The following is a 144,179-nucleotide window of genomic DNA, read 5'->3' as shown; positions in this document are numbered from 1 at the left end:
GTTACTGCAAATCGATTTAATGTGCTTTAAGCGCTTAAATTAGTCTGAAAGTAGTCACTTTTGAAATGTCGACTTTAAGTCGATCCAATGTTTATCATTTCGATAGGTCGACAGATGATGTATGCAGATCGTTAAGTCGACATTTTTACTGTAATTGCGGATTTTTCGAGAACCAAGGATTAAAACATCAATTGCTTAATAAGAAAATTGTGAAAATAGCATATCTCATTCGTACGTGCCGTTTTAGGGCAAAGTAACTGTGTCGACCTAACGCTGATTATTATATACTGTCGACCTAGAGTAGATTCAGTGTTTATGTCGATAAAAACATAGCTGGTTTTCTCAGAAAACAAGCAAATAGATCTTATCGGAGTTTTTGATTTTTCTAAAAGAGTGATGCATTGTGGGATTGTTTCGGGAGTATTACAATAGAATTCCCTCAAGGAATTCCTAAGAGATTTCTATTGTAATACTCCCGAAACAATCCCACAATGCATCGCTTTTTTAGAAAAATCAAAAACTCCGATAAGGTCTATTCAAGCAAATCTCGTCATCGACATTTAATGTAACAGTTAGCCTTGAAAGGTACTTCTTTATGAAAAATGCTTAGGCGAAGTTTACATTTTATTACATTTCATTTATCACGATGAACATATTAAAATGGACACTCGTTTTCATTTCCATTAACTTTTGAAGTTTACCGGGTGCGCAGTGATGAAATTACGTCATTAACATTAAGACTGCTTTACCTACTTCCCCAGCTGGCACACAACGTTGTTTCAACGTTCAACTAACATTATATGGACGTTGTGAACGTTAAATGAACATTGAAACAACGTTGTGTGCCAGCTGGGTCAGGTGGATACTTGAACATTTCGCCTTTAAGGGTTCCTTACCTTACCAGGTCGAGCTTACTCGGCTTAAAAGCGATGCGGGATGAACGACGAGGGTTTTGAACTTTGTGTCATGTTTAGCTTTCTTGGCTGGTTTAACGAATGCGGTCGCCACTCCATACAATCGTGTGCAGTCCCTTGCCGAGACACTTACGATGTCGGAATGAGTCGCTTAGCCACTTGTGCATTAAACCAGGTTAAAGTTTGTCTTGGTTGCCTCATGCAAAAAAGGTGTGTTCAAAAAAGGTGAAGTGGACAGTGTCAATAACTACAGACCAATCTCCATCCTCCCAATCACAATGAAGGTTTTTGAGAAAGTAGTTCATGAACAAGTTTCGACTTTCCTTGACAACAATAAGATCCTGAATCCATCACAATCAGGATTTCGATACGGACACTCAACGGACACTGCAGTTATCTGCGTTTCCGATTTCATTCTTGATGAGTTAGCAAATGGAAAGTATGTAGGGGCTGTTCTTGTCGACCTTAAAAAGGCATTCGATACTGTCGACCACCAAATTCTCTTGAAAAAGGTATTCTGTTATGGTATCAGAGATACACCTTTCGATTGGTTCCAGTCATATTTGACTAACAGAAAACAATGCTCTGTAATAGATGGAACTCAATCCTCAATGGCAAATGAAGAAGCTTATGGGGTACCCCAGGGTTCTGTCCTGGGGCCCTTACTCTTCCTTTTATACATCAACGACATCTTTGACTGTATTGACCAACCCAAAACGTTTTGCCACTTATATGCTGATGACACAATCATTGTTCAAAGTGCTCGTAGCCCTATTTCTTTAAAAACAGGACTGGAACAACAGCTTCAGGATCTCAGTGCCTGGTTTTACAACAACAAGCTTTCAGTCAATACTGATAAAACTGAAGTTATCTTTTTCGGAAGAAACAAAAAGGTTAACGAATGCAAGACTCTTCCACCAGTTGTTTTTCAAGACGCTGAAATTGAATGTAAAAGTGACGTGAAGTACCTTGGTGTCATATTCGATGAGAATATGTCCTGGGAAAAACAAGCTAGCAATGTTCGTAGCAAAGTTTATCTTAGTCTAAACAAGATTAGAAGAATATCACATCTGGTTGATGACAGTACTAAAAATCTACTAATAAACGCTCTTGTATTTCCGCATCTCAACTACTGCCTTAATTCATGGAGCAAGGTGTCTGCTGCAGTATTACGAAAGTTTGATTCTCTTTCTCGGCAGATAAATCAAGTCCACACAATGAATAAAGATTTTCGTCAGCTTTGTGACTATTCTTCTGCATTGATGACTTTTAAAGCTATTAACAATCTTGCTCCCGAATATATTTGTGAGCGTGTAAATCTCGCTAGAAACATTCACGACCACTACACTAGATTAGCTGCTCAGAATAATTTAGCAGTACGGCAAAACAGAAACAGATTTGAAGCAAAAACCTTCGCAAGCTCTACAATTCCTATCTGGAATAACCTACCCAGGGAATGCCGTGATGCTGAATCCCGGGGGGGGGTACTTAGGCAAAAATGGGTGCTGGGTATGTGCGTGCCTTAAGGGTAGGGTTTTTCACCCTCCCAAAGTCTCTCTAAGGGTTACCAAAACAACAAAAGTCAAAATCAGTCTCTCTAAGGGTCGGTTTTTTCACAAACTCGGGTCAAAGAAAAGTGAAAAGTCAAAAAAGTGAGAACATTTTTAAAAAAAGTGAGAAAATTTTTCAAAAATTAGAGAAATTTTTCGAAAATTGGAGAAATTCTTTTAAAAATCGAATTTCTTTGGCCCATTATAGAAATTTTTTGTGAAAAAGTCTCTCTAAGGGTTGGGTTTTTCTACACTGAGTCTCTCTAAGGGTCACCTTTTCACCAAAATTCAGTCTCTCTAAGGGTAAGGGTCCAGAGGTCTGGCACGCACATACCCGACACCCATCAATCCTAGTACCCCCCCGGGTGCTGAATCGATTGTGTCTTTCAAGAGTAGAGCAAGAAAACATTTCTTCACCTAATTCTCCAATTATTTAAAATCCAATTTTCCTGTTCCTTTTTGTTACTGTTCTTGTTCTGTTCGTAGTGGCCCTTCGTGGAAACAATTCTTGAGCTGTCTAAAAGCTCTAGAATTTTTCGGAGCCAGCCACTTAAAACATTCGTTATTATTATTATTATTATTATTATTATTATTATGCACATATCCGACGTCCTGCAACCAAATGTCGTTACCTCTTACCCGGTTCGAACAGCATCCGGTTACTATGCCTTGCTGAAGGGCAAACCGTGATTTTGTCCGGGACTGATTATTTTAATATCCGCAGCTAACCTATACATTTGGAGGTGGTACCAATATCCGCAACCTGTGGACCCGCTTGATGGTAGTTCCCTTCGCCACACCACAAAGGGTTCCTGCTCTTACGAATTTCCAAAAATGATCAAACAATTAATATATAAGTTCCACTGAAGGTTATAAAATCGGTGAAAATTACGATATATCACGACTAAATACAACGACAGAAAGACCTGCCAAAGGTTGGTTTCTATCCAGACCAACTTCCTAAATTGCCAACCCACCTCCCACCTTTTAACCAGTTTAACCATTGAGTTTGAAGCACCAGAGTGGCAAGATCGGAATCTTCAACCTTCCCAAGCAAGAAAAAGTGAAACCTTAAGTTTGCCCCACAATAAGAAATTCTGTTTGAACACACGGGTCACGTGTTCTGGATCACGGATCTGGATCTTGAAAAAGTGAGTTCAACGCAACCCTACTTTGGAGCATGTGGCATCCCCACTGATACAGAAAAACATAAATTATGATTGGTATGTAAAAAGCGAGCTTTTATTAGTTTATAACTAGATATAAAAGTTAATAGAATAGTCATTAAATAAAATGCTATAAATAAAAGAATTTTGATCATATAGTTGAATGATGATTTATAATTAAAGATTTTCTGTCTATAACACAAGTTTTGAGTGGATCTGTATTTACATGATGTTGTCGTATTAAGCTGTCTTCTTGGCCTGTTTGAAACTGGAAATCGACAGATGCGAAAACAATATTATACATATAAGCGCTAAAAATGGGTCAAGCGATTCAATTAACGTTTACAAACTCTTTTATGGATTTCAAGACTTTGGAGATGCAAGAAGAAGAAACAATTTTGGACCTTAGAATGGAGATTAGTCGATTGACAGGTGTTAAAGTAAATCTCATTGATGTTTTCGATCAAGATGGTAATGAATTGAGTGGTTCTTGCCAGTTTTGTGAAGACACAGACTACTTTTCAATATTACAAACCAAAGTGAAGATTTACATCGAAATCGAAAGAAAAAGAGTTGTAACAGAAATCGAACGCATCTCACTACAGAATGGGCGAACGGTAGAATTGAAGATTTGTTATCAGTGACCGAATACAATAATGGAGCCTTTGGGTATCTGGATATTGATGAAGAATACATTGAGAATCAAGGACTTGAGTTAGAGACGCCTTTTAAGGACGTTGGTGAACGTAAAATACGTTTCGTTGTTGACAGTCCTTACAGAGAATGCCTTCTTATGTGAGGATTACGCCCGGGGGAGGGGTATTCAAGGTAAATGATTATCTGGCACCCGATGTAGAAATTTTCTTCCGACACGCTAAAGCTCTGAAGGTCGGGAAAATTTTCAACATCTGGAAGAAATACATTACGGAATTTCGCCTGACCGCGTAAATTTTTAGAAAAATGGGCCCGAGTGCAATTTGGACAGGGAAGGCGTCATGGCCGACAAAATTTGGGTCAGAAAAAACTTCAAAAGGTTTCACGAAATAAATTCAAATACAAAACTTTTTGGAGAAGGAATCATGCAAAATATTATCATTCTTTTCACAAGGAGGGCATGTAGAAATACTCAAATACGTATTTTTCCTTCTTTAAACTGATCACAGAAGCAAAAACAAAATAGAAATAACATTGTACACAAAAAAGCCTGAAAGAAGAGAAAAGTCATAATCAGCATCTATAATAACACTAAAAGAAAAACTAAAGCTATAGAAAATGAATACTAACCCTCAATGAACACTTTTGTGAAGTTTAATAAAGATTTTATCCAAAAAACTTCAGTTCTGGAACACTGAAGTCGGTTTGTCGGTTGTCGGCCGGTGGACAACAGTTATATTTGGAGGACGGTCTAAGATAGATAACAACATGAAAGTTACTGATAAAAGCCTAAGCCCATAGGAACATACCTGCTTTAGTTTCTTTGGTCTTTGAATGGTATAAAATTTGAGAAAGTGCAGAAAAAATCAGCCATCAAAACAAACAAAAACAAAAGTTATGATTATCAACTTTTCTGTGGTAGAAACACATTTTTTGGGTTGGTGCACATACATTACACTGGATACTAAAACTAATATTAAGGGGGTGATAAGTACAGTTAAACTACAAAAAATCCATCAAAAGAAACCAAAAACAACCATAACAGCACACATTTTTTGAAAATTACATCAGCCATGTTGTTTGTAATTTTTGCCGACATACTCTTGACGTGGTAACTAACGACAGTGATTTGACGGTCTTTTTGATGCACCAGATCTCAAAAAAACAATTTTTGAGCGTTCAGCACGGCCCCGAAAATGAGGGCTAAACTTATGTCGGCAAATCAATGGATGACTACTATTTCTCTCCGATGGTATATTGATCCGCTCCTTTAGAGCTTTAGCGTGGGCGGCCGCCAATACGCCATCGGAATATCAGATAAGGTAAATGACCTAGCATACGTGCAGCCCTTAAGGGTATGTTTTCCAAGCTTCTCAAAGTACAAGGGTTGAAATCAGCAAAGATGAAAAAAGAGTGAAAATTTCGAAAATCTGACTATATTTTGCCTGAAAATGGTCAAAACTTTCAAAAAATGCACCGTAAAATATTTCTCTTTTTTTTACTCTTTTAGAGCAGAGCATATGAATTTTCAAGAACTTGCAATCTTTCCTGGATTTGCTGAAATTTCCACCCTTACAGTGCACTTTTTCTATCTTGAAAAAAAAATACCCTTAACCAACGCACCGCACATACCCGTCGGTCAATTTACCTAAATGCCTCCCCCGTCCCCGGGAATCTTCTAACTTGAAAGTTACAGCCTCCACAAGGTAGCTCGTTGCAGTCTAAAAAAGCTTCTTTTTTTTTACTGTTTTTTATTTTCACTTCAAGCAACAGCCTTGTTAGACGTGTAATTTTGTAATCAATAAAAAATAATTATCTTAAACCAAGAGGCTTCAAAATACCTCTGTATCAAAATTGGAGTTTTTAACAATAAGAAGTTTTTTTTTTTCATTTTTGGACCTACCTCCGGGTGCCCCGGTGGAGGTTCTATAAATTAACCCATGTCCGTTCGTCCGTTCGTCCGTTCGTCCGTTCGTTCGTTCGTCCGTCTGTTACCAGCTTTTCTCAGGATTGGCTCATTAGTTTTTTCTGATTTTTTGCACAATGATGCAAACTGGCAATGCCCAGAACGTGACGGAGCCCGATTTTTGAGAAAAAATTTATTTGGGCAAATTTGGGCCAAAAACTACCTAAAAATAGGGTTTTTTGGACTTTGTGCAAAATCCTGTCATTACTTTTTTCTGATTTTTTGTACAAAGATGGAGGGCAAGATTTTCTAAAGAATGGCTGAAGTGGTTTTTCCCGGAAAATTCTTATTCGCCTTAAAAAACGGATTTTCGTATTTTGGGGGAAATTCCCTTTAACCAAATAAGAAAATATAGCTTTTAACAATGTTGGCTCATTATTTTTTTCTGATTTTTTTGCACAATGATGCAAAATGGCAATGCCTAAAATGGGTCGGAGCCCGATTTTCGAAAACAAATATATTTGGGCAAATTTGGGCCAAAAACTACCTAAAAATAGGGTTTTTTGGACTTTGTGCAAAATCCTGTCATTACTTTTTTCTGATTTTTTGTACAAAGATGGAGGGCAAGATTCTCTAAAGAATGGCTGAAGTGGTTTTTCCCGGAAAATTCTTTTTCGCCTTAAAAAACGGATTTTCGTATTTTGGGGAAATTCCCTTTAACCAAATAAGAAAATATAGCTTTTCTCAATGTTGGCTCATGATTTTTTTGATTTTTTGCACAATGATGCAAAATGGCAAAATGGCCCAAAATGTGACGGAGCCAGATTTTTAAGGAAAATTATTTTGGGCAAATTTGGGCCAAAAACAGCTTAAAAGGTTTTTTGGGCCTGAATGGTTTAAGTGATTTTCGTATTTGGGGAAATTCCTTTTTACCATTTTACATTATTCAACACAGAAGCTTTATTTTTCCATTCTGAATTTTTGTACAATTATTGTCACTTTTTTCTTATTTTCATCTGATGTTAATCATTAGGTAGGTCCATTCAGCATGTTGCTTGTTCATCTTAACTCAACAGTTTTATTATTTTTAACATTGGAAGCATTGATTGATAAATGACAAGCAAAACAAAGATCAGTGCACACCTGAATGAACTTTAGAACCCAAATTGTTTAAGTGTTTCAATCTTTCCCTGCTGATTTCGGGGTTCAGTATATTTTTAGACTATATATTTTTCAAATACAGATTAAAATTTTTCAGAATATTTTTTGGGACCCCCTCTTGGATTGGGCTACTAATAAGATTTAGTTTGAGTTGTTTAAGTTTAAGTTGGTGTATATTGAAATTGAAAGAATTAATAAATTGAAATTACAAATTGTAAGAAAATTCGAAATAATATAGAGTTTAAGAAAATTTTAAAGTGATTTTGAATAAAACATTGTTACAAATCCGAAAAAAATTGAATGTGTCAAATCAGAGGTTACAGCTTAGCAAGTGTAATTGAAGTGAGTTTCTTTCGAAAGAAATCTTTTACATGATCCCCAAATGTATAACAGTAATTCTAAACTATTAATTATGGAAATGTCACTTTAATTGAATCGAAATAAACCAGCTGCGCTGGAAGGTCAGCCCAATAAGCTTAAAACGATAAAAGGAAGTACAATCAAGAAACCTAATTCGTTGTTAAAGTCAAAGAGGTTGAAAAGCTCATTTTGGCTGAAACTTCAGACGAAAAAATGTTTAACACAAAGTTGGATTTGTCCAAAGTGGACATGGGATAGATGATGTTGGAATTTCACCTGGGGGGTACTAGGTTTACGAGGTGACGGGTGTCCGAGCCGAAAATCGACCCTTTGAGAGACAAAATTTTGATGATTTTGGGACCCTTTGAGAGACTTTCCTAAAATTTTGGTACATTTTTTCCAAATTTCGGTTTGATTTTCACCAAATTTTGGTCAAAATTTCTGGAAACCGTGTCCTTTTAAGAGAAAAATTTTCGATTTTCGTGATTTGGGACCATTTAGAGACTAACTTATGAATTTGTACCCCTCTGAGAAACTTTGAGGCCTGAAAAAAGGTACCCTTATGGTTCGCATCCATTTTGCCTAAGTAAACCCCCCGGGAAATTTCACCTAAATCTGTTCGTTAGAATGTCTTAAACCTGTTCGTTAGAATGTCTTTTTAAACGATGTTCACTGTTCACTGCAGCTTTCGTCACATTTGTCAGATTGATTTAAATGACGTGTTGAACCAAGTAGGCCCCTAGTATAATGTGAATGAGTAGGGGCATTTTATATTGAGGAAACTGCGTCGAAAATTCCGTCCAGTTTCGATAACTCAATCAAAAGTTATGATGATTCCACACTTTGACGTTCATTTCTCTACTTTCTTACACACAAAAACTCTCTCCAGACAAGAAAGCCTCAAAACCAATCATAAAAAACTTTCTTTTATACTCTCTATTTATTTACAATGCATTAGCTTCTTTCAATTTATTGAATAAACAAAAAATTTTCATTTTCACTACTTTCTTCTTTATATAGTGTTCTTTTATTATTCTTATATTATGCGCAAATCTTAATAAATGAAGTGACGTGTTTCTTTTCTCTTCCAATAGAAAATATTTTTCGCGCCAAAGTTTTACCGATAACTTGTTTTCCGAAAATAATCCGAAATCGGATTTAAAAAACAAGTCCAAATGCGCTGCGGATGCTGGAAAAAAAATCGTGGAACCGATTTGAAGGGTCACCGGGGCTGACCAATAATAGACAGACTTTATGTTATGATTCTCTATCACTGACTCTTTTTAAAAAGCGTTGATGATATTTTTTAGTCGTGTTTTCAACGACGGGAATAAAAATATCAACTTTGAACTTCATCCAATATCTTGGATGGTCGTTATGGTTACTTTTGTCTTCGTTGATTGCGCGCTGAATAGAAACTCGATTCGTCGGCACAGCGTCAATGTATGATTTTAACCTGTGCTTTTCACGGTACTGCCGTAACGCAAATAATTTCAGACATTGAGTAGCACAACCAAATAAAATTCTCTTTACCCAACGACTTTTGATCATACAATTTAATGCATTTATTGAGGAGATTTTATAAACCTGGAAACAAAAAATTCACAAAATGTGTTTTTCTTATGTGTTTTCCAGTTTCTTCCCTATTAAAATGGAATCGATTTAGTTCGCACCACTAGTTGTTTGGTAGATTCGCTGGATTGCAGCCCAATCCTTGGATTAAGGATACGGATTCCGATTCCGATTCCGATTCAGAATTCGAAAAAAGCTTTGTAAAAAAAATTGAAAAAAGATATTGGCTTCAAAAAAATATATCTTGAAAGATTACATAACAAGGGCAAGTCTTGTTAGAAACTGCTATTAAAATGGGCGTGGTCGAAATTCCCCTTTCAAGGATTCAAATTGCCAGCTTTTTGCACACTTTGACTAATTCTCAGTCCCCTCTACCTATTTGGATTAATATCAAAACACCAGATCTTGAAGGTTGACATGGAAATCCCAATCCTGCAATCCAGCGAATCTACCTGGTTGTTTTACCGCCCCTCAAAAAAGAAAAAAAGAAAGGCTGCACATATGTTGTACTCTAAGCTCAGGAGATATTATGCATGGTTTAAAGATTGGCCAATAAACTATAACTATAAGCTATAGTTTAGACTACCCACTTTTCACCCTGCCTTTTCTAATTGTGAACTAAAGTGGGAAAATAGTTGGCTGTCTAAAGTCAATGCATTGCCCTCTTTTGACGTAAATGCAATGTCTTCTTTCAACTTTTTTGAATCAAAGAATCTAACTGCCCACTTTGTGCCTACTCTTGTAATTAGAATAGGCAGGGCAAAAGGTGAGCCGTCTAAACTAGAGCTAACTAATAAAGATAGACTTAGAAAAACATTAAGGTTAACCTCAGCTTAACCAAATTTTCTCTACCAAAAACAAGGATAAGTGATCAAGTATAAATAAAACAGCCGTAATGACGGCTGCAAAAAACTTCAGTAATTGTCATTTTTGAGTAGTTAACCATTATGCAAACATCTTTATCATCGTGGTCAGCCTTTTTTGATATATCCATAGTATAAGAAAGCTTATACTATGATATATCTAACATAAAATTTTAAAGAGTATACCTAAGTAAGAGCGAGCGCAAACGCAAACTAAATCGGGAAATCAAACCGGAAAGATCGGGAAATCGAACCCGACTATCGCGATTAACCGGATTTACGCACAATAACAAATGAAAAACACTGATTTTAAGAAATAGAATAGAAATAACAGAAACGTCAGTTGCACAACTGAGCTTTGAATTATTTTAGGCAGTTTATGATTGTTTTAACTCTCCCATTCTGTTAAAACAATCACCAAAGTCATCTCCAAAATCCACATTATTTACATTCCACATTCCCTCATCCGGATCATTACCGCCGACTTTCGTAACAACATAATTTTGATAGCAGTACATAAACTCATTTCGGTAAATACTCAATATAGAATTATCGGAAAGATTCCATTGACCTTCGTTGACCGTGACTCCTTTTCGCCATGAAAATACGCACCTATACGTGTTATCTCGCACAGTAGCTTCTGGGTATAAGTATTCGCAAAATTTAACTGAATAGATTGAACAGTTATCTTTAGACCCTACTATTCTAAAAAGATAATTGCAGAAATTTTCATCAGCTCGAGCAATGATATACCGTCTATCGCTGTCATACCAGGTTTCTGCAGCAACGATATTCTGAAAAACAGCATTATTGTAGATTGTGCATAGTTGGCCTTTCATTTCCAAGCCAATTTGTTTGAAAAAGGCTGACATTATCTCACGTTGAGGTTGACTTAGATCAGTATGAAGACGGATGTAGAGCCACCACCAGTGATCGTTCTCCTGATCAGGCAGCTCAGTTAAGAAGCTCAGCGCCTTTTGATCTTCTTTCGGTAAGGTTTTGTACAAGTAATTAGCGACGCCAGCGTGGATGGACTCCATACTGTTTTGTCGAAGAAGGCTACACTGCAAGGTTAAGACAATGCGCTTCAATAGTGATATCATGCAGTAGAAGTAGCAATAATTTGCCAATCTAGTCGCTGTCGGTGGATCTTGAGTCAGTTTGTTTTTATTCAATTGTTCTTGAAGTTCACCAAGAGTTTCGACTCCAATTGTTGAAAAATCTATACTTGTTAGAAATGATTTTTCAACATCCGTCATTTGACCATCATTGTACAAAGCTACACCATTCAAATTCGCTATGTGAGCTGTTGTCTCCTTTAAGGAACCAATCACCTGAGCGTGGATTGTTTCATCCTTGTAATCATTAAGAGCTTTTCGAATCACTTGATCAACGACATCCCCGAGAGATGGACCACTGTTACCACCAAATAGTGACAAGAAGCCAGTCAAGAGGCCACATACGCCAGCGACCAAAAGACCAATCGGCCCTCCGACAGCCCCGGCAATAGAACCGATAATTGCAATAGCTCCAGATGTGATTTGTAAAGGGTCGTTAGAAGTAAATTTCTGCCAATTATTGACTATAGTGTTTGCAAGATCAACGACTCCCTGAGCTGCTTGGACATATTTTTCACTCTCCGTTTTCTCTTTTAGAAGATCCTTTCTAAGAGTGTCAACCGATTCTTGTACGTTTTTGATGTGGCTTGTTTGGTCTTTCACCTGAAAATATTAGGAGAGAATAATACACGCTATTTTTTATCAGAACACGAGGCTGAGAATTTGAGAAAACCTAAGAACAAATTAAGAACAATCTGAGGCTCAGCTCTAAAGAACAAAATAAATAAGAGCAGGACTGGATAAACAGTATAGATAAATAAACATCGTTTTACGCTGTAATTTTCCAATTTTTCCAACCAAATTTTTTTTATAAAGGCTCGAAAAATACACATTTCAAAATTAAAATGAATGAAATGTTCTAAAGTCAAATCAGAATAAGAACAATTTCGGAACATGCAAGCCTGAAAATTTCAAAAATTTAAATTCTTCAATCACTGTGAAAAAATCTTTTCAAAAATATTCATTCAATCAAAAGATATCAAACAAAGTTTGTTATTGATTGATCGAAAAAAGGCTGTTTTTTGTCGTTTTTTACTACTTTATAGAGTCAACTAGCAATAAACTTCTTTTGATCAAATGAATCTTTTCTCGAATTATTTTGAGACAGACTTTAATTCTAATCCCTTTATCTCAACAAAAAAACACTTGAAATCTGTTCAATACATACCGTATTTTCAAGCAAATCTAATGACTCCATTGCTTTCTTCAATGCTTCGTCTGCCATTTTGAATTATAAATTTGTCCTAGATTTCTCATCCGTTAAATTAACAGTCAAATACTCTAATGTATCTTAGACCAACATGGATTTGAGTTTTTATACCAAAATTATTCCCTTTCTTTAAGCATGGTGATAGTCATATGACTAAATCGTGATTGGTCTTTGTTGAAATTTAAAGCTCCTCTAACAATGGACTGGTCGATTTTTTTTCAATTGTTTTCCAGAATATAACTATTGTATGGCAAATTATGCATGGTCTTATAGTCGCTTTTTCTTTTTAGAAGAACATGAGACTCTTCGGTAAAAACCTAAGAACATATTAAGAACAATTCTGGACTAAAGATTGAGAAATGGCTATGAATTTCATGATTTTAAGCCCCTTTTAAGCGAAAAAGTGAAAGTTAATATAGTCAGAAAATTTTCATAACTTGAAATTCGCAAAATAAGAATAAGTCGATCCTCAGTAAAAAGATGCGTAGTCAAAAGTCAAACCTTTTCTAACAATAAACATCTCTTATTTTATATGCCAAAAATATTTATTTTCTGAAAGTAAATATTATGTGATAAATCGTGCTTGGTCTTGATGATTAAAACTTACTCCTTTGACAATAAGCGTCATAAGAATTATGCCAAAAATAATGTTGTTTTCCAAAATTTGACTTCATGTATCATATGTCAACATATGCATGATCTTGTATTGATTAACCTGAGATCAGATTGTGAATGTTTTCTGCACACCACGCTGAAGCTCTAAAGGGATGTGTGAAAACATAACAATCTGACGAATAGGCAACCTCAAAATCGTAAGGACCGCGTTCGTCTAAAAGGACTAGGAACGACAACAAAGTTGCATGATTGTGTTTATGAATAGGGAGCCGTATCAGTTTTTAACTTTCCGGTGCACAACAAGATTCTTGTTGTAGAATTTTCCGCGGGAGGACTATTTTCCTCTTTGAAAATAATTAAGTCTGGAATTTGGGGGAAAATTCGGCTTGGAAAATTTTATTTAATCACCTGCTAAGTCAATCTTCGCTCGACTTCTCTTATTTACCTTACCGGGGAAAACTTCGTCGGGGAAAATTTTCGTCGGGGAAAAATATTCGTCACTTGCTGTTAGTTGGTAAACGCATTAAGGCCGGGGAAAATTTTCGTCGGGGAAAAATATTCGTCACTTGGCCAAAATTTCGTCACTTTTCCCCGACGAAGTTTTCCCCGATAAGGTATCTAATTCACCAAAACGAAGTGAAAAGGAATGTGTAGACTGAAAAGTTAGAACTTTACAGTGAGTAGTGGGAGTGAACTTAAATTAAACTACAATCACCGCTATAATATTTGGCGCAAAAGGGAAATTCCTATAGGCCTATAGGCAACAACGAGCTCTAAAAATACCTAAAACTGTCAATATATTCCGGGGTCGATTATAGTAATAGATTGAACATATTGTTTTTATTATGTAATAATCTTTGGTAAAATAAATTCTCAATAAAAGAAATAAAACAAAGAAATAAATATTAAATATACAATATTTTCCGCTGGAAGCCAAACCGGTATTTATGTTAATTTAACACACTTTGAATGTAATTAATTAAAATAAACAAACGGACATTTTATCTATTGATAAAGGCCATTTTCAGACTTAACTAATTTCGATGGAAAGATGGAATTTCGGAAACAATTTCTACTTTTGGAGACGGTAAATGGGTCTGTTCATAGTATAAGAAAGCCGCGGCTGGAATATGTACCGCATTGTCTTTTCAGTTAATTGATGTTCCATCTCTGTCTCCGAGCGTTATAAGAACATCAAGATTCTCAGTTTATTATTGGTTGATAGTTTTTGAAGTTTTTCTCTTATTTTCCTTCTCAAAAAGCTTTCTATTGCTAAAAATCTTTGAATCGTTACCCAATAGAACACTTGAACTAATTTTGGACATATTTCAGGGGTATTTTGTCGAAACAATAGTTTTTCACCAAAATTGAAATTATAAGAACTATATTCAAGATGATAACTTTCCTGTCAGTTTGAATGATAAATTTTGAAGGTGCTGGCTTGAAATTTTCACAGTAATATCTTGATGTACTTTTTCATTGATTTCTAAAAAGATTTCACTGAAATATTGTGAAGGCATCTCGAGGCACTTTATTGATTTTTGAGTTCTTTCAGCCCAGCCATTTTGTGCTTGTTTAAAATTCTTATTGTTGATCTTTCCTTTACAATGATTTTATAATGTAAGTGTATTATCAAGGGCATATCATTAATGTCTAATACGCACTGAGAAGTAAGTATTAACGATAAAAAAATAAATTTTACCATTAAAGATGCTATATTGCTTATTTCTTGATTAAAAAATAGTCATCAAATATGACAGAGATAGAACAACAGAAATTTAGATGTTATCATTCCAGCCGCGGCTTTCTTATACTATGGTCTGTTTAAGTACGGAGAAACGGAATTTAGCAAAAAATTCGGCTGGAATTTCAGAATAAGCAAGAAATGGTAAAAAAATTTTGACTTAAGCTATTTTGTTTGATAGAATGGCGGAATGGCGGAATGGCGGAATCTGGAACCCTATAAAACCGCTCCCCGTCAAGACGCTTGGGCGTCTAGACTATTCAAATATCCGAAATATATGTCTTTTCAAGGGTCGATTTTCGATCTTCCAGTCGAGCACTTCTAACCTCTAAATAAAATAATTTACAAAAAGATTTCGCCATCAAACTTCTCCTTCGACGTAACTTGGATTAGATACACCTTGCTTTACAGTATATTCTGGTTTTTTACCATTCTTTGACTTGTCTCTGGTTACAATTACCACAGTTATGATCACCAACAAAACAGCAAGAATAATTGCCACTGCAACACCAACTTTCTCGTTATTCGAAAGACCTGATGAACTCTCCGCTGGCTCCATAGTTGGTTTTGGACGCCGTGTTGAAGTCGTAGTATCGCCAGATCTAGGGTCAGTTGTGGTAGGTTTGGGTGTTGGCTTAGCTGAAAAATTTAAATTGATTTTGGGTTATACGGCTACCCTCTCTGATTGATTCTTTATAAATTTGGCGAGGTGAAACTTTAGAGATTGACGCTTTTTTTAATTTTGAGAGAGAACTAACATTTTGCGAGGAAGCAATTTTTTCAATTTTAGCGAGAACCAATTTAGGCGCAGACTTCTTCAAAACTCACCAAAATTGCTAAAATTAATTCTCACTAAAATTAGTCCTTTCAAAGGACGGCTCTTATGAGTCATCACAAAGGAGGTCCTGGGAGGAAAGCTCTCAAAGATTTTGGTGTAAAGTCTTACAGAGTCTTAAAAAACTTATATCAGCAAGTAGTGGATCTTAAAAAACTCATGGTAGTGTTAAAAATAGAGCACAGAGTAAAATTTGTTGAAAAGAAATATTAATACCTGTTGTTCTAGTCTTCGAAGGAGGTGACCAAAGCCCTGTACCCGTTGGATTCACAGCGCGAACACGGAATTCATAATGTGTCAAGGGCTTTAAACCAACAAAGGTGACTTTGATGATTCTTTCGTGAGATAATGTTGAATGACGAATGAGCTGTGTTTCTTTTGTAACCATGTTTTCGATTTCGTAGCCTCTGATTCTTTGCTTTGGATCCCGGCTAGGTTCGAATTGAAGTATTGCTGTATTGTATGAGACGTCTTTGATGCTGATCTTGCCAAAGAAATGTGGTAATTCTATGGAGAAAAAAAGAATATAAATTTCTAATTCTATAACAGCTCTGGAAATATCTTTGACATGAAACTTCACAATGACCTCATTGAATACACCACTCTTGTTATTTTGGCAACCTCGTTCCCTACGTATTATCGGCTTTTAATGCTTAGTAATAAAATAAGCTGCCCAAAATGTAAGGAAAATATTAAACATCTTAGTATATTTTTGGCTCCACTGTGATTTTGCACCTCATTAGATTAAAAATCGATCAGAGTGTCACTATCGGAGTCTAGATTTTGACAATTTTCAAGAATCATTGTATAAAAAAGAAACGAATGGTGATCTTACCACATCCAGCAGCTTCAGATTCATCACTGCGATCTGAACAATTAATGAGACCATCACATTTTCTGTCTTGTTGAACACATTGTGGTGATTGTGTACACGTGAAGAAGTTCGATCTACAGGTGTCTAATTGTGAAAATAAAAAAAGTTCAGCTAAGGACTTTTTGGCGAAATACGAGTGGTTTAAGGTGGTCTAAGGCGTGTCAGCGCTACAAATTTAGGGTGGAAGCTTTATTCAATGTTCTGTTCAGTTTATAGGTATTCGAGTAAGCTGGTTGTGAACCTTTTGAAAACAATCGAAGGACTACCTTTAATAAAAGTCATTGATACTGCGCTATCTAAATAAAATACGGCTCTCTTTATCTATCCATAAGGTCCCCTATTGTATATTAATTCTAATGGTAAAACCAGGACGATGGAAAGTTAAATATTTATGTTCAATTTGGTTTTTACGTTGTTTTATAACTTTCCCTGATGTAAACCCTTACCCTTTGAAACTGTTTTGAATATGTTAGTGTAAGTTGATTTCTCATCGTCGCTCTCCATGTTTTCATTAAAAACGCGAATAGTAAACTGATAAATATGACTTCGTTGCAGGTCAGTTAATAGTGCTGTCGTTCTGCTAGCTTTCTCAGTAAACTTGTCACATTTTTTGTTGATACTACAATAGTTGACTTGGTAGGTGATCAAAGATGGATTGTTTCCTTTGAGATCTGTTGGTGATGACCAGGACAATTTGATACTGGTTGATTCTTGGTATAAGATTGGTGTAACTGATGCGTTCTTAGGCATTTCGAGCGTAGGTAAATCTAAAGAAAATATTGAATGTTGAAATAATTGTTGAAATTTTGTTAGTAGGTAAGATTCTATTAGTAGGCCTGATTGGTGTAATTATCGTGCAAATTTGGAACAAAGCACCAAATTTGGACCAGACATGCCTAGTACCCTGTGGATTGATATTAGAAGAGAGGCCCAGAAAAGTTTTATTAAGGGTAGCCCTAATATTTTGACCTATTTATTGAAAACCTAGGCTAAAGCCTAAAGGGCCCAATTTTTATGGAAATTTCAAACTTATTTTAGGCCAAAACCAATAGAAGACTATATAGAAGACTTTTAAGCGAGTATGGCCGATTTCTGTACTGAATGGGAGTTTTTTGATGTAGAAGTGTCATTTTATAAGCGATTTTATGACCAAAATGAGGGGGGACCACCACTTCTTCATCAAATAACTCCCGTTCAGTACAGACTCGAGTTATGGAGGTTAAAGAGACTACACTATATTATTATTGTTATTATCATTTACCTAATCGGGCGGTTTTGAATTTCAGTGGATCCGAATAGATACCACTACCAACGACATTGACAGCTCGAATCTTGATAGTGTATTCTCGATTGGGTAATAACCCGTCTAGTGTAGCACTAATCAAGATGGCGGCAAATCCTGTACGAATATTTTTCGTTTGATCATCGTCAGTTCCATCTGAAAGAAGAAGAAATTGATCAATTATCGTTTTACATAAAGAATCAAACTTTTTGATTAAGGATTGGATTCCCTTGACTCGGTAAGGTGCAGCTCCACGGCACCAAAAAAAAGCTAAGTGCTCCAAACTTTAAGTAAAACTAGCTTAACCAGGGAAGTTAAGAATGTCGTTATACCTTGAATGAGAATGTTATATAAGTAGGGTCGATCACTTTGTGGAACGGAAATCCATTTGATTTCGGCTACCGTAGACCCAGCACCAACTAATTGAACATCTTTCGGTGCGTAACGTGGTGCAGCTAAAATATAAACAGAAAATAATTTGCCAATTATGTAATTCGATTCTTTCCCCTTTTCCAACCTCAGTTCAATAGCGCTCCGCAATGCATACGTCATAATTATTACTTTTCACTTTTTTTGACATTTGTACGAGTTGCAATCCCACAATTCAACGCGGCTCAATAGACGATATCGGCTTTCGATAAATGCAATGCATTCTGGTTTCTAGGGACTCTCAAAGGAATTATAATCTATTATAATTCATCTATTATAATTCCTTTGAGAGTCCCGAGAAACCAGAATGCATTGCATTTATCGAAAGCCGATATCGTCTATTAAATATACGTGCGAGCTGTTATATATCTTTTGTCAAACGATGCAATTAACGTGCAAAAGAGATTAGCGCAAAGGTTGATGGAATTGGAACTCGTACAAACACATCGACATTAATGATTATGTCAAAAATAAAATCTATTTTTAGATTCAGCGCGGTGCGCTATTCAATCCTACAATAGAGTCTCCATAACTCGAGCACTAATGGGGAATTGAAATTTGTTCACGTTATATATAGTAATAGATATTAAGTTTTCGATTACCTGAAGGAATCAGAAAACTCGTTCGAGTTAATGAGACAATTAAGTAAAAGAGAGTTGAGAAGTTCTCTTAAAGGATATCCTACCCACAGATATCTAAGCCCGAAGGGCTAGATTTGCAACTTTAAGCTTTCTCCAGCAAAAAAAAGTGAAGCAAAAATTTGACTTTTTAAATTTCGTGCCGATGGATAGGATCTAGCATTTTAATTGTTTTCGGAGCGCGAGATCAAAAAACGTAGGCGGCAAACGCTATTTCACATCTCTCAAACCGGTGAAATTGCATATTTTAGTCACGTGACTCTGGTAGGAAATCCTTCCAAAGATGAGCTTCACTTTTTGATAAAAGCCGCAAATCTAGCCCTTCGGGCTTTACAGATATCTGTGATCCTACCATTTACTCACACAGCATTTTTAAACAGAAGAACGAACAACTTTCTCTACTTGACACACCGCACAAGCACAAATGTTGAGAAATTAGTTTCCTTATTTTGCTATGTCAGCATCCTTTCCAAATCTTAAAAAGACAATATCTACAATATCAACTCACAGCAACCAGCATCGATTCTTTCATCGCTGCCATCACCACAATCTTGAATACCATTACATGTCCGGTTGGAAAACACACATTGTGCACTGTCCGTACAACGAAAATGACCCGGTTGACAGGAATCTATAAAATTAAGGAGAATTTGAGTTTGATGATGTTTAATGAAATAATTCTTATCTTAATTTTTTTTTCTAAAACCTAAATGCCAGCTAAATCTCGCTGGCTGTATATTTACATTTTGTTGAACAATCAAATATGGTCAAAGTCAGTATTGTGACAAGTTATCTCTCATATTTCCAATATTTCCTTTTTTAAATTTTGTCCCTCTCACTCTACTGATGAATTGAAGCTATACTAACACCTCCTTCTCACAGACCGGGTCTTATCAGCCAGTGGGGGTGCAAATAACGGACCAAAACTCGATGGGGATTGATATTCTCATATTTTTTATAGCCGGGGATTTGAATTCCATTATTTTTTAGCCAAAAAATTCAGTGGGGATGAAAAAAATAGCACAATATTTTGCAGGGAGAAAAATTAGAATAATAATTTTTCATTGGGGACGATATTTTGGCCAGTTTTTCCAGTGGGAAGGGTTCCCAGTGGGTCTGTGGGAAGGGGTGTATACTAACGTCTCTTCAAGGCGTTGAAAATACAGATTTAAGTGAATGACATCAATTTATATCAAACGCGCGTAAAACTCTTTTTTACGACAACCTAGGCTTCTGCTCATCCTTGTGGGTCTGCTCATATAAGTGGGTTTGGTGTAGCCATAGAGCCAAACAGGTCGTTTTAGATGATTAAAAAAAAAGAGGTCTGCGATTCAGGCAAACAACTCTGGTCGCGTGTTTTACTTACTTTTACGTTCTGTCCTGAAGTAATTTTCGTATGGTTTTGCACCCGTTTGATTCTGTTGATCTCGAACTTGGATTTTATATTGATAATAAGTGTCTTTATTCAATGATTTCAATACCAGGGTCAAACCATTTGTCGATTCCAGGGTTGTACACGTGTCGGGGAAATTTAGTCTACAGTAGGTCACTGTATAAGATATTGATGTTTTTTCTTTAGTACTTGTCGATGCTTCCCAGAAAAGTCTAACTGATGTCGTCTCGTAAAATTGAATGGGTTTGGTGTAGCCTTTTGTGACGTCAGCAGGGCGTTCTAGATAATTAGAAGAATTAAGTTCTGTTACATTCTTATTATACTAAAGTTCCCAATTTAATACGTCTTACAGAGTAAAAAACATACAGGGGGTAATAATAATAAGCTGGAACATCCAAGGGCATTGGATCCTAAAGTTTAGCAGGGGGTCATTTATAAAAGTTTTCGCAATGAGATTCAAACAGACATAATCATTAGACGTCATTATTGCCCTGGTAAATTTGAATTCAAGCACCTGCTGCCTCATCATTGACACGTGTATAAAATAAAATGAGCTTTGAAGGTATTCGAAATTTTTTACCTTCTTGGCTTGAGACGGCAATAATTACCAGTATAATCACCAGCACGTTTTTTAACATCATTCAAATAATTTTTTTTCACCTGAAATCTTAAAGATAAGGAAGTTTATTAGCACAAAAAATGTTATATAATTTGGTATTATAAGTAATATTTTCAATTATTTTTCCAGGTATATGCATTGAAGAATAAGTGAAGATTTTGATTTCAAAACAAAAACAGCCATGAATATGAATGTATAGTAAGAATATTTTTTCACAATACCACCCCCCCCCAGGTTCTTATTTGGCCAGCCCCTCCTCATTCCCCCCAGATATTAATTTTTGAAAATATATAGGCCATATAGGCACCTAAGAGTTTACGATAAGATATAGACTTTGAAATCATGAAAATCATATTTTCAGAGGCAAGAGTTTGAACTCTTTGATGGGAAATGAAGCCACTTTATTTCCCATCAACTAAGTAAACGTGTGAGCCGCATGTTTTTCAATCCATGTTTTCTAGCCAGAAAATTCAGTTGGGATGGAATAAATAGCACAATATTTTGCAGTGGGAATTTTGCTTATCTGACAAAAATTAGAGTAAAGTTTTCTACTGGAGACAATATTTTGGCCAATTTTTCCAGTAGGAAGGGTACCCAGTGGGTCTGTGAGAAGGGAGTGTTTTAAACTCGATGAGCAGACCCCGGGGGGGGTACTAGGGCAAGATGGGTTACGGGGATGCTCCGCTGGTCAGGGTACCTTTTTTAAACCTCGACGAGTCCCAGGTAGGGTCGCAAAAACACCAAAATAGAAAAATCAGTCCCTGGTAGTAGGGTGTCTTTTTTTGGAAAATTTGGGAAAAAAGTAGAAAATTTGAGAAAATTTTGGAATTTCAGTCCCATTCAGGGTCACTTTTTCGCAAATTTCGAGTCCCACGTAGGGTCCATTTTTCGAACCTCAGCGGAGCACCCCCGTCGGTCGACAAGGGTAGTACCCCCCCCGGGGAGCAGACCTACAGATGTCCATCAGCATAATAAACAAGCTCATTAATATGATCTAACAAAACCACACAATTAAAACTGATTCAAAATTGCTAATTAATGTTTTCTAAAAGCTGTTTGTCTGGATAATGACAAAAACACCTAAAGCAATATAAAGCCGCAAATGCTATGAATCGAATTTAGCCCATTTGGTTTGTGATAAGATTGTGAATCTCAGTAGTTAAACCCTAATTTAAACGCGTAATTAGCTAGGTAGATAGATAGGTTCTTTCGTCCTTTCATAGCTACGCTTTATATGCAAATTATAACGGGTTTAAACAGGTGTATCTTATCACATCAACCAAGCCTAGCATTATATCATCTCGTTTTTATCATGGTGTAAGTACAGCTTACAGTAAAAGAGCGAAAAATCTCGATCAATAATTCTAAGCTATAACACAAAATCATTTGACAAGTTAACAAGTATTCAAGTCCGTTGTATTTTTTACGTTCCAATTACGATTTCCATAAGACTGAAGTGAAAATAAGTGACCTAATATTTGCCGGTATACTTTTTAACTCAATTTCTAGAATTGTTCAACCAAAAAAAAATTACTCTGTACAACTGCTTTACTCAAATAATTTTATTCTGTTATGTACTTCCCTATCAAAAGCAAAACTTTTTCAAGAAAATGAAAATTTCATTCAAAGAATGCTTGGATATTAATAGGGTTAATTTAGGAAATCCTGAAAATTTGATTTGAACAATAAGAAAATAACTTTTGATTAGTCACTTAATGTCGGATGTAGTGCTACCAATTAAATTGACCTGTCATATCGCAAATTTGCGGTTTTAGAACTTAATTTCACACTCATTCCTAACGTTTGAAATTGGTGAGTAGATAACATGGAAGTATAAATATGACATGGAAGAACGATGATTAAGTGATCAAAGGCGTCTGTGCTACAAACCAGTTTTCGTGGTCCGCATCCCGGCTACTTCCATTTTTCCGTTCTGTTTTTCAGCCGAGCCAGATGGCAATATGGGTCCCATGGAAACAATCGAAAGACTGTCTAAAAGACTTAGATTACTGGTTATCCTTAAGAACCAGTATGCAGTAAATTTTTGTTGAGATTCGTTTGTTCTTATTTTTTTGCACTTTGAGCTTCATATTGTTCTTATTTTGTTCTTAATTTTAGGGCAAAAGTATTTTAGGCTTTCTAACAAATTTTTACTACTTTGACCCTTAATTGTTTGAAATTCAGTCATTCCAGGCTCAGCATTGTTCTTATTTCTCTTTTGAGCCTCATTGCTCTTATAAATTGTTCTAGTAACAAAAAAGAGTATATTGAACCGAGAGATTTGGGGTTTATCAATTACCTTTTGGGAACTAATTTTCGGGAGCGAAACGAAAAATTGAAAAATCGCATTTGGCGATTCCTTTTTTGGACAAATTTTTGTGTTTCAGTTATCGGCTACCCTAACTTAGCTGGCACATAACGTTGTTTCAACGTTTATCTAATGCTCATGTCCTTATAATGTTAGAAGAGCGTTTAAACAACATCATGTGCCAGCTTGGAACCTATAGATCCTGGGGTGGGGTACTAGGTTTGCGAGACGACGGATATGTCCGAGCAAAAGTTCGAAAATCGACCCTTAGAGAAACTGAATTTCGAAAATTCGGGCCATTTTTTGCTTTTTAATGGTTTTTGAGGGACTTTCGAGGGTGTGAAAAAGGGACCTTTATGGCTCGTACACGCCCCGGGCTCTCCTCTCAACTCTCAACATGACTAGAACAGATACTTGAACTGGAAACCTATCATACGTACGTTCCAGTATCCTATGTATTGGATTTGATTGAGCGTTAAATTTACTTGAAATCCTTGTTTTGTATGAATTGTACTGTGCTCACTAGGGACAATTTATAGAAACCCTACGCCCTACGCCCTACGCCCTACGGTGTTAAGTTTACAGCTACTTTGATTTGACCCTAGTTTTGTTGTAACTTGTTTTCACCCAATATAAAGAGAGTCCCAAAAAAAGGGCTTAGAATGATTGAAACAAAATTAAAATTCTTTGCTCAATCAATAGATATTAATAAACCCCAAAGAAGATTGAAAAGGTCTTTGAGATGGAAATATTAAAGTATACAAGTTATAAAGTTTCGTTTAGATTATGAGGACTTGCTTAATATAAAAATGTATCCACTTTTTGGGACATATTGTATACCGTATACAGCATGATGAGAAAACCGTGTAACTTAAAGTCTCGAAAATAATAGAATAAAAGACCCCCAGCCAAAGAAAATATATGTTTCACTTTTTTAATTCATCCTCATATACTTAAAATTCACACAGAGGCACTGAGACAGGGGAAAGCAATGAAACTTGGAAGTTACCAATCAAACTACATCAAATTTTCACATTTTCCATTTATCCATATACCTGACAAATCACATCATACAAACCAAAGATAAATCTATCAATAGGAAAGACAAAGTCTTCTGCAACCGAAAAAAAAATGAAAAAGAAAATCACAAAAAAATAAAATGAAAATCTCAACAAAAACAATATCGCTAATGAAACCCATATCGTAGCAAGGTAATAATCATTAAAAAAAGAAAATCACTAGTATTACATGACAGTTAATACTGTTACGAAATTGGCAAAAAGAAATCAGGCTCATAGACCGCATTGTTCATTTTGAAATCTGGTATCAGAATAAAAACAACTGGCACGGGAGGAACTAACTATTGTACATAAACATAATGCAATATAATGGGTAATTAATACTTATGTAATACAAAAAGGTCGAATTGTCAATTTCAAGAAAAAAGTAATTAAGCTAATATCTAATTTAACTGACGTCACAAATTTTGTCAACTGTTGAGTATATTGGCCGTGATTTTTAAGCATGATACATTCTACCGCGTTTGAATTCATGGATGTTCGAAAAACGTACAAATGACGTACAAATCTTTAAGGCTGTTGTTTCTATTCTAAACATATCCGCTGATTTTCTATTGCGGTTTCACGTGTATATTGTGTTTGTATATAGCGGTATAATCTTCGTCTTGATCGCTTTGGAAACATATTTAATATCACGAGACAGAATGAGAGAGACTTTATCTTCTTCTTCCTTTTTTGACTCTGATTTGCTTCTTCTTCCAAGTCATTTTTCATTGGCTGTGTAATATGTAATCGTATTTGAAGTCAAGGATGATGAATATTACAATATCTGATCTCGGTACTTCTTCCTTCTTTTGACTCTGATTTGCTTCTTCTTTTTTTAGTGGTATAATCTTCGTCTTAACCCTTAGACCACCAAAGACGCGTATATGCATCCAAAACAAGCCAAAATACTGAGTCTCAGACTTAAGGCCATATAACTCCTGACCACTTGATTGAAAGGGGCATAAACCGCTTTTAGAAAGAGTATAAAAATAGCTTTCCAATCGTACCAAAACCATCTTCTAAATCAAAAGCTACAAGCTTTTATGGCACTTATTTTTGGCATTTTTGACCAAAATTAGAAAAATTTCAACTTTTTCAAACAAAACAGCGCGCACAAAGGGTTAATCGCTTTGGAAACATATTTGATATCACGAGACAGAATGAGAGAGACTTTATCTTCTCTTTCCTTTTTTGACTCTGATTTTCCTCTTTTTCCAGGTCATTTTTCATTGGCCGTGTAATATGTAATCGCATTTGAAGTGTCATCCTTGAGAATATTAGAGCGTCTGATCTCGATACTTAGTATTGATATCCTACCCCTTTTGATCCAAAATGCTAACACTAAATTTTATGATCTACTAGGAAATGAATAGTCTAGCAAGCTAGAGGACTAATTCAGACATGGTAGAAATAAAGCAAAAAAAAGTAATGGAGGGAACAATTTATACAAACTAAATCCCATAACAATAATCGTATTATCGTATAACGTCTATACTACTGTATTACACGCATTATAAACGACTCCAGTCTATGATCTGCTAGGAAATGAGGTCATGGCAGATAATGAATACGCGATTTTTGTATATAAGAATAGTGTACTTTGGCTGAGAGTGAGCATTATCTATTATCCTTAATTTTCTATTCCAAAAAACAATCTGTAGTTAGGCTATTGTTGTGACGTTTTTGTTCCGGTATAATTAGTTCATCATATGAACTACTGCGCAATTTAAAGACTTCTTTCTTCGCCTTTGATAACCGGAAACCACATCCGATGATAATTTACCATCAGCATAACCAGGAAATAGTCATGTAAACAACCCAACCAAAAATAGAATGCGCAATTTCATCAAGCACGTTTAGCATTTTTTAAATGCTTTGATTTTGTGTTTTGGAATTTAGATTCCTATTTATTCATGTAGATATCACATAAATCGAGACTTATTTGTGAACTACCAGTATACTTTGTATACCGAGTTTATCGTTCTACATCTGAATTTGAGCTTTACTAAGCTCATTTGACACCGATCGATACTTTGATTATCAGCCGGATTGAGAGAGAGAGTGTTATGTGAGTAAAGGTAGAGAGTCTATCACCATATTTCCCTAACACCCTGCCTGGCAGTGCTTAGAATTCAAACACAGTCCATTGCGGTGCATGTCTGTGATCAAAATTTCACACTACCAATCGGCAGAATGTTAGTGAGACACAGTGATATACTTATCCAGATGGTGAGTGAATGTATACCGAGTTTTTCGTTCTACATCTGCAATTTGAGCTTTACTAAGCTCATACAGTATACTTATAAAAAGGAAGTAAGTGACGATTTGGTTTTAGGTGCTGGCCTTAGACCATTGACTTTCAAGCCCGAAGGGCTAGACTCGAGACTCCTGGATGGGAAATAAAGCCATTTATTTCCCATCCAGAACGCCCGCGCGTGGTTTCTACACAAACGCCGGATTAAAAATAAAATCTATCGCTAGATTTCAAAAGATACAGTTCTCAAAAACAAAGAAACCTCTACATACAACCCGTCGTCATGATTGCGGCGTGTCTGCGGATAGGAAATAAGTGAATTCACTTTTTCTTGCCTGCGAAAGGTGAGAGATTCTACTCTAGCCCTTTGGACTTCAAACTCAATGTTTTAGACCATGATATTGTTCTTTAAATGATAGTAAATGAAATAAGCGAAAAATATGTATGTGCCATGGGCCCCGACGAGCCATTTTGAGTGAGGGGGCCAACATTTTGGAGAAAAAAATGTCGCCCACCATGGTTGGGCGACGAAGAAAATTTTTCTTTTTTTACACCCTCAAAACACCTTAAAACGATATCTAATTGGGGAGAATAATAGTTTCTGTGGTTTGATTTGGTCTCAAACCAACTTAAAATAGTAACTCTTAAAAACGCATGATATGGTCTACCAAAAAGTGGGGGCGTCATGGAGCCCCCAGCCCCCCTCCCCCCGTTGACGGGGCCCATGTGTGCGAGGGGTACAGTCATTATATTAACTGTATAAAAAAGAAAAGCGGCGACAGAGTTTGAGACAAACGGACGAAGGTTGAATTTTGAGATGAAGTCATATTTTTTGATTGTGAAATTAGTTTCAAAAAAAGTTTCTTATTCCTTTTTTAGTGACTTTAAGAATGGTGTAAATCCATTTCCTCATGAATATTCCTAACTTTTTGGTCGAAATCATCCTGAAATATTCTTATAGTATTCTTAGATTAAGATGAAAACTAAGCCTAAATCTAGCATGCAATATATACCTCAAGCAAGAATTTCGGATTTTTGTGAAAGTTCTTAGCATTGCTTGGGAGTAAATGGCAATTTACAGGTAAAAGGCTATAGAAATGACATTCTTAGCTTCAGTTGCCTAATTCCATGATAGCAATATTTTTACGAGATTCTTAATTTTTTGCCATCTTCATCATGGACCGCATTCTTATAAAAAAAAAGCGTGTAGACGATAGGATCATTGGGGATACCAGTAACCATTGATAATAAAGATTTTTAAGATGAACTCGTTTCCCTCCACTAGTAAGCCTAGTAGAGCCGGCAGTAGCGGTTTTTCAAAATGGATACGTTTCTAAGCTACACGTTTTTAATAAGAACAAACTACATAAGAACATAAAGCTTCGATTGCCAAAATGTTAAGAACAAGTTAAGAACATTGAGGCTTTGAAGACTCTAGAACACCGAATTTCATAGGAAAAATGGACAAAAATACTCAAAAAATAAGAACACTTTTAGGCTTATAACTCAAAAAGTTATCGCGAGGCTTCAGAAATTCTTTTAAAAAAACGTGTAGATGTTTAATGCGACAAAGTATTACCGTGAAAAGCACAGGCCGATATCATATATTGACCTGTGCCGACCAATCTAGATTCTATTCAGCGCGCAATGAACGCAGAGAAAAGTAACCATGACGACCATCCAAGATCTTGAATGAGGTTCAAAATTGATATTTTTTTTCCCGTCGTTGAAAACACAACTAAAAAATGTCTTTAATGCTTTTTAAAACGAGTCAGTGGTAGAGAATCGTAACATAAAGTCTGCCTATTATTTCGATTCAATTAAAGTGACATTTCCATAATTAAAAGTTTAGTAATTACTGTTATACATTTGGGAATCATGTAAAATATTTCTTTTGAAAGAAACTAATTTCAATTACACTTTCTGGGGTAATCGCACGATGGGTTATTTTTTCTTATTTGGCACGCCCTCAAAGAGAGCAATTAATCGTTAATTGCATCCTGTAGAGAGCAATTAATCGTTAATTGCATCCTGTAGAGAGCAATTAATCATTAATCACACTCTTCGATGCCGCGCCAATGTATACAAAAGTGATTTTTATGTTTTTCTTACATATTCTTTGCATCGAACGTTTTAATTAAGCATTCGAAATTTATTTTGTGAGAAAGAAAATCAATAAACAACAATAAAAAAAAGACATAAAGAGAAGAGAAAAATCTAAAACTCTCAGTGTAATTTCTGTAATTTTACTTTCCTAATTGGGAAAAAGTAGTGAAAGCCATTGTGCGATTAGCTCGTAATCACATAATAACTCGTACAATTCGAAAATTGCACTCGTAATTTTTTTGTTTCGAATTTTCCTCGTCCTTTCGGACTCGGAAAATTAATAACAAAAAAATCACTCGTGCAATTATATTCGAATTGCACTCGTTATCATGTGATTACATATACAAATCGTAAATAGTAAACTGCATACTGATACAGTCTGCTAGACATTAATATGGTAATCGTCAGCCGTGCAAAATTACTCGAATCTGATTGGTTTAGAGGAGTGCGATTAATCGTTAATTGCACTATTACCACTTTTTGCACTCTTCGGCGGGGGGACACTTCAAAAGTTTTCCCTTTTTCTAAAAAAACTATGATTTACTAATGATTATTTACTGACGATTACTAGTACTAATATTTGCTCTTCATCTTTGATTCTTTCTACAGTGATTAGATTGACACATGCGCGATAAAATTTCTATTATTGGTCTTCAGAGGTTAATATATTCTTTGAAAGCTTAACTTCTGATACTCAGGGTAACAAAGTATGGTAACTCGTTGGTTGTTGCGGGTTCCTTTGCATAAAGAACAGTTGCTATTCGCGATAAAAGCATATTATACCGTATAACCGGCGATCCCGGTAAAACTTTCTAAATCAGTATGTATGGTTTATTCTATGTTGGGTAGCAACAAAGGCTAAGTATATGTAATCACATGATAACGAGTGTAATTTATGTGATTACAAGCTAATCGCACAATGGGTTTCACTACTTTTTTCCCGTTAGGAAAGTAAATTACACTGAAGTTTTATATTTTTCTCTTTCATATTGATGAACAGGTAGCAACAAAAGCTAATAAAAGTCTACGCTACTTTACAGTTTGTAAGGTGATCACAAAAAGCCGACACCGTCAATATAGGTCCGGCCCAATGAGCACAAACGTCTTTTGGACGTCTAATGTACGTTTCTAGGACGTCCAAAGGTCTTAAAGCCGTCCATTGAATGTCCATAAGACGTTGCGTACCCATAGGTCCGTCAGTTTCTGCAAGGGCATGTCGGCTTCCATTGCTTAATCTTTCTCTTAAGAATACTTAGATCAACCATAGATCTAATATCATCTGGAATTAATTCCAGAGTTTTGGCCCTAAAGGTGATAGCGACTGTGAACCATGAAATCCGAACCGAAGTAAGGTGTTTGACGATTTATATTTTATTTTTAAATTTTGTATGAAATTTCTTCGGTTAGATCGAGAAAGACATTGAAAATTCTTATTTTCTGTCATTAATTAAAAAATCTTCAGTTGTTAGCAATAGAACGAAAGATTTTTATAACCGAATTTTGATGGCACCGTCTTTCTCTAAAAGCTGCTCAAAATAGTGAATGTGTGATCAGAATACATCCTCAAGCATCTTTCAGAGAACAATAGTTGGATTGGTTACGAAAGAAGGCATTCTTTTTCTTTGGTTCACGTACAGTGCTCCCTTCGCAAGTGCAGTAATTTCCAAGCTCGCTTTCTTATAAATCGTGTTAATATGTGGCTCAAAAATCAGGCAGTTGTCAAAAGTTAATCGAATGATCTTGCCTGAGTTGCTTTTAAAATGCGTTCATTATGTAAAGCTATGAAAAAAATTTTGCCGGTATTACACCCCTGTGTCACAGGGGTGTAATCCCGGTGTAATTTGGGTAAAATTTTGTCCCCGGTGAGAAAAATACCCTACAGTTACAACCCCACCGGGAAATTGACTTTGATTTCATCCTTATTCGAAATTCAATGTTAAATATTACTCTCCAAAACCAACCCCTGCTGGATATTTTAAACTTGGAACAAGATTCGCAAAAATGCGACTAAATATTTCCTTAAAAATGAAGGTCATTAGTGACATATACTAGCAAGTAGCTGTCGCTAAGAATGCCCCGCAGAGCTTCCTATCGAAATATCCCTAAGTAAGCAAAATTACGCATGTGTAGATTTTAAATTCGTTTTATCGATAAAATTTAAGTTGGAGGAACTTTACTTTTGAGATGACATGGGATAGACCGTCGCTCACATCTCAAAAAGAGAAGTTATCGCTCACATGTTATCACAGTGAAAACGCCAAAAATTCTGAAATTTATTTGATTCTTATAAAGTAGACACTTATAATAAAAATAAATATGCTCATCTTTTTCGCCATACTTTGTTTACTTTGTAAGACTTAATTACCGAAAGATATATTGCCTTCAATCAAGAGTTATTGATTTGATTCTTATAAAGTAGATGCTTATAATAAAAATAAATATGCTCATCTTTTTATCCATCCTTTGTTTACGTTTTAATAACTAATAACCGAAAAATATATTGCCTTCAATCTAGAGTTATTGATTTGATTCTTATAAAGTAGATGCTTATAATAAAAACAAATATGCTCATCTTTTTCGCCATCCTTTGTTTACTTTGTAAGAACTAATTACCGAAAGGCATATTGCCTTCAATCAAGAGTTATTGATTTGATTCTTATAAAGAAAATGCTTATAATAAAGATAAATATGCTCATCTTTTTTGCCATCCTTTGTTTACTTCGTAAGAACTAATTACCGAAAGATATATTGCCTTCAATCAAGAGTTATTGATTTGATTCTTATAAAGTAGATGCTTATAGTAAAAATAAATATGCTCATCTTTTTCGCCATCCTTTGTTTACTTTGTAAGAACTTATTACCGAAAGGCATATTGCCTTCAATCAAGAGATATTGATTTGATTCTTATAAAGTAGACTTTCTTTAGGCCCTAAAACGGGCGTCAGTCAGGGCGTACGGAAGGCGTTTTGACACTGGAAATTATTATTATGGAGAAAGCCCGTTTTAACAAATATTTCCCTTTTGGAAAACGGGAAATATTTAACAAAAGAATTTCTATCCCCATTTGGTTTTCGATAGAAATTTGATCTCTGCTGTGGGAAAAATTCTACTGCAGCTATGAGACAGGGGTGTTGTATTGTTAGCTATCAATTCAGACTCAATTCAGTCTGCAGTTCCTTTCATTTGATTTTGGGCTATCTACTCAAAGATGATACACGTTTTTTTGGACCTACCTTAAGGTAGTCCTTTAAATTAACCCTTGTCCGTCCGTCCGTCCGTCCGTTCGTCTGTTGCCAGCTTTTCTCGGGATCGGCTCATTAGTTTTTTCTATTTTTTTGCACAATGATGCGAAATGGCAATGCCCAAAATGTGACGGAGCCCGATTTTCGAAAAAAAAAATTTTCCGGCCGAAAATGGCGGAAATATGCCGGAAAAACTGGTTTTTCGGCATTTTCTCGAGATTTCATCATTAGTTTTTTCTGATTTTTTGCTCAAAGATGCGTATTAACAATGCCCAAAACATGGTCTAGTCCGTTTTTTGAGAAAAAAAATTTTCCGGCCGAAAATGCCGGAAATATGCCGGAAATCGCCGTTTTTCTGGATTTTCATTGGACTTTTTCCATATAATTGGTTGTTTTTTCATTCAAAAACATTATTAATAGCAATGCCCACCATCAAGCATGTTTCAATTTTCAATAAAATTGATTTTTGAAGCCGGAACTTTCTAAAAATCGCCGGAACAGCCGATTTTCGCCGGAAAAACAGTATTTCTTGAATTTCTTGAGCTGTACTTTATATTTTTTCATGAAATTTTGCACACTGATGCAAAATGTCAATACCTAAATTGTGACGGAGCCCGATTTTTGAAAAAAATTCATTTCCGGCCGAAAATGCCGGAAATATGCCGGAAACACTGGTTTTTCGGCATTTTCTCAAGATTTCATCATTAGTTTTTTCTGATTTTTTGCTCAAAGATGCGTATTAACAATGCTCAAAACATGGCCGAGTCCGATTTTTGAGAAAAAATTTTTTCCGGCGAAAAATGCCTGAAATATGCCGGAAATCGCCGTTTTTTTAGATTTTCATTGGACTTTTTCCTTACAATTGGTTGTTTTTTCATTCAAAAACATTATTAATAGCAACGCCCACCATCAAGCATGTTTCAATTTTCAATAAAATTGATTTTACTCCCCTTCCCTCTTCCCCCATCAACAATCAATGATAAAATTTAATGTTTTATGCATTTTCGCAAAACGCTATATCGTCTGACTGATTCTTTTAATTTTTCTCCTTATTGCCTTATTATCTAGCATTCATCATCAGGTAGGTCCATTCAGCATGTTGCTTGTTTTTTTTAGAAACACACTTTTAAGAAACATGAGGCTCAGAATGCCTAAAATCTAAGAAACATGCTGAGGCTGAGAATGAGAAAATCACATTTTTTAATTCGGTTTTTCTTAAGAAATCGGCTCAAAGGCCGATTTCTTAAGAAACATTGATGCTGCTTGGTAAAACTATTTTCTTAAAAAAAACCTGTATAGTAGGGGGCCAAGCCTGGGGTCCCGTGACATCTTTTTTACGACCTAGCCATTCTCAGTCTATTCCAAAGAACAGTATATTACAAGATATTTTTGAGAGGGAGGACGCGGATTAAGCCCGGGAAAACTTTTTGTGACCAAAAATAGTGACGCCATAGGCAAGACTGCAAGGGAAAATAAGGGGTAGAGGATTAGCATATTTTCAAAAGTCAAAATAAATGAAAATGATTGGTACAGTCTGAAAGAGCATGAAATTCTAAGCAAAAAAATGTATTACAGCAGCTCTCTGACTAAAACACACAAAGAAATACAACCGCTTGAAGTTCAAAATCATACCGACGTCAGTACGACCAAGGCAAGATTTGACGTCAAATCATAGTAGAGCTGACAGTTAGTTGGTCTTAAATCCATTCGAAAGCTCTTCACAAAATTTATATCGTCTCCATAGTTCAGTACATTTTCATTTGCAAGAAAGTAGAACATATTTGTCCTGTAGATTTTAAATAGTAGTGGCCCCTAGAATGGTCCTTCTGAGCACCTGCTTTAACATCATGCCAGGTATGATGATATGAGACCTAAGTCACTCCTTATTGAAAAACCATATGTTTTAAGTCTAGCGATCACCAGTTCGTGCAAAATGCGGTCGAAAGCTTTTGATAAGTGGATGAGTATTGCTGCAAACGTTTTTTTTTTCATATGTAATGTAGTGTAACCGGGTCCTGAGAGGTCTTTGCAAAAACATTCCAATTTCTTGATACATACGATACGTATTTTTTTAAATAATATGTACTATTCTAACCTTTCCAGATATTTTCTACGTCAAGTTTTTACAAAGGCAACAACAATGGAAAAGAGTTCTTTAATTACCAAGTCGATTGAATGATGACAGAAAATAAAATTTTTCAACCTCTTTCTTGATGGAAAATGTGCACAGATTTATGCCTCTTCCTAAAATTAAATAGAAAATAGCATGTAACATGTGCATGAATCCTATGAAATAGCCTATTCGCTTGGTCAGTCTGTATCACCTTGGACCTTTATTTGGCCCATGGTAAGATTAGATCGATGATAATTTTGAGAAAATCGTGTCCAAAGTTCTACTTTAAAGAGAAACACTACTTGATATTGATAGTGAAAATACTGATTTCATGGAAAATTGACTTTCAAGCTAGTACTTAAGGGAGTACCTTTTTACTGTAGGGGTGCGAATTTCCTAGGAAAGATGTACTCCCGGGAGTACTTGTTTTTTAGGAAATCTGTACTTGGATTACTTTGACTTATTTTCGGGGAGTACTTATTTCCTGTGAAGTACTTTTTTCCCGGGGGAGGGGGGTCCTTAGGCAAAATGGATGCTGGGTATGTGCGAGCCATAAGGGTCCTTTTTCACACCCTCGAAACTCTCTCAAAGGGGTACGAAAACCATTTAAAAAGAGTCTCTGTAAGGGTCAAAAAATCACAAAATTCAAAATTTCCTCTCTCAAAGGGTCGTGATTTTTCAAAATTTGGACAAAAATCGAGTGAAAATCGATGAAAACTTTGAGAAAAGTGTCTCTAAGGGTCCCAAAAACGCCAATTTTTCCTCTCTCTAAGGGTTGATTTTTCGCTCTCGGACATACCCGTCACCTTGCAAACCTAGTACCCCCGGGACTTATTTCCTTTGATACATACCAGGACGTAATGAAGCTTTTTATTAATGTAATAGGAATTCCTAGTTAAAACAGGGATATGTTATAGCGGAGCTGGATAACGCTCATTTTAAAAAAGCCTTGTTCTATCTCTGTCCCCGACATTAAAATTTGATATGAAATTTAAATTTTTTAATTACAAACTCGTGAAATTTGGATTTCCTCTTAGCCAATGATTCTGCTGCTGCATTTATCGTTCACGATTAAAAACTTTTAATTATCAAGAGGGTCTGTAAAACATTGGTGAATGACAATTAGTAAAGTTATAAGAAGTTTCTTCTCTAAGATTATAAATAGTACTTTTTCATTTGAAATACCGCGCTACACCGCGGGGTGCCTCACTTTCTAACTGATATTTTCAGATAGCAAGTCGGTATGTCTGATTATGGAAAAAATTTCAAGTCAATTGAAACAATATTTGTCAAAATATTTACATCCGAAATTTTTAAAGAGAAATCATGAAAGCTTCTCAAATTCATAACACACGCTGATAAAAATAGATTTCATTTACAAGGAAGCTTTTGGGGTATCTTCTACAAATATTATTTTGATGAAAAGCGGGAACATCATAGCAAAATATGTGCAAACGTACTGCATGAATACTTTGTCTGCTTCATTTTTCTTATAAAAACAGAACACCCAAGGGGACAGAGATGGATTTCTATTATCAACAGTTTACAATAAAAAAGACAAAGAAGCAATCCGCTAAGGAATTCTCGTCCTTCATCCAGCTCCGCTACAACATATCCCTGGTTAAAACAATTATATCCCCATGTAAAGATTTAATCATAATACTTTATTCTGGTTAGCTGGAAGAGTTCCAGCTCCATTCTGTGACATCTGGGGCAGTCAGGCAAATTAACCGACTGGTATGTGCGGTGGTTAGAGTATGTTTTTTTTTCAAGATAGCAGAAATGCAATGTAAAGGTCGACTTTTTGATAAATGCACTGTAAGACTGTAAGGGTGAAAATTCCAGCAAGTCCAGAAAAAATTGCAAATTTCTGAAAATTCTGATTTTTTTGCCCTAAAAGAGGTGAAAATTTGCCGAATTTTTGCTGCAGGTGCTATTCTAAAAGCTATTTTTTTCGTCGCAGATACCGTCAGTTGGTAAACCCACTGCCCCCTCTGTGACACAGGGGTATAAAATTCATGACAATGAACACGTTTTATTCATCCATGGTTCATTGTGGTATTTCTGTATCGTATGGACTTTTTATTTCAATTCAATAGTACCAGTGGATACCCCTTAAAACCTACAACAACAAAAGGTACCCCCTATATCCTGATAGAGAAAACAGTAAGGGCTGGAACTTTTTCCTGGTGAGTCTAGGCTACCTATGAATTTCTTCCCTGGGTATGGTATTTTGTAAAAGCTGCTAAGAAAATTTTTATTGCTTGGTGAAAAAATGCAATTTTAGCGATTTACCCTTTAAAACCTACAAAATGGTTTTCTTGAATAACTTTTTATAAAATAGTCCTTTTGGTCTCAAATTGAACAGTGATTCACTCGATTCACTGCAAAGTTACTAATGCTACAATTAGATCATTGGTACCCAAATATTTTCAAAACCTGTACGTTAAAATCAAATTACACTTTAAACCTACACTAATACACCTTAAAACCTACCAACATTGACCCCTTGCTCACAACTTACTGAAACTGTAAAATTGCAATTAAGGTGCTGAACCGTGATTAATCGTAATCAAATACTTGCTAGAAATCCATTCCCAAAACAATATTTGTATTTTTCAGGATTTCATATCCATAATGCAATTGCGCCTATTTATTTGTCAAAAAATGGCTTTGAAGGGTCCAAACTTTTATTCACTTAATTTTTGATGTATGCAGGGATATGTTATAGCGGAGCTGGATGAAGGACGAGAATTCCTTAGCGGATTGCTTCTTTGTCTTTTCTATTGTAAACTGTTCATAATAGAAATCCATCTCTGTCCCCTTGAGTGTTCTGTTTTTATAAGAAAAATGAAGCAGACAAAGTATTCATGCAGTACGTTTGCATATATTTTGCTATGATGTTCCCGCTTTTCATCAAAATAATACTTGCAAAAGATACCCCAAGAGCTTCTTTGTAAATGAAATCTAATTTTATCAGCGTGTGTTATGAATTTGAGAAGCTTTCATGATTTCTCTTTAAAAATTTCGGATGTAAATATTTTGACAAATATTGTTTCAATTGACTTGAAATTTTTTCCATAATCAGACATACCGACTTGCTATCTGAAAATATCAGTTAGAAAGTGAGGCACCCCGCGGTGTAGCGCGGTATTTCAAACGAAAAAGAGCTATTTATAATCTTACAGAAGAAACTTCTTATAACTTTACTAATGAAAACAATTTTTTTAATTTTTTTTAATTGTCATCCACCAATGTTTTACAGACCCTCTTGATAATAAAAAGTTTTTAATCGTGAACAATAAATGCAGCAGCAGAATCATTGGCTAAAAAGAAATCCAAATTTCACGAATTTGTAATTAAAAAAGTTTAATTTCATATCAAATTTTAATGTCAGGGACAGAGATAGAACAAGGCTTTTTCAAATGTGCGTTATCCAGCTCCGCTATAACACATCCCTGATGTATGTTACTAATGTTTTTCTAAATCTCCATCAAATTTGTGACATTTTGGTATGCAATATGACCATGTTTTGAAAAAGTCGATTTTCAGACTTAATTGGCCACTACCATAAATGAGCTTTAAAATAGAACTTTGAGGGCCTTACGAATTCTTTAGGGTGTAACGATGGAGAAGAAAATGAATTTTTCGTACCTACCATAAGTATAGTTACCTAAAAAGTATAGGTTTTATAACCTTAAATTCATTTGTGTAATCTCTATGTCCAAAAAACAAGATTTTTTGAAGGGATTTTTGATAAAATTTTCAATTATTTCGAATTTTACGAAATTTTACGACACTACGATAATTAAAATTCTTGAAATTAGGTATTTTATGAAAGTACCTACATTAGAGATAGTAAAAAAGTGAATTATACAATATTAAATTAAGTTTGGTGGTTAAGAGAGCCCAAAACCCAAGTTTGTAGGTTTTAAGGGGTATGTGGTTTTAAGGGGTATCCACTGGTAGGCAATTTTACTGACGGTAAAGGTATAGCATAATCATAAAGTTAAAACATTTGACAGCGGGTGCATGGTTTTGGGTTCGACTCCAAGCAGGGCCTTACTAGAGATTTTAAAATTGTACTTGATATCTGTCTATTTAAGGAGTGCAGGAAAAAGAATGGTCGGGTAGCCATCGACTGCGGTCGCAAAACTCTTAGTTATTGTTTTACAATACAGAGGCTTTGTGTTTACAAGTTGTTTGTTACAGTTTTGTTCTCTATTCGGCCATTCCATTTTATATCCATACATTGGGGGGGGGGGGCTGGACGAACATTTCCAGGGGTAATTCGAGCAGAATTTCTAGGGGGTCTGAAAGGTTTTTTTTTCATTTTTCCAGGGGATAAAATATTATTCTGAAATCTCCAGAGGATAAAAGACTGTTCTTAGTTTCACTTTAAGGTATGAAAAGAAATTTTCCAAGGGTTTTTTGAAAAATTTGCCTTTTTCCAGGGCGTATCCACACATTTCAAAGAAATATTTTTTGACTTGAAAAGGTTCGTCCACCCCCATGTATGGAGCTTGAGTTGAAACTCTGAAATCAGAGATAAAGCCACTTATTTCCCATCTGAAACCAATAACCCACGTGGTTTTCACGCAAATGCTAGATTGAAAGTGAAACAGATTTCGTAAAATATCCCGTGTTAAAACTAAAAAAAAGCTTAAAAAATCCATAATTCTAAAAGTGGCCCAAAGCTTAAGGCTTCACTTTTTCTTGTTTGAGGAAGGTTGAGAATTCCTTTTTAGGCTTTCAGGCTTTAAAATCGACGGGTTTAATGCAAGTAATAGTAACTTTCCCAATGGCATAGAAATTGTTTTTTAACCATAGTCAGTTAAGTGATTTAAAGATAAAACTTTTGTTTGGATTCCTTGACACTTTTAACAAAAAACTGTCTCTGTAAGTTGTCTTTATCAGCATAATATAACAATAGGAAGACACTGTCCTGATATGAAATATGTGTCTACGAAACGGTAGCACTTATGTAAAAATAAAACCTTTAACTCTTTAAGTGCCAATGTCGTATATATCAGACATGGGCTATGTATGCCCAGTTTGAGTTAGAAACCGTCATTTTTGGTCTAACGCGTAGGAATTGGGCTTCATGGCCAAGCAAAAAACAATCAAAGTTGAGTCTTTTCAGCGAGATTTTAAGCTAAAAAGTCAAAAAAATGCAAAAGATTGACAAAAATCCACTTTTTTTAGATTTTGACCGTTTTTTGACCATTTTTGGTCAACGAGTGAGCCAAGAACCTCCAAATTTGGCCCTGATGTACTTGATTCTGTCTTCCAGCGAATTAATTTGAATTTTTACCACTGGGCACTTTTCTATCATTCAGGCAGGTCCGCAAAGCGGGCTATAAACGAGCTTCTAACTCCTTCTAGATCCGGAGATGTAAGCCTTTAAAGTTTGAACTATTGATTTCAGAAACTTAGAAAAAAATGAACGTGGCACTTAAAGGGTCAAAAAGACGTTAGTAAAATGTTAAATTACTCTCTTTTAAAAAAAGTGCTTAGTTTCAATGGGTAATTAACCTTTTCTTACGAAATTTTCTTAAATTGTCAAAAAAGAAAGGAACTGTTTGAGCTTTTTCGGAAAATTTTCTAAATTGCTGTATCAAACTGGTCAAAAAGCACTACTTTTAAGATTTTGAGACAAAAAAGCTTTTACAAAAATTTTCCGAAAATCTATTGTTAGTTTGGTCAAAGATACACCATCTAGTGCAAAAAAATTTCAAAATGTTTTTCTTCGCCAAAGATAATGTCCTCTTCTCCGCAAAAGTCTTCATTTTCTTCTTCATCAAATTTTTGCAATGCGACTTTTATATTGGCATAGTTTTGTTGTTTTGTTGGTTACATCAAGCAGGAATCTATATTTTCTACAGGGAAAATATGAAAAATTCACTATGGTTAGAGCCTTTAAGTTGCTAACACTTTCTAATAACATATAGTAAATATTTTTACGGTGATGGTGATTCAAAGTTCTTAGTTCTACAAGAAGTTAATTTTTTTCTTCTTCATTTTCAATTTTTTTTGGTTTCTACCATTATCATCATTATACGTTTATGTAGGTATATTTTTCTGCAACGGAGACGGAAGGTTCAAATTTATCTACATCCTGACTGACTGAGGACGACGGTAAATCAGCACTTTTATCGTACTCGATTTTGCGGGTCATAATTGCGGGTTTTTCCAAATCGCTTCAGTCAGTTTACCGTCCTCAAAAGTGGCAAATACATAAACTCGCCAATATTCCAGCCAGGTTACCCTTTTTGGTTTCTGCTGCTCATTATATTATTTTTATCGTTCACAATCCTCAAACAGAATGTCAACACTTTTTTTGTCCAAATTTCCCCTTTGGGCTACAGGAGCCGAACAAGCTTGGATTTATAGGGATAATTGGTTTCTAATGGGCAATATCCAATAATTATAACTGAGAAATAAATGTATATTTGAAATTAGGAGATTTTTAAACTACCTATGTTTCCAAAATAAAGTTACACTTTTCATTTTTCTAAAATTCTTTGAATTATTTTTATCGGGTATATGATTTCTTAAATTCGAAGCATCGGTTGAAAAAATATCAAGCAAAACAAAAAATAGTGCGCACTGAAAGCATGTGAAGTTTAGTCTCTTTTATTTGACAAACAAGCCTTCAGGAACAAATTTTGATATCGAGTCAAACGAGCCAACCCATCGAGTTTCAAGCATTGACCTTTATATAACCCTGGACCAAGCAATATCTGCCATCTTTGATTGGAATTTTTTTGGAATTGGTACCCGAGGAGAAGCCATTGCAATGTTAAAAATTAACGTTTAACGCCGCTACATCATCAAAAGAATTTGAGGAAAAGTAGACCTAGCGCTCTCGATGCATTTACACCGCTATCGAGTAGTGCCGCCATTAGGGTACCAATTTTCAAAAAACTCCGATCGACGATTTTGCTTGGCTGGGATTGAGAAGCTTGGTCCAGGGTATATAAAGGTCAGTGGCTTCAAGCCCTTAGGGCTAGAGGCGAGACTCTTGGATGGGAAATGAAACCACTTATTTCCCATCCAGAACGCCCGCGCGTAGGTTTTACACAAACGCCAGATTCAAACTAAAATCTATCGCTAGATTTCAAAAAATGTAGTCCTCCAAAACAAAGAAACCGCTAGATACAATCCGTCGTCATGATTACGGCGCGTTCTATGCACGTTTTAGATGGAAAATAAGTAGCTTCAATCTCTCTTGCCTGAGAAGGGGTAAAGTTTCACCTCTAGCCCTTAGGGATTGAAATTCAATGAGCCAAACCCTGTGATTCTAGTTAAATTTACATTCTGGTCTGTAGAATAAGTAATTTGTTGCGGAGTAAGCCGTGACGGAAGCGTTTATAGGCAAAAGGATTTAGAGGACTTTTAAGTGGATTTAGTCAATTTTTCAACCTATCTCGACAAAATTGACGTCAATATTACGTTTATACGTCATTTCCAAACGATTTAATCGAGTTACGTTGGGAAATCAACTATGTTCACTTAAAAGTCCTCTATAGCGTTTTTTTTTCAGAGCTAACGATTGGTATAAGTGGTTTCGGGTTTTATTGACTTTGAAATTTCACTAAGATTTTAGGGGTCAAGGGATTTTGCCTGTGACATCAGTTTTTGCCTGTGACGTCAATTTTTGGGTCGTAAAAGATTATCTTAGGTCTTAGCAACCCCACTCGCGAAAAACTCTTTGAGTACTTCATTTTTTTAAATGGACCAGGGTTGGTTGCGTCGCATGAAAGATGTCACAGGTCCTTAAGGTTTGCCCCCTACTAGTGTAGCATCCCGGGGGGGGGGGTACTTAGGCAAATGGAGGGTACGGTATGTGCCGCCCTTAAGGGTACCTTTTTTGGACTTCCAAAGTCCCGCTAGGGGTCGGAAAAATCAGAAAATCAAATTTCAGTCCCACTAAGGGTCGGAAAAATTGGAAAATTTCAACTTTTTACCCCCTGAAAGATCAAAATTTGGTCAAAATTGGTCAAATTTGTCCCGCTAAGGGTCGTTAAATTCCCGAAATTTCCCTTTGTTTTCTCCTTTTTAGTCCCGGTAAGGGTCCAAAGTTCGAAAGTCGGGCGGCACCCCCCCCCGTCAGCTCGCAACCCTAGTTACCCCCCCCCCGGGTGTAGTATCTATATGTACCTTGAGTATGACAGTATAGTGTTTGACGAACGATAGCAATTTTATTCAGCGAAAATTCAGTGAACAAAAAAGTAACCATGGCAGTAATCCAGGATCTTGGCTTGACGACGACTAATTTGACAAACAAAGCAGATTTAGTGAAACATGCAGATTTTTTCTTGCTTTTTTTCATAATTAGCAATTGTTTAACGTTAGTGAACTGTCAATATGCTTATTGGTTACTTTGGATTAAAAAAATGGATTTTTTTTTACAGTAAACTCATTTTACTACTGATATTTTTAGTTCCCAGAAAAATTCAAAAAATTATAAAATCTTCTTGAGCTTAACATTAAGTTTTGTGATCTCCATTTTCGATTCTTTGAATAATCGATAAAATTCTTGTAATCCGTCCCATGAATTATGGCCGAAGGCAGAGTCAGATTTCCTGAGGATTTGAATAGCCACTTTTTTATATAATTTGCGCATCCTGCGTGGTTTTCGTGCAAACGATAGATTAGAGGTGATATTTATCGTTAGAATCAAATAAAGTGCTTCCATTTAATCCGTCATCCGAAATTTAGTGCACAATTAAGGCTTCTCTTTTTTACTTATGTACCCTTACAATATTGGTATTGGATTTGTCTTTTGATGTGTACGTCGGATGGAAATAGTTATTTAGGTGTGTGGCATTGGGTCGATGGATGTGTATTGAGTGGCAGTTTTTACATTAGGATTGGAGAGTGGTACTATTCGAGCATTTGTTTTGAACTATTTCCGTCAATGATGTGTATTGGTTTTGTTGTATATATTTTTTCTTTAGATTGATTTGCTAGTTTTGGGTTCAGTTGTTAAACTTTTTCTTTTGGAAAGTTAGGTTTTGGCCTTCATAGCTCTGTATTGCTTTCTTCATATTGCTTTGGAATGGTTGAACATATACCTTTTGTTGGAAACCCAATGGTCCGTCCTCACAGGTTCGATTTCAGAGGAAGCTACGCTGTGGTTCTCACGGTGCCTATATTGTGTGGCCATTTTCTACGGGCGTTCTGTTTCATGACGTTAATGCGTTTGTTAAAAATTATTATCGACCGGTTGATTGTTCCAACTATCGAGTTTTTTTGTACTTTTGAGGACGGCGGAATGACTGAATCGTTTTGGAAAAGCCTGCATTTTTGTCCCGTAAAATCCAGGACGGTAAAGATGCTAGTGCTGATTTGCCGTCGTCCTCTGTCAATCAGGACCTAGAAAAATCAGAAAGCTAACCGTCTCGTAGAAAAACACACATAAATAAACTCGCTACTGCTTCTCTGCTTCTCCAGGCTGGCACACAACGTTGTTTCAACGTTTATCTGACGTTCACAACGTCCATATAACGTTAGATGAACGTTGAAACAACGTTGGCCTTGCGAAAAAACGTCACAAAAGCCGCACACCCTTGAAATGCTGTCATTGACGCAAGCTGAACCCTGAGGGCGACCTTTTTGCAAAACGTAAAGATGTTGCAATCAGATAAGGCCTCACGAGACTTAAAACAAGCAATCAAAAAATTCGATTAATGGAGAAAGAGAGAAAAATTGTAGAGTAACATTTTAATGATGATTACCTCTGTTTGACTGAAATTAGCAATCGTCAAAATGAGGGCTTACGTAACTGCCTGTTATTGAAGTTTTTTTTTCTTTTCTATTTTGTTATTTGTTCTTGCATCCTGCTCAAGGAAGAATAAACAATAGATTTACTAATGACAACTGTTACGAAGTTAATTGGCCTAATTGTTAATTAAATGTGGGTTTTATATTTTTCATTTTTTTCTAAAGAGGTATTTTATATGGTACTTTTTCTTGCTGTTGTTTTTTGACTTTGATTTAATGTGTGGTTGGTTATTTAGAGGTCGTGATCTGATTGGCACGTTGACTCTATAATTTATGATTTTCGAAGGAGGGTTATAAAACCGATTGCAATTGTCATTTTATGATTTTTTGTTTATCTGTTTGTTACATTGTTGATAGGTTGCTGAATGGCTAGCTTTTATTTATTTAGTTTGGAATTTTTATTGTGGAATTTTTTATTTTGATTCATTTATTATTATTTTGGTAGATTTATGCTCAGTTGACAACACAAAAAAAAAATCAAAAAAAATCATAAAATTTTTCACGAAAAACATCACACACATTGAGATCAGATAAAAATCAAAAGGACTGGGTCGTAATCGTACTAAACACAAAAAGGTAAAGGGTGTTTTTATTATTCATTATTCTATGAGAACCCTGTTTCGTTTGTTGATCCAAACCATTAGAAAAATTTAGATTACCGTATTACTTATGACATGCGGTTGTGCCCGACGAAAGATGCTATGGATCCATCGATTTTAAAGCCCCGAGGAATTAGATTTGAAACTCTTGAATAGGAGACGAAGCCACTTATTTCCCAATCAAGACGCGTAACCCGCGTGGTTTCACATTAACGCCAGATTAAAACTACAAACCCATCGCAAGAAAATTATGGCGAATGAAAGCAAAAAAAGGGCTATATTCAATCCGTCATTTTTAATGCGGTACAAATCTTAAAGACTTCACTTTTTCTTTCTTGAGAAAGGTTGAAGGATCCTCTAGTCTCGAGCGTTCTTCTGAAATTTTAAACTCAATAGTTTTGCCCCTGCTAATATAATTCCTCATAGTTTTATCAATGGTATCGGAATCCATTTTGATTGATAATTCAGGAATATTGACTTTTGCCAAACCTTATCATGACTGTAGTCGGATACTCGTGTATACGGAAGCCCTGTACATGTAAAAAAGGAAAACATGGCATATGAGGCCGAAAGTATTCCGACTCTTCCTTTGATATTGCAAAACAAAGCCGTTTTCTATTTTTCTTTCGACTCCGCTCCTCTTTCCTACCCTACCTTTAATACCAGGAAAAGCTTTTCTTCTACTTAATGCAGAAAAGAGTATAATTATCTTTACCGGAAGTTGGATTGGCTAATTACGTTGAAATCTTTTAATTATACTGCTTAAGTATTCTTCTCTTTTATGTAGCTAGAGATTACATCCGTGATGAATGTTTCTAGTCAGCATTTCTTAACAAGTTGTCATTGTTATGTCACTTATATTGATTCATTGCCTTTAAAATGAATAAACATGAGTAATTTTACATAAGTCATAGATAATGATAAACCTGTTCTTTATTTACAGAGAAGGTTGACGCCTTTGCCGTATTTCTAACTTGCGAACACTGACCTTTATATATCCCTGGGTTACTCAAAGTTACTCAATCCTGGACGACCAAAAATCTTTGATCAGAGTTTTTTTTGAAATGGTACCCTAATGGCGGAACTACTCAATAGCGGTGAAAATGCATCGAGAGCGCTAGATCTACTTTACTTCGAATACTTTTGATGATGTAGCGCCATTAGACGTTAATTTTTAACATTTTAATGGCTTCTTCTCTTCTTGGGTACCAATTCCAATAAAAACTCCGATCAAAGATGTTAGATATAGCTTGGTCTAGGGATATATAAAGGTCAGTGCTTGCGAACCTGTCTGATATAAGTCTTGAAACATTGGGCTCAATGCAATGTTCTTTTGACATCCATAAACGAGGATTATGTGCGCCAACTACAGTTGACGTTCTCTAATTCGATTTTCAAGGGGAAATGGATTTTCATCGAATAGTAAAGCGTCATTTATGAAAATTTCTCGTTGACGGTGACTTTCAATATTATCGAATAGTGGAGTGTATCGAATAGCGAAACGGTCGAATAAGAGAACGTTAACAAGTAAGCTAGCTGTAAAAATTTTCAATAGATTTTTCCACTTGTCAACTTAAAACTCTTTTAACTAATCTTTTTATATTTTTTAGGATTGAAGTATAAAACGCAAGCATGGCCTCGAGGCTAGCTTTCTACATCACACTAATACAATGCTTAATACTAACGATAAAAGGTTAGTTCTCAAATTTTTAACCGTTTTCAGAGCTTATTAGTTTTATTATCAATATTTCTGACATTCAGTACCTGTTATGTAACAGACAACCACATCATTTGGATTTAATTGGCACTCTGATTTGATTTATCAAACCGTTGCCAATATGACGGTCTATATCTTCTTTCCAATCTTATGTGGTTTGTACTAGTAATAACATGGTTTAGAGAGTGATTTGGGATTAATAGCCCCGAGGTTCATTGAAAACATTTCAAAATAGCCCGAACGTAGTGAGGGTAGGTAGGGATTTTCTAGGTACCCACCATAATTGCAAATTTACATTTTTAATTCTTAGGTCAATTTCCTCCACAACTCGATGACTTTTCACCGAACACAAACACTTTATTCCTCGGTAAAAACTACACCATGAAATGTAAAGACTCTAATGAACTGACAGCTAAAACAATATGGTATAAAGGGATAGGTGACGCTAAACAAGAAGTTGTTTTCACAGACCGTGTAGTGACCAATGAGAATCAAGATTTGATTTTCTTGGATCCACAGATTGATCCACCCGAACATAATCCGTCTGGTGTTTACACCTGTAGTGTGCAAAATGACTATGGTACTACAGAATTGGGCTATGATCTACAAGTCATTCTAGCATGTAAGTAACCTATCATTAACCTATCCTATCACCTTAATTGAGTCCATTTTTTAGAGAGGTATGATCTGATATCGTCTGATTCATAGAATTTTTAATGATATAAAAAAGCCAACTCCTGGTCCAGTACTGTAGTCTGCCTACGGTCATTTAGAAACTCGTTAATGACTTTTAAGTGGAAACCTTCTATTTCCACTGAGGAAAAACAATAAAATTAAAGAACTTGTTAAAAACATTCATCAGATTAGAGTGGGCTGCATCTTTACCGCCTGGAAGTAAACCAGCTCGACTTTAATAATAAAATTCTTCTGACAATGCTTTTGTTGTGAAGCGAAATATATTAGTTTTTTCGAAAAAATGAAAGTTTTATGATCTGACTTTACAATTCTGGCCAAAAGTAAATGGAACTCGTACGATCTACTCTACTGTTTTAATGGCTCCTCTCTCCTACCCTCTCTCTACAATGTTGCTGAGTCAAGTTAGGCTGAAATTCAACATTGTGAAGGAGGGAACTTGTGAATTAATACCAAAAAGTGAAGAATTCCATTACTTTTGGCCGGTATTGTAGATACATGGTAAAATCAGTTTTTGGATTAAGTTTAATCTTGTTTTCATTATTTGTGTTTTCTAATTTTCTTTATCAGATTTCGATGATGAGTTCCAATACACGCCACGTGATAACTTTTTCTACGATATCCAAGGTTCAAATTTAGCATGGGCTAACTGTTTACCACCAGAAGCACATCCACAAATTGTTGGCACGTATATTAATGGCAGTAGTGGCTTACCAGTTAATGAAAGTGACCCGAGAGTCACACTACGAAAACTAATCAGAAATGGTGTTTACACACAAATCATTATTGAAAATGCAACAAAAGCTGATGCTGGTGTTTGGTCCTGCGTTGCCAAACATCCTAACCTAGGAACTAAAGTATATAAATTCAATATTGACTTTTATAGTAACCCACCTGCTCCTAAGAACTTGAGAATTAAAGAATCAAGAGCCAGGAGTGTATTGTTGGCTTGGGATTATGTCAGGAATGATTTAAAATTTTATGATATTGAGTTTACTGATACTGAGGCTGGAACGACCAAGAAATTAAAAATGGAAGAATCAAGATCACCAAGGTTGAACCAGATCCTTGAGTATGAAGTCTTTGGAATCAAACCTGGTCAAAAATACTCTATACGAATGAAACCAACTGATATTAAAGACCAAGAGGGGACGTGGAGTGAATGGTTTGATTTCCGTTCAGTTACTGAATTAGCCCCTGTTCTGGTTACAAGTCCACCGAGGGAAGTACGGGCTGGTGAACTTAAGAGTATTGATATGTCATGCCGTATTGATTCCTTGCCACCGCCTACTTATGTCTGGCTCAAAGACGGAAAAGAGCTGAAACCAAACGATAATATTGTTTATAACGGTGGCACGTTAACCCTTAAGAACGTAAAACGTGGCGTGGAAGACGGAAGCGAAGGGAAATATAAATGTAAAGGAACCAACGTTAAAGGATCAGTGGAAAGTGAAGAGGGAAAACTCATTGTTGAATGTAAGTGATGTTACAGGGCTTTTTATTCTTTTTTATGTCTGTATACCGGCTAAAATACTCAATCTAACATCGAGTTCTCTAAACATTTTCTATTTTGTGAGTACCTTTACTTTTGTTCTCTATAATTCAACCTACAGCTGTCTGACCCTAGCGTAATAAAGAGACTGGTTTTGAATTTACGTGAGTCTATTGGTCAAATTATGTCTGTGAATATATCAATAAGAAAAAAACGTTTTTTTACGTTTTTTAACCCTATAGTAAACTTACATTCGGTGTCCTTGACGTTCATAAAGCTCTTCTGGTGCAAAGCCTAAAATACTTTTATTTTCAGGGCTCGATGACAAATTCATCGCAGTGCCACGAACCCGTTTTTTCTACAAGACACAAAGTTTTATCCGTATATCCGCCCAACCGCCCAATGGTGTTCAACCCATCGAGATCTTATGGCGTCAAGGTGGTAAACGTGTCTTACCTAAAACACATCCTCTCTTCTCACCAACGCTTTACCGTGGACCACGAGGAAACTTATTCGAAGCTTTGGATATTCGAACGCCAACTATTGTCCAATCAGATTTGTATCACGTGACAGCATACAACAAAGCAAAAGCAGTTACTGTTGAATTCAGGCTGATCTTAGCACGTAAGTTTAATTTTTTTTGAAATACTTGCGATTTTCCCGAAATAAATGATAAAGCCTATAGTGAATGTTCGTCAAGAAAAAAAAATCATTTTATTCTTCTATTCCTTTGAATTTTTAACGATATCAAAATAAATCGAATTGTTCATCGTTGGTCACTCACTCACTCACTCACTCTGGTTACTCATCTTAGTAACCGAACTGATCCTTTCAAAATTTTCTTTCCAACGAGGTATTACTTTAATGATAATATACAAACTGCTGCCTTGTTTGAAACAGATTGTTTTACAGATTTTAGATCTTTTTAATTTTTATTTTATATTCTCCAGTTTCAATAAATCAAACATTTTTCGAAATCCTCTTCCTTTTAGCTCCTCCACAATCAGTAATCGTTTCTATCAAAAAGTTAATGCATGGAACTTCAACCATCAAGTGGATTGCACCACGATCTATTGAACGAATCAGGAAGTTAGGTTACTTTGAACGAACAGACATCAGCAGATATGATATCAATCATAAAGAAAGCGATGATGCTGGAAATGGTTAGTTTATTTTCTATATTGTTAGACTAGAGTCTACTTTTGGCTGAACTTTGCTTTTTGATAATTTCTTATGACGCTGAGGCGCTGAGTCCAGTGAAAAAGACTAGGAGCGTTTGACGAGGTCGCCATTTTGAGAGAAAAGGTTAAAAATCCAAATAACAATAAAACTACTTGCAGCTGAAAGATACAATCAAAAATGAGAAACAAAGATCAATAACAGATTTGCAATCCCTTATTCTCAAATAAAAACATTGCTTCATACTGTTTTTACCTTCCAAAAACAACTAAAACAGTCCGCCTCGGCAAAAGCATAATACCATATACTACCGGGCCACTTAATCGCGCCATTCAGTCTATAAAAAAGCTTTAAGTGGACCCTGGGCTGCTATATTGTTTGAAATACTCGATCAAAGAATTCATTTGTTATCCAAGGAATTACAAAAAGACCAATACTCGAATACGTATGGGGAACTGAAATTTGTTAGAGCCAAAAAAAATTCAAATTATAAACTAGATTTTACCTTAACGGGTGCATTATTACGGAGTAAGGTTTTAGTAATGGAGGATCTACTTCATATTTCTTTATTGTTGGAATCTCCTTGGCTAAGTCGGAATTTTGAACGGTGTACGGTGAAACCTTATCGGCCCTTTTTACACCGGCCCTTATTGGCGTTATTTTTGGGCTTGTGGCGTAATAAGGGCCGGCGTTAAAAGGGCTGGCGTTTAAAGGGCCGATAAGGTATTATTACTTAATTTTTCTAACCCATCTTTTGATATTCACCAGGCACCATCACACCTCACTACGGTGAAAAACGTGAATTCAGATTGATCAATTTGGAGATTGGCGTTGAGTACTGGGTACGTGTGAGAGCTGTTGATTTCGGTGGCCAAGAAGGAGAATGGTCGACGCCCATCACTTTCACATTAAGTATGTTATACATGTCGTTTCATTTTATTGGGATAACCTTTCATAGAACTTTCATTTTTTAATTTCCCATCCTGCCTGCCCTTGAATCTAAAGAAGTTCTTTACTTTGTAAACCCTAAGTTGGATTTAAGTTCCTTTGTATTGTACACCTTTAAATTACAAGCTAAATTTTAAGCAAGGTTTGAGTAAAGTTTGAAAACTTTGATGGGTTGACTCCCGACGATCGTAATTAAACTCTACGGGGTCAATTCTTTCATTTCGTCGCCTAAATGTAACTTCTCTGAAGATGACCTCTTGCAGTGAACGTCGAATATATAGTTTTTAACAACATCAAAAACATGAAGCTTCTGATTATTCTTTTTATCACAAAATGTATTTTTTAATTCAAAAACACATTTCGCAAATTATGATAATTCCATTTCTCTTCTTTTTCAGCTAAGGACCTTCCACCATCCATTTTGAAAGGACCTTTGGAGGAGGATAGTGGTACTGAAAACAAAACCAAAACACTGCCATGTGATGTTTCTGCCGATAAAAGTGATCTTCAGATCTTGTGGTATAAGGATGATCAACTCATCTCCAAGAACGCTCAAGGATATAACTACAAGTAAGTTGAAACCATTGATTTCAAAGCCCCGAAGAGACTAGATCTGAATCTCCTGGATAGGAAATAAAGCCACTTATCTTCCATCCTAAATAAGTGACCTGTGCCGTTTTCGCACGCAACTTCTTAAGGTTGGGATTAATTTTAAGGCTTCACTTTTTCTTGTTTGAGAAAAGTTGAAGATTCATCTCCAGACCCTTCGGGGTATTAAATTCAATGATAAACCTACACTTACACCTGAGCTTACTATTTATTTCCTACTCCCTTGCCTAATCGAAATTCTCAACTCGTAGACTCTATGAAGCTATCTTGGGATCAAGAGAACTAAAATATTTGATTTTACAGAAACTTTAGAGTATGATATTTAGTCCTTTGTGCTCTCTCGTACAAGACTGAGTATTTCATCTGAAATACGTAGCAAATATGATATGTAATTAGCAAGCTTTAAATCGGTCACCTGTTTTGTTAGTATTATAGGCAGACCAAAATTTCAACTTCACTTGAATGACATTAAAACTTTGTTAATTTTAACAGGGGTGACGGTGGTTTAGAAATGACGAAAATTGAACGTGATTTTGGTGGGAAATACCATTGTACAGCAACAACACAATACGGTACCACATCCAGTGACAAAGGAGAATTCAAAGTTAAATGTAAGTTCCATGAATCCTTAGGGAGCAGAATTCAATTTTTTTTAAGTTAAGGTTCTCCTGCATTTTGGAGCACCTTACGGAAGCCAGGAATGTAGATATTTAGGAATAAAGCTTAAACGAGACCTTATTCAAACGATTTTCTTGGCTCGATCTCACAATGTCACAATGTGAAATATCATTTCTTGGAACAATTCATATTCTTTTCTCCATAGTTTTGGATAGCACCTACATATTCCACCGTGAGGTCACGGGCGTACACAAGAAGACCGGATTTACCGACGCCCGAGTTTTGTGTATCCCGCCAAAAAGTTATCCACCCGCCACAGTGTTATGGTCTAATGCTACGGCAGACAAATTCTTAGATTTTAGACGTAACCCCCGTGTTAGACGTGTCGACAAATACGTCAGAGAAGGCGTCACGTATTACTCATTGACGATTAAGAACGCCGTCGAATTGGTTGGCCAAAGCTACGGATGTGTTGTCTATAACCCAGCTATTGGAAATAAACCATTCTATATTGCAAACTCCAAGATTGTTATTTACGGTAAGTAAGAGATGTGTCACAAACTAGAATCCAGCCCCTTAGTTCACGTTTTTATGATTTTGATAGCGCTCACGATCATCAAAAAGTGATGCAAGTGGCTTTGGGTGCGAAATTGAGATTCTCATGAATTTACTTCAAAACCACTCAAACAACACTCGAACGCCAAGCGAGAAACAGTAATCGTTTAACTCGTGCAGAGTTCAAATAATAAAGAGGCAAAATGACCTTAGACTCTCTCTTCTCTCTAATCAACTAACTCCAGTTGACTTTCTCTAATTAGATTTTCAAGGGACCAACAGTTTTCTTCGAATTAGAGAAATTTTCGAATATTAGAGGTTCGATTTCGAGAGAGTATATTACATATTTCTTGAATCTTAGGAAACCCGGATCCACCAATTGTCACTTACCGATTTTCGCCAACCAAAACTATCCTTCTCCAATGGAAAAGCGAGCGTGAAGATATTGCTCAATTCGAAGTCACCGTTAAAGATGGCAGCCGGACTGTGAAAGAGGAGGGTGCTACTGAGAAACAGATTGAGTTGAAGGGTTTAGCAGATGATGTTTTGTATACTTTTGAAGTGGTAGCGGTAGATGTGGCTTCACAGAAAAGTAAACCTGCTGTCATCAAAATGAAAGGTAAAAGAATTTACTTCGATCTAAGTAGGTATGCAAATAGTTGCTTACAAATAAAACGTTTACAATAATCAATGTACAAAGTTCTTCCATCTAGCGAGGTACAAATAAAGGCTTTTCTGTCTGCAAATTTCAACAAAAATTCTGCACAAAATTTGAAGAATCTTGCTCTTGATTTTTTTTAAACTCTATTTATTTCTGATTCAAAAAACTTTGCTCCGACCACTGAATAATAGACAATATTTTGGTCATGCTAAAAAATCTCACTTTTCATTCCTTTTTTAGAATCCAAACCACAGGTCAATGTCGATTTACCAGCAAAAATGCCAGAAATTTATCAAAGTCAATCATTTGAAATGGAATGTGATTTCTTTGGTTTCCCGTTCCCAACAATTCGTTGGTTAAGAGATGGCAAAGATATAACTGGCAGTGATGATTTCGAATTCTCAGCTGCCAACCGAAAAGTCAAAATTAATGATTTGGATCACGATAAGCACGACGGGAAATATCAATGCGTTGCGACCAACAGCCAAGGCAAAGGAAGCAGCCGTGAATTAGATATCAAGATCATCTGTAAGTAGCGTGATTAAATTTCGATTAGTAAGCAATCCGCTTACGCTCGCACGTTCTCGAGGTAGTACGGTTGGCCTAATACCAAACAGCACACCATTTTAGCTAGTTGTGCTTCAGATTACATATGATTTCACCTTAGTTTAACCGTTGTTACGACGCTCACTACTTTACTGTTTTTTTGACCCAGTATCTGGCCTTTCATTAACATGTCGCTGCCTGTGGTGCTATATGTCCGTTTTTGAAGAAGCTTCACTTTTGTCAGTTCAAACGGACAAAGCTTCCAATATCTTTCTTTTTGACGCACACACCCTACGGGTTTTGTTTCTTTTTGGTACAGTTTAACTGACCTCTGACTCTGACCATGATTTGTATTTCATTGAATAGATACGGATAGAGACTTCCAATACGCGAACAAAGACATCAAATTCGTCAACCGTCCAGGATTGAATAACATCACAATGGGTTGCGCTCCACCGAAATCATACCCACCCCTCGATATCACGGATGAGAATTATCTTGTCTGGTTATTCAACGGGAAACCGTTACAACGTGACGTGACACGGGAACGCGTTACAATTGACGGCGTCAAAGTTGACACGATTAAGTTTGTAGCCGGTTACGAGGATGTTGGAATCTTCACATGTGCTTATCCACATTCAGCCGGCAGCCGAAGACATGAAATCAGACTCACTTTGAAAGGTATATTCGCTCGAACTATAGATTCTAGCAAAAAGAGCCATCTGTTAAATATCCTGAAACTCAAATTGAAGCCATTAGTGTACTTCAAAATTGGAAATTTGAATTTACTTTAAGGTTCCTTCTTGATGTTATAAAATTAATTACCCTTATTTTGCTATTATCCTGCTTATTTTACTTATACTCTTTCTATGAACTAATATTTCATCATCTTTTTTCAAATAATTTAGATGGTCCACGTCGTCCAATCAAGCTTGCAGTTCGTGCAATCAGTTGGAATTTCTTCACAATGACATGGCAGCATGCTGGTGATTTGATCAAAGGTAAAGACAATCCTTTGATATTATTTGACTTTGATTCAGTTCCGTCTCTCTTGGTTTCGATACAATGTAATAGAATTGCTATTTGGCTAATGGTTTAAATGGCAGGAGCATTGCATAGTATAGAACTTGATTCATTATTACTTTACCTTGTCACAGAAAATCCTCTTAACCCCTTTTCAAACTTGAAGCATTTCGGAAAAACTGAGATATTTTAAGTTTATTATTTTACTTGTTTTTCAATTCAACTAGGTTACCTTATCGGGTAAAAAAATGTCGGAGTTTTATTTAGTCGGGTTTTTTTTTCGTCGGAGAAAAATTTCGTCACCTTCGTCACATTTTTCGTCACTTTTCCCCGACCAAAATTTCAAATTCTTCACTTTCACCCGACTAAACTGTCCTAAAGAAATGGTTTCCTTCACTAGCTCGAAAATGGATCTTGTAACTCGATGTTTAAAGCACTAATTTTAAATAAAAGTGTAAAAAAATTAGATTTGAATTTTGGTTGCGGTATAAAATTTCGGGGAAATGTTTTGGTCGGGGATAAAAAAATCGGGTGCAAGTTTTGGTAGGGTGATAAAATGTCGGGGAAAAATTTCGTAACCACCTCAAAATTTTCGTCACTTTCCCCCGACATTTTTTCCCCCGATAAGGTATCAAGCATCAGTCCTGCTCTTCACTCAAAATAAGGTTCTTTTTACTTCTTTTCAAACTGGAAGTTGCGATCTTTTAAGTTTAATTATTTTACCTTATTTTTAACTCGATCAGGTTATCAAGCAGTCGTCACACAAAATGGTAACTTTGTCAAGAAAGAAATCCTGGAGAGAACAGCTACAGTTTATACAGTGGAAGATGTGTCACCATTAACTCCGTATACATTCTCTTTATCATCCATTGGCAAAGATACCAACTCTATCCCAATATCTTTCTTAGTGAACACGACAGCTAGACCAAATATTGGTAAGGATCAAGAATATGATTACTTTTTTTCTCCTATAGTTCGTGCCAAACTTTTCAAATTTTCAAGTTTGATAGATTCGATATTTTACGCGAATAGCCCTGTAGTCTAGGACTTTTAAGCAGTCTTTCGATTCGATTCTTTTTACGGGGTCCAAGGCTAGCCGGCTCGGCTATCTATGAACTGAACGGAACATTTGAAGGAGCAGGGATTCGAACCGTGAACCCCTAGTTTAAAACGCTGACGCATTTGACCACTTCGCCATCGCTCCTTATACTTGTACCACTGTAATACTCTACTACTTTATTGGTAGAACTACCATATTCTCGTCTGACATATGATACATACCTGGACAGAACTGCTTGTCCACCTCCCTCCCCCAATACTAATGTTGATGGCGAGTCTTGTGAACATGCAAAAATTCAACTCTAACATTGATTTTGGGGGAAAAAGGGGACTTGTGGATGAAAGAGGGTCATCGGACACCAGTTTTGACCACAATTGTACTCAAAAATCTCATATAAAATGACTCATTGCAATTTTCCAGGTGTTACGTCTGAAGTTGTCAACATCCAAAAACTGAATATCGGATCAACAAGGGCCACACTTGCCTGGGATGCACCGATCAACCTTAACAATAATCATCCAGAAAAACTTCGATATGACATCAAAATATGTATCGCAATCACATGTCGAACATTTAAGAAACAAATCGGACGAAAGATTGAGATAGATCAACTATCACCTGTCACAGAATATACCATTGAAATCACAGCTTATAATGAGATTGGTATCAAAGGACCATCTGCTAAAGATTTTGTCAAAACTTTGGACGGGACAAGTAAGTTAATGACGAGTTTCATTTTTTAATTTTTAAGTTTTTAATCGTTATTAACAAAGGAAAAGGTTAATTAAAAGTCACAACGATAGGCTTCCAGACCAGGGTTTTTTATACACGTGTGACGGGTGAAGTTGCGCTAGAACATCTATTAATCAATGTTTGACATTTTTCCGGAACTTTTTAGCGAATAAATCGAGTTAATATTTTCTCAAGTTCTTTACTCATTTGACCGCGTTTAATCAGCGCGTTGTAATCCTATAATGTCGATACAGCGCTTTTTGTACACCAAAGTCAAAAGTATTCTTATAATGCAGAACATTCAAGTATCCCTTCCATAACAACTTCGAAATTCACTTGTTAATAAATATCACTCTTCTTCTTATCGCAGCTCCACCGGCTATCAGTGGTTTCAAAGCCACCGCAGCTTGGAATTCTATTATTGTTGAATGGAAAACTCCCCATGATACTGAGATATCTCGTATCTCAGGCTACATCCTCAGAATCTACTACCCTGGTGAGAAAGCACCGAGAGATACTGAGGTAATCATCTTTAAACACTACATTTACAAAAGTAGTCGAGAACTTAACTCTAGTTTAGACCGCCATCTTTTCGTCCTGCCTACTATAATTGTGAACATGAAGTTTGCTGTCTAAAGTCCTCTTTTGACGTCAGTGCAATGCTTCAACCTTTTTGAATCAAAGAATTTAACTTCCCACTTTGTGCCTGCCTTGTGCCTACTCTTGTAATTAGAATAGGCAGGGCGAAAGGTGAGCCGTCTAAACAAGAGCTTAGGTATTATAGTTAACTCTCCCTAATTCGAATTCGAATGTGAAGTCAAATTTGTTCGAATTACAGAAAGATTCGAATAATAGAGAGTGTTTAAAAGGATTTCCTCTTGGCGGGAACTGGGAATTAGGTCGAATTATAGAAAGATTTGAATAAAAGAAGTTTGTGAGAGTCCACTGGATCCAGGAACTGAGAGTAGGTGTGGCCCTCCACCTCAGCATTCAACCTCCTAAGTATAGCGCAAATAGAAATGGGGATAGCCGACAGCCACCCAGCTGAATATACTTACTTACTAACACAGCCTGCTCTGACTAAGGGTCCTACGCCATGAATTAATCTATCAATTTTCTTCACTTTTAGGTTTCTAAAAACAGGAGAAGTTTTCCTTTCCTTAACTTGAAGGAAGGCCAGACCTATCGAATTGCATTATTTGCAGTTAACAATGATCGCCAAGGACCAATCAACGAGTTAGTTGTCGAGACGACTAATCTAGGTACGTATTTGATGCTTTTTAGTGTTTGTATACCGAGTTTATCGTTCTTCTTTTGCAATTTGAACTTTACTACGCTCATTTGACGCCAATCAATAGTTCGATTATTAGCCGGATTGAGAAAGATTGATATACTAGTGAAACTAGAGAGTCTATCACCATATTTCCCTAACACGCTACCTGGAAGCACACTGTCAGCATTGGTACATTTTGATTTTCACCCTAGACTATTTGCAGTTTTTTGGTTCAGCTTTCACATCAATTTCTAAGTTCTGCACTATTATTTGAGGGTTAAATTTGTCATCTTAGAATCTTATTAGGCTTTCGACTGGGTATATTTCTCTTTTGCTCCTCTTTCCCAGTAATGTACTAATCAGTTGAGTTTTGATTCTAGGTATACCTGGAATACCACGAACCATGCACGTCGAAGGAATCGAAGATCCTAATAATGCCAACAGAGTTACCGTCAAATTCGAATGGGGTATTCCTCTGGAACTCAATGGAAACCCCATTGATGAAATCAAATATCGTATTGTATTTTGTGATATCGATGATGATTGTGAGACTAAGATCACACTCGACCGCACGCTCAGTTTCCAGGAACGCCGCGCGGGCTTGACGTACACGTACACGTTGACGACATTACGAGCGGACGGAAAAGAAGGCGAATCACACAAAGGAGAATTCAACTCAAATATTGGTAAGTTTTTGTCGATTCTTATATGAGTATCATTTGGAATACAATTTACAGCCCCATTTGAAGTAACCCAGCTGGCACACAACGTTGTTTAAACGTTCAAATAACGTTATTTGGACGTTATGAATGTCACATCGATGTTGTTTTGACGTTGTGTGCCGTCTGGGAAAGCAAAAATAGCGCTAATACAAGATTTTAACGTTTCAGTTTTCCTGGAAATTGTTTTGTAGTGAATTAAGTTAATTCTAATGGGAAGAGTGATGAATCTTCCTTTCTTTCATTTTTGAAAATGTTTTGTACCTTATTCTTTATATTCATTTCAGGTAAAATCAGTTCTCCAGTTTCCCCGAAACAAGGACAATCTAGTTCACCCACAAACACCATCGTTCTTGTATGGGCAACGCCCAACAATCTGGGCGGTCACCATTTGAATTCATTAACATACAAACTTGACTACTGTCTTAAACAAGATGGTGTTAAATTTGCTTGTAAAACAAAATACGAGAAAGGATCAACGACCTCTTTAAGAGGGTTACGACCTGGTACTTTGTATTATATTTCCATTCGCGCGCTGACACAAACAGGAGAGCAAGGTGTGCCAGTTGAAATTGTCACTAAAACAGGTAAGGACAGAAGTTGAAAATGACTTCCTTATTCATACGAATATTGAAGCTTAAATCATTGTCAATTTTGTACCTTCTTTATGTTCATTTCATGTCAATGTTGAAGCTTAAAATGTTTTTGCAAGATTACATCATATTTGCATCATGTCAAGTTTTTTTCTTCTGGTCCCTAGTCTTCTGATATTATTTGTGAGCTGTAATTCTTGTAACTACACGTGGTTTTATGTATAAGTCTATGATTTAGGCTTGTATAATCCTTTTATTTGTTCCCAACTCATGCCGAATGTCGAAATCATGGGACAAGCTGGAGTTTTTACAAGCTCTTATTTGATTTGGTTGGTCGTTAAGATGTAATAAAAGAATCTTATTACTTTTTCTAAAGAACGCGTCATCTCTATCACTTTAAATGACCAATTAGTGAAGTATCTTGTAAAATCTCCAAGGCAAATCATAGTTATTTACTAAGGCATCAAATAAAGTAAAGTAGCGTAAATGATGAAACAAAAGCCTTGTTCGCTCTCAAACTTAGGACATTTACATGGAAAAATATCATTTTCTTATTATAGACGGAATTGCACCCATCACCACACGAAGACCAACAGAATATACAGATTCACGAACACAGAGATCCTCCACGCCACGCCGTACCATTGGCCCTGGTGGGGACGGAGGTCTAGGGCAACGTGAAGTCGTTGTTAAAGAGCCACTTTCCACTGGTGTTATCATTGGTATAGTGTTAGCTGTTATAGTGATTGCAATTCTGATTTCAGCCGGTATTTGGATGTATATGAAGAAAACCAAACGAGGTCTCCACAGTACAGGCCAAGAACGCATGAATAATCGGGATAATTATATTGTCGAAGTTGAAATGAATAGACGTAAACGCTAGATGGGATGTTCTTCTTCAGACATTTATTTACTTTCGATTTTTATTTTTTACTGTGGAATGTATATAGTGACAAAGCCTCTAGCCAGAATCCTAAAATAAATCGCAGACCAATGACTTGCTTGATGGCAATTTATTGACTTAGAGCCCTTTGTATGAATTGTGCTCCCTGGTAAATTTAGATTTGGGTGACTCATTGATGAAAACAAAGTAAAACTCTGTATTTGACAAAGACAGTTCTGGCACACATGAAATTTGATATAAAGTATTTTTTTGCATTTACATAAAATGTATTCCATTGCGAGCTATCTTTGGGACGTTTCAAATCTTACAATTTCATGGACTGCACAAAGTCTGGACCCTAGGTCCGGTGATGTGGGCAGTTTTACAAAGACCCACAAGTATTTTTAGTTTTTTAAGCAAAAAAGTAACTATTTATTAATTTGTCTTGTTTTAGAAGAAAAAGGATTCTTTTATTTTTTTGTATAAATTTTTTCTTTCGTACTATTTTCTAGTCTTTTTATAATTTATTTTCTTTAATTAAAAAGAAATTGTCCAATAAAATTTTCGAATTCAATCTTTATTTATGCCGAGTGTACAATCGGACGTGATTCACCCCTTTCCATTTTTTTCACACCTTTGCCTCCGAGGGGCAAATCACTGAAATAAATCTCGTACACAATTTTGTAATTCAAAAATAAATCAAAAGTAAATCATAAATAAAAAATAAATAAAAAATAAATCATAAATCTCGTACACCATTTTCCGAGTGATTTGCCGTAAACTTTATCCAAGATACCGGTCGATTCGAGGGTCCGTTCACAATGCTCATAAATTAAAAAAACAAAAAAAACGATCACGCCTCAAATTTTTGCTCTATCACGCATCACGGCGAAAATTGCATGATTAAGCCAACTGGACTAGATTGATGGAAAGGTTCATGGTGGCAAAAAGTTAAATAGATTCACGAAACACATAATCTAGCCAAACAGAACCAAATTTTGCGGCTTTTGATTAAATCCTTGACGAAACTGCCAGAATCTCAAATTTTATCAATACACCTTTTCGACCGTAGTTGCGCGATCAGGCACGTGTCACTTTTTTAGTTAATTACCCCCCTAAACTCAATCCAATCCGGTTTTAGGGTGGTAATACGAACAAAAAAATGCTCTCACGGCAATTGGAGGCTACGGTCGAAAAAGTGTATTTCTTGCCTTTTTTTCCAAAAATGAAATTCCAATAAAATCTTCTTCAGTTCCCCTTTCCTTACTCCCCTTCTCTCCCTTTCCGCGTCTAAAATGTTTAGACTAAACATCGCATTATCACATCCATCAATAGATCATCAAAAAGATATGACTTTGTGCGGCTGGTTGACTTCCAAAAAAGGACTTCTTAGAATTTATAGCATAACTCTTCCTACCAGGGGTTGATTTTTCTTCTTCGTTTTTTCATCTTTTTTCAAAAGAGATCGACAACATTTTGACTCACAATTTTCTTTTCAACTAGAAATCGCAATTTATTTCAAACCTTATCAAAAGTAATTCGCATTTATAGTTACAAAACTTTCATTTAAGAACAATTTTATAAGAACAAAAGGCTTAAAAAATTCTAAAAATTAAGAACAAGCAATGCTGAACCTGGAATTGCTGAATTTTAACCAAGTTAAGGAACAATTTATTAAAATCTAAAACACCTCATTTTGAAACAAAAAACATGATAAAAACAATTTTAACAGCTGAGCTCTTGACACCCCTGTGTAGCCCCACTGAAAAATTTGGCAAAAATTTCGTCCCCGTTGGGAAAATACCCTGGAATTTCAGCCCCACTTGGAAATTGACTTTGATTTCATCTTCAGTCGAAATTCGATATTTAAAAATTGCACTCCAAAACTATTTCCACTTGATTTTTTAACCTTGGAATAATATAATCTCTATCATGATTGTGATTTCAATGTCTTCAATAGGAATTTACATCCCCACTGAGGGAAAAAAGTTGCGAGACAGGGGTGTTTCTTGAAAAACAAAAACTAAAATTGCAGAACTTTGAAAAGAATTTTGACAGCCCTGAACATTTATGTAACTAGCAGGAGCTATTTATGGCTACGATTAAATAACTTTTAAATTCCTTTTTGTAAACAAAGTGGTATTAGTGATACTGGTTCTCATATAAACAATTTTTCCTTCGAGACTTACCATATGGGATTTTAAATCGTAATCTTATGATTATATAAGAAAGAAATTTAGAAGTCTTCCTGCTTCCACCGGGCCTGATTCATTCGAAAATTTTGGACTTGAGATAACCATTTGAAAATTTCTTTTTCCCACATATAAGTAAAATACACATTTCCTCTGCATAATGATAGCCGTACGTGTCTGAAGCCTTTCTTGCAGCGGTACTTTTATCGTGTACACGTTTTTTCTCATGAGAACATGGTGTTTTTCCATTGCATCTTGAATATTCTTAACTTTTTAAAGCCTGAAATGTTCTTACGATATTCATAGGTTAGGATCCAAACCCAGCCTTAATATGCATATGCAATACATACTTCAAGCAATGATTCGGTATTTTTGTGAAACTTCTTAGCTTTTTGGGGAATAATTGCCTATTTACAGGTAAAATACTCTAAAAATGACATTCCTAGGCTCAGCTGCCAAATTCTATGATGACGATATTCTTAGCATATTCATAATTTTTTGGTCAATTTCATCATGAATATTCTTACAAAATATATTCTTATAAAAAAGCGTGTAACTTAGGTCGAATGAGGACTGGCTAACTTTCTGAAGCTTATTTTCCAATCATCCGGAGCTCTACTCTTTTGTTACGGGAGAGAGACAGTAGAATCTTACCCGCTCCGACGTGACTTAACCTGATAGTTAAAAAGCGCTCAAAATGGGAAAGTTGTTGGGTAAAATTTCTCATAACACTTTCATCGCGGGTAATAGTAAAACACACAACCATCCACAACCAGCCACAGCCACCCATAACCAGCCAAAGCCACCCTAAACCACCCAGAAAAATGCACAACCACCCACAACCAGCCAGAAAAAGGCACAACCACCCAGAAAAAAAGGCACAACCACCCACAACCACCCAGAAAAAGACACAGCCACCCACAACCACCCAGGAAAAATGGCACAATCATCCACAACCAGCCAAAAAAAGGCACGGGTGGTTGTGGTTGGTCCTTTTTCTGGGAGGTTGGTACTGGTTGTGCCTTTTTCTGGCTGGTTTTGGGTGGTTGTGGGTGGTTGTGTGTTTTAGTATTACCCCTTTCATCTAATTAACGAAACAAAGAAACAGTACAGAAAGCCATATAAAATCAGACATTAAAACAATGAGATGGAAAAATGTTTCTTTGTTGATAGAATAGTTTTATCCCAGATTCTGTTTTATTCTATCAAAAGCTTTTTTTATATTTCTTTTTTTTTTACTTTCTTATACTCAAAATCAGGGGTAATTGGTGTTTTTTTAATTGTTGTTTTTAATTGTTTTTAATTCATTTTTTAATCTAGCTAAATCAATTTCAATGTTTTATCTGATCATTCTAATGGTGGCAAGAATGATAAAAGTCATATACCGTTATACAATGTTTGTTCGAACTTTTTTTAGATTTTCATGAGCTTAAAAAGTTATGGCTAGTTTTAAATCTTCTTTACCTTTCTATTTTGTAAATCCCATTTTCATAACATGATCAGAATTATAAACTTATGTAACATGATGATCGTGTATGATTGTATAAAATGCTGAAATTCGTGACTTACTCCGACTGTATCAGTATGAAACTCTATTATGTAGGTTATTTCAATGGACTATTCTTCGCTGACACACGCACAACGAAAACCATTGGAAGAATTTGGTCTAGAGTCGAAATTTTAGCATTGTTATCTATCTAGGGCTTTTAGAGAATCTTATTCGATCTGACAAAACTTTTTGGACAGTTTTGGGTACGGCGAACACGTTGAGGATGGTTAAAATTCCGAGTCTTATGACCTTATAAAAAGGCCAACAGCTCTCGAACTAAGTGTTCTCACGAGGTTTTGAACCAGCATATGAACGGAACAAAACATTGGAAGGAAAGGGTTCAATCGTTCCTTGAAAAAGATTGTAGAGAGAGTTGTGTAGTTTGAGCACAAAATATCAATATTCAGCAAAGAGTCAAGTGACACTAAAATACTGAAACAAGTCTGAAAAGTTAAACTTTCACTCTGTGTCACACTGTCACGTGGTTTAACGCGAGTATGTATGACCGAAATTTTACCCTTGTTTTCCTTCTATGTGGTTTACAACTATGTTGTGCTTTTAGTATGTTATCTGAAAACGATGACATCTTGAACTCCTATCAAAGTATAGGATTTTTCTCCAAATGTAATGGAAACATAAATTCTACTAAAACAGGTTTCAACACGTTCGCTGAGCACGTAGAAACCAGAGTCAGCAAATCTCTGGTGGCCCAAAAGAACTTTAACTTTGAGACATTTGATGTATGCAATAATACGGATCTTTTAATCGAAACCATCACTAACTTCTTTTTGGATCGCAGTTACTTCTTCTCTGATAAACCAACAAAAAAGACCAATGGGGAAGAGATATTGAGACCACGTGAACAAAATATCATATTCATTGTGGCTTACGTCTCAATAGAAATGTCAAAGATCATTCGAGAATATGTTGGAAGTCTTCACCCGACAATTGCACGGCTTTGTGAGCCTTTTGAGTGTGATGATAATTACCCATCTTCTCGAATGGAAGATTACATAAATCAGATAGCAACTTTCTTAGATCGTTTCCATATGCGTGATGTCACTTTTATAAAGATCGCATACGAAGGTGATAAACCTACACTCTATGATAATTATTACGACAAAACTTTTGATTTCATTAAAGACACAAGTAAATTTTGCTTGAGAAGAAAAACATTTGAAGTTATGCCAGAATCATTTATAAGTGAAATTTACACTGAAAAATTATTAACAGAACGCATTAAACCATTTTTGGAACAGAACAGTACCCAAAATTCGACAGTTCTTTTTTTCGCGGACTCGATTCAGCTTGACTCGATTGTCTTAGCATTGGAAAGTAAGTTATTATATGAATCTTTATTCCCCGGTCGTATTTTACTTTTCCAAGATACTTTGGCTTATGATGGAGGTCTTAATGTTGGAAAGTATGAAAATATGATTACGTTGGTCCATACTGATCGTAGTAATCTATTCCATTTCAAAGCTGATGATGAAGTTGGAGTGTCCCTTGACAATATACACTCGTACATAAACAAAATCTTAGTTCCCCTAAAGAATCGTTTAGGACAACTAAATTTGAAAGTTGGGCTCCTGCAGAAAGTATACCAATTTGATGTACAAGAGGTTCAAGTGTACATATTGCCTCTAACCAGATATGTGTTATCAGCGCATGAAAAAGAATCTGAAAAATATTTAAGTGAACAAGCTGATTTCAAACCTGTTTATTGCCAGCCAGATCTGACATGTTCACCAGGCTATTATAAACAATATGGAGTTGTTAACATAACCCAAGATGCTGACACGGAATATTCCTTCAGATGTGACATTTGTCCTTTGAATACAATTAAAATTGGTTTCGGAGATGGCCCTTGTGTGTCGTGTCTAGGAAAGTTCAACATAGACAATGGTGTAAGAACTGCTTGCGTTGACCCTTTTACGGACGTTAAAACTATCTTCAACCACCAACAGCTGTATGTGAACGCTTCTTTAGCTGGTATTGGTTCTTTAATCACTATCAGCATAATCATGATTTTTATCATCAAACGAGAAACTCCAATTGTCCGTTCGTCCGACAAAACTCTGTCGTTCTTGCATCTTGCATCCTTGTTAGGTGTATTCTTGGGAATAAATTCCTTCTACAGCCTGTCAGATGTTGGAGTGGAAACATGTGTTGCTCGTAATCTGATATACAGTATACCCTACACACTTCACGTAGCTTGTCTCTATACGAAATCACAGAAATTGGTGACTGCTTTTTCTTCCAATATCCGAATCACCGCTGGTACCATTCGCAAAACATTGCTGACTCAAATGTTCACAATTAGCATCTTGGTTATCATCACCAATGGTGGATTAATCATTTCGTACGTTCAAATCGAACCAAAGATTATTTTCCTAGAAGAAAGTATAGAAATGGTACGGAGTCATTATTGCAACACAGAGTTTCATCAAAATATACAGATTCTGTTGCTGACATCTTGCCAATTATTGTGTTCCGTTCAAGCTTATCGTTGCCGAAAATTACCGGATTTCATGAACGAGGCAATGTCTCTATTCTACACAGTTCTAATCACGTCAATATCGTATGGAGTTAGTTTCCCAATGTCTTACTTTCGACAACAACCTGGCGATAAAGAGTTCATTGGCATTTCAGTTTTATTGATCAATTGCTATGTGACTTTGATACTTATGTATGGGAAGAAATGCGTCATTATGGTGTTTCAACCGAACAAAAACACCAAGAATTATTACCAAATGAAAAGAATGGAACATAATCGACTCGAGTCTTCTTCTGACTAAACTTTTGGTTAAAACAACAAAATTATCTCACAATTTTGCAACAAAATTGGTCACTTGTTCGGATGATTTGTTATCATATATTGCCAAATTACACCGGAACACTTCTCAGTGCTTATCCAGCCTATCCGAAAGCCGCAAGTGATCTCTGTGCTAGATGGGTTAGATATTGGCCACGTGGTCATGATTTTATGTCATTTATATTGCAAAACTTCACAGGATACTTCTCAGGTGCTATCCAGCCCTAAAAAAAGCTGTAAGTGGCCTCTGGGCTAGATATAATACCTTATCGGCCAAAACTTAAATTAATAAATTTTGACTTGGTGACTAAAATTAGGGCCGACTAAAAATTTGGGCCAAATTGACTGTAAATATAACCGCTTAGTCGGCCCGTAGTGACTAAATTTTGACGAGGTGACTATAATTAGGGCTGACTAATAATCAAGGCCGACTAAGTTTTGGCCGATAAGGTAGATTCAATTGAGTCAGATGAAAGACTGTAAATATTTTCGTCGTTTTGGCTAATAATTCAATAGACGATATCGGATTTAGATAAATGCAATGCATTCTGGTTTCTAGGGACTCTCAGAGATGCCTTTTCAAAACTCATCAAGAGGCTGACTGAAATAGCATTGTCTTTATCCATGGACCTTGTGAAATCTTAGACGACGGTCTGCAATTTCCGGTTTTATTTGAATTATCATATTGTTCATATTGTGAATTATATTGTTGGGTTTTTTTTTCCTTTTCAGTAAAACTTAAGAAATATTTCAATGTAAACCATAATTTTTAGATTTAGATTTTCGCGAGAACAAAAATTTGACTGACAAACTGACTAATGTTATTTCCTCTTAACTCCTTCGATATTTTTCTTACCTCAAAGGCAATTAATTATATTTGAAATTCGTAATTCTGAAGAACCAAAAAAAATCAAAATTATTCCATCTTGAATTATTTTTTTTATTTTTTTGGGTATAATTCTTTATTGACGATCCTAGCTATAGAAATATACAAATTTTACAAATATCCAAAAAATTCCTATAAATATAATATTCTTTAATATAAAATACTTTTATTTTATCAAATTTTATCATTTTGTCTATATTAGATCAAAAAATTCAGTCTGGAAACGTTAACAAAAAGTTTTTATCGATGAAAAGCGAAGAATACTTTAGTCGGAAAAATGTAGGCACACGCTGTCTCCGTGAATGAAAGGCGAGACCAATTTGATTTGTTGTTCTACGGGCCCGACCGACCGACCCTATTTTTGCTAAAATCAAAAAAATAATAATATTGAATTTCCACCAAAATATATTTTACACACTAGTTATTTGTATGAATCAAACTTGAATAAAGCTGAAAATTAATTCAAGAAATTGAAAAATTTAGAAAATCAAGCATTCCATACACTAAGATTTTATCATAATCATCGAAGATAAAAAAAAAGTGAATTTTTGAACCAGATATTTTATGGAAAACATTTTCGGTACTTTACCAACCCTGATAAATGAAAAATCTGTTCTTATTTTACCGACCGACCGACCCATATTTTGCTAACGATCTGCCCGTAGAACAACAAATTAAATTGGTCTCGCCTAAATTATAATTTGGAGGGAAGAAACATAAATAACCTAATAGCGCTTCGTCGTGTAAACGTCATGATTATTACTTCTCTCATTTGACCGAAATTCAATCCCACAATCCTTTTCGTCTTAATTCAAAAGTCGTGAAAGTTATTACTTTTTCATTGTAATTGAGTGTAATTTGCGTGCAAGCGTAATAAACGCAAAGGGTGATGGGATTGAAATTCAGTCAAACATAAAAATCAATGTCTATTTTTAGATTCGTGACGGTATGCTATTAGTTTAGACAGCAACATGTTACGGTCTCTCCATCCCAACTGACACAAAAAAAATATCATAAAAAGTTATAAAAAATGATTAAAGAGTCACTTTAAGCAGAGTCTCTATAAAAAACCTTTCACTTAGAGTTTTTTATAAACTATACACTGCCCTCATTTTCTACTATCTGTTTCTTCAACGAAAACGGGCTGATGGTGTGAAAAAGTCATTGTAGGTGAAAGTGGAGGCGATTGCGTGACCGTGAACGATAAGTCGTCTATGTAAGACGTATTCGAAAACGTACGTCGCACAGGGCCATTGTTGTTCATTACTGCCACGACTTGACCGTTTCGTCTCCTTCGGCTTCGTCCTTTGAGATATTTGTAAATTACTCCTGCTACGACGGCTAAAACAATTAAAGATGCGAACACGATTGTCAATATCAATTCGGTCGAGAAATGAAATCCATTCCCACTTGTCGGTGCAATAACAGGTGTTGCTTTTGTCGGTGTTGTTGTAGAGCCCTCCGGTTTTGGTGTATATGTCCCAGTTGAATTCCCAACAGTTCCGTACCATTCAAGGTATACGGACGATAACTTTCCGGTACGTGCACGGCTTGACGTTTGTCTTATGTTTATAGTCCATTCACCAACTGGATCTTCATCCCAGAAAAAAACTGATAAAAATCCCCAATTATCAAAACTACTCGCATATAAATCTTTACCACGTGGTCTCAGTATAGGTGCAATAGTTCCTGAAGGAGATTGGACACTAATTTCCAGCCCTCCACGTGGTAGCGAATCAAGTGTGACGTAGATTTTCACATGCTCGAGTTTAGATATGTAACTTGAACTCTCGGAGCAAGCAGTTGTATTATATTTTAAAATTAACGTAGAACTACGTATAATATCTTGATTTTGACCGAAGTTATTAGATTTGCAAATACGTTGTTGAGCTAGAGTCTTCCAGTTCGGGTTTTTCGCCATTTCTACTAAACGACCAGCGTTTAGTGAACCGAACCCGAAATATTCACTGACTCGATGTCCAGCACCGTTCGTAATCCATGTTTGAAACCGAGGCTTGATTTTATCGGATGAATGAACAACTAACTGCTGCATATCACGCCATGTTAGATTGCTATTGACTTCTAATGCCAGTGCGAAAATTCCTAAAAGTAGAGATCATGTTCTGAATTTTGACTAGAAAAAATTTTGACCATGAAGAAATTGCCAAGGATAAGTAATTAGTAATAATTTCATAAGTGCCTTTTGCGAATCTAACCTCACAGATTGAAATCAAAATTCACAGATTGAAATGAAAAAAACTTTTACACCCTTAGGGTGAATTTTCCCTAATTTCACTTTGGAAAGCCTTGAGGGCCACACCTACAGTTGGTAGTTTACCTTGAGTGCCACCCCCCCGGATTTGAAATGGAAACTAATGGAAGAAATCATACCAGCTGCTACTGGAGCAGACGCCGAAGTTCCGGTGAAATAATTTGTACATTTGCCACCAAGATCTATTGTGGTGATTTTCTTATCGGGGTTGGATCCAGAACTATATGTCACCGCCATGATACCTGTGCACCTATTGACAGTAAGTAAAATATGATATTAAGACACCCCTTTCTCACAGAGATGGTAGGATTTTTACAGCCAGTGGGGATAAAAATAACGGACTGAAACTCAATGGGAATTGATATTCCAATATGTTTTATGACTGGGGATTTTAATTCTTTTGTTTTTAAGTCAGATAATTCACTGGGGATGGGAAATATAGTACAGTTCATGAGTACAGCATAATGTTTTGCAGTGAGGATTGTTTTATTTGATTATTTTCAGTGGGGACAGAAATTGAAGGATAATTTTCCACCGGCGGGGGACGATATTTTGGCCAATTTTTCTAGTGGGAAGGGTCCCAGTGGGGCTGTGAGATAGGATCTATTCGTGCAGTTTACACCCTTGTTTTGATTTTTTGAAGACATTCGAGTTATAGAGGCTCTAGTTATGAAGACTCCACTGTTCTATATGTTTTCGTGTAATGTTTAATACAATTTTTTATTGCAGGTGGTTCGATTGGATGGCTACCTAGACCGCTAAAAATTAAATGTACAACAAAAACCAATGAAACCGGAATACGAAAGAATAAAAACCAACCTCTCTGCATAGAACGGAATATTTCCACAATAATCAACAGAACTAATTGCCATGGTTTCAACCATACTAACGAAACCATCACATCCACAATGATCTTTGTTCTTGCCACCGTTCCCAGTTGCGAAAACGTAAATTGATCCTAACCCACCTCTTCCCGATTCAATTCCTGTAGAAAATGATTGATATGTAAATCGTTGATTTGGATTAAGCTCCTTGCAGAGAGTGAGTTAACACAGGAAAAAATATTTATTGTGAAATATATGATCTTTCAATTGATTGCAGCCCAACTCAAACTGAGTCCTTAGGCACTATTTTTCTTATGATTTTGATAGCGCTCACGATTTAATGTGGTGCGAGTGGCTTTGGGTGTGAAATGGGACTGTATCTGTTCGCCTGGAACCTCATTAAAAAACCACTGTCGATATTTTGAATGGTTCAAGTTCTCTTCTCTCGATGCTTTGAACAGTGCCAACTACTTAATATTCTAAGAAGTCCAAGAAAAGTTGATGTTTTTCACATAACAGCCACATAATATTTAACAGGGAACTAACATGGACAAATGCTAAAATATTCTCACCATTTTTGATAGCTTTGGTTGCTAAGTGACGTGGGCCATCTACTGTTCTTCCATTATCATCGGGCCCCCATGAAACACTGTAAATATCTATGTGTTGTGGTTTGAATGAAAACGAGGCTGCTTCAATAGAGTCAACATAAGGGCCGTCGAACATTCGAATACCACCAATTTTAGCGTTGTAAGCGACACCAATACCACAAACAGAGTTATTGGCAGAGCCAGCAATTTGTCCAGCACACCTAAATTGAATTGAATATAAAACTTAAAAATTGCGTCTAATAGCAACCTTGTTCCATTAGGTGTATGACCATCTTTTTTATGCTTACTGATAGCGCTAAATATTCTCTGGCGTCTTTCAGAGACGAAAATAAAGCCTGGGTTACACGGAGACGAGCATAAAATAACAGTTATAGCTTCTTCCCATCGCACTGGCGATTTTCTAATATTGTTAAAAATTTTGCCGTTTTTGTCTTACTCCGCGTTATCTTTTCAGAAAAGAAGAGATTGGTACAGGGTAAAGCTAAATTTGTTTTATTAAAGACTAAGAGAAGGTCTTTGGGTTTTTCATATTTTCAAAATTCTGACTCTAGCCATAAGACCATCAACAAAACACCCATTCCTTGTGATTTAACGAAGATCTCACCTTGTGCCATGCTTATTGATGTTATTACTCGTCGGTCGTGGTGTCGGATCTTTGTCGTTACTGTTGTAATCAAAACTTGCGTCGGCGTCGTAGTTGCCGACGATGTCTTTATGTCGGTGTTCAACTCCATCATCAACAACAGTGACGACGACGTTTTTACCGGTGATATTTTGTCGCCACAAAGTTGTTACGTTGATGTTATAAGTACACGTATCTGCAATGAAATAGAAATACTGATTATTCGCCGTTGAAACCCATCGGGAAATCCTTACTCGTGGAAAACAGCGGGCATTACCATTTGAAAAACTGCAACTACAAGTTTTGGATTTTCTATAAGTTGTATTAAATGGATAATGAGCGACTCCAGACTAGCCTTTAACCTTGCAAAAGGTTGTTTTTCTCAACCCAACGAAAATTTTTTCCGCCTGGTGGCGGAGTTTATTCTAACGCCATATTGGAGCATAAAGGGCTCTGGACATACCCAATTTTTCGATTTTACACCAACTTAAATGGTAATTTCTGCATTTTAAAAAGATTAATGTATAATTTTTTTCATATGTCCTGTTAAACCTACCTATTTAGAATTTAAAAATCGAAAAATTGAAATAAAAAAATTAAATGAAGGAGAAAACGAAGAGTTTTTCGAAGAAGAGTATTTCACCTTTCAAAGCCCTAATCTCGGTAAAAATCAATCATTTCGGAATTTTTCTTGGTTCAGATGATGTATCTATTTAGTATCTAAAAATGTAATTTCGGAAAATTTTTGTGGAAGTATCTTTCCTTTAAAATCTCCAAAAAACCTCATTTTTGGTAATTTTACCACTAAATTTCCATACGAAAACAGCTATAACTTGGGATGTAGCCAAATAGAAAATTTTTCCGAAAAAATCTAAATAAAGAAATTATTTGTCATTAACTTTAAAAAAGTTTGAAACAATAAAATGATTTCCCCAAGGAGATTAGGCTTTTTTTGTGAAAAGTATACGAATAGCGTCGTTATGACGTTTTATCAAGGTCCATGCCACACTTATTCCTTATTTTACTCATGATGTAATTACTTAAAATCATTTTTTCAAAAGCAGTTTGTTCTTAAGCATGTCAAAGAAGCGAAAACATGAGGTTTTATCTTCAAATTCTAAAATTGATTTTTCACTATGACCAGAGCCCTTAAAACAAGGGTTACAAAAAATGTAAGAGTTACGTAAGTTTAAAGATAGTTTGAGGCCGTTGTTTTGGCTTTTCATGATTGTCGAGGTAGCATTTTTCTTCACTACCGAGACTCTGATGATATTAAGTTTTTCTTTGATAGAATTTTGTGATTTTTTGCGATATGATTTATACAGATAACATAGCCATCAAAAGAAAAATATTGCCATGTTTTGATAGCCAAAGTGCCTGTCAAAGAACCTCTTGGTTTTGTTTCCAAAGAAAAATTAGGAAAAGAGATCGGTATTTTTAGAAAGTTTGGCTTAGGAAATAATTTGACATTTTAATCTTGTTCAATATAAGGAAAATTACTAAAATTTTTACTTTATATCCAAGTGGTTACTGTGTTTCGAGCCCTCTTCCACAACCCCGTTGGTTAGCAAAGGATTTTACCTTTGATATTACTAATGGCTTATTTATCATCCATTGTGACAGCATGATACATCATATGGTCAAAATCTATTGAGGATTTAGCTTATTCCCTTGTTATTTTCGAAATTTGGTTTGGAGTTCGGGCGAGAAAGTCGCTTTTGGGCTAATTGATAAATTTATTCGAGTATTTCAATTTGGGAGGGGTATAGACTTCCAGGCTATATTCTGAGCCCTATTGGACCATTCTTGAACTTTTGGATATCCTTAGATCCTGAAGTCTCAAGTCTATTGTTAAAACTCAGAGTTAAAACTCTACCCTTCCATCCTAATTTAGAGCGTTTCCAAATTGTTTGTGGTTATAAGATTTCGTATGAATTTCCCTTTTTTCTCAATTATTACGACCATGACTGTAGCTAGAACGTTATCGTTGGTGCAGTGCATTGAGACAGGAGTGTCAAAAGCTTTTAAATCACATACCTGTCGAGCTGTATTTTCCATGTAGATTCCATTGGTGAGAATACAACGGATCGTCAAATACCAAATCCCTTCGACTGCGTTTCAGCAAGATTTGAGAATCCACAAAATCAACATTCTTAAACGACGATAGCTTTCCTACAATCTCATTCAAAATGCTTCGTCTTACTCTACGATGTTGTCCTTCTGTTGGTGGTACCTGTTTAAATATATACCAATCATCCAAACTTCCAACTTGGCCATGATAATATAATCCAGAATCTTGAGCTATTTGCCTTGCATTCTCATGTCCACCTTGAACCTTTAAGGCTAGGAAATCCGTGTAAATTTGACTTTCTTCAGAACCATTAACTGACTTTGCAGTCGAATACAATATCATAAATAAAAATGTCAAGTCTATTCCTATAAATTTCAAATTCATAACATGGTACTATGCAGATCATTTTTAATGAATAACTTCCATAAGTTTTTTAAGATATCGCTTATATACTCCAAGCCAAGTGATGTTTAGTTGCAAAACAAAGATTTTTTCTTGTACTTTTACTTGGTCCTGTGTTTGCCGTATAAACAGTACAAAAAATCAGCTGTCGTTAAAATTAAAAAGATGTGTACCATTTAACATGTAGAAAAATTCACAACTTGTCGGTATAAAGTTTTGTTTGTAAATACATTACTAGATTTTTTTAGTCATATCATGAACATGTTACATATAATTGATTTGTTGTTATCGTTTTTGTATCATAAAACTCCGTGGAGGAGGGTGAGATTTGTTTTGATAAAGAGGTATGTGATTTCATTAAACATCTATTTTGGAGCGTCTTGACTATCCGTCTTTTATAAGAACACGATAAGTAGATAACCCCGAAAAAAATATCTGATTGTGATTACACACAAAGAATCTCTTATCCAACTAGATAGACTAGCCGAATCTCTTCAAAGATCCAGCACAACACCCGGTCTACTTTTTATAACAAATCTAAGAACAAATAAAAACGTTTAAATTAATTTCTTATAAGCACCCTTTGAAAGTGGAATTTTTTATAGATCAAAATCAATTATAATATGTTTCGACGCAGGCGTCACATCAAGTCAACCTGTGCCGGCACACCACGTCCTATCAAAAATGGAGTCCCCCAATTTTTACGTGTTCCTGTTCTGACAAACCATTAATTTTTTATTACATCCTACAGATATGCTAATTTTGTGTTCCGCGTGCGTTCAGATTACAAAAATGACATTAATATTAACATTATATAAAATCATTCATTAATTAGTCCAGTTTTGATAAGAAGATGACCCTTTGCCCTCATTCTCTAAAGACTTTGTAGTACATCCCGACTTCCCGACCACCCTTTTTTTGTCAAGTATCCGCCCCGACTGGAAACTTGACTTCAATCTTTAGAAACGAAAGAATGAAAGAATAAATGAATGAATGAGTGAAAAAAAATAATCTAGTATGACCATTTTGGAAAGCTCTGATTTCGTTCATCAAGACAGACTGAAGATAATACTAAAGCTTATTTTGACGCCCAGCAAGATTGACGATAAGCGGCATGTGATTAATAAAAAGGAAATCTCACACTGACAAAAAATGTTGTCAAAAACTTAACTCATTGTTCAAAAAAAGATAGAAAATATTTGTCAAATAATTCATACAATCAGAATGCGACCTTTAAACAAGAATTGATGCCGACCAAAATACTATGAGTACTACAGAGTTGGATAGGTAATTTTAAGTGGAATGATTTCCTTGGGCGAATGCCTCTTAATATTACAGTTTTTAAGAGTTGGACACACCCCTAAGGATTTGAATTTTAAGTCACAAATGTAGGAAAAGTCATTGAAAAATAATTTTAAATTTTAAATAGATATTCATCTTTTCGTCGACAACAAATAACTAACAAACAAAAATAGACACACATACAAGAAACACACAAAACAAATAAAAAACGGCGTAAAATATAATCATATCAAAATACTATTTTATATCAATTATAAATCTCATTGTCTAAAGTATTAGATAAAATATTTACCCAATGTAAAAAATATAAACTACATGACTGCAATGGCTTAAACTGTTATTCTTAAATACTTTTTATTCAAAGTTTAAAGTTTAACAGGAATTTAATCTTTATTTAAAATTTCAAAGGACTTGAATGAAAATTTTTACCACTCCTGTGGAAAGAAGTGGGGGAGTACAATGCTTTGGTTCAGCCTCTTAAACAATTTAGCGTGAAGGACTTCATACTAGTTTCAATAGTTGAAGTGTCTAAGGTTTATCTGGATGAAAGTTGTCATAAATAAAAGTAATTTGTAAAAAATCTATCTAAGCGAAAAATGTGAGCGTGAATGGTACAGTCGATCTTGTATTTAGGGTCATAAATAAACAAAGGGCTCCTTGTTCTTCAACAGTCTTCGGCCTCTAAAACCAGTTTCATCAATCTGTGATCGTCCAGAATTCAAATACTCTTAGAGATGAACCAAAAAGTCACCAAGACAAGTACACTGACAAGTACACAAATCAGAAAACGAATTCCGCAAAATCACGATGCTAATCACTCCCTTTTGTACAAATTATCTGCGTTTCCATTCCGGATTGGTTGGATGGAGATGGATATCATATAGGTAGCTTTCTCAATTGTTCGAATGACATGAAGAACTGCAAAGAAATGAGAAAAGAGAAGTGATGTCAATAAGATGTTGTGTACACTGTACCAGTTCTCTTTGGTTTGGCTAAACGCAGACTAGATTTGAGTTTGCATGGACCCTTAGGCAGCCTTAGGGGAACCTACTACAGGTCTTAGAACAAGGGGTTCATTCTTTACCTCTATATTAAATCAGCGTCGGAGATTTGGGGCTCATATTTTTGAAAATTACTGCTGACTACTCTTGTCTCCCGAATAGACGGGGGGGGGGGGGGTCCGAATAGCAGGGGGGGGTAGGAAATTTTCTAAATTCTAATAAGCGGGGGGGGGGTAATTTGAAGACAGATTTTTTTAAATTGATATCAATTTCAACAACAAAAAAGAAACTTTAACAGATGAACACGTAAAATAAGAACCAATACTAACAAAAAGGAAAATTTTAACAAATTTAAGGTCTATCTACACTGTAATAAAATATTGAATTATTCGAATTTTATTAGCGGGGGGGGGGGGGTTAATAAGAGCGGGGGGGGAGGGGTTGGATTTTTTTTTCTTAACAATTAGCGGGGGAGGGGACGTCTATTCGGGAGACAAGAGTACTTTCAATTAATGCAAAGTTAATTGCTTCTTTAGCTATGGTTAAGTGCCAAAAGCTAATTCACAAATGTAGAGTTGAAACAAAGAACGATTTAACCAAGACATACCAAAATATTCCATGGTCCTAGGCGAACAAACGTTGGGATGAAACCTTTGTATAACGCCATAAAGCCTTCCGTTTTGCTAGTCTAAAAATATGAAAAGTGCGTTTTAAAATCTGAAATTACATCTCAAACTTGTTGATTTGGCATCTCGTCAAACTCCGACAGCAAATGAATAGTGCAAAAACATCAAAATCTAGCTAGTTTTTATTAACACAAAAGCAGGAGAAACGTCATAAAAGTATAAGAATTAAACATACCCTTAAAAAGCAGTCGAATGTACTTTTGTAAAGTTCGTCAGCGCTGGTTGTTCTTCGTTGGTTCATCATGCGTGTCTAAAGAAAATAAATAATTCATGTCAACTTTTAGAAAACCCGTGAAAGCGGGAGAAAATCCCGAAATAGCGGGAGAATTTGAAAGAAATTTGGGAAAAAGTGTTAAAATGCGGGTTGACAGTTGTGATTTGATGAAATAAAATTCACTCAAGTTGTTGTGCAAAAACTGCGAATACACCACTCAACCCTATAACGCCTAATTAGGAAATGGACTGGATTCGAGTTTACTTGGGTCGAACGACGTCAAATCTTGCTACCTGTGCGTATGCCAAGGCGATGACTTTATTTGCATCATCATTTAAACCAACAAGTAGGCTCGAACTCAATCCCCAATCCAAATTTTATTCAAAATTTTTTTGCAACCTTTAGGTAAAATATAGAATTTTTTGTCAAAGACTCTTCACTCTATTTAGGATTTGTCTGTTGGATTTTTTGTGTAAAAAGAATAAAGAAAAATCAGGAATTTACCTTTATAACATCTATAGGGTTGGATGCCAGTGCTCCTGCAAGTCCAGCAATGATACTTGACCTGATTGAAAAAGCAAAGCAGAATAAAATCAAAATCTGACCATTTTAAGGCAACATTTTTCAAAAAAATGCAGCGGTCAAAGCTAAATTTTCCCTTCCCTGTAAGGGTCAGATTTTAAAGACCTAATTTTAAACCGCACTTATAGTTGCTTTTAAACCCCGGGCAAAATATACAAATTCTTTTTTGCATTTTTCTGTAATTCGAACTAAAACTTTGGTCTCCTCAGCTGGAAGGTAGTAGACTTTCAACAATTAAATCTTTATTATCATGTTTGCCCATTATAGATGGAATAAAAAGAGGCAACTTTTTTGAGAACGCGATTTAAATAAATTTTAAACCTTTAATCATTGATATTTTTGTGAAACACAACAACTGGTAAGTGAGCTGAGTAAGGTTAGAGTTTCCAAAACACCACCCGCACAAAAGTACTACTGACTTACAAGAAATGCAATCCAGCGTTATCACCCATCAGCTGAGCCTCAATTATCACCTTCTTCGACCAATCGTAAACTGGAAGTTCCACACCGGCTATTATCGAAGCACGCTGAGCTGTGGGACCAACACCCTGAATAAAAGATTAAAGAGATGCCTATATAAAATCAAGATGAGGGAATCCATTTTAAACAATTTCTCAGAATGCATTTTTGCTATATTTAAAAAAAGCTATCATTCGTTGGAAAGATATTTTCAAGGTGAATAATCTACATAAAAGCTTTTGAAAGAAAACATTTTTTTCTTCTTTTTCAAAAATCATAACACCAGACTTTTTTAATAGAACACGGCTGTGTTCAGATGTTTCATATCTTTCTTAGATAAGGTCATACTTTTGAGACGGACTCCAGTTGTAATAAATGAGGAAAAGAATGTGAAATGTGCTAATAAAGTCGTTCATGAGATTCGAAAATTTACAGAGAAGCCAGAAGAATATTTTTTTCAGTTATGAAAACCCAAAGCAAAGTCCATTTTGCAACATAAATGTTTTTAAGTGGAGAATATAAAGGAAAACTAAATAAATCAATCCTTCCATAAATCTTGAGCAATAGATTTAATGACAGAAGAAAACAACTGCAACTAAAATCAGAACTGCTTAATGAACTTAATTTGACCACTCACTCTATACAATCCACGGAGACCTTCCATGTTGTAGATATCTCGAAAACTCATCAACATCCCAGTGCTACCGGCAACATTTCCTGCAGTTTGTGCTTGTAGGCGTACTTTCAACACATCTGTTGGGTTACATATAGCAGAAGATAAAGCACCAGCAACAATCCCTGCACACATATTCAACGCAAGTGTCTCGTCTTTTGGATTCTCAGTTATAAGTCTTTTAATGCCATGGTAAAGTCCGATTTTTAAAGTGCCATATGTGGCTTGTCTGAGAAGAGCTGGCTTGATACCATTAAATAATGCTGTTAAGCCTTCTTCTTTGGAAATTCGGAACATTGCATGGAACATGCCTCTGTATTTGAGTTCTGATAATGATTTATTGACCACTTGACCTTGTACTTGTAATCTTGTCTTGGTTGTATCGATCGGAAAGGTCCCTAGGAGAAAAATATGAGGACAAAATCAGTAAGCTAGATTCTAATTGGACAGGTAAACAACTATTAGTAAGAGAAGAGGATAGAAAGTAAGTAAGTCTAGGGAAGCAGTCGGAGACAATCCGAAGGCTCCTTTTTCGATAGCTGTCTACCCGAAAATAGGGGAGGGCGTATCTCTTTTTCTCTAGATTTCTCCATATACTCTTGATCCTTCCCCTAATTACTGACCATCAAGCAGAAAGGCATCAAGTACCATTTTGTAAGAAATCTTTAGTATGACTAGGCAAGGGATTGAACCCACAAATAGCGTACCGTAGCTGGATGCTCTTCCTTCAAGATACGGTCAAAGAGGATAAACAGGGATAAAGAGTCAAATTTTTTAAGAGCCCAATTATCTATGAAGCTCATATCAGAGTAGACAGGAAATTCATAATCACATACTGATCCTATTGAGCCCGACTGTCTTAAATACACAAATTTCGTTTGTGAAGTTTCCCTGAATTATCAATTTTGATGAAACTGCTTTCTTAACTATCTCATTTTAGAAAAACTTTTCTCTGATTTCTAATTCTAGAGAGCAGAGGTTAAACTTGTGGAGTCTTTTAGCGTAGATATGAATGAACATTCATACAGCAAATTTGGTCAACTGGTTCCTAAATTACAAGCTTATGATGTCAAAAAAGTTATTTTGAATCTTCCAGAATTTCTCTTTAAGAAATGGGTTAAAAGTATTTGGTCATAGTATCATCATTTTGCTTAAGGAATAGATATACTCTAAAGTAAATCTAGAATAAACCCTTTTTTCATGAAAAATCATCATCATCATGTTGCTGTTCTTCTGGGTGCGGTGGCTAACGGACAAAGTGACGCCGATTCAGGTGGCCATCACACCCTTTCTTTTTTATTTGTTTTTGAAAGAATAACTTATTCAGACTTATTCATTATTACTTAGAGTTAATTTTTCATCTGTTTATCTGAACAAAAAGATGTCCTCTTCATTTGGCATTGAGTAACACGAATCAAACTGGTTACCATTCAAGCAGAACTGGATACTTTTTTCTCTGTTGTTTTTTCCAGGCCTCGCAAGCTTGTAAAACAGTAATGGCAAAAGGAAAGAAAAGACATAAGATCAGGACGGTCAAAGTATTATCACAAAATGTACGAGGTATGAAAAATGACACTCGAATTGAAATCTTGTTAAACATTGTGAAAGAACGAAATGCCATTGCAATGTGTATACACAGGTATACAAGAAACATGGCAGAACCAAATCGAACTGTTAGAGAGAGTGACTCTTTTAAAATTGTTTCTGTTGGTCTTGATAAAAATGTCTAACAGGCTCGTTTTATAATCACATCCAATCAGATTCTAGTATTTTTTCTTGCAATCAAAACGACAATTTGTCGAATCAAAACGACAATGTGTTGTTTCTGATTGTATTGCTACTGTAAAATAAGGCGTTCAAAGCATAGAGAAAAAGTCTGTCATTTTTAATTGCTATTGGCAATAGCATAAATGTTATTATTTTTGCCTTTGATAACAAAATACTTTGATTGACTTGGGAATATGAAAAGTCTTTGGCAAAGGTGATCATTTTTTTACCGAGTTTGTTTGCAACTAAGCTATCGTCAACTGCTCTAACTTGGGACTATCTGACAAAACATGGGACGGCAATTCGGCCACCATTTCACCGAACCTCCAAAGTCATTTGATTTCAGTTAATGAATGGCGTATTAACCTTTACCACGCCAAGGCCGGAAATTTACGTTTTAAGCGATAGCCGAGGCCGTAAATATACGTTTTTCATGCGGTTTTGGTTTTAAGAAAAGCCGCCCTACCGCCTTAAAGACGCCTTTAAATCCCGGGAAATGTCTTATATGACGGAGAGAAAATGTAAACAAACTTGTTTGAAATCACCCATTTTCGATTTTAACTGTCAAAACCATAGTTCGGACCCCCCATTTCTTAAGGGGGGGGGGGATGACACCTCCAAAAAAGTGAAGAATGGGGGGGGGGGGTCAGAGATTTTCACTAAAAGGGGGGGGGGGTAGCAAGGGGAGGGGGGGGGGGCGTTTAAGAAGGGGGGGGGCTTACATATATTGTAGATTATTTTCCAGCAGTTTCCAGCACTGTTATGAAATTTGGTCTACATGAAAGGAAGTTCTTTATTTTCTCTAAAAAGTGGTATTATATTTGCCAGACTTAATTTTTCTTTACTGTTTCCCTTCCCTTTTTACCATAAAAAATTTAGCCCGAAACCCTTGGGGGATAGCCATTTTTAAAGGTTGGGGGGGATGCCAAGAAAGGGGGGGGATCATTTAAGAAGGGGGGGGGGGTCAGACCCCTTTCCGCGGTACGAAAACAAACTGGAAAATCAGGCAAAATATTCTTTGGGAAATTAGGAGCTCATGGACTGCTGTAACTAACTTTTTATGTTTATTTAGTGAAAAATGGTTTGTTTTATTGGTTGCAAATGTTATGTATTGCTTGTTTGTAGTTTAGTCAGTGTTTGAGACGTAAGTTTCTGCCTTCTTATTCTTTAGTATAACGGTATATCAAGGGTGAGGACTGGAGGCTTGTCGGCCGTCATCAACCGTCACCGAAACCCAAGTTAAGGCTTATGATAAGGCTGCAAAGAGTTTCAAAGTGTATATACTATGTTATTTCTATTGCTTTCATGCTAGTTGATGATAGGAAAGTCATTTTTAGCTGCTTGAAGTGATAGTTCCCACAAAAATTACCTCAAGGGGCCTCTGCCTTACGTGCCTCTGATTTACGAGGAAATTTTCTCGAAAACCAAGATTTTCTAAAAATGAATTCTGCCTGTTCTAGTAAAGGTATGATTGTGGTTTTTTGGCTAGCAGTTGTAGTTAAAAAGGTGGAAACAATAAGCCAGAAAATTATGGTATCGCAAATGTTCTCCCCACTTTTTTTTTTAACCTGAACTTAAAATTTTGAAAAATATGGCAAATTGCGTTTTGAAATTATTTCAACTCTAAGGCAGAAAACTAATGTGTCACCATTGATATAGGGAATTTATTCTAACATTTTTGGAAAGCAGGATAGTTGGGCTTTCCAGAATGGGCTTACTTTTTTTAATCGGTTTAGTAGATCAAAAGTTATGATGGAAAGCGTAAAACTGTCATTTTTCCCAAAAACACAAGGCGTGCTGGGGGTGAAGTTTCCAGAGAGAAGGGATGGTAAAAAGGTTAAAAAATACACGATTTCTCTTTCGCACCGAGTAGGCTTTTAAATCAAAATATGAAAAAAATCTGTAGTGGAACACACGCAAGTGTCTGGGACGAAGAAGAACAGATTAGTGGCAAAATGATGGAGCACGGCAAGTTACACACTTGTTATGTGTTAATCCCATCGGGCGATAGGCGGTCAGGTGGCGTGCGTTCTCTAATTCTCCAATCGCGGCCGGTCATTTTGAATGAAAAAGTTAAAAAGGGTGCGCTATCAGTGAAAGTTATTGTGAAATGTTATGACAGAAAGTATGATTGATAAACTTGGTGGATTTATGAAAACAAATTTGTTGTCAAAGAGATTTAACAGTAAGTGAAAATACAGGCCAGATATCAACAGTCCCATGTTTCGACCAATCGCCCCAAGTTTAGAGTAGTTGACGGTACCGTGAAGTTGGGTGACTTGCATCAGTGGAGGGAAACTTGCATAGCCATCTTTTTTTAAAGTCAAAATTATACTATTTAGCTTAAAACCTTGGCTAGGAGGGCTATACTGTCTAATTTCTGCCTGCACCCAGCCTACATATGGTGCGATGCATCGCTCCTTTAATATTCCTGTGCCATGGGTCGGCTGTCTCTCTGCTTCGCTCTCACTCATGTAGGGTATTGTCACGTGCGTTTGCGTAGGGTAAAATGGCGAAATGCAAAAATCGATTTTGGTAAATTGTTTTTAAAAATGACCCTACAAGATTTGACTACTGTATATCTTTTTATTCCATGAAGCAATTACTTTCAAATAAAAAATATATTGACAATGAACACAGGAAAAAATGTTCGAATTCCATGGCTGGAAAAATACTATTTTCAGGTGGGAATTTATTTTCACCCTGGAATTTTTTTGCTCGATTTTCTAAGAAGGCTGGAATTTTATAAAACCGGTGTGAAAATTGTTCTTTTCCAGCCTTTCAACACAAAAACTCTTGTCTAGAATTTCATAATTTTCCAGGTGGAAATTTTCCAGGCTGGAAAACATTAGAATTCAGGTGTGATTATTTTGCCATTATTTTCAAAAAAAATAGTGACTTGGAAAATCCACCCCTAATTTGATTACTTTCCAGGGTGGTAAATTTCCGGGTTGGAAAACAGCCAAATTCAGGTCTGATTTTTCTTGCCATTATTTGCCAGGGTTGTAAAATGATCATTTTCGGGGTGGGATTTATTTTTCAAAAAATCAGAGATTAGAAAACCCACCCCGAAAATGGGCATTTCCCAGGCCTGGGATTTCTCGGATTGTAAAATTATTATTTTCGGGGTGGGATTTATTTTCCAAAATCAGAGATTTGAAAACCCACCCCGAAAATGGGCAATTCCCAGGCCTGGGATTTCTCGGGATGTAAAATGTACGCATGCGCAAAGTTAAAACCACAAGTGATTTTTCAGTCAAAAGTGTTCGAGTCGTATGTAAACCAAACTATTATAAGGGTGTATTCGATCAGTGTGTAACACAACGCTAAAGGTGAGGCGTCCCGCAAGGGCGGCCTCATTCGTTCGCAATGGACTTGCGTCGCAAGGGCTCAGTGGATCGGTGAGACGGGTTTGAGGTCATTAAGTTGGCTCTCTAGTGCAGCTCCACTGTTGTGACAAAAGTGCCGGGATTCTCAAAGTAGCGCAAGTACATGTCAGAACGAATGAGAGCTATCGAACCAATGCTCACAGAATGATCGAATACATTTAACAATTTATTAAACGTAATTCATTTTCGGCATTTTCGCCCCGAATATGTAAATATTCAACCTGAAATTACGTCATTTTCACCCCTGAATAAGTAAATTTCCAACCTGGAAAAATGCTTTCCACCCAGGAAATAGGCCCTTTTCAAACCTGAAAATACTGTTTTATGAATTATATCGAGGCTGGAAAATTATTTTCTCTGGTGTGAATAAAGCACTTTTCCTACCCTGGAAAAAGTCATTTTTCCAAGGCTGGAAAAGGCGTCAACATTCCAGGGCTGGACCAGCCCTGGAATTTAGCAATTTTCCAGGTGGGAAAGAGGTCAATTTCCAACCCTGGAATTCGATAGTTTTTTCATGTGGAATGGGTGAGCTTTCTAGAAGTCCAAACATAAATTGCATAGCTTTTACCAAAAAATAGCACTTTCAGTGAAAATTCTGTGGCCGTTATACGGCCAGAAAACTCAATTTTAAATTGAGTTTTGAAACTCAATATTTGAAGAAAAAAATTTTTTTGAGTCATAAAAAGTCGTTTTGTTGATTTACTAAGAAGGCCGCTAGAAATATGTCCCATTTTCTGATCAATTTTTCCTTTATATTCACTTTTAAAACTCCAGATTTGTTAGAATAATATCGATAGTGGAAAGTACATTCCACAATGTTTGCTCCTTTTTTATTTTGAAATCTTACTTTAATAAATAAAGCTTTGTTTCTTTTGTTCTTCAAGCATTTCTTTCCATCAGGGGCCGTAAGCTTTAAAAAAGACCTGTTTTAACCAGTCTAGAAGGGCTAATTTTCAAAATTTTTCTCCCGTCGGCGCCAACAATCGTGGCGCCTCCTTAGACACTAATTAAGGGACACTAAACTACGGCCCTATCACCCTAACACCTACCACTTTCAAAGTGGAGCTGCGGCCCCCATCCATGCATGGTTAAAGTGTATTCTATTATAGTTACTAGTAAACGATAATTTTGTTTATGTTACAAAAGAAAAGTACTTATTTTTGTTGCATTTTAATTCTTGATATCATTAATAAACTCTTTTACTAGGAGTCCGTTAGGGGGGGGGGTCTCAGATAATAGCAATGGCATGGCTGAAACTCAATTTCTAGATCAAAAAAAAGCCAGTGGGAAAAGTGCTTGGAATTTTGCCTGCACTTTAGGATCAGAAACAGTCAAAAACCAGTTTTTTCCAATTTTCATAGAGTTACAGGAATTAATTCCTTGTTTGTTTTGATCTGAAATTTTCAGTAGGGGTGGCCAACATGTTTCCCTTGCGCATATCAACGGGGGGTGGGACGGGGGTAAAAGATTTAAAGTTTAAAATCTTAATTATCACCCAAAAAGTGCCCTTTTTGTCCATATCTTTTAAATAGATAGTCCCAGCCTTATCCCTCCTTCAGTAAAGCTTCCTATACTCTTTGTCCTTCAGAAAAATCAAAAATATTGGCCTTAATTGTTTGCTTTCAGTTCCTGTAGCCAGTAGTGTGACCCCCTGTATTTCTATTTTATTTCGCGCAAGTTTTTCATTAGAGATGTCACATGACTCAAATTCGAAAGCGAAAGTGAAATCTCGCGATCTGATTGGATGAAAAATTTCCATGTGAACTGACACGAAAATAATTCTCATTCTAAAACTAGATGGCGGCGAGAAAAGTACGTCTTTTGCTTTGGAGAAAAGGTTATAAATTCTGGTTGATTTTAAGGTTTTATCTTATCTTATCTCATTTACTTTAATTAGTAGAGGCTTCTTCAATGTTTGGGGAAGGTAAGTCTATAAAAGTTATTTGTTTTTCGGTGGAAAAAAGTCTTTAAAAAAGCATTTTTTGTGCTCAAGGTTTATTTTTCTTCGCAAATTTTTGTCTTCAATCTTAAATAGATGAACAAGTATTTCACTGATGGTTATGATTTTTTCACAGAGCATAGTAAAACTATTCAGGAACTTGGACCTTTTTACAGAATTTCTGTGATAGCGCCCCTTTTTAAGTTTTTGTTTTCATTCAAAAATGGAGATTTAGAATTTAGAATTAGAGAACGCCTAACCACCTATCGCCTGATGGGATTAACAAATAACGAGTGTGTAACTTGCCGTGCAAGTGACGTCAAACGCTCCATCGTTTTACCACTAATTTGGTTTTCTTTGTTCCAGACATTCACGTGTGTACCACTAGCACTACAAATTTTTTCCATATTTTGATTTAAAAGCCTACCGTGAGTGGTCCTAAATCCGACAGCCCTGCCTAAATCCGATGCGCGATGGGGTCATTTAAAGATACAAACTAAAATAAAAACAAACCTTTCGCTGTGACGCAATTAAGATACGAAAGTGTCAACTAAACAGAGAGATTTGATACACATTGATTTGAACCAATGTACAATAATTGTGCTTCTTACTTATAAAAAACATAATTTAACATTACATAAATTGTTAACGTTTTAAACACAAGCAACAGATTCAGAATAATAGAGGACAACAGAGTCACACTTTTTTTATCACATTAATTGAAAATCTTGACATTATAGCCATCTTGTTAGATGTTTTGTTTTGAGAGTCCTTGCAATAGTTTATCGTTCAACTTGGAGAAGGAATGTTTGTAAACATAAACTTTTTTTCATAACAGTTATTTGGGGTGTCGGAATTAGGCAGGGCTGTCGAATTTAGGACCACTCACAGTACTCGGTGCGAAAGAGAAATCATGTACTTTTTAATACGCCGTTCATTAACTCAAATCAAATGACTTTGGAGGTTTGGTTAGCGACTCTAGAAGTCAGCGACTTTCGTTGACGTCAAACCAAATGTTTCATTTTTCCATGAATTTGAACCCTTCGAACTTTTTTTCTATGTATGCTAAAGCGTTCCGGTTTTTACTAAAAGAAACCCCGTGATCTTAGCTTTCTAGCGGTATATAACACTGTGGACTCGGGCTAGACGGCAAATTGGTAAAGTGCCAAACGTTTTTGCAACATTTTCAAAATTGTTTTCCAACGGGAGAAAAAAAAAGTTGCAACTATCGATGAACAAATGTTTCTGGAGAAGGAGGAAAATGTAGTTGAAGGCTGAAACTTTTTAAGTTATTAGAAAAAGGGTGAGGAATTCAAAAATCACAATCGCTAATTTTAGTTCTTTGATTTTTATGTATTTTTTTTCACATTTTTGCTTCTTTAGAATGGGAATGTCCCAAAAAAAAGTTTATATTTCTGCCGAAATGGATTTCCTTTTCATTTGGGGTTTCTCCTTTCAGAAAAACTTATTCTTAAGGCGGCAATCACAAATATCTTCATTTCACGTCCTCGTTGGGTCTAAAAATTGAGTCGGTCGGTCATAAAGATTTTTGGGGTTTCTTACCTCCATCGTCCATCATCCATTTTTGGAGTGTATTCTTAAGGAAACTGCCAGCCAGCCAGCAGCCAAAACAATCTGAAACAATCGTGTGTTGTGGGTGGTTTCAAATTATGACCTTTGAACACTGTGACATCCGACCCAAAATGGGGCATGTAATGATAAACAAAGTCAAAATGCCGCAAATGCGCTAGAAATCGCTAACAAAAAATCGGCAATAATAAAAATTTTGAACGAAGGAAACGTCACTGACAAATTTACCGACTCACCGACTCAATTCTACTCAATTTTTGAGAGTCGGTCGGGCGACGCGAAACGAAGATATTTGTGATTGCCGCCTAACTTATAACTTTTTGTTCCTCCATTTCCAGAGGCCCCTTGAAAATGGGTCCTATCACCTTTTTTGACTCATGCAACCTTTTCCAAGCTAATTTTCTTCAAAAACAAAAATAAAACAATGCAATGTCTTCTTTTTTCAAAAAAAGATATACCTTTCGTTATTTTCATAAATATACTAAATATTTTACAAATATTTTTATATAATAATATTCTAACACCATCAAATCTCTCCAAATTTCAGGTCTCTAGCTACACTAGAAAAAGAGAAATGCAAAATTAAAGAAGCCTGACTGGGAAATATCTTTTTGTTCTTTTTTGACACATTTTGTAAAATTTTCCAAGCTATTTTCCTAACCTTTTTTTTTGACATTTTTAGTCAAATTTTTGACACAAAAATTTGAATATCTTTACAACCACTTATCCTCTGGAGGCCTATGACCCCTCATTTTCTTTCTTTTTCAAAGCTCTACAAGATAGGATAGGTTTTTAAAAAAAATTAAAATTTGAAAAATCTTCTGGCAGTGTAGACCTAAAGCTCTAAAACAGCATCTAATAACATGAAAACCAGAATATGATTCTTCAATGGGAATCAAAACTATAAAGTGCACTTACAAACATCAATAGACCTTTTTTCAAAGAGGATGTCCTGTTGAATAATTATGTAGTCCAGCCATAAGAACAATGATAGAGCCATGCATAATTACTGTATCATGCATATTGTAATAATTATGCATGGTTTTATCATTGTTTTTCTGCTGGACTACATAATTATTCAACAGGGTGGCCTCTTTGAAAAAAGGTCTATTTGTCAGATCTAACAAAATTAATAACTGCACTGTCATCATTGACAATAAAACAAACCATTTTCTGTCAAGAGCCTTGTAAACATTTCAACAACTTCCATCGAAATGATCTATCACAGCTCAGTCTACCATTTTTAGCGCGGTCCGAGGATTGAGCCGAGAACGCTCCGCAAACTCCTGCGCGGGCGAAAAACTTCAATCTGTCAATCATTTTCCCAAGCGAAGAGTACGCGAAGCGATTCTAGCTTTACGATAGTGCCGCGGGTCATCAATGGATAGTATTCAATTATCATTATCCCTTTATTTTCATTCCTAGAACTTTTGCAAAAAAAAGGAAAAATAGAAAAGTTGTATTTTTTACTGCTCTATTCACATACTGAATTTGAAAGATCTTCTATTATACTATGTGGCATTTTTTTGCAAACTTCAAAAAACTGATTTTTGTCCTGCCTTTGCGGGACTTTGGCTTAAGTGCTTGAGTGCAGCATAGAGTACGTCCAAACATGCATTTCCCGTAATTTTTGTGTGAAGAGTTAGGTCTACACTGTCTGGAGTTGCTAGTTCGGTTAAATTATTGTGCTGTGGCCGAATTGCCGCCCGTCCCATGTTTTGTCAGATAGTCCCAAGTCCAGTTATTTTCCCTCAGCCAATAAAAACGTGATAAATTATCTTGTCTCTAGGTAAATGTTGTGGAGTAATTAGTTATTCAAAAGACCGCCGTGTTCAGCCTTGTTCGGCCAAAACAAACTATTAACCCTTTCAGTCCCAGAGTTTTCACAGCTACTTTCCCAGAGCCGTAAAACGAGTTTTTGAATGCATTTACTCTTGCTTCAATATCTCTGGAATCACTAAACCTAGTCCTCTCAAGTTTTCACCCTTTTTCACTTAGGGGTCAGTCACAAATCGATTTTAGGTTAGAAGAACGTCAATTGACGTTTTAAAAGCTGACCCACCCACCCACACCCAAAAACGTCAAACACCTTGATATCCCCGAAATCGATAAAAACTCAGCCATCTTGATTTTCACTACGGCCCGCATCATAGTTTATATTTGAAAAAAAAAGCGGAGATAATTTCTAATAACTTGTTCGCAAAATTCCCGTAATTAATTAACTCCGTAGTATGTAGCGACAGAAAGAACGGCCCATCTGCAAAAATTCAAGGGCCGATCGGGCCGTCAAACAAAGAAAAAACATTGGGCCGTTTGTTTTGGTTTTTAAAACAAACGAAGCGATCAAACAGACACATAGCGAGAAGTAATATTTGGCATGGAATGAAAAATCGATGTTTCTGAAAATCGTCAACAACCTTTAACCCACCCACCCATATACGTCAATTGACGTTCTTCTAACCTAAAATCAATTTGTGACTGACCCCTTATAGTATGAAAATCATTTTGATAGAAAAAAAATTGCAAAATGACGTCATCAGGGTATCACATGACCAGAGAAAGGCAAAAAAAAATTGAAAACAGCATTTTTTTGCCATTCAATCGGTAATTTTTTTTATGAAAAAATGATTTAAACCCATTCATTCTTCTGATAAATGTTAAGCACAACAGTATCTACTAACTGAAAAAAGAATTGTTTGATTAGCCCTCATAGAAAAATCATAATGATTGATAGAAGTTGTAAAAAATCCCATTTTCGGGCTTACAGATTTTGCTTGCAAAAATTTTTGTAAATACTTTTGTAAACAAAACTTTTTACTCGAACAAGCTTTTTTTACGCGGTCTTTTGCACACGACGCGCTATCCTATCTTCTTTGAAAGCTGTTTAAAGGCATCTCTTTATTTCCCACCAAAACATCACAATTTAAAAAATAAATCAGGGACCGCTATGCAGTCCTCTGGGAAAAAACGACGGGTCCAAAGGGACCGCAGTGCGGTCGCGTGGGACTGAAAGGGTTAATATAGATAACATAGTCAGTGTTTCTTCTTAGAAAATAAAAAGATATCTTACCCATTTCAGCAGCCATTGAAGCTAATCCACCATAAACAAATGGTCTAAGATCCATAACTGAAAATTGAATTTTTACAAATGATGTTCAGCTTCAAAAACAATTAAAAATGGAATTATGTGCACAAAACTGCAAAATAATTTTACATCAAACGTGATATCATAGCTTGTCTACCATTTTGTATCTAGGTTTAGTAATTTACAGATTGGAGCTGGCTATACCCTGATATACTAATCCTGAGAATCGGTAAAATAACAATTTTCCAGCACCATGATTGGTCGAAAACTCTTTTAGCCAATCAGCTTTCAAAATCTGGAAGTCACCGCGAACGTACAAAAACAGAAATTTCAATTTTATGGCAGAACCGCTCAAATCCTTCAAAAAGGACGACAGGCATCACTTAATCCAAAGTAAAAAAACAAAAAATACAAGAATGTCTGCCCCTACAAGAAGTCAACGTCTTGCTGCCAAGCGTGTGAGTAGTATTTATTAATTTTTTTCATCACTTTATTTCCTACGTCTCTGAGTACTGTACATTCAAACTTAACTATAACCAAGTCTTTTGACGGCGGTGATTCTACGATAAAAGCTTGTATTAGACCCAAGAAAAGCAACTAATGCTTCTAATATTTGTGTCTTAGAAACAGAAGTATGAAATTTTTAACTCAAATTGTTGAAAAGTGAAAATTCATCCCAAGTAGGAAAAAGTTTAAAATGCTTCAAAATGTGAAATTTGTTTTAGATTCTGACCTTCCAACCCTACTGTCGTTTCGTATAAGATTCTCATTTCCGCACTAAGATTCCTTTGCCACTTTTCTAATGGAAAAAGATCAAATACTTCTGGTAGTTGAAAAATAAGCCTCAGAAAGAAGTAAGGCACATTTTGTGAGTAAACACAGGATTTTCCTTACCTTACAGGCAAATTTCCAGGGTTTTTGAGCTGCTATCGTTTTTATTTCAAAGATTGAGTTTGAATTCAGTTTGTAAAACAAAATAATCAACCCAGGCTCTGTTTAATTAGTTGGGAACTATTAAGACACAAAGAAATTTAACCTTAGATAGCCATTCATTCCAGGGTCAAATTGAAACTATTCTGGTGGCAATCAAACCTAGTTCATCTTGTAGACCTTCAAAAAAGAAAAAAAAATGAGGGGTCATACACCTCCTAATGATAAGCGGTACCGGAGATATTGAGATTTTGGTTCCCCTAAAATAGCACCTTTTTAGACATTTGAGGTTGAAAATTTAGCCCAGAAATGGACACGATCAATAATATGAGACACCATTGTGGACATCATAAAATTGTCCAAAAATTTGTTTTGTTAATAAGTTTCTGAATTTTAATTGTCATGGGTCGAAAATTTAACAGAAGTTAGATATTACTACGTTCTTTAAATATTTTTTTTCAAAAAATTAAAAACTTCATTTTTGACAAAGATATGATAAAAAATTAACATTGTTAACTTTTTATCAATTCAATGAAAGTCTAAAAAGTCTGAAATCCCCCAAAATGAAAATTAATTTATTACTATGTTTAATTTAGCCATATATTAAATATTTACAAAATTTATCAGAGCGTTAACAAAATATTGATAAATTTTGTAATACTGGTACACTCAGAAAATTACGAAAATGGTTTGCTGCCCTTGGAGCCTAGCAAGTTAGATTTTAGACAATTTCATGAGAAAGTGAATTTATCAGATAGAAATAACAATTGTTGCATGTATTTTGGACACAAAAATGATAAGTTTTTAACAATTTTGGCAAAAATTGAACTTAATCTTAGCAAGGAAAAAATATAAGATATCAAGTTTTAATTTAAGTCAATTTGGGGCAATTTTTAGGTTTCAAATCAGGGTTCTAAAACTTAAATTAGTGAAATGTACTTTCAGATAACCAATCTTTAAATCTGACAAGTTAAAGATATGCGGATGCAACGTTTCAGGATAATAGAATATGAAAATTTGTAATTCGTAGTACTCTAGATTTGGAGAAAACCCTGTTATAGTGTTTCACGTTAGTTCTGTTTAGTATTTTGTTAACATTTTATCAGTATTTTTGTTAATATTAGTGTTTGATTTATTCTAGGGTGTTTTTAATTAGGTTGTAGATCAGCTTCTTGAGCATTTTGAAAGTCTTCATTGAGTATCTTTAAGTGGCAAAGACTAATAAAACTATAACAGAAAGTATATTGTTTAAAATATTATCTTCTATTGTCTGTTAACATTTTATCATTTGAATTCTATCTTTTTCTGATTTCGCTCCATTGATACTCAAAGATTTTGTTAAATATGCAAAACAATGGTCATTTTTTAACCATTTATGTCAATTTTGATAATATTTTAACACACTACTTACTTAGTGTAACATTTACAAGTACATACTAGTTTTGGTTAAGTTTTTATCTATTTTTGTTCAAGTTATTCAAAATTGTAGTTCTGCGTATAGTTTAAAGAGATATGTATCAAAACAAAGAGTTAAAAATAAACGACCCAAATTTTGGCAGTTTCCCACAAATTTATGATAAAAAATTACCAAGTTTTGAACTTCAATCTGTTAAAAAATTATCATTTCATTGTTTTTGAGCCTGAAACCTGTCAAATTTGATAAAAAATTATCATATTTTTGGTCTGTCCAAAGGATTTTCAATTTCAAGGTCAAATTAAAGTTTTAGACTATTTTTTATCATTTCCAAAAAAAAGACCTTGTTAATTTTTTATCATTTTTTTGTCATCACTTTAGGTGTTAATAAGTTGTCTTGATTTGATCGTTGCGACACAGGACCTCAACAGTGTTAAAGATTTATCAATTTTTGAAGATAACATATCCACTGATAGTTGTCAATATTCACTATGTTCAAGTAATTGAAAAAAGTTTAACACATGGTATCAATGTCCACAAGTAGGCCAAAATTGGTCTCATATTATTGATCGTGTCCAAATGGCATATAAAATGGCACCGAAATATACACTTTTTTATGGTTTTCCAATTTCAAAATCTGATAAAAAAAATCCAGATATCTTCATTTTGACTGCAGACTTTCATCAAATTCTTTTTGTAATGACTTGCTAACACTTCAAGGAAGAAATGAAAAAACTTTTTTTTTGAAAAAGAAGACATTGCATTGCAAAAAAAAATAAAAACGTTATAAAGCGCTGTGGAGGAAAAATTCCCCATGGCATATAAATAACTGTTTTAGGCTAAAAAAGGGTCAAATTTTTCAGTGGTACTAGTCTCTATAATTCTAGTCCTCATTTTCAGGCTGAAAATGCTTGCCAAAGTATGAAAAGTAAAAAATAATAACTTTAATGAAAGAATTAATTTCAGAGAGTAGCACTATTGGATTTCTCAGGTATTTTCTGATAAATATGGAAAGTTTCACTGTCTGAACATTTTTTCCTCCGCAGCTGTTTGAAATCAAAGATTTGGAAAAGAGTTGGAACGAATTTTTAGACAAAAGTATAGAATGAAAAGATCACACGTAGAAGATGTTGAGATTTCGCTTGCCAAAAGCAAGTTAAGATGGCTTGGGCATGTTGTCAGGATGGATGATATTCGACACGTGAAAATGTTGTTATATGGAGAAAGAACTGATGGCTCCAGACCAATCGGAAGAGCTAAACTCCGATATAAAGATAATATTAAATCTCTCTTGAAAATTGGAGTTTTGTTAGAAACGTGGCAAGAACTTGCTTTGAACAGAACTAGATTTTCAGAAGGTGTCATCCCCCTCCTTAAGAAAGGGTGTCCAAACTATTGAAAAGGCCTGGAAATTTGCCTGCTTTAGATACAAACCCTTTCCAATCTCATGCGCTAGTTATCCCAAAAAAAATTGGAAAGATTCCGGAAAAGTGACAAGAATCTTAGTGCAGAAATGGGAAACTTATACAAAACGATGGTAGACTTTACGAAATTTTAATCATCATGCTGGGCAGCCAACTAACCATATTACTCTAAAGTGCTTGCTGTAGAACCAGCAAGAACAATAAATTCTATTTGTCTTGACTAATGAATCTAACTAGGATGATTGGATCTTTCAGTGATCAATTCTATTTTCTTTTTGCAGGCAATGAAAGCCAGTCAATTAGCAAACCAAGAAAATGTTGGTGTTCCATCTGTAAACTTAAAGAAAGTGAAAGGAAGATCTGGCAAAAGAAGTGTTTCTGAAATGTCTCCAGCTAAAGCTCCTGTCACAAGGAAGAGAACTGCTTTTGGTGACATCACAAATGTAAGAAGCACAATTTAATTCAGTTTCTTTCCATTTTTGAAATTTAACTTTGATTATCCAAAAAGCTGAGCAGTTCAATTAGCAAAGCTGTATTGATGAATTCACTTTGTGACAGACATAATTTTTCAAACAGAATTTTCTGAAAATAATGTTTCAGGCGATTCATGCACATGCTGAAAGAATTTCAATGGGAAAAAAGAAAGCTCCTGTTGGCCCCAGTAAAAAGACAACAAGACCAATGACCAGAAACAGCTCACAAACCAAAATTGATTTGAAAAAGCCAGTTGTTGGTGGAAACGCTATTGTTAGAAATAGGTTTGGCAAACTGAAAGAAGATGAAGTTGCTATACATGAAGCGGTGTTGAGCTCAGACCTTATCAGCTCCAGCAATGAAAATCAAAATGAAGCAATGACATCTTTCAGCAGTGAAACTATGAGCATGCTTGAAGGCAGCTTCAATGACAGTTTGACAGCATCAGGAAAAAGGAAACCAAGACCAGTCCCACGCATTCCTATGGAAATACTCAAAGATTCACCAGTACCAGAAACATCAGCAGTGAGTTACAAATGCATTCAAGTAGTTTTAAAGTGGATGAGAAAAGATAATTTTTGTTTAAATTTATATAAGTAATTCTTACAAAGCTTTCCTTCAATTCATAAACTTCTTAATTTGATAATGCTATGTTAAATTTAAATGCAATTTTTAAAAAGGAAATTATGACAGGCCTAATTGAATTGTATAGATTGTAAATGCTCAAAACTTTTTTCTTGTATCAGGCTGACACAACTCTTCCAGATGGAGTTAAACCTTACGATCTTGATGAAGACCCCAACAGTGTTTCTGAATATGCAGATAGCATCTTCAGGAATATGAAAAAGCGTGAACTCAAATTTGCTGTGCAAAATTATTTGATTCAAGAAGGCTCTGAAACTACTGGTGCAATGAGGGCCATTCTGGTTGATTGGCTTGTTGAGGTGCAAGAAAATTTTGAACTCTACCATGAGACTCTTTATCTGGCTGTCAAAATCACTGACTTCTATCTTCAACATAATCCTACACCAAAAGAATTATTACAGTTGGTTGGCGCAACAGCTTTATTGTTATCCTGTAAAATAGAGGTAATTTACATTGACAGTTTTCTACAAATCTTTGACTGATATCTTTTTTAAATAGACGATATCAGCTTTCCGAATTCTCCCCAAATGATTACCCATGATGCATTGTTAGGGTTAGGGTTATCGTCCGTGAATCTTTTTGCGCAATGCATCATGGGTAATCATCCGGGGAGAATTCGGTTAAGCCGATATCGTCTATTGGCATTTAAAAGAGTCCTTGAACATTCACTTTTCTGTACTTGGCCCATAGCTTTTTTAAACGAAACTTTATATTGTCTTTCATAGGAGCGAAGTCCACCACCACTCGATGATTTTCAATTTATTTGCGACGATGCCTACACTCACAAACAGTTTGTTGATATGGAATTGAAAGTATTGACAGCTATTGATTTCGAATTAAACATTCCAGTTCCTTATCGATTCTTGAGGAGGTTCGCAAGGGTAAGTGCAGTTTTAATGATCCTTTGAAAATTATAATACTGATAAAAGATTATGCCCAATGATGTAAACTGACCGAATGAGCAATAATTGTTTTAGCAATCAGGTTTCAAATGATTTCTTTCTCTTGCATTCTTTAGTTTTAGCAAATTATTTTGTCATTACCAAATCCTTTTCCTTCTGTTTCCTTATACTGATTGCTAAGGCAAGGTTATGATCCATAGATTATGAGAGCTGAGGGCATGTTGGGTTTCCATTGTACATGAAAGAATTGAATTAAAAGTTATGCTAGAATAACCTCTTCCATGCATTTTGTAGGTGACTGGGATGAGCATGCAAATTTTAACTCTATCGCGATATTTATTGGAATTATCATTGCACGAGTCGAAGTTTGTTGCCGAAAGACCGTCCAAAGTTGCAGCTGCTTGTTTATGCTTATCTTTGAAACTAAAGAAAGAACATTCATGGAATGTCAACTTTTCATATCACACTGGATACGAAGAACGAGAATTAGAGAAATTAGTTAGGGACTTGAACAAAATGATGACAGATGCTCCCAAAAATAAATTACAGACTGTACGCACTAAATATTCTCACACGATCTTTTACGAAGTTGCCAAAACAGAGCCATTGCCGGCTAGCGAATTACAATGATCATCGTTGAGTGGAACATTTGTCGATGCTTTGGTTTGACACACCCTCGTTATTGGATAATGGATTATGTTGGATTTTGTTGATGCATGCTGAATTGTACATCACCCAAAGTGTTTCTTGAGCACTCAATTAATGTTATTCGCACTTTGGATTTTTATTTCGAATACCACTTTATGACAAATACTCTAACAAAAGGGAAAATTTTATTTTACAATTTTAGTATTACGAAACGATAATTTTATTCAATTTTAGTGAAGTGTAAATTTTTTGTACATATTATCTTATTGCATACTACCCTACTTTTTTATACTTCGATTATTTTATCATTTCTCATAGAAAATAAATTTGTATAACGAACAATATATCTCTCGAAAAAGTCCCAATAGAAATTTGGAACGGTCTGATCCGTGAAATTTTTTTGAAAAGAATTTCAAATAACTACTTTTAAATGTTATTTGCCATCAAAGAAGCGCTAATGAATGGTACGTTTATACCACATCTGAGAACGAGATGATTTATGGCATATCTAATTTTAGATATCAGACATTTTCGACCACTTATTTTAGATTCACGTTTCCTTATAAGGAACCCTAACCTTAAGACACTTGGTCTGTTTCGCAATTTAGCTTATTTTCTGTGATTTCTTAATATCATACATCCATGTGTGTTTTTCAAGGTCTAAGGCTTGCCATATTATAATACGATTTTTAAAAAGTATATATTTTTTGCCTGATTCGAGCCTAAAAACATTGATGCAAATCTCAATTTCTTCATACGCTTTTTTTTATAAGAATAGTGTACTTCTTATTTTTCTATTGTTCTAAACAATAGGCCTATTGTTTTAAACCCGAAATCTCACCCTGATATTCTTACAGAAGTTATTCCTAAGTACCCCCCGCCCCCCGCCCCCGGATATTTTTTCTCAATTTTATTTTATTTCCATCGTAAGCATGTTCTATAATACAGCACTGGCAAGTGTGCAGCCTTAATGTCCTCATACCTTTGCAATAACTATTTGTATACATGCATTGGCGCCTTTGTTGTCCCTGCATGTACATCATAAACTTTTTAACTGTGAAGAAAAGATTCGACTTGCTGGCCGCTCATCCGACGAAGAGATAATTAATACCTTGTGGATAAATTTTCGCGTGGATTAATTTTCGCGGTTTTCACGAATTTTGGCATTTTTCGCGAAGTTTAGTCCACAAGAAAATTTTGAAGACTTTTGATTCGCGAAAATTAGTCTACTTGAAATTTTTTGAATTTTACAATCGCGAAAACTCTAACCTCCTAAAAGTACTTTCTTTGAAGTTTTTTGAAAGCTTTTGAGTGACTTTGTCTGCCTTTGTTCAATTAAAAAACATACATCTCTTTTCTTGTTACAATTTATATAGTCGCGAAATTAAATAAAGAAGGCCATTTTCGCAAAATTTAATCCACTCGAAAATTTTAAAGACCCTTGATTCGCGAAATTTAATCCACGCAAAATTTTTAAATTCTCGTCTTGCGAAATTTAGTACACGCGAAAATTTATCCACTTCAGGTAGATAGACTACACACGAGCTGAATCTTTTCAGTGAGGAAGATTTGAAGACTTTTATATCTCATTGGGGTCATCCATACCTTTTCCCTTTCTTCCAGAGAAAAACAATAGAAATGACGACCATTAAAATAAAATGTCGAAATTTTCTGAGCTGTACCAGCGTACGTCCGTGAATTTCATTTTTTTGCCGCTGTTTCCAAAATCGGAAGACTGTAATCCCGAGAAATCCGAAATTTACGCCCGTTTGAAAAACACTCAGGTGGAGCGCGAATTTTTTTTCGAGAGGTGGCAGAAAACTTCAGGCAAGTTGTTTCCCGCCATTGTAATGCGTTCGTTTTCTGAAGTCTGGAGCGAGGAATTCTTATCTACTAGACATGCGCGAACCGTAGTTTCAGGCTCCTCAGCCAATCAAATTCTTTTTCTTTTGATCACCGCGAAGCTCGTATTGCCTGCGGAGACCCGAAATAATTTTTGCGAAGTTGAGTTTGTTGACAAAATGTAAATTTTACGTGTTGGACCAGGAAAACCACAATATTGTACCTAATTATTTTGAGCACACCAGATTCTTTCATACTGTATGGCTAACCCTGGAACTGCTGTTGCATCTTCAGTATGGAATGCACAAGGTAGCTTTCAGATTCTTTTTTTTTATTTCCTGGTAGCCTATACGATGATCTTCACTTCTTGTATGTCAATATTAGGATGTTTCTCTCCAGAGTAAAGCAGTAACCTTTTTTCAATCTACTATGGTATGAGTGGGGGTACCTAAAACAAATTTAAGGGGAGAAACAAGACTGATAAGAACGACCAGTTATAAACAAAATGGCTGGTCAAGATTGCTGACAATTTACTTTAATGGGATATAATATGTCTGACCAAAATCTTTCTGGTACCTATGTTGGGCATACCATCAAAAACAGGACTCGAGTCGTGGAGTTGGGTATAAAAAAGTGCAGTTGTTGCAAAATTAGTAAAACAAACAGAGTCAGCTTTTTCCATAAATTATGCTTAAGTATGCGCGTGCATCGAAAATATCAAAATGCTCGCGAAAGCACTGCAAAGTACCGTAACTTGGTCTAATGTCGACACCCCTCCTCTAATTCCGACATCCTTTTTATCAGCTGAAATTTATATATAGAAAGGTTGAAACTGTTTTTCTTTGCTTAGTGGTCAGAGAGGAATAATCCTTTTTCAATCAGTGATTCAAGCTTTCATATTATTCCTTTCTTTAAAGAAGGGTGTCGGAATTAGACAAGGGATGTCGATATTAGAACAACTTACAGTAATACACCGAAAGCTGGCCAATCAGGGCAAACCTGCGTTGCAGGGAAAAATTCCCTTACAGGCAATTTCATGACCTTTATATATCCTTGGAGCTACTCAATCCCAGCCAACCAAAATTTTTGATCAGAGTTTTTTTGAAATTGGTACCCCGGCACTACTCAATAGGGGTGAAAATGCATCGAGAGCGCTAGATCTACTTTTCTTCGAATACTTGTGATGATGTAGCGCCGTTAGACGTTAATTTTTAGCATTGCAATGGCTTCTTCTCGGGTACCAATTCCAAAAAAACTCCGATCAAAGATGGCAGATATAGCTTGGTCCAGGGATATATAAAGGTCAGTGGACAAGTTACCTGTGCCAAGCGTTAAACAAGCAGCAAAAATATCATAAACTAGATTGAACAAAGTTTAACGCTTGAATTCCCAGGCTAATAGAAATGTAGTAAAAAATTACCATGAAATCGGGTAACTTGCATCAGTGGAGGCTAACATTCATAGCCCTCAAATGAATGACCTGTCTGGTCCTTAAAATACAAAGTTAAATCAAAACAAAAATGGTAGAGTAGAGCTGCGAGCGGAGCTGCGTAGTTCATTTGTTTTGAAATTTTGCTGCTTTGATTGGTCAGTCATTTGAGGGCTATGCATGTTAGCCTCTACTGATGCAAGTTACCCGACTTCATGGTACTACCGAAATCGAGGGATTTCCTTGACTGTCATTCGAACGCAATGGAACACAATTGAATATTACCTAGCAATCATACAACTTTTTTAACAGAAAAATGTAAAAATCATAATATACAGATAACACATTGGCTAAAAAACATGACTCATGACCAGGGTTTTTAACAGTGCAACAAAGTTTAAGCCATTTTCTATGGCAAAAATCTCAAAATTTGAAAGATTTTTATTTCTCAAAGTTTTTCTCAGTGTAAAACAAAAAATGTGAACCAACAACCTCTGATTTCTCAAAATGGCAGTCCAAATTTAAGACTTGTGGAAGTTTTTGTATAAAATCTTACAGTATTGATGCCATTTAAAAAAAGACGCAAAGTTTTCAGGGGTCAATTTTACATTTTCTGGCACATCACAAGTAAGTTCTGGTTAAGTGCTTTCAAGACCTGAAGAAAAAAGGGTCTTTTTATATTTTTGAAGATGTCCGATTACAAATTATCTATAGATGAGGTAAATGTTGAGGCTGGTTGAGGTACCAAATAGGTACAAAAGGTACAAATTTGAGGTTTAAAAACCATATTTAGCAAAATTTGAGATTTTTTGTTGGGGGAGACTGCTCAACCTTGAAATTTCCATAAAATCTGAACCTCTTGGAGTTGGACCGTAAAATTTTTATAGGATTCTCATTTCATAAATTGATTTACATTGTGAATAACCAACATAAGACCTGTCGTCAGATTTTAATTTTTTTCTGTAACTCTACTCTGAAAAAGTGATAGAAATGACCAGAAGTTAACCTTGTTAAGTACAAATTTCCAAACCCAGTTACCCTATAGTTCAGTTTAGCCAGGACTGGGTTTTTTGTTTTGATCCAGACCTGGTCAATCGACATTATTTATCAATGCAACTGACTAATCAGTATTCCACCAATATGTAATTGATGTGTAATTGATTGTAATTGAATTGTTGTTTTTCTGTGGCAACTAATGTGCAAGCATGAATTGTTGAGATGGAAAAAAGTGCCAAGTTTGGCCTAGCCTTATGTCAGCTGTCAGGTCGGTCAGGGGAACAGGGGAGCTTATTTACATCAAAACGAAAACACTAAATTCATTTAAAATCCTGAAAATCATAAACATTATTATTTCCTTGATCTCCAAAAATATCGGTTCTTCTTACAAGAAAAGTGTTATATAATGTATATGCTATGTGTATAAAATATATAAATAACTAACAACACGAACAGATACGGGAAGAAGGACTCATCGGAAGGAATAAGGAAAACTAAGAGATGCTCGGAATCAGAATACTGAGATATAACGTTTGGAAGTTTGTTCGATTAGTAATGATTAGACTGGATAACGGCTGGTTCGCAAGATAGTCGTCCTAGATAATTTATGGCAGACAGTAAGAAATAAATAAACTATTCTTAGATAAATAATATCTCGTAAATATATTATGATTTTATATAGGCTAGACTAGGACTAGGCATTGAAACAAGATTGTGAGAAGTGTGAAAAAAAAACTATTGTAGTTGATTCGATGAGGCGTTTGAGTTGAGGAATGTGATACGAATAGAATTAATTGCTAAATATTAAAAAAAAAAAAAAACAACAAAAAAAAAACAAACTGCAAGTATATAATATAGTAATTGGCGGGACTGAACTGCAAGTATATATATAGTAATTGGCGGGACTGAACTGCAAGTATACATATAGTAATTGAATAATAATTTTCCTTTTGTTAGTTTTGTCCCTTTAAAAGAAGGACTGGCGGCTTGAACTTTGAAAACAGGGAAGAACGGGGCTAATTATAAATAATACGCACTAATTATAAGGCTTTTAAGTATTTGTCGGTTTCAGTCCCGCCATTAAATTATCGGGACTGAAATACAGTCCCGCCGAGTATTTGGAGGAACTAAACTGCAAGTATATATATAGTAATTGGCGGGACTGAACTGCAAGTATATATATAGTAATTGAATAATAATTTTCCTTTTGTTAGTTTAGTCCCTTTAAAAGAAGGATTGGCGGCTTGAACTTTGAAAACAGGGAAGAACGGGGCTAATTATAAATAATACGCACTAATTATAAGGCTTTTAAGTATTTGTCGGGACTGAAATTCAGTCCCGCCATTAAATTATCGGGAATGAAATACAGTCCCGTCGAGTATTTGGCGGGACTAAACTGCAAGTATATATATAATAATTGGCGGGACTGAACTGCAAGTATATATATAGTAACTGAACAATAATTTTCCTTTTATTAGTTTAGTCCCTTTAAAAGAAGGATTGGCGGCTTGAACTTTGAAAACAGGGAAGAACGGGGCTAATTATAAATAATACGCACTAATTATAAGGCTTTTAATTATTTGTCGGGACTGAAATTCAGTCCCGCCATTAAATTATCGGGACTGAAATACAGTCCCGCCGAGTAGTTGGCGGGACTAAACTGCAAGTATATATATAATAATTGGCGGGACTGAACTGCAAGTATATATATAGTAACTGAACAATAATTTTCCTTTTATTAGTTTAGTCCCTTTAAAAGAAGGATTGGCGGCTTGAACTTTGAAAACAGGGTAGAACGGGGCTACGCACTAATTATAAGGCTTTTAAGTATTTGCCGGGACTGAAATTCAGTCCCGCCATTAAATTATCGGGACTGAAATACAGTCCCGCCGAGTATCTGGCGGGACTAAACTGCAAGTATAAATATAATAATTGGCGGGACTGAACTGCAAGTATATATATAGTAACTGAACAATAATTTTCCTTTTATTAGTTTAGTCCCTTTAAAAGAAGGATTGGCGGCTTGAACTTTGAAAACAGGGAAGAACGGGGCTAATTATAAATAATACGCACTAATTATAAGGCTTTTAATTATTTGTCGGGACTGAAATTCAGTCCCGCCATTAAATTATCGGGACTGAAATACAGTCCCGCCGAGTAGTTGGCGGGACTAAACTGCAAGTATATGTAGTTTTTGCGGGACGGAATTATTTCCCGTTCTTTAAAAGGATTATACTAAGGGGTTATTCTAAAGAACGGAAGATACACTGTCATAATTTAAAGTCCATTCCCAATTTTTCCCGTTCTTTAAAAGCATGATAGAAAGGGGTTATTCTAAAGAACGGAAGATACACTATTATATCTGATAGTCCATTCCCAATTATTTCCCGTTCTTTAAAAGCATTATAGAAAGGGGTTATTCTAAAGAACAGAAGATACAGTATTATATCTGATAGTCCATACCCAATTTTTGCCCGTTCTTTAAAAGCATTATACAAAGGGGTTATTCTAAAGAACGGAAGATACACTATTATATCTTATAACTATTCCATACCCAATTATTGCCCGTTCTTTAAAAGCATTATAGAAAGGGGACATTCTATAGAACGGAAGATACACTGTTATATCTTATAGTCCATACCCAAATATCTCCCGTTCTTTAAAAGCATTATAGAAAGTAGTTATTCTAAAGAACGAAAGATACACTTTTATATCTGATAGTCCATACCCAATTATTGCCCGTTCTTTAAAAGTATTATAGAAAGGGGTTATTCTAAAGAACGGAAGATACACTATTATATCTGATAGTCCATTCCCAATTATTTCCCGTTCTTTAAAAGCATTATAGAAAGGGGTTATTCTAAAGAATGGAAGATACACTGTTATATCTGATAGTCCATACCCAATTATTTCCCGTTCTTTAAAAGTATTATAGAAAGGGGTTATTCTAAAGAACAGAAGATACACTGTTATATCTTATAGTCCATACCCAATTATTTCCCGTTCTCTAAAAGTATTATAGAAAGGGGTTATTCTAAAGAACGGAAGATACACTAATATATCTGATAGTCCATACCCAATTATTGCCCGTTCTTTAAAAGTATTATAGAAAGGGGTTATTCAAAAGAACGGAAGATACACTAATATATCTGATAGTCCATACCCAATTATTGCCTGTTCTTTAAAAGTATTATAGAAAGGGGTTATTCTAAAGAACGGAAGATACACTGTTATATCTTATAGTCCATACCCAATTATTTCCCGTTCTCTAAAAGTATTATAGAAAGGGGTTATTCTAAAGAACGGAAGATACACTAATATATCTGATAGTCCATACCCAATTATTGCCCGTTCTTTAAAAGTATTATAGAAAGGGGTTATTCTAAAGAACGGAAGATACACTATTATATCTGATAGTCCATACCCAATTATTGAAAGTACTGATTTACTGTCGTCCTCAATTGATCAGGAACTAGGCAAATCAAAAATGAATCGGTCCTGTTAATTTGACGTTTAGTTTAGCTTTATAGTGCACAGTGAAGGTTATCAAGAGTAATAGTAGCCATCAAATAAGTGAGTTTTCATTTTATTTCTTTCCAATTTTTTCACAAATAAGATCATCAATTTAGATCTGAAAAAATCAGTCCCCCCGGGGGACTCAAGTGCAATTATGCCGTCCTCACTTACTAAAATAAAAACCAAATTTCGAAAGTTGCGCTTTCTCTAAGAAAGTGTGACCAGTAAAAGAATAACAAAATTTGATTGGCTATGTTTTCAACCGTTATTAGGATCTGAGAAATTCAAACTCTCAGCCCGTACCATGCTATACATTTCGCCATCAGTTTATCAAAGAAGAAATCATAGCATGGATTCCCAGGCTAGTTCGAGCTGTGAGTCCAATTTTGGACTCACATTTTTATAACAGTTGAACAAGCGCAGGACTCACTCACTGAATAAAAATGAGTAAACGAGTGGACAATAAAAAATCGCGCTTTTTTCTGAGGCAATTTGAAAAGAGAAACTAAAACAAGCTTTCATTGGCTAATTCATCAACTGTCATTTTGAGGAGCGAAATTCAAATTCAAAACAGCAATGGAATTAATTTGTTTCACCGACTTCTGCTTTGGACGGATCCCACTATGCACCACTACTTTTTCGTCTGAACGTTTCAAGCAAATAGATACGCTCTTTCAAGCTTTTCAGATTTTAACAAAGCTAGATTTATTATTTGTACTTCTAAGCCTTTTGGGCTGACTTTCCAGCGCAACTGGTTTATTTGTCTTAAAAATAGTCATTACATGCCTGAATTTCAACAAAAATAAAATTTTAGGATTGTTATTAAAACCACTGGCAATAAAATAATCCTAGTAAAACTAAATAAATGCATTTACTATTATACATTATACCATCTCCATTATCAAAGTTTGTTTATTTTTGCATATTTTTAGAAAAGCAGCCAGGTAATGTCCAATTGTTGAAGCAAGAACCAGGTCAACAAGTTATATTGCATCAGAATATCAGTGGCTTTACTACCAAGCTGGGAACAACACAACCACGTGTAAGTTAGAGGGTGTGAGTTTCAGAGAAACTTTAGATTTAAAATTCACATTTTTGCCCTGTAAGCCTTGATAGGAATGTATTTTGTAGTTTTTAATTTATTGCTCCAGCCACGCTGAGCATTAAAATGAGTATCATTCATCGGGCGTTCAAGACTTCAAAAATAATTTCCTGATTTCACTTTCGATTTCGATTTCGGATTTTTTGTAGAGAATCGGGATTTTCCAGCCGCCGCAACTTAAGAGTTTGGTTTTTTTATTCCGATTTCTAAAGTTTTTATCCGATCGGGTTAAGTTTGGTCTCCCGATCTGTGTATTTACTCTCAAGCTTTTTTAGGGCAGTGTTCCGGTTGGGATACGCTTTCAATTCATCCAATCGGGCTAAGTTTGGTTTCCCGATATGTGTTAAAAACAATTCAATATGGCTGCCAAAGCAGTGCTTTTTCGTTCGTTCGTTGTTTATCTCTTGCCAGCTTTTATTTTATATACAATCATTATATTTTGTTGAAGTGGCTTTTAAACTTATAACTAAGGAAGATACAACACTGGAGTTAGATTATTAGGATGTTCTTTTCTTTAAAGTATGAAGATTTTAACTTATTTGCTCAAGTTTTTTCCTAAATTGTGAGTTATTGTTTTACCTACCTGCTAGACCTCATTATTTTGTAGCATGAAAACATATTTTTTCATTTTGGACTTGAATATAGAATAACCACCAAAAATTGCTGGAATTTGATGGAGTGTATATATATTACAGTTCACAGCTTAATTATCTGATTATTCACAAAAATAATGTTTTCTCGAACTTGAGTGTTGACAATTCAATTGGAGATAATATTGATAAAGCGTAAATGGAAATTGTTCAAGTATATTAAAGTACAGCTCCTATGTAAATTTGAGAGGCAGTTACGTTTGTTTTTTTTGGACCGACTTGGAGATAATTATTATAAAGCGTAAATGGAAATTGATCAAGTATATTAAAGTACCGCTCCTATGTAGTGAATCGAGATCAAATTATATTGACGCAAAAATGATTTTTTTCTAGACTTGCGTTTTTCACTGGTAGTTACGTTTGTTTTTTTGGACCGACTTAGAGATAATTATCATAAAGCGTAAATGGAAATTGATCAAGTATATTAAAGTACCGCTCCTATGTGAATCGAGAAAGACCGAAGTTCTTCATCAAATTATATTGACGCAAAAATGATTTTTTTCTAGACTTGCGTTTTTCACTGGTAGTTACGTTTGTTTTTTGGACCGAATTGGAGATAATTATCATAAAGCGTAAATGGAAATTGATCAAGTATATTAAAGTACCTCCTATGTAAATTTAAGAAAGAACAAAGTTCTTCGTCAAATTATATTGACGCAAAAATGATTTTTTTCTAGACCTGCGTTTTTCACTGGCAGTTACGTTTGTTTTTTTGGACCAACTTGGAGATAATTATGATAAAGCCTAAATGGAAATTGATCAAGTATATTAAAGTACCGCTCCTATGTGAATTTGAGAAAGACCAAAGTTCTTCATCAAATTATTGACGTAAATGATTTTTTCTAGACTTAAGTTTTCACTGCGATTTGAAAGCAGACACTTGCATTTGTTCTTTTTGACTTGGAGATAATTAGGATCAAGCGTAAATGGAAATTAATCAAGTATATATTTAAAGTGCAGCTCCTGTGTAAATTTCAGAAAGGCTGATGAAGTATTCTTCATCAAATTATTGACAAAAATTATGTTTTTCTAGACTTGCATTTTTTCACTGTGATTTGATGGCGGACATTTATACATTCTGGACTAATAATGATAAATAATAAATGTATATAAATGGATTAAATATTTTTTAATAGATAAATATTGCACGTTTAAGCATATATATATTAAGCATATATTTAGGCCCAGGTTAGGGAAAATACAGTACAATAATTACAGTCTTTCTGGGACGACACCAGCTATGCTAAACATAAAACTTTAAATTTGAATAAATTTTAGATGTCAGTGGAAACCTTATTTTGAATTTTTCATTGCTTATTATAAAAACATGTAGTTTTAAGCTAAACTATTTCTCTGCAGTTAAGATGAATAAGAATGACACCATTTTAACTTTTACTGATTTACAGCATCTTTGTTTTTGAAACTTTTTTGATTTTTTGTCCAGCTTGAGCTTGAATATAATTATAAGTCTAAGCTTAGTAAAAAATAATAAGTGTATAAATTTTTTGTGATTTTTGATAAGTACAGTATGCCTTGCATTTAACTTCCTTGCAAGGATTTTTATTATCTTGAATCTGTTTGTTGATGTAGCCTTTTGTTGCTGTTCATCTGTATATCTAATTTTTTTTATCTAAATATCTATCCTAATTAAGAGACGAATAATTATTTTGTCATACAGATTGTAACATGGCATGATTTTTTTAGCACATAAACAAACTGTTGTCTTGATCATGTCCCAAACCTAAAAATTTCTTAAAAAATGACATCATAGTTTATGATTTCAAATGCATTAAAAAAGAGGATTATTTGGCGGAATTGTCTGAAAATTTATTTTTTCGCTTGTCCGCCAAATTTAAGTTTCTCAACCATTCACCAAATTAAATTCTGTATTTTTCGCTCATCCACCAAGCCAAGTTAAATTCTCGCCAAAATTGATTCCTACCTTCTTTATTTTATTCTGTATTTTAGATCTATTTAATCCAATCTCTTATAACGTAAAATTCGCACACGTTTTTACTTTTCAACCTTTGTCTTCGTTCAAATCTTTGTGCTAATAATCCTTATAGCTGGAGCTTCCAGCGCAGCTGGTTTATTTTTTTTAAAAAGAGCTTGATGCAAAATTTCAGGATACACCATACCATTGGTTCCACAGAAAAGAGCTATTGATATAAGTTTTCCTTGGGGCTCTTAAGCTGTTATATGTGATTTTTTATTTTTCGGACTTATTTCCCGTTGATGATAGACGCATCCTGGTAAACTTGATCCAAACCTCAATATTGTCAATACTACTAAGGCTGGGCTTAAAAAATTGTTGGTTTGCCGTCACCCGACCCTAGATTTTGAAGGTGGATCGGTCGGTCGGAATTTTTTTTTATTTTGGCGATTTTTGAAATTTTCGTCCATGGAAGGGTTAACAGTTGGTTTACATTTAGGTAATTTTGAATAAAAAACAGAAGTGCTAGCAGGGAATTTACGATTCTTATGCTTGAGACAAACAAGATACGAGTTTTGATTTTTTATTGTTTGAAGTTTTTGAAGGAAAAAAAATCTTCTTTAAAATGGCAATAAAATTTTTTGGGTCGGCAGGTTTCGAGGTAGGGTCGGTCGGGCGACGGCAAACCAACAATTTTTAAAGTCCAGCCTAATATAGTATTATTTTAGATATATTACTGGCATTTGATTGCTTCATTTGATTTTATAGGCTGGAGGTTTAGTCCAAAAAGTCAATGCAACAGCATCATCCACACAAATTTCAAATCTCTCAAACATGACATCATTAGTTACAAATCTAACTAATCTGGTCGGTACAGTTGGTACTTCATCTAATCAAGGTACTGATGGTTATGGTTTATAGAAAGCTCAAAACCTTGAGTAAAAAGATCCCATCCCCTTAGGTGACAACTCCCTTACAAAATAGTGAAAAAACAAAAATCATGTGAAGAACCAAATTTGCTGATCAAACATTTTAGCACAATAAATTTTGATTAATAATTGTCGAAACTATTGTAAACAATGAAATTTTGAGTACATAAGGCTTATCCTCGCCCAACCCTAGATTTCAGTAGATTTTGGAGTTGGGTCGGTCGGTGGGAAAATTCTTTTTATTTTGGTCATCCCTGGTCATTCATGGAATTTTTGTCAATTTTTAGTAATTTTTGTAGAAAAAAATCTCTTAGTCGAAATAGCAATAAAAGTTTTTAGGTCGGCAAGTTGTCACCTTTTTTGCTTTTCTATGGAATGAGGTAGATAATGACATCCCAAATAAAAATTGTTCGTTACACCTGGTTTACTTACCCTTCATACTTTATAGTTTTGAAATTCCATAAATTCTACAAATCCTTTTGTTAAATCCTAAATTGGGAACAAAAAGACACCTATAATTTGAAATGAATTGTTTATACTTTTAGGAGTGGTTACTGCATTCATTTCCTCAAGACCCACAAGTGGAATTACTGCCACCACCAATGGCACTCAAATGACAAAACCAGTCATTGTAACACCTTCACAACCTTTGCTATTACCAAAGCCAAGTGTTCAAAAGGTTTGTCCTTAAAATTGTGGTTTTTATATACCTTAAAATTGAATCAAACTTGGTACAGTATCAATCAAATTTTTACTGTGTAATTGGCCTTCAGACCATCATCAAAAACTGTCTTCTACCAGTTCTCCCCCTCAACTGCTCCATTTTGCTCACAGATGGTCCTAGCTGCTCATTTTACTGGTCCATATGATTTTATGTTTATAAGAAGAGGAGTATCATTTGATTCAAGCTGAGGAGATTTTAAATCTTTGAATGATCAAATATTCTTATATAATTTTGTAATTTAATGTTATGATGACACATCTTTGAAATTTTAAGAAATATCCCAATTGCTCTTAGGTTATTCCCTCTACTCCGCCAAAAGTTGGTTATGCTCCACACCCAACAGTTTTAACATCGCCAGCTCTTGGTTCTCCTGCAAATCAACATTGGCAAGCGTAAGGACAGCTTTTTTTCAACTGTTTTGATCTGACCATTTAGAAACAAAAAGTAGTCTTCCTTATAAACAAATTCATCAATCTTCTCGGATTTTTCAATTTTTTCCTCAAATATCTGCATTGAATTTGAAAAAACATGGAAAGACCTTATCAATATAGGTGGAATCTTTGACAGTTTGAAAGAGGCTTGTCAAATCTCCTTGGATTTTTAAAGTTGTGAGAAACCTGAAAAGGAACACTTTGAATATGAAAAATTTTACGTAAAACATTTTAGATTAGAATTCAAAGGATTCAACAATGATAGTGTCATACAAGCAAGTTTTCATGAACCTTTACATTTCTTTTCAAGTTGAACATTTCCTTGAAATTCAATAACCTTTCAACCTTTGTCTCCATTTTAGGGCATCACCTTTACATAATAGGAAAAGAGCAAGACCTGAATATGATCTGGAACAACTGGACAGGTATATAAACGGGAAAAAATCTATGGTTTGATATTTAATCTTTCAACAGGGGAATATGCTAGGAAAGGTGAAGCATCGACCTATATGGTAAATTAGCAAGTTTCTCAGTAATGAAATTACCAGGAAAAATGTGATGGTTACAACACCTATGAATCTTGCTATACTAAGAGAATTTCCTTTTTTTCTGTTACGCTAATAAAAGAGTAGTAGCAAAGCTGTGGCTAGTCAGGGGTTTGTTTTGAAAGGAGGTCTTAATCCAGTTTTAGAAAACTTCACACGTTTGGTCAATCACGCTCCTAAAATCTGAATTTTGATGATTTAGGCATGCGATATGTGATATGTGATGGAATGCCATCCGCTACTTTTGATAGTATTAAAGTCTAAATTTATAGTGTGTAATTGATGGCACTCTTAAGAGATTTTACTTTAGGTGTATGTTGTGAAGGTTTGCGAGTGCTGTCAAATGTTTCAGCCTTTAGGTAGTTCAAGATCTGCAGGATGTCCTTTATTGGAGAAACTAAACAGCCTTATTTTAAGACATATGTTAAAATGTTTGATGTTAAAACTCTGCTTACTCTAAAAGGAAACAGCAGAAAGAAGACCTTTTAATGTCTTCTAAAAGACAAATTTTGACAACATAAATTTTTTTTAAATTCAGATGCAACAAAAAGCAACAAATTCTTGATTTTATGACATTTTATGGCATTTTCTTCATGGCATTATAAAAAAAATAACGTCATGGTGCAATTAGAATTTTACATTACATTCGTCGTCAAGCTCTGTGAAAGCATTACACTCGAAAGGTTTTGTTCAGTATTTTAAGAAAGAATATCTTCTTGTTTTTTTTAGTAAACGTAGAAAAACACCAAACAGATGTGGACCTGAAAAGAGTGGAAAAGGGTTGAGACATTTCTCAATGAAAGTTTGTGAAAAGGTGCAACAAAAAGGGATAACATCATACAATGAGGTACATGATCACTTCTCTTCTTATCCGTCAAGTTATAATAAAATTCAAAACTAAGCTTTTTAAAAAGTTGATTCCAAAATTGATAAAATAGGTAAGGACTGGTATGTGGTAAGGAAATTAAAATTGAGTGTTTTTAAAGTCTATTTCAAATTAGCTGGCAGTGTTTTTTCAAACCTCAGCTTTTGATAGAATAATGCTATGATCTTCATTTTTGTATCAGAAACTCTTCAGTCTTAGATCGTCGTGAATGCGAAAAAACATTTAAAAATATTCATTCGATCAAAAATCACAGCTTAAACTTTGCCCTAGTTGACTTAAAAAAAGGGCTCTTTTTTGTTGTTTTTTGATGATTTCTGAAGTCAATCATTGATAAACTTTGGACTATATCTTTCGATGGAATAATTTTCACATTAATGATGTTCTAAGATCAAAGAATCACTTGTGTGAAAACAGAGGAATGTAAAGAGATGGAAAAACAGCTTTTCTGATTACTCAAAGTTCAACGATCACTTCTATTGAAAATTCTATTGTAAAAACGTTGTAGGTCATTAAATGAAAGTCCAGAAAAGACGGCTCGCCATACAAATCGGACGGTTTCTACATGATTTGACGATAAAAATGAAAATTTGTTTTTCCTTTTTTGCTGATTACTAGTTCAATTTTTAAGAATAAGGAGCAAATTTTTACCAATGTATAGCAAAAGAAATTCTTAACGCAATGATATTAAATTTGTTCTTGTAAAACTGTCAGATGTCGAGTAAAATCAAGATGAAGTTATAATTTTCTCGAGCTCTATCTTTCCATATTATGGTGCGGTCATGATGCGGTTATATCAGTAGAATCGCTAGGAAATTCTGAGCAAGAAGATATAGGTACCTTTTCGTATAGGAGAGGTGTACCCAAAATATAAGCCCGAAAAGTTTGCGCAAAATCAGGCTTGAAACAAAAGAATTTTGTCACAACACGCTAATTATGCAGATTTTTTATAGCGACAACAAAAGAAACCTATTTACTCGACATAAACTTCCTTAAGGGCAAGAGACCTGGTATATGACGAGCTGTTTTTCCATTGTTTTCAAGAAACTGTTTTCCATCCCTTTACATTCCTCTGGTGAAAATGATAATTATAGCACAATTATTGAAGAAATTGATTTTCTTCTTCTTCATTTCCAATCTTTATTTTCCAATCTTTTTTGAGTTTTTTCTCATAACATTATTCCACTCCTTTTGTCTTTTCAACGAGCACAAAATCGCTACTTGATTCAAATTCTATCAAAAGTTATTGAGGTTTGAAAAAAGACTGCCAGCTAATTTGAAATAGACTTCAGAAAGAAATTTGATACATTTGAATAAAGCCTCCAAGGATGGCCTCTTTTGAATAAAGGTAGCAACTTATAAGTTTTGTTGTTCAATGATTTAATGTTATGTTTGTTAACAGCAGAACATCACTAAACAAATTTTTACCTAAGACAAGCTTTACTTGAACTCTAGTCACCCAAACTATCATGGGTATTACAAATACCCCCTCTGAAAATATATTTTGATAATTCTTTCCAGCCTCCATTCGGAGTTTCAATAATGAATCTAACAGTTAGATGTTCATGTTCAACAAACCAGGTAAAAGCCAGCCAGCTAGATTTTTTAGACCAGAATATTAACATGAACAATTTTACATCTCTCTATTTAGGTGGCAGATGAGCTTGTGCAAGAATTCAGTGAACAAAATATCAAGAATCCAATACAACCGGCAGATCAGGTCAACAAAGTGCCTTTTGAGTTCAAGACTTTTTTTTCGATGGTTTTATTTCTTGATTTTCATTGATCTCCATTTATGAATTTGTTTTGGCAATAAAATGTTTGATTTTTTGAAGTTTTGTTTCATCCTTTTCATTTTCAGTCATACGACCAAAAGAATATTCGAAGGCGTGTATATGATGCCCTCAATGTTCTAATGGCAATGAATATTATTTCAAAAGAAAAGAAAGAAATTAAATGGGTTGGCTTACCAACGAATTCTGCACAGGAATGTAAACACCTCGAGGTAACTAGTTTTGTCATTTCAAAGCTCTTGTTAAACTTTCTCCAATAAAGTCTTCTCACAGCTTTGGAAATATAATATCCTCGTTTATTAAAAAAAAATTCTTTGTGATACACATTAGGCTTCATCCAACAATATTTGTTGCACTGCTGGTAAACAGAATCGGATCACCAACACTTAGCTTTTTGGACCTGCCTTAAAGGGGATCCTTTAAATTACCTGTGTATGTCCGTTCGTCCGTCTGTTATTAGGTTTTCTCAGGATTGGCTCATTTCAGCCCGATTTTCGAGAAAAAAAATTTTGGGGTAAATTTCAGCCAATAAACAGCTAAGAAAGGGTTTTTAGACTTCGTGAAATATTGGATCATTAAAAAAAATTTCTGATTTTTCACATAAAAGCAGGTTACCATCGTAGGTAAAAGATGATTCAAGCACATTTTTTCAAAAAAAAAGATTTTCGGCTCAGAAAATGCATCTTTATCTATAAGAATCACTATTTGTAAGCTTAGATCAATGTTCCCAACCAAACTACTCAAATTTTAGATGAGATAGATAATATCTTCCGTCCAACCCCCTCCCTTAATACCACCCAATGGGCACAGGGAATAAGCAATGGTGAAAACGAACAAAGAATTTTAATAAATCGTCACTATTTCAATACTCTAAACACTCTTATCTATTAACAGGAACAAAAAGGAGAAAGGATTGAGAGAATCAGACAAAAACAACAACAACTCAAAGAATTATTAGTACAGGTATTTAATGAAGTTATCAGATTTTGGGAACAGAAAATAATAATGGGCAAGTTCACTTTATCCCAATGATGTAACCTGATAACTTGAGCAAAATTGGTTCAAAAACTTTTTTATTCTAACTTTTTGTGAATGTTTCCTGTGCTTTTTCTGTACCAAGCTTTCTGAACTTTTTTTTGCTGCTTAATATAAGGTTTTTGAATCAAAGCTATGATCATCCAGATTATGAGAGCTGAGGGGTGTGAATTTGCAACAAGATTCAGGCCATGCAATGTTCTGTAAATTCCTAGAAAAATTCATTTGTTTCTTATATTTTAAGAGAAATTGAGACCCATAACTTTTCAATAACCGTTTCTCAGAAAAGTTAAGGCTCAAATGTTTTAAGATTCAACGGATCTTTTATTTTGGTACCTTTAACTCTTTTTGTACTCATCCCAAAGGAATTCAGATTATACTCTTTTAATGGTGCGAGGAGTCAAAGGCCTATATTATTTTAGGGCTCGGTATTTTGACTCATTTTAGACACATGAATAAAACCTAAAGGGAGAATGCCCCATGATGTAAACTGACCGATGGAGCTAAGAGCTTCCAAAACTGTTCTATTCATATTGTCCAGCTTAGAATTTCCATCGTCTTTCTCTGCCCAAATTTTCCCTGATTGTGCTGTTTAAATTCTTTAACTTTTGATTTTTCAAATAGAACATTTTTGGGGCAAAGCTATGATCCACCAGATTATGAGAGCTGAGGGCATTCTCCGATGTTTTTAAAGTACATTCTCCTCTTTTTCATAAGCAAGGGACTTAAGATTTCTCTCATTTTTGGGCGTCTATTGAAACGGTAGATATTTCCTAATTTAAGATTAGTACCGTCTATCTATTTTGTCTTTGACAAGACCAATAGTCTATCTTAAAACTAGTGTCTTACAAATACAGTTTTGGGATTTTGTTTTCACACGAAAAATAAGCCAATGTTACAGTCAGAACAGAAATACGCCTTTCCCGATATCGATTGCGCAATCACAAATTCACGGGAATTTAACATGAAAGCGAGGCTGGGTAGGGTGAATTTTGTAAACAAACCACGTAAATCACTGTATTTTGCTACAAAAATTACTCCCATCCAAAGAAAAGCACTTTATTTATCTTTATAAACATGAATAAAAAGAAGAGACCTGTTTATTTGCTCTTTCCTTTTGTTTCGAGTGTTTCTCACCTTTTATCAAAAAGAAAAAGAAATATTTTTGAGACTGATTTATAGTGAGAAAGGCACACACACACCTTACACAAGGAAAATGATTGTGTGAAGCAATGAGATACTGTGTAGTGTGTATCACTTCAACGTTGACTTCGTTTATAAGATGAGTGAAGAAAACACTGCTAATGAAGAAAAATACTTCCAATCAAAAAAGACTCGTCCAGCTAAAAATCTATCTGGTGGACATGGGAAATACTGTTGCATTCCAGGATGCAAAAGTGCAACTGCAGATTCTAAAGGAAATAAAACGCATATATATCACTTTTCAAAATCAGACAAGACTGGGTAGCAACTATTTCAAAATTCAGACGAAAAGGAGGCAAAGATAACTTTGATATCAATCACAAAAACGTTCGTATTTGCGAATTTCATTTTGATAGTCAAGACATAAAGGTTTCCCTTGGAATTGGTCGAAAAACAGTCAAGAGTGGTGCCATACCAACGATTTTTGAGCATGTGAAACCGAAAGAAAAACCAAAACGTAAATCACCACGAAAAAGACCACCCCCAATTGATTACTCGTCTGAAAGCATAATCGAAACTGATGATGATAATTCTGCTGAAACCCAAGAGGAGGAGGACCTTTCAATGAACTGGGAAGATGATTTTTCATATGAAAACTCTATTACCCCTGACCCTGAACCTGAACTCACTGAGGTGGAAATCCTTAAACTTAAAGTCGAAGAGCTAAAATTAGAAAATGTAGCATTGAGGGAAAATCAGCAATTGTTGCATGATGAAAATGAGAATCTTAAGAAAGAAATTGAACTATTACAAGATCAAAAGTATTCCTATAAAAATATAAGTAAAGATGAAAAATTATTTATAAAAGCTACTGGTATATCTGTTGAATCTTTCAAAGCACTGTTAGAATTGCTAAATCCAGGAGAGAAGTCATCAAATATCAAGTTCTATGACACATCTAGGCGAATGTCAAATGAAAAACATTCTCAAGAAGATATTTCTTATCTTAAACGTGGAAGAGCACCCTTATTAGATAACGAAGAACAGTTTTTTTTATATTTGTCCTGGCTCAGGAATGGCTTCACATTGTCCCATTTAGGATGGTTATTCAAGTTATCAAAAACAACTGTTTCGAGATACATCATAACTTGGTCAAATTTTTGTTACTTTACACTTGGGTCTTTACCCATTTGGCCAACTAGAGAACAAGTGAATAAGACTATGCCAGAGAGTTTCAAAAGAGTTTATCCAACTACAAGGTGTATAATCGATTGTACAGAATTATTCTGTCAAAGGCCTTCATCATTAGCTATTCAGAGTGCCTTATATTCATCCTACAAATCTCATGTCACTTACAAAGGTCTGGTCGGAATTGACCCATCAGGGGCAATAACATTTGTAAGTGAATTGTTTGATGGGTCAATTCTGATCAACAGATTGTACGTCGTTCAGGATTTTTACAAAATCAATGGGACTCTGGTAAGGATAGTGTCATGGCTGATAGAGGCTTTACAGTTGCAGACGACCTATCACCTTTGGGAGTATCATTAAACATACCATGCTTTTTAGAAGGAAGGGACCAGCTAACAGCTGCTGAGGTGAAAGAAAGCCAAACTATTGCTTCAGTAAGAATCCACGTTGAGAGGGCTATCCAAAGAATCAAAAAATTTCGAATTTTGAGAAATGAGATACCATTGACTTTACATGGCTCTATTAATCAAATATGGACAGTTTGCTGCTTACTCACTAATAGTATGCCTCCTCTCATTCAAAAAGATACTGAGGAGTAAAAACACTAAGAATTTTGTTCAAATTTATCGTAAAATACTAAAAATTTTTGATATTTAAAAACCAAAACTGGGTGCTTTTCATAAATCTTCTCAGAATATATAGAAATATTGGATAATTCAACAGTGCTGTAAAAATATCATCTTTTTAACATTTTAAGCGATAGATGCAAAATATTTTGAATTCAGCTTTTAGATTTCAAAGAGACTAAATGAATTTTGAATAAACTGCAACTGTCATTGACATTGCAATTGACATTTTCCTTAAATTGCTAAGTCAATCGAATATTAGCACCCAGTTTTCCTGAAAGTTCATATTTCAATAATATAAACACTTATTTGTTGTTCAAAATATGCTTTAACAAATATTTCTCATAAAATTTGTTTATTTTTGAAACAAGATTTGTAAAATATTCTTTATCAAAAGCTGTTCTAATGATTATAATTGTTTTGAAAGTATAGACAATAAAGTCACAAAATGAAAGACCACACATTCCCATTGCCATTTGAATTTGAGTGTAGTATCCATAACTGTGGGCCTTTTTTAAGTATAATGTCCCATCTTTCAACTTCCCAACATAAAATTTTTCATCAGCTAGCAACTGGTCAACAGTATGGTTGGCCTTTGTCTTAGGGCATTTTATTTCAATCAACCCAATTTCCTCACAATCTCTAACAAGGCCATCAGGACTGGCCAATAGCCAGGGTAAATTTGGTTGCACCACACAACCGGTTTCTCGCACACTACATACATGTTTAAGATGGTAATTCATTACATTTTCATAAAGCTTTCTCGCAATCGGCTCATACCGTTTACCATGTTCAAAATTATCTTTCATGCTTTTTGGCAATTCATGATTCTTCTTCTGTGAGGTAAATTCAGTGATCAAATTTTCAAAATTTCTCTGACAAATAAGAACTTTGTGAGCCTTGCTGGATGTAATTTTATGTTTTCTTGTTCAGTGCCACAATTCACAAGAAGCCTGACTTGTTGTTTCGCGTTCAAGTTTCCTGGCTTCTAACTTGGTTTTCATTATGCTATATACAAATATTTCCTCTCTCTTTCATTTATTGTAAATGCAGGAATGCATGGGCTTTCCTTTGAAATCACCTTAAAAGGTAAAGGAACATTTTCAACCAAGGTTGGGTGCATGACAGAGCATTCATAAAATTCAAGTAAATTAGTTTCAACAGCAACATCAAATCCTATAGGATACAAGTGACAAGCCAATGGTGAACCTACAATGAAGCTCCCATGTGGCGTATCACGCAATTCTACCCAATCATCCTGTGGTGGAATAGCACAAACAAAACCAATCCTCTTGTCAACATTTGACAGTCTTTGTTTGAAGGTTTCTATAGCATTATAGGTATTTATTGCATGCTGCTCCTTTCTGGGGTCGTACAACGTGGAAGATACCCCTTTCTTGCTTGGCAACTGTTGGATGGTGGTATCCTTGACAGGGAGTTTTGGTGCTTGGGCTTGTCTAGATTTCCCTGGTACACCCCATTGTTGTGACCTACTGGTGCAGGCTACTTCTTCAGGGATTTCTGTGAGTCCTTTGAGTGAGTATAAAGCAATCTCCATAAGCAGCCCCATCACATGATTACAATAGCCAGAGTTCCCTGCCACACAAGTACAATTGGCAGATACTACCTGGCTTGTAATTTTATTTATACTAACTGTTAAGCTCCATTTATTGTCTTTCATACTGGCTTTGCTGATGGCTTTAAAAAGTATGTGTCCATCCTTCTCCATAGAATATATATTGTTCGATGAGATATATCTTTCTGCTTGAAACTTGTGTCCTCTATCTCTTGTTTTTATGATGGCACTTCCAGGTGTTTTACCACTGTTCTTTCTATGAGTTTCGATCTCCTTCATCCCAAATGCAGGTAGTGAAGCAAAAGATTTTCCCCATTTTACCTCAGTCTTTTTAACATCAGATTGTGTTTGTGTTGTTGTTGTTGAGAGTGGTGTTGTTATGGGCTGGTTTTTTGAAGTATTTACAGTATTTACAGGAACAGAACGTGGACAATCACTTATAAACATATCAACATCTTCTTCATTGTATATAATTTCAATAGGAATTTCTTTATTTACATTATTTACAAGTTCTGTGAAGATAAATTCTTTCTCAGTCAATCTGCTACTGCTCGCCGCCATGATGTTTTGAAAATGTACCCTACCCAGCCTCGCTTTCATGTTGTATTTCCGTGAATTTGTGATTGCGCAATCGATATCGGGAAAGGCGTATTGATCATATTTTAGAATGTTACCAAGGCACTTTTTGGACCTACCGGGAGGTCCTTTAATTTGACCGTTGTCCGTTCGTCTGTTACAAGCTTTTCTCGGGATTGGCTCATTATTTTTTTATTTTTTTTTGCACAATGATACAAAATAGCAATGCCTGAAAAGTGACGGATCCCGATTTTTGAAAAAAATTTTTGGGGGGCAAATTTGGGCCAAAAACTACCTAAAAATAAGGTTTTTTGGACTTGGTGCAAAATTGCTTCATTAGTTTTTCCTGATTTTTGGCAGAAAGATAGAGTGCAAGGTACCCTAAAATGTGGCTGAAGTAATTTTTCTCGGAAAATTTTTTTTTGTCGTAAAATACGGATTTTCGTTTTTTGGGGAAATTCCCTTTTACCATTTTCCTGTGAGCAGCTTTTCTCGGGATTGGCTCATTAGTTTTTTTTAATTTTTTGCACAATGATACAAAATAGCAATGCCTAAAAAGTGACGGAGCCCGAATTTTGAAAAAAATTTTGGGGGGCAAATTTGGGCCAAAAACTACCTAAAAATAAGGTTTCTTGGACTTTGTGCAAAATTGCTTCATTAGTTTTTCCTGATTTTTGGCAGAAAGATAGAGTGCAAGGCACCCTAAAATGTGGCTGAAGTAATTTTTCTCGGAAAATTTATTTTCGTCGTAAAATACGGATTTTCGCAAGTTTGGGCCAAAAACTACCTAAAAATAAGTTATTTTGGACTTGGTGCAAAATTGCTTCATTAGTTTTTCCTGATTTTATGCATAAAGATGGAGGGCAAGGTTCTCTAAAAAGTGGCTGAAGCATTTTTTTTTCGGAAAATTTTTTTTGGCCGTAAAAATCGGATTTTCTTATTCGGGGAAATTCCCTTATATCATTTTTAGGGAAAAAGAGCATTTCTTGCGATTGGATTGATATTTTTTTCTGAATTTTTGCACTTTGATGTAAAATGGTAATATTTAAACTCTGATGAAGCCTGATTTTCAAAAAATAATTTATTTGGGCAAATTTGGGCCAAAAAGTGCCTAAGAATGGGATTTTTGGACTTTGTGTGAAATTGCTTCATTAGTTTTTTATGATTTTTTGGACAAAGATGAAGGGCAAGGTTCTCTAAAACGTGACTGAAGTAGTTTTTCCGGAAAATTTATTTTGGCCGTAAAAATCGGATTTTCTTATTTGGGGAAATTCCCTTTTGTCATATTTAGGGAAAATGAGCATTTCTCGAGATTGGCTTGGTATTTTTTTCTTATTTTTTGTATAGTGGTAATTTGGGTAGAAAAGTGCCTAATATTTGTTTTTTTAGACTTTTTTGACTAATTTGAGCTCTGATACTCAAGGTAATCTATTCAAGCTGCTCGCTACACTTTCTTATTCCCTTGCTATTTGTCCTACCGGGTGGGCCACAAAAAAGTTTCTCTCTTTGAAACCAAATTTCTCGAAATCTAAAAATTTTGAAAGAACCATTCTTATTTCATTGGAAAGAAGAAAGATAGACTTAAATTTTGATGGGTCATTTATTAAATTCGATTAATTAGATCAAAAGTTATACTCAATTGAATAAAAATGTTACTTTCAGAAAGTGCTCGAAAACGTTAAAAATCGACCTATCAAATTATTTAGAAGCATAATTACATGATATATCTATATATATTTTATTCAATTGGGCATAACTTTTGATCTAATGACTCAAATTCAATAAATGACCCATCAAAATTTAAGTTTATCTTTCTTCTTTCCAATAAAATAAGAATGGTTCTTTTAAAACTTTCAGATTTCTAGAAAATTACTTGTAAAGAGAGAAACTTCTTTGTGGCGCACCCGGTATTTTTTTCTGATTTTGATCGACAGGTAGGTCCATTCAGCATGTTGCTTGTTTGAGACTGAACCTTTAGTCATGTTAACCCCAATTTCTATTTTGAAGCAAATCGCTTTCAAGAACTTAGTGGAGCGAAATAAACGGAACGAGAAGAAGAATGGACCACCTCAATCGAATGCATGCATCCACCTACCTTTCATTATAGTAAATACAAGCAAAAAGACTGTTATCGATTGTAGTATATCTAGCGACAAGTAAGCTTATAATATTTTTCAATCACATTATATACTTTTGCAAACTCTCAAATTGAAGGGAAATGCGGATCCATGGCGTCCTCCAGCTTTTTGGTCACCTCTAATAAGAGCTAAAATCCCAATCTGGCCTTTTCCCCCCACCTGTCTTTAAAATTCGTGCTCCCCCCAATTGGGAAATCCCCCTAGCCGTATTGTATAAGGGTTGCGAAGTGATGATCCAGACTCGCCTCAATTCGCAAGCCACTATAGCAAAAAAAAGACTCTCAAAATCCCTAGAAAGACAGGCTCGTAAGCCTGAATGCCCAAACACACCAGGAAGGTCTGTATATATCCTATTACTCCCCCCACTAGGTAGAGGACTGAATATACCCCCTATTCGCTATTCTCCCCCCATCAAGCTTGAAAATTTCACTCCCCCCCTGGCACCAAAATCTGATTCCCCCCCATCTTCCTGGGGGGGGGGATTGATCCCATGGGATCTAAAAGGTCGATTCCATTGCGTTCTAAATCTAAGGCCTAGCAAATGTGAATTAACAAAAATCAAAATCTGAGCAGCCTACTTTTAAAAGAGCTGCGTTGCGTAAAAATAGGTGAGGGAAAAATAGATGTTTGATGAAATTGCTAACTCACCAAGATAGTTCCATAAAGCAAAAAAGGCTAAGTTAACAAATTCTCATTTTTATTTCAGATCTGAATATCTATTCAATTTTGACGAAGCGTTTGAAATTCACGACGACATAGAAGTGCTGAAACGGATGGGTCTATCATTCGGCCTTGAAAAAGGTGTTTGTACGGACAAAAATCTCAAATCAGCTCGCACCATGGTACCAAAAGCTCTCGAACCTTACGTCTCGCGTAAGTCTCAGTGATAGTCTTTTGTTAAAATGTATCACTTTTTTTCTTTGGTCTATGCCCAATGATGCAAACAGACCTTTAGAGCTGCATTTGTTTCAAAAACTGTTCACTGAGTCTCTTTTGTGTCTTTGTTTCACATTTTTTATTGATTTCTGTAAACCCTTTCTCTTTATCTTCCCATAATTTACCAATAAGTGAACAGTTTTTGATGCAAGGCAATGATCCAATAGATTATGAGAGCTGAGGGCAGTCTTTTTTCTGCTGGCAGAATTTTGCTTTTTAATGAGAATTTCATGATTTTTTTCTTCACGTTTATTTGAATCCCTGCGCCAAAATGATTTACACCCTTTAATTTCCGCTGCCGATTATTCGAGTAACAAAAAACAAATTCACTCTGGTCGAGGAATGTTTCTTTTCATTTTGAATACATTCGATCTCTTTTAGCACGGGGTCCTATTCATGCCCAATGATGTAAATTGAACTATAGAGCCAATAACGTTTCAAAAACTGTTCATCCAGTTCCTCTCTGTGTCTTTGTCTTTTGTTCAACAAAATTCACTGGGTTTTCTCTAATTTCTTTCCCATCCCTATATATTTACAATTGAACAGTTTTTGATGCAAGGCGATGATCCAAAAGATTATGAGAGCTGAGGGCGAAAACTTTTGCTTTGTGTTATTAGAAGCGTATTTATGTATTGATCGCACGAGGTTAAAAATTGAGAGCATTCAATTTACTTAATAATAATAAACACTGTCCAAAAGTACTATTATCACTAAAGCGTGGTGACAGGGAGGTAGGGGGCAAATGCCCCCCCCCCCCAGAGGAGGTTTTTTTTTGAAGGGGCGCCGAAATACAAAGGGTGCAAAAAGACGCCTCTTATTACTAATTTCGGCGCCCCTTTGCTCTTTTACACCTTCGATATGCCAGCTTTCGGCCAGAAAAGAGAAAATACCCAAAAAAAATTTCATAGGGGGCGCCAAAATCAATCTTCTAAATATGCCTCCCCAGTTTGCCCGAATTTTAGTCGACCCACCACGCTACTGACTATTATGTTTATACGTAATGTTACGTATTCCTGGGCTGAAAATGTTACAATTAGATCAATGAATTATTTTAAATATCACCTTATTAAAAGAACTTTGGTTCTGAATTAAATAATAAACGCCCCCTTTCTCCTCCTCGAATAAACGCCCCTTCTAAAAACCAAAAAATTTAATGAATACCTACCCGGGACGTTTATTGAAGTAATACAGTAGGCTTAAATTGAGGCCGTGCGCTTGGCATGCTCAACAGTATTTCATTCCAAGTTTCGAAGTATCGTCAACGTTGCCACTCACCATTCTCAAAGCTTTGTGTCATGTTGACGCCCGATGATGTAAACTGACCTACAGAGCCAATAACGTTTCAAAAACTGTTCATCTAGTCTCCCTTTTGTGTTTTTTTATTCAAAATTAACTGGGTTTCGTGAACCCTTTCCTTTCCCTTTTAAGCTTAAACACATGAACAGTTTTTGAAGCAAGGCCATGATCCAATAGATTATGACAGCTGAGGGCAACGTCTTAAATTTGTATTGAAGATTCTTTTGCAAGACTTTTTTCTTTAATTTACCTCTAACTTATCGTACTCAAGATTGAAGATTTCCTTTCAAAATCTCAAGCTCTTTTCCATCTTGAGATTTTAGTTACTTTTTCATGCATGTTATACATGTGTTTTTTTTTTATAAGCAAGTGTACGCCCCTTGGTCAGGCTTGAGTATGCTTAAAGGGATAATCAGATGGTTTGAGATATTTTGCATTTAGATAGCTTCTAGGATTTTAGGAAAAATTTCTAAATTTTTTGGTGTACTTATTTTCCTAACTAAAGTTATACCACTTTGAAATTTTGAACTTTTGCTTGAAAACAATAGAAAAAAGTGTGAAAAGTCCCTGAAAAGTCCCATTTTTCGAGATTTCAAATTGGCATAACTTGAGTTAAGAAAATAAATACACCGAAAAATTTAGACGTTTTTCCTAAAATCCTAGAAGCTATCTATAGGCAAAATATCTCAGACCATCTGATTATCCCTTTAAGCTTTCAAAGCATCCAGACATAGAAATGCTTATTATATGCTTAAGAATTATTATGCTTTTGATTCACCCAACCAATTATTTCAATAAAATCTTTAAAATTTTGTTAATATTCGATTCAAAAAGCATTTAAATTTTTGAGCAGTGGAATGTGGCTAGCCGTGGAATGTCTTTTTTTACTTGGCCACTTGCAAACCTTTTTGAATAGAAAGAGATTGACTACTTGAAAAATAAACTGGCAATTTCTTTATCTTTTGTGTAACATCTTTTTGACTCAGAGGTCTTTCTTTTCCCGATTTTACCTTAAGTTAAACAAATCGTACTAAGGTAAAAGACTTTTCTTTCACAATTTCAAATCCTATGTTTTCTTGAGATTGTCTACTTTTTCATGTATGGTAAATACTTTTATTGTTTAGTAGCGATCTCTCAAAGCTTTGGTGCCATGTTAATGCCCAATGATGTAAACTGACCTACAGAGCCAATAATCTTTCAAAAACTGTTCATCTAGTCTCCCTTTGTGTCTTTTGTTCAAAATTCACTGGTTTTCGTTAACCCTATTCCATCCCTTTATATTTGCAAATGAACAGTTTTTGATACTATGCTGTGATCCAATAGATTATGAGAGCTGAGGGCTATATATCCTACCATAATAATTCTATGATCCTACATGTTGTATTCTCCTTTAGCCCCTGTACCACAGTAATTTGATGACATTTCAAAAATTTATCGCTGCAGCATTGATTTTTAAACATCTGTCGATTTTAATCTGGATGGGAATATAATGTTTTGTACAAAATGCCCAATGATGTAAATTGACCTATCGAGCCGATAATGCTTCAAAAACTGTTCACTTTATCAATTCCTTTGCCTTTGTGTATTTTTCTCGTGAGGTTTTCAGTCTTCTTTTGGTTTCTTTCATTTAAAAATTGCAAATTAACAGTTTTTGAAGCAAGGCAATGATCCAATAGATTATGAGAGCTGAGGGCTATTTTTAGGAACAAGGAATTGATATTATTTGCACTGAATAGCTCTAGCATAGATCTTTTTAAACTATGGAATCAATTCTCCAATAGACTCAATTCACCAATGGACTCCTTGAGGTCTTAAAATCACCTTAAAAGAAGAAATTTTGGCGAATGAGCCCATTCGCCAATTTTGGTGCAATTTGGCCGAATTTATTTTGGCGAACGACCCATTTTTGTTCCATATTTTAGCTGAAAAAAAGAGGGGGAAAGGGTTTATAGGAGAAATAGAGACTAAATTGAAAGAAAATTAAATTTCTTTCCATCAAAATTTCTTCCCTTAACCTTTCCAGCGCGCTGTTTTTTATATTTTCACGCTGTCTGCGCGCAACTTTTTTTGAGAAAACGCGGGGTTTGGGAAATTTGCCATAACTCAAGAACTAGAAATCTTTTGGCAAAAAGTAAACTATCCCTGAAAAGCTAATTAAGTTTTGCAGCTTTTAGGTTGGGTACAAGTTCAATTAAAGTATTCTAACTTAAATGGTAGCTTTACATACACCAATGCTTTTTTCCTCATTTTTCGACAGTGTCACTTTTTTGGCATTTTTCACTTTCTATGCAAAAAAAAGTGGGGGAAAGTTAATTATAAAATCTTTCTTTACTATTTTATCAATATATACTTACTCATGAAGCCATATACCAAAAATTAGCATCCAAAAACAATTCTACTGGTCACAAGGGCTTTTCAAACATTGTTCACTTTTCTCCAAAATCAGTGTTTTTCCGTCTGCCATCTTGAATCAGTTGTTTTTATTTGAAAAGTGCTGACTCACACCGTGATCATAACATTACATCATTATATATCAACGGAAAGCTTAGACTCTCTACTTTCTTTTTCTTTATTTTTCAACGATCAGAAAGCAAGCCAATTAAAGATATTGCGCGAGAAAGACATGCCTATCAAATTGCGTATATGTACGGCATTCGGAACGTCTCAAGGACGTATATGTACGGCATTCGGGTCCAAAAGGTTAAGGTATTTTAAACAGGAGTCACACTCGGCATACAATCATACAATATCATACAATTTAATCTTTTTATCAAAATTGGCATAAAATAGCATAAAATATAAGGTCTTGGCATACTGAGCATAAAATTTGACCAAAAAGCCACGAATGCTTTTAAAGAAATCTTTCAAAAAACAGTTCGTCACAAACGGTTTAACATACGTAACAAATGGATTTTAATGGGAAAAGATTTCTAAGAAAATTTATTTCGCATTTACTTGGATTTTTGGAACGGGGGATGAATTTACTTATTGAGTTACTTCTTTCATTAACCTTTCCAGCGCGCAACATTTCTATATCTTCAGCCCGTCTGCGCGCAACGTTTTTTGATGAAAATGCAATTTTCACGATAACCGTTATAACTTTTTGAAAAATTAACTTCAGAAAAAAACCCTTATATTTTTGGAAAGCCCTAACCTTTCCCCTTTCTAAATATGTTTAACTGAGTACTTCAAACAATTTTGGACAGAAATTATGAAGCCAGACAAAAGGTATATGAAAAAACAATGTCGTGAAAAAGTCATTTTTTGGTGCAAAACTTCAAAAAATTATAGAGAACTGAAAAATTGATAAAAACACTTACTTTTTTCTTTAGAAGGTTTCTTTATAGTTAGGTAATACAATTCCATACTTTTGAAAAGCCAAGTAAAACTCTAAAACACTTTTATAAACCCTTACTTTAATAGCTAACTTTCTGCCTCCTCCAGTTTCACAAAATCACGCAACACAGCTTGGTCTACCATTTCTATTTTTGAAAAATGTTGCGTCATACCAAAACAAACCCCGATTGTTTCTTATCAGAAATTTCACGCTGATTCCGATTTTTTAATCGGTTTTACCGTACCTCTGACGGTTGGGGCGTAATCCGACCAAATATAAAGGTCACCTTAAAAACGTATCAGATACGTCTTTCGGAACGTATGGCGAACGTATCAGATACGTCTTTCGGGGCGGAAAGGTTAAAGTTTTTTTCAAAAGGATAACTTTATAGAAGGGGTCAAAATTGAAAAGTCTGTACAGATTTACAGCAAAATTGCTTTAAAAAACTATTTGGGGTCGATGAGGTATAAGGAAACTTTAGGAACTTTTCTTTTCAAATCAAATTTTCATTCCGTCTAGAAAGTCAAAACATTTGAAAAACAAAATCAGACTATTTAAAGTTAAAAGAAAAACTTTGAAGATACCCCTGTCCTACTACGAATCATCTTTTAGAAAAAATCCTGTATTAGAATAACCTAATAAAAAATGAAGTTTGGTATACCCCTGTCCCACTCATTGAAATTCTTTATTATTATTTTCGACAATGCAGGACTTCAATCGGACATTAGTTGAAGTTTTCGAGGAAAAGTTTTTAGCATAAAATAATCATAAAATTTGAAGAAAGAGCATACAATTTGGCATCAAATCTGACTAATTTTGGCATAAAAAATCATACAATTTGGTCATTTTTTGGCATAAAATCATACTATAATAGGGATTTTTAGAGTGTGACCCCTGTTTAAACTTTTATGTAACATAATTATGGAGACACCAGATGGAGACACCAGATGCCCAATGATGTAAACAGACCTACAGAGCTAATAACGTTTCAAAAACTGTTCATTCAGTCTCCCTTGTGTCTTTTGTCCCAAATTCACTGGTTTTCTCTGACCCTCTCCCATCCCTTTAATTTACAAATGAACAGTTTTTGATACCAGGCGATGATCCAATAGATTATGAGAGCTGAGGGCGTACAAGTATACATTTGATTTTAAGATTGATTTGAAATCTAAACATTGGAAATGAAAAGGGAAAAGATGATAAGCCGGAGTCGTCTATAATACTTGGCAGACAATGATATAGGTGTAGGAAGATAGTGCAAGAAAAAAAAAGAACTCTGATGCAAATAAAATGGCCCTTTTACACGTGGCCCTGGGCTTTTCAAAATGAAAATTTAAAATGCAACGGATAATTTGGGTTTTTTAAATGGTCAAGCATGAAAAATGAATGTAAAAGTGGATGTTTAAAAGAACCATGGAAACTGATGGAAAATGAATGTTCGAACGTAAAAGTACATGTATTTAGTTTTCTTGAATTTAAAACAAAACAAAAAATCCCATCACGCCAATAGACCTTATCCGAGTTTTTGATTTTTCTAAAAAAGCGATGCATTCTGGGATTGTTTCGGGAGTATTACAATAGAAATCTCTTCGAGGGAATTCTATTGTAATACCGGGAGTAACAATCCCACAATGCATCGCTGTTTTAGAAAAATCAAAAACTCCGATAAGGTCTATGGCTAACGCGTGTAATGGTGGTCCTTTTCTAACCGGTGTAAAACTATCTCGTATAAATCTATGTAATAATTTCTCATCCTCATTCGTCATTTCAGAAATGGCCAACGGTACGTATGGCAACATGGATTTAATCGACGTCGAAAAGTAAGTCATTTTAATTCAATTAAACCTTTCATTAAAACATGTCATACACATTTTCCCGCTTGCTCAGACCAACACAGTGTCTGGAGTTTCACAGTAGTCATTTTGAATTTGACACCTTGTAGAAAGCATTGGGCTCTTCCAGAAAATGTCCGTATATGGGGGGGGGTGGTGGAGGATCTATTGTCCGGGGGAGTAAAACCCGTTGTCCGGGGGTCAAAAGTCACTTTGTCCGGGGGTGAATCACTGAAAGTTGTTACATCTTTCACCCCCCATATTAAATTTTTTTCTGGAAAAGCCCAATTTAAAAAATACACGAGAGCATTGTATAACTATGGGAAATCGGGTTCAAATCGACCTATCGTGTTCCTCTAGTGTTCCTCTTAAGTTAGTAAACGTGGTACAATCAATGAACATAAAAATCAGGCTAGTGAAAAACGTTGTTGATACCATATACCACTATTATACCCCTAGCTTATCATAATTTCTATTTTTTTAAAACGGTTTCCTAACCGTTGTGGGTAGATTCAACCAATGAAGTAAAAGCCCGACCTATTGTGTTCCTCTAGTGTTCCTCTTAAGTTAGTAAACGTGGTACAATCAATGAACATAAAAATCAGGCTAATGAAAAAACGTTGTTGATACCATATACCACTATTATACCCCTAGCTTATCATAATTTCTATTTTTTTATAACGGTTTCCTAACCGCTGTGGGTAGATTCAACCAATGAAGTAAAAGCCCGAAGGGCTAGAAGCGTATCTCCTACGTAAGATTTGAAGCCGCTAAATCCTACCTAAGTTGCGCGGCCTTGAGCTACTTGCGTGGTTTTTATACAAATTCCAGATTGAAAGTAAAATTTACCGCTAGGCTTTGAAAAATATACCACTCGAAAATAAAGAAACCGCTAAATCAAATCTGTCGTTCAAAATACGGCGTATATTCTAATGCTTCAATTTTCTTGCCTGAGAAAGGTTAAAGATTCGGTTCTGGACCACTACGGATCATTGAAATGAATATTTCGCCTCATTTTCAAGCCTCGTTTACCTCAGCATGTCATGTGTGATCACTGTCGATCTCAAACAACTTCACAATGTCATGGGGGCGGTCTCTCTTAAACTGAGTTGACAATTTTTTACTAATAATAAGCTATAGCTTAAATAATCAAGGCTTAATCTGACTTTAATTCTTTTATATGCTTAATTTCAGAATTAATTAGATGTGTTTATAGCAATTAAGTGCATTGTCACTTGAATACGATCATTCGCATTTTTATAAGAATGTCTTCTCAATTCTTTGGGCTTTAGATATAATGTTCCTAAGACGTTCTTATTGTCAGCTTTTTATGAGTCTCATATACTTTGTTCTTATAAAAAACTTGTATATTTTTAAGTTATCTCTACATAACCGAATCTCTATTCCTCCTCCAGACTTCGAAGACCAATTTCCCCTCTAACCACACCGCTCATGATCGGAGCTGGACACTCATCCTCGTCCACCACGACGTCAATACGACAAACGAAACCGAACGCTCGTCGGAAAAAGTCGGTAGCAACGACAGTTGGTGGAAACAGCAGAGTAACGACAACGAAAGTCACTTTTAACACGCGTACTCTAGAATCGGATACGGAAAATGATGGAGACGATGAAAATAGCACAGTTGGAATTTAATGCCGCTTCACAACAAATGATAGATTAGATATTTAGTAGAGTTTTAATAATTTTCTTGGTCACATATTTTGATGTGATAATTTTTTTACTATTGCTTCATATTACGTGTCGTATCTATTTTATGCACTCTCTGCTATTGAATATACAGCTGAATCTCGGTAATTCGAACTCAAACGGTGGAATCTTATTTGTTCGAATTACAGAGAGATTCGAATTATAGAAATTATTTTAAGAGGGTTTCTCCTTGACGGTGACTGGAAACAAGTTCGAATTAGCGAGATTTGACTGTACCTCTGCGAGTAACATTTAATCTGGGAGAAGTTCAACGTACCCATATAGACAATACCGAAATCGCTATGCTAAACAAAGCAAAGGGACTGTAGTTTTGATTTAGTGGAATGAAGCTTGTGGTTTTTCTCAGAATTCATTCGATTTATTACATTTCCTTTGAGTTGAAGAAAATACCAGGTACTCCTTTGCGTTTCCTATCATCCTCATTCATTAGATCGTACAGACATCCAGAGTTTTCGCTCATATTGTATAACCCGGCTTCTAACGGAACAGCTAGCTAGCCTCTTCGATAGATTGATAAATTCCAGTGGACAACCTTCTCTTTAGCTTTATCTGCTTCACTCCTCGATACAAATTGTAGAAAATCTTTTTCTCTCTCTCGGTAAGAGAATTTTGAGAGAAGCTTTTTATCTCTTTGCTATAATAACATTTTAATCGGTTTTGAAACCAACAAGACGGATAAACGGTTTATATAGAAGCTTTATTTGATTCACCTTTTTTTGTAAATAGCCTCTGGTGTATTATTGTATCAAAAACAAAACTAAATGTATGGAATAAGAATGATAGATTTATCTATAATAATTTGTCTCTTTGCTGACTGATCAAAAAAATGAAAGTGACCAAGCTGACTTTGCATAGTTGACAAGCATTGAGTTTCTAGCCCGAAGGGCTAGAGGTCAATCTCTAACCTTTCTCAGGCAAGAAAAATTGAAGCCTTAAAATATGCGCCGTATTTTTGATGACGGATTGAATCTAGCAATTCCTGTTTTTGAGTGATACATTTTTCGAAATTAAGCGGTAAATTTTAGTTTCAATCTGTCATTTGTGTAAAAACCAGGCGGGTCGCATAAGGCCGCGCAACTTTGGTAGGATTTGTTGGCTTCAAATCCTACCAAAGAGATTGACCTCTAGCCTTCGGCTTGAAACTCAATGTTGACAAGTATTCAGGTAGACTGGAAACTTGTCACATTTCAATATCATATCCAATCACAGGATTTCGTAATTTTTGACCTTTGGAAAAAAATGCGGAAGTAGTATGAACAAAGAAAAGGATGAAATTTTCCCAATGTAGATTTGTTGAGTAAGCGATTCACAAGTACTATAATCTTTTGACGACTTCTCGGAAAATGGTTTTGAAGTATACTATACTTTGATACTGCTTATTCTGATATCGTTCTAAAATAGAAAATTTGGGTGTGGAATGATAAAAATAACAGAGAATGATAAAAATAAAAAGGCCTAAAATTTTCCCCATTTCTTTCGCAACGATTGCAAGATTGACAAGATGAAAGTGAAAGTGTCTTATCAGTTTACGGTCTTACTATTTATTTCGGCACTCCCCCACAGAGGCTCAAAACAGTTAATCCCGTCATGGATCCATTATGATGTTTTGAAAAATTCTTTTTATTTTGAAAAATACAATATGGCGGTGCGTTGTAAGCGAAGTTCACAATTGAGGTACTAAAAAGAGGTTTGAGAGTTGATAATTTTACTCTTTTTAAGAAGGAGTTTGTTTCTTGTTAAATATACATGTCCTTCTATTATGAAACTTCGTGATTAAGTGTTTTATTATATGTTTTCAATTTTTATTTAGGATCTTCCAGGAGAAACTAACAGACATAAAAAATAAAGCAAAAATTCGAGAAAAAAATCAAAGCTCCTGTTGATTGATGTTGTTGTTGAGTTGTCTGTGAAACTTCATAGCAAGCTTCATCTATGTTTTATAAAGAAGCTACTTAGTATGTTTTTCAGTTTGTTTTATGGTTCTACAACTTAGAAGACGATCTCTTCTTGGCTTTTGGAATGATCGCTGTAAAACCAGAGAGAGGAAATTCCATGGGGAGAAATGGTCCAACAAATTCTTTAATAAGACTTTTATAGTACTTGTTATCATATTCTACTTCACAAATTGCTGGAGGGAAACTCAAGCTGCCAATGTAGTCGTAGATATTGAAATTTTGACTATTCCAGATAATAAAAATTTGTCACACCTTTTTGATACTTGTATAAAGACCGCATCAACAAACCAGACTAGCATCTCGCAATATGGTTATCACACTGTAGATATTATTAACGGAATGCATTTTGATTTTTGTAATGTATTTCATCCTGTGTTTTTTATATCAACTACAACTTTAAATAACTCAAACACACTCAATTTGACCATTCATTATAATCTTGACAATATTCCTCATAAAATAAATATTATGGTTCCTGAAATTTTTGGTTGTGAAAGCATTCAAAAACTTTATAAAGACCCCACAAAAAAAGAGAGTGGATTAAACCTTTATGCCGACATTTTCAATGATTACAAACAGACTTTGGATCGTCTTGATGGCTGCACGCTCCGGAAAGATGATGGGAAGATAAACTGTTCTGATTGCAAGGTATATAATTACATTATTTTATGTCTGATTTGGCAGTCTGCAAGACATTTTTACAGCCTGCAGATCATCAACTAGCCTAGATACCCTAACTTGGTTTGCCTAAAAATTGATTGAAGTAGTAGAAACATTGAAACAAAACAAAAACACAGCTAGCACAATGACCTTTGAAGGACGGAATAGGATGCAGTTAGTCCAGACGATCTCAATCGAACGGAATCGACTATCGAACCAGCCGAACCAAATCGAACGCAATCGACCGATTGAAATTTCATTGTCGAACGCAATCGAATCTCAATCAAATATTACCGCAATTTTCAGATTCCATTGATATTCCATTGCGTTCGATTGATGTTTGATTGCGTTCGATTGCGTTTGATCGTCGATTCATTGACCCCCTGATTGTTCACCGCACAACGGGAAATCAAGAGTAATTTCATTCGGCTTGTGATGTTTGAAAGCTTGGATGTTGGGAAGCTGCAAGAATAAATATTGAACAGGATGTGACCAACAATTTTGTATTTCTCTTATATTAATGATATATTTCGAGATTTGATTCTCATCTTCAGATTAATATCTAAAGGGGGGGTTTCAGGGGGGTACCCGATTCCGCAATTCCGCCAATTTTTTCCCCAATTTCCGTCAAATCGTCTTAAATTGAACCAAAACTCCGTCACCGAAAATTCCTTTGAAATTCAATATTTTTGTCGAAAATTCCGCAAATTTTGAATATCTTTTACCAATTCCAAAATTCCAATTTTTCCGCACTAAAATTGTCTAATTTTCCATCTCCGTCAGAGAACCCAATTTCCGTAATTCCGTCTAAATTTTCGCCAAATTCCGCCACTCCGTCCGAAAAAAATGCCGATTCCGCTCCTCCGCCAACCATGAACCCCCCCTCCAATAGCAAAATATAAAAAACAGTTTTAAAAACAGTAAAAAATCGAAAACATGTACATCTTCGTAAAAAAAACTTCCTCATACAACACTCGTCTCATAATAAATGTCTACTGTAAAAAATAAAATAGGAGAAATCAAAAATTGAAAAAATCAGTAAAGCGTAACGAAATAATTAAAAACATTTTATTAGAAAAAGGACAATTAAATTTTTATAACTAGTGCTCAGCTTTTGTATTCATCCTTTTTGTTTAGTTCAGGTTTGAGATCTTTAATGAATAATGCCTCAATTCTTTGCAAGAATAAAGTCAAACGATCTCAATCGAACGGAATCGTCGATCGAACCAGTCGAACAACAATCGAACCAATCAAATATTACCCAGAATTTTGACGTTCGATTGAGATTCGATTGCGTTTGACAATCGAATTTCAATCGGTCAATTGCGTTCGATTTGGTTCGACTGGTTCGATCGTCAATTTCGTTCAATTGAGATCGTCTGGAGTTAGTGGAAGTACTTCGATTTGCGAAGCGTCTTAACGTTACACACAACAAAAGAAACTAGGAAAAAACAAAGAAATTACCCATAGCTACCATGAAGTTGGGTAACTTGCATCAGTGGAGGGAAACTTGCATAGCCATCAAATGACTGACCAATCAAAGCAGCAAAATTTCCAAACAAATGAACTACCCAGCTCCGCTCGCAGCTCTACTCTACCATTTTTGTTTTGATCTAATTTTAATGACCAACCAGGTCATTCATTTGAGGGCTATTTATGTTAGCATCCACTGATGCAAGTTACCCAATCTCACGGTACCATTTCGCAACCATGGGGAATCGCAGTTTTATGGAAATGGGAATCCTCAAATCTAATAAAGCATCTTCTGAAAATTTCATTCTTCCCCATTAATGGGAAAATGAAAAATGAAGAAACTTTCGTTTTATAATTTTCTTTTTAATCTGCCAAGAAGTGTTATAAAATTGAAATGCATATCAAAGATTAATGCTGCAAAAGTGCTATATCATTTACTTGTCTCACAAGCAAAAAATGTGCTGCAAAACTTCTAAAGGGATTAATGAAAAAATAACCCAGCGCTTTTTAATGAAATTAACATTTTCAAAAACTATGAGAAGTCGCCTAAATTTGGGCCATAGGTGAAAGAATTTGAACCAAGCCAACCTTGAAAACTAATTTGAATATCAACTTCCCAAGAAAAAGATCTACAGGGGAGACGAAAGCCACCTAGATCCGCGCACCGCCAGATAGGCTATTTCCCGGAAATTTTGCTGGACCTCAAACACTGACCCATTTACATGTGCAGAATTATTTTTACTTTAGGGTATAAACAATGCTTTAAAAATCGAAGCGCTGTCTCAGGAATTGAATAACAAAATTTGATTGGTTGATATTCTGGCTGCCTGTTCTTAATTGGTCATTTTGTCTCATTTTAAGTTTTCATGTTTTGATTAATTGTCTTGGGAACTTGAACTTGATTCAGGTAACTCATCCTTGTTGTTGCAAATACATCCTGTAGATGACTGATGTTGTTTTTTCTGAAAGCTCGATTTCCTAGTGTAACTAACTGACTTGCGTGCTGGGTATGTGTAGACAACAAGGGTCTGTTTTTTCACTTTCCGAAGTCTCTCTAAAGGGTTATAAAAAATCAGAATTTTCAAAGTAATCACCCTAAGGGCTGGAAAAATCATGATTTTTAGGAGTCATTTTTTAGTTTTGAGAAAAAAGTCTCTCCAAGGGTAGAAAATTATTCGAAAATAGAAGAAAACTTGATTAATAAATGTCTCTCTACGGGTCACTTTTTAGTATACTGTTGGGAAAAGAGCTATGTTTTTTTTAATACTTTTTGATAGACTATCCTATGATTCTCAGAATTTGGAAAATTTCCAAAATTAAAGAGACACCATAGAACTGCAGAATGAGTTTCACATACAGTAACCATAGACCTTATTGTTAATCAAGATACCATTTTGACTCAAAATGTTAGCGACAAAAAGATTATGCAATCGATCCAAAAAGTGGCAATAGTCTGCTAAAATGGTATTGTTATCGGCAAAAGTAATGTTATTCTAATTCCATAGAGATCCTCTTCCTATCATGATTCTATTGGTGAAAATCAGACCATGATTGGTCTAGAAAATATTGACTGATCAGTAAAAAACCAACAGTCTGCAAAGTTGATTTCTTTTTTATCACTGATAAATTTGACAGATCAACCTTCGAAAAGGATGTCATAGTTCGCACCCCCCCTTTATGAAGGGGGGGGGTAGCGATGTTCAGAAAATCTCAGAAAGGGGGGGTAAGAGAATTTTTTCTAGAAAGGGGGAAGTTTTCAGAAAGGGGGGGGGTTCATCTAGAAAGGGGGGGGGTAAGATGTCAGTGGTATGTTTTTTTTGTGTTTTCCCAAATTAGAAGTTTTATTTTTAATTTACAATGCTTCTGAAAGAAGTTCACTTTTACCTTTGATCAAAGCGTACACCACCAAATTCAGATTTCCTAATTATTTGCTTATTTACACTGAATGTTCTTGCTTTTTCACCGGTAGAATTATGGTAGGATTTTAAAATTTTGAGGGGGGTAGCATCAAATTTTAAAAGGGGGAAGAACCTAGGGTAGGGGGGGTAGCTCTAGGGTAGGGGGGGTAGTGACCCCCTTCCGAACTATGGATGTTTAGCCAAATCGATCAAGCTAATTAGTCAATATGTGATACCACTTTTAAATAAACGGCAGATAGTAGTCTGAATTTTCCAAATCTTGTCCATTTATCCATGTCAAGATAGTTGAGCTCCTGCTCCTGCTCCTGGACTATGTCAAGGTAGGGTGATGGCCAAGGGAGAATTGGGATAGGATTCAGAAGTGATAATTTTGTCAATATTTCTTAACACAAAAACGCTTTTGAAAAACGAATAAAAAAAGGCAAATTTCGAAGTAAAAGATGTAACTTTTCTCAAAAAAATGTATTTCTTTTAATTATTTGTTCTAGAAAGGGTATTCAGTCTATGGTTGAAAGTTTTAAAATATAACTTTGGAATTACAAACTTATCTCAGTATCATAGTCTCTTTTTATATTTCATTTTTATTTGATTTAGTACTTTCAACACTTGCTCTCCTTGAGGTCAGATCCCGGTCAGATCTCTGATCTTCACCATATTATACATTGTATCTCTGTTGTTTGTTAATTTTCAGCTCGGACGTATGTCCGTTTAATGTGGGACTACATACCACATTAAACGGACATACAACACAACATATTATGTTGTGTTGTATCCTTCTTACTGAACTTTATATCGTTCATTGTTTTGTCTGGACAAAATCTGATAAACTGGAATTCCTTTCGAAAGTCTCCACAAGATTAAAACCTAGCCTGTCTGTTGTTAATCAAGTTTAATTTTCCTCTTCAGTTTTTCAAAAAAAGTCTTTTTCTTTCATGTTTTTCTACTTATGTCTAGGGGTTGGTCTAAAAAGCAGGGTAGCCAATGGGGTAGCCAATTGGGCTAGGTTATTGGGTACCTCTTTTTGCCTAAACTTTTGAAATCTGAAACCTATTTTCATGTGGAAATAACTATACAACATCTTGTTAATGATTCCATGTAATAAAATTTAAGATTCCTTTCGAACTTCAGCCACAATAGCCTTTTTTCCAAAGGTACTGAACTTTGTTACTTCTCAAGAGACCTGGCGCCATTTTGTCTTCCTTCTTGGCTTCGTTTGAAAATTTACAGACCCGAATAAAAAATATATACAAAACAGTTTTTAATATTTAATATTTAGATTTTATTTATATTTTTAATTGTTATTTCCGTGAAGCTGTAATTCGATGATAATAGCTTTGGAATCGCCTTTGGGCCATATGATCTCTAATCTTGTCATATCTTAATAATCCTTTGTTATTGAATCTATTGTTTAATTTATATCATGTTTAGATGTTTCAAACAATCAATTCCTTACAAAATTTTTTAATATGGCAGCTTATAATAGGTGCAAAAAGTCTTTTGAAATAGCTCTATTATAATGAAGCTTTATTTCTTACTCCTCGTGCATTAACACGTGGTAATTTATATCTTTGTTTATCTTTGTAATCATACATGATCAATCTAAGTATCAATCAGATTCGTGCTCCCTGGTCAGTAAAATGTGGTTCTATGTATTCATTTTCGGTATTTCTATTCTGGTCTGTAAAATATTTAGGTACCCCACAACCTAGCCCAATTGGCTACCCCAATTGGCTACCCTGCTTTTTAGACCAACCCTATGTCTAGTGGTTAAAAACTGGCAATCTTCGAATCGAAAATGTCTTGTTTTGATTTTTGTCTTAATATAAGACTTGCGTAACTTAACTATTGCTCACCCAAATCCATTTTCATGTTATCCAATAAACCATTTTAACACATTTACCTTTTACCCTACTTTAAGGTTTTGAATATTCAAAAAATGGTCCCAACGTATGAGTAGAGTAGAAACAAGAGTGATAATTTTCAAAAGTTATTGATAACGAACTGGGAATTAGTGGGAGATGTTGGAGGTTCTTCTCCTGAATAACTTTACGTCGGTTAAAAGTAACTTAAAGGAACTTAGTAGCTTTCTTCTTAACACCTTGTAAGAAATAGTTTTGAAAATCAATTAACCCTATTCGGCCTAGGGGGTTTCTGTTCGGAGGTCACAGATTAATGGTAATAGCTCCTGAAATAATAGAGCTTTTGCCATGAAATTTTCTGTAAATTCCTAACTTTTATTTAGCTTAAAAAAATAAAAATTTGACACCTAAAAATGTTTACACCTTGAGCATGACAATAAGAAGTCACAAAAATTGATACTTTTCCAATACAAATTTATTTTTTATGTCAAATGTATCATTTAAACCGTAATTTATTGAATATTTAGGATAAAATAAGCATTTTAGACTCAGGCAACTTTTTTCTAAAGCCTTTGTTAGAATACAATAGCTATTTATAAGAACAAAGGAAATTTTCGGTTTTTGCTCACTTTGGGCATGCTGAGTGACGTCATCAAAAAGATTTTTGTCAAAAGTTGCCTTATGTGACAAGGATCTCGTGTGCCAAATTTCATCCAAAAAGACCCACTAGATCAAAAGTTAAGGGGTGGTACAGGAAAACCCCCCTAGTTTTGAACCGCCCCTAAAAGCCTAGGATGAATAGGGTTAAAGTGGGTCATAACCCTTCTTGTTTTGATATGCGGATAAAATGCCTTATCAAAACTTTGTAACAAATTCTTCCTGGCATAAATAAATTTTTGTGATTCTTTGGGCTCTATATAGATCCACTTTTTAACGTTCTGGTCTGTAAATTTACCAAGACATTCGATCGAAGAACAGTTTCATGTTATATATATGGTCAAAATTTCAAGTCTTTAGCATTTGTAGATCATAAGAGGGAATGGGATCAAATGCTAGAATTCTTTCTTTCCCAAATTCACTAGATTCCATTTGTACTTTGTTCATCCGTGACCATAACCTATTTTCTTTTCCCTATAGGACTCGTACAAAGAATGGATTTGTTCTCAATACGCAAGTGAAATGATGTCACAACGTTTCCGTAAACCTGTCTGTCCGCATCTCTTCACCAACGTTTGTCACCATTGTCCGGCTGTTGAACCGGATGAAGGATATGGCGGGTACTCTATTTTCCAGTGTTTGTCTGATCAAGGTAAGAATCAAAGACTTCCCAACCTGCGCAAGATATCCTTATTCCTTTACACATAAAATTGAGGTTTTAGCTTTGGCCAAAGTTACATCACTTAGCGAAAATTTGATGTTATGAGATCAAACGTTCGAATCTGTAACGGTTGTCTTTACAAACAGACCGGCACCCGATATCTACTGTAATTTCAAAATCCATTTCTGTTCAGATACTACTCTGCCATAGAGAGTACTGTCGAGGAGATCTCTAACGTTACGCAAATTGAATATTTGCTTTCATAACGGTTGAAATTACGTGGATTTTTTAACGAAATATGAAAAGCCTCTTTAAATAACTGTCTTACCGATTTCCCTTGAAAGTGTTTAGTTTAAAGGAATTATACGGTGTATATACACCCGACTCGTCTGAAACTGATGTCAGCAAAATTTTAATAAAAGAGTCCTTTCAAATTTGTAAATAAAAGGAGGAAAAAAATCTTGCTCCACATTTTTCTTTATTCATTACAAAAGATTCTATTTATTTCAATCTGCTGAATCAACATCAACATTATAACTATGTAAAAGGTCAATGGCTTTAAGGGTAAAACTAGATATCGTCATTTTATTTTCTGTTTTTTTTTTGGGGGATCGTTTACACATTCGAATTATCGCGTCTTAGTATATCAAAGTGTAAAGAGGACCTTACAGAAAAAATTGAAATCATTGGAATCTGCCGACAAATTAACATAAATGTCACGACATAAACAAATCTTGAGAAAATGTGTTATAACAAAGCCTGATTAGTGGAAATTTTATTGATATATTGCGCGCGAAAATGAAAAAGAAAATTCAGACAAAAGTTTTCATAGGGGAGCTGTGAGGATTTTAAGCAATTTTCTAAAGCTCTACTAAATTTTTTTAGCAATACGGTATGTCACGATTTAAGTCGTTACTAAATTTAAGAAAAATATCCTTTTTTATTTTTTTTCCCATTCCCTCAGATTCCCTTTAGTGAAAATAATGAAGATGGATAAATTCTAAAAGTGATATATTTCGGTGGTATCACCTTTTTCAAGCTTATAAAATACAAGTATTCTATCATATTACACAAATTTCTATCTACATAGTTCAGTTTTTTCTTGAGAGAGTAATTAATAAAGAATACTTCTAATTATTGAAGTTTTTCATATTTTTCGTTATGTTTTAGATGATAGCTGCAATCCATCAAATCCCGATTGTCTCTCGTTCAATTGTTTACCGACGTACGATGAAACTAGAATTACTTATCATTGACCATGGTGCTTTGCGAATTCCTTAGTCCATCATGCAACAGCTCACTGCACATTAGTTCTCGCCTAACGCAGCTTACTATTGACAGTTATCCTTCGCGAATTCGATATCCCATCATGCAACAGCTCACTGCACATGTCCAAATATACAATACCGAAGTTTGGCACTAACAGAAAGTTGAGCAAAATGTTCCGAATCATTAGTGAAACTACCTATGCCTTATACCATACTTTTTGAATTGGTTCAATCAGTCAAAACCTCAAATGTTGATATACACGCCAGGAATTTTGCGAATTATTCGATGAGCACAGATTATGAATGAATCTCTTGGTACTTTTTGACACTTCTCTGAAGATTTTGTCTTTTGTTATAATGAGTGGGTATTCAGAAGACATATACATACATTGATCATTTGAATTATTGTTTCCAAATAATAATGGTTCATCAATGGGTTTCTTCGTCACTGATAACCAAAGTATTGTTGATTAATCTGTGGAGAAATTCCTCTCAACATTTGAGTTTTCACTCAACGAGATTAAGATCTGATACCTCGTTGATATTTAAAGGAAATCCTTGCTTGATTTTTGATGGAATGGTTGGAAATGGATGTGTACATTTTTGTGTGGACCATTAGCGATAGCGTGTAAATCTACGATTATTCAAACGGGTCAAAGCTTCTTGTAGTCACTGATAGAGGGTTAGAAGTTGTTTGCTTTAGAAAAATGCTTGCATAATCTTTTTTATAAGAACGCAAGGCGCCAGAACTTACTGGTTCTTATAAAAAAGCGTGTAGCAAAGTGAGTCAAATGTTAGGAATTCCATTCAAACTTTATCCGTTCACACAGTAGGCCACTGTTGAAAACGGTTTAGCAAACTTCTAGATTTTAGTAAGTAACAAATTTCAAATACAAGAGCAATACGAACTTATTTTTCTTATTCCAGAGTTACTTGAGGAATCATAAATTTTGATGCAATTCTCAATAAAATTAATTGAAAACAAAATTAAAATCAAACCTAGCCATTTTATTTATGAATCTTTTAAATTAATGACCATACGATAATATTGACCTCATTTTGGCTAAAATCTTATCTTTATTGTGCATAGAATTACTCATTATGATTTGTTTATTATATACCCTTAAAACAGAACTTTTTTACGAATTTTGAATTTTAATAGCATTTATTTCCAAGTTCAAAAAACAATTTAGGATTTTTTTCTAGGTCCACTTTTGCTGGATGCATTGTTCTGTTTTTCAAAGTCTGCGAATTAATCAAAGATACATTTTGAAACACCCCTGTTTCAGTGGGACCTCTTTAGCCGGCCGTGATAAAATTTAAAGGAATGCGAACGGCCTAGTTTATAATGGGGAGGCCCAAGTTGGTCATGGCACAGGGGTGTGCAAGTGATTTTAAATTTAGTTACATTTGTTTGAATTCTCATGCGACTGAAAGTAGCTGTTCTATTAGGTCCTACTTACAAATTCGAACATTCGAAGATACTATATTAGTTTTATTATCTTTATTGAAATGACTTATTTTTCTATAATTGACTTTCTAATTAATTATGTATTATCCTAAAGTAATTAAATGACAGGACAAAAGGATTATGTTTTTGTCTGGTAGAATGTAAAAAGTTTATTATATATATTGATGATGTTTATTATTGGGGAAAAAGTCTGGGTCTAGTGAGTGAGAGGGCTGGGCTTTATTGATGCAGAAACTTATTAGGTTTCGTTCTATGACGAGAGGTCTATTCGTCATGCTGACCTTTATAAGTCTAAATCACAAAGCTTGAAATTGCGATGAAAACGTTAGAAAATGTCGTATGTTTTCGAAAAAGCCTAAGTTTTTCCGGACTTGGGTTGTTGTTTTTTATATTATTGCACTGTTCAAAAATTTAATTTCTCGTGTTTTATTTTACTTCAAATATTTTGTTATATAATATGTGTAAGACAGGATGTTATGATATGATGTTATGATTTTTGTTTCATATTATATTTAGATGTTACGTTTTAGAATCGGGAAAGGGTGATTGCCTAAGTAGGCCATCTTTATATTTGAAATAAAGATAAAATTCTAAACGAAGATTTATCCGGGTTTTGGAAGTCAGAATAGTCATATATTTAGCAATCATTCCTTTACAAAAGCACTTTTGTATCTATACTTGATGTTTTTAATATCAGAATTTCTTTTCATTTTATTTTTTTTTTGGAATAAGAAATGCCCGAATTAAATGAAGATCCAACTCTGCGTTTGGAGTGGCCGTTAATAAGTGCGTGTAGTTGCAGTGATAGAGAGTTGACTGAAATATGACGAGGTGAAATCAAATAGATGTTTGCTTCGCCGTTTTTTTTTCAAGTTACTCAAAACCTTTGCAGATCTGCTTAGGTTTTGCACTTATTTGATCAGCTTAACGGCCTGTTCAATCAAATTTGACTTTAAATTTACATGGAGATTAGTATGTATAGTTGCCGTTTATACGGACGGTACGTCATATTTCTTTTA

The 144,179-nt window shown here is 35.2% G+C and overlaps 7 protein-coding genes and 1 long non-coding RNA gene across 10 annotated transcripts; 4 read left to right on the top strand and 4 right to left on the bottom strand.

Moving 5' to 3' along the window:
• Positions 1 to 10,220: 10,220 nt before the first annotated feature.
• Positions 10,221 to 12,562, bottom strand: LOC136819058 (toxin CfTX-A-like). Its single transcript, XM_067075257.1, has 2 exons — positions 12,433 to 12,562; positions 10,221 to 11,867 (listed from the first exon to the last, which is right to left on the bottom strand). The coding sequence occupies exons 1-2, from the start codon at positions 12,487 to 12,489 to the stop codon at positions 10,524 to 10,526; spliced, it is 1,401 nt and encodes a 466-aa protein (XP_066931358.1). The 5' UTR covers positions 12,490 to 12,562; the 3' UTR covers positions 10,221 to 10,523.
• Positions 12,563 to 14,912: 2,350 nt separating this feature from the next.
• Positions 14,913 to 20,922, bottom strand: LOC136812751 (protein sidekick-2-like). Its single transcript, XM_067069309.1, has 9 exons — positions 20,865 to 20,922; positions 20,258 to 20,563; positions 19,400 to 19,522; positions 18,157 to 18,279; positions 17,804 to 17,980; positions 16,989 to 17,309; positions 16,504 to 16,626; positions 15,885 to 16,175; positions 14,913 to 15,472 (listed from the first exon to the last, which is right to left on the bottom strand). Exons 1-9 carry the CDS (start codon positions 20,920 to 20,922, stop codon positions 15,195 to 15,197), a joined length of 1,800 nt encoding a protein of 599 aa, XP_066925410.1. The 3' UTR covers positions 14,913 to 15,194.
• A 23,300-nt stretch (positions 20,923 to 44,222) lies between these two features.
• LOC136818927 (cell adhesion molecule DSCAML1-like) lies at positions 44,223 to 60,240 on the top strand. Its single transcript, XM_067075170.1, has 21 exons — positions 44,223 to 44,355; positions 45,989 to 46,071; positions 46,406 to 46,717; positions 47,359 to 48,264; positions 48,596 to 48,904; positions 49,273 to 49,443; positions 50,228 to 50,371; positions 50,806 to 50,977; positions 51,509 to 51,627; positions 51,840 to 52,172; positions 52,551 to 52,808; positions 53,091 to 53,378; positions 53,763 to 54,077; positions 54,305 to 54,397; positions 55,163 to 55,354; positions 55,900 to 56,193; positions 56,582 to 56,733; positions 57,341 to 57,473; positions 57,865 to 58,170; positions 58,491 to 58,790; positions 59,357 to 60,240. The coding sequence occupies exons 2-21, from the start codon at positions 46,011 to 46,013 to the stop codon at positions 59,677 to 59,679; spliced, it is 5,181 nt and encodes a 1,726-aa protein (XP_066931271.1). The 5' UTR covers positions 44,223 to 44,355; positions 45,989 to 46,010; the 3' UTR covers positions 59,680 to 60,240.
• A 7,456-nt stretch (positions 60,241 to 67,696) lies between these two features.
• On the bottom strand, positions 67,697 to 74,185 carry LOC136818829 (furin-like). Its single transcript, XM_067075092.1, has 6 exons — positions 73,488 to 74,185; positions 71,433 to 71,646; positions 70,790 to 71,028; positions 70,213 to 70,378; positions 69,513 to 69,643; positions 67,697 to 69,224 (listed from the first exon to the last, which is right to left on the bottom strand). The coding sequence occupies exons 1-6, from the start codon at positions 73,903 to 73,905 to the stop codon at positions 68,230 to 68,232; spliced, it is 2,163 nt and encodes a 720-aa protein (XP_066931193.1). The 5' UTR covers positions 73,906 to 74,185; the 3' UTR covers positions 67,697 to 68,229.
• A 1,719-nt stretch (positions 74,186 to 75,904) lies between these two features.
• Positions 75,905 to 90,774, bottom strand: LOC136818558 (brain mitochondrial carrier protein 1-like). 3 transcript variants are annotated; one of them, XM_067074917.1, is made up of 7 exons: positions 90,596 to 90,774; positions 78,805 to 79,238; positions 78,132 to 78,256; positions 77,631 to 77,691; positions 77,088 to 77,162; positions 76,878 to 76,914; positions 75,905 to 76,143 (listed from the first exon to the last, which is right to left on the bottom strand). In XM_067074917.1, exons 1-7 carry the CDS (start codon positions 90,648 to 90,650, stop codon positions 76,040 to 76,042), a joined length of 891 nt encoding a protein of 296 aa, XP_066931018.1. In that variant the 5' UTR covers positions 90,651 to 90,774; the 3' UTR covers positions 75,905 to 76,039. The 3 variants fall into 3 exon arrangements, with proteins under 3 accessions (XP_066931018.1, XP_066931049.1, XP_066931099.1); XM_067074948.1 differs by having other exon boundaries at positions 76,020 to 76,143; positions 76,834 to 76,914; XM_067074998.1 differs by lacking the exon at positions 76,878 to 76,914 and having other exon boundaries at positions 76,020 to 76,143.
• Positions 90,775 to 90,912: 138 nt separating this feature from the next.
• Positions 90,913 to 97,389, top strand: LOC136818462 (G2/mitotic-specific cyclin-B3-like). The gene is made up of 6 exons (XM_067074830.1): positions 90,913 to 91,068; positions 94,660 to 94,821; positions 94,979 to 95,377; positions 95,599 to 95,940; positions 96,223 to 96,378; positions 96,694 to 97,389. The coding sequence occupies exons 1-6, from the start codon at positions 90,949 to 90,951 to the stop codon at positions 97,027 to 97,029; spliced, it is 1,515 nt and encodes a 504-aa protein (XP_066930931.1). The 5' UTR covers positions 90,913 to 90,948; the 3' UTR covers positions 97,030 to 97,389.
• Positions 97,390 to 98,990: 1,601 nt separating this feature from the next.
• Positions 98,991 to 132,035, top strand: LOC136818362 (transcription factor Dp-1-like). The gene is made up of 14 exons (XM_067074731.1): positions 98,991 to 99,198; positions 105,763 to 105,872; positions 109,284 to 109,413; positions 109,990 to 110,123; positions 110,463 to 110,560; positions 110,962 to 111,024; positions 111,874 to 111,991; positions 113,679 to 113,747; positions 113,889 to 114,032; positions 114,715 to 114,783; positions 121,975 to 122,123; positions 122,812 to 122,978; positions 129,446 to 129,494; positions 130,922 to 132,035. The coding sequence occupies exons 1-14, from the start codon at positions 99,150 to 99,152 to the stop codon at positions 131,160 to 131,162; spliced, it is 1,590 nt and encodes a 529-aa protein (XP_066930832.1). The 5' UTR covers positions 98,991 to 99,149; the 3' UTR covers positions 131,163 to 132,035.
• Positions 132,036 to 133,071: 1,036 nt separating this feature from the next.
• Positions 133,072 to 142,601, top strand: LOC136818280 (uncharacterized). The gene is made up of 3 exons (XR_010848227.1): positions 133,072 to 133,840; positions 140,241 to 140,412; positions 141,592 to 142,601. It is a non-coding gene; the product is annotated as an uncharacterized lncRNA (long non-coding RNA).
• The last annotated feature ends 1,578 nt before the right edge of the window (positions 142,602 to 144,179 follow it).

The sequence above is a fragment of the Clytia hemisphaerica genome, unplaced genomic scaffold, assembly GCF_902728285.1.
Source record: "Clytia hemisphaerica strain Z4C2 unplaced genomic scaffold, Clytia hemisphaerica genome assembly, whole genome shotgun sequence".
Lineage (NCBI taxonomy): Eukaryota > Metazoa > Cnidaria > Hydrozoa > Leptothecata > Clytiidae > Clytia > Clytia hemisphaerica.
Note: the sequence above shows the minus strand (reverse complement) of the source record. Positions and strands in the feature narration are given on the sequence as shown.

Excerpts from the sequence above, each read along its gene's own strand:
- LOC136818462 (XM_067074830.1), top strand. The coding sequence starts at position 90,949 with ATGGCAGAACCGCTCAAATCCTTCAAAAAGGACGACAGGCATCACTTA. Across the intron at positions 91,069-94,659 it reads AACGTCTTGCTGCCAAGCGT|GCAATGAAAGCCAGTCAATT; the intron begins GTGAGTAGTATT and ends TTCTTTTTGCAG. Across the intron at positions 94,822-94,978 it reads CTTTTGGTGACATCACAAAT|GCGATTCATGCACATGCTGA; the intron begins GTAAGAAGCACA and ends ATAATGTTTCAG.
- LOC136818829 (XM_067075092.1), bottom strand. The coding sequence starts at position 73,905 with ATGAATTTGAAATTTATAGGAATAGACTTGACATTTTTATTTATGATA. Across the intron at positions 71,029-71,432 it reads ATCAATAAGCATGGCACAAG|GTGTGCTGGACAAATTGCTG; the intron begins GTGAGATCTTCG and ends AATTCAATTTAG. Across the intron at positions 70,379-70,789 it reads AACCAAAGCTATCAAAAATG|GAATTGAATCGGGAAGAGGT; the intron begins GTGAGAATATTT and ends CATTTTCTACAG.
- LOC136812751 (XM_067069309.1), bottom strand. The coding sequence starts at position 20,922 with ATGTTAAAAAACGTGCTGGTGATTATACTGGTAATTATTGCCGTCTCA. Across the intron at positions 18,280-19,399 it reads AAGAATCGATGCTGGTTGCT|CTGCACCACGTTACGCACCG; the intron begins GTGAGTTGATAT and ends TTTATATTTTAG. Across the intron at positions 17,310-17,803 it reads ATTCAAAACCGCCCGATTAG|ATTTACCTACGCTCGAAATG; the intron begins GTAAATGATAAT and ends TATTTTCTTTAG.
- LOC136818362 (XM_067074731.1), top strand. The coding sequence starts at position 99,150 with ATGGCTAACCCTGGAACTGCTGTTGCATCTTCAGTATGGAATGCACAA. Across the intron at positions 113,748-113,888 it reads CAATACAACCGGCAGATCAG|TCATACGACCAAAAGAATAT; the intron begins GTCAACAAAGTG and ends TTTCATTTTCAG. Across the intron at positions 114,033-114,714 it reads AGGAATGTAAACACCTCGAG|GAACAAAAAGGAGAAAGGAT; the intron begins GTAACTAGTTTT and ends ATCTATTAACAG.
- LOC136818927 (XM_067075170.1), top strand. The coding sequence starts at position 46,011 with ATGGCCTCGAGGCTAGCTTTCTACATCACACTAATACAATGCTTAATA. Across the intron at positions 46,072-46,405 it reads CTTAATACTAACGATAAAAG|GTCAATTTCCTCCACAACTC; the intron begins GTTAGTTCTCAA and ends TTTAATTCTTAG. Across the intron at positions 48,265-48,595 it reads GGGAAAACTCATTGTTGAAT|GGCTCGATGACAAATTCATC; the intron begins GTAAGTGATGTT and ends TTTTATTTTCAG.
- LOC136818558 (XM_067074917.1), bottom strand. The coding sequence starts at position 90,650 with ATGGATCTTAGACCATTTGTTTATGGTGGATTAGCTTCAATGGCTGCT. Across the intron at positions 77,692-78,131 it reads AACGCTGGATTGCATTTCTT|GTCAAGTATCATTGCTGGAC; the intron begins GTAAGTCAGTAG and ends TTTTTCAATCAG. Across the intron at positions 77,163-77,630 it reads ACCCTATAGATGTTATAAAG|ACACGCATGATGAACCAACG; the intron begins GTAAATTCCTGA and ends TATTTTCTTTAG.
- LOC136819058 (XM_067075257.1), bottom strand. The coding sequence starts at position 12,489 with ATGGCAGACGAAGCATTGAAGAAAGCAATGGAGTCATTAGATTTGCTT. Across the intron at positions 11,868-12,432 it reads TAGATTTGCTTGAAAATACG|GTGAAAGACCAAACAAGCCA; the intron begins GTATGTATTGAA and ends TAATATTTTCAG.